At 40.9% G+C, this 121253-nt stretch overlaps 1 protein-coding gene across 10 annotated transcripts; it reads left to right on the forward strand.

Annotated features, from left to right (window-relative positions):
* Positions 1–3672: 3672 nt before the first annotated feature.
* MYBPC1 (myosin binding protein C1) lies at positions 3673–119898 on the forward strand. 10 transcript variants are annotated; one of them, XM_066591401.1, is made up of 38 exons: positions 3673–3799; positions 26526–26762; positions 31828–31875; positions 46567–46611; positions 48977–49021; positions 50193–50234; positions 51138–51179; positions 60174–60212; positions 61488–61523; positions 63038–63142; positions 64383–64531; positions 65695–65812; positions 67812–67863; positions 68916–68972; positions 71733–71896; positions 73841–73973; positions 74461–74585; positions 75787–75892; positions 78007–78173; positions 78407–78569; positions 80842–80948; positions 81048–81184; positions 81314–81473; positions 81822–81926; positions 82223–82411; positions 84601–84735; positions 85334–85738; positions 87340–87711; positions 99027–99194; positions 100872–100960; positions 102176–102371; positions 103929–104068; positions 107824–107983; positions 112472–112608; positions 114003–114189; positions 114908–114951; positions 116312–116351; positions 119348–119898. In XM_066591401.1, the coding sequence occupies exons 1-37, from the start codon at positions 3775–3777 to the stop codon at positions 116330–116332; spliced, it is 4650 nt and encodes a 1549-aa protein (XP_066447498.1). In that variant the 5' UTR covers positions 3673–3774; the 3' UTR covers positions 116333–116351; positions 119348–119898. The 10 variants fall into 10 exon arrangements, with proteins under 10 accessions (XP_066447498.1, XP_066447499.1, XP_066447500.1 ...); XM_066591402.1 differs by having other exon boundaries at positions 48980–49021; XM_066591403.1 differs by having other exon boundaries at positions 46570–46611.
* Positions 119899–121253: the final 1355 nt, after the last annotated feature.

Consider the following 121253-nt stretch of genomic DNA (forward strand, 5'->3'; position numbering starts at 1 on the left):
ATTTGCAAATGTGTGCTCTTATGAGCAATTCTGTTCAGGGGTTGAATAATTCTGAGACTGCGGTTTTCATTAAAAGTAACATTTTGTGTTGAATTTGGAAAAAAAACTTGTTGTATTAGTTCTGTTGAGCTATTTTAATTTTTTTTATAACAGCTGAAAGATTGTAAATTTGGCAAATAAATCTAATTTGCAATGGTGATTGAATAATTGTCATTGCAACTGTATGCTAAGTGGCCTTTAGATTTATGGTAGACTGATGGAATAGATTCCACCTGACATCTCATGAACACATGGATTTATGATTTATTACATGGACAAACTTCACACCTCTGTACCAGAGCAGACTAAATGCAGATATGATGTCTTTTGTAAGTGCTGCTTGTCATCATGCTCTCGAATAAGGTTGTTTCCATACAGTATATTAAGCAATTCCATGTTTCAATCTTCTATACATATTCTTTTTCTTGCTGCTTCTAGAACTAGATATCAGATCCACCAAACTGTGGCAGTTGCATAGCTATACATCCCAATATCTGAACCAGGCTTCAGTAACAGCTTTCCATATTTGAGACAATGGAAACAAATCAGTATCACTCACATAGATACTGCAACACATGATATATTATTGGCAATAGTTCTACTGGATAATACAGTACCTAGAAGAGACAGTGTAGTGGGAGGCACTCCATGTGCCACTATATTGTACAATATCCATGCACACAGCTTCAAAGTAGGCATAGCTATATACTACAGTTGAAAAAATATGCTGTTCAAGTTCAGCTAATGAAGAAAAGGGGTATGGGTAAACTTTAAAATGTTGCTACCCCCTTATTGATCCAGGCGAACGTAAAAACCCATAAGGGATGAATCAATCGGGCCTAAAGGAAAATTTTGCCTCTTGAATCCAAGTGGTAATCAGACTGGATAGCATTCAAAAGAAAAATTCTGTACATTTCCAAAAGTGTTGACTTTATTTTGTTCTAAGAAATCATTTAATGAATACCAGACTTTTCAGATTATTTTTAAGAGTAAGCTGCCACCTGTGTGTACATGAAGAATAACACTATTTCTGTCTATTATAAGAGTTATATTATCCATGTGTCATAATTTTTTACTCTCTGCAGGCTATATTTGTGATTTTCATTTCTTCCTGGAATGGTGGTGGGAGTTTATGTTCTACCATGTATAGAGAAAACTGCAGATTCTGCTCTACAACTCTCTGTATCACAGAGAAAGAACTCACATCATCATGCAGAGTACATTAGAGAAGTATTGAGCAGTAGAGATGTGAACAAATAACTGTAAATAACTCACCATTAGCTCTAACAGTATATTTGTTTGCATCTTTCTGCTTCTCTTACTCCTCCTATCTCCTCTCTATAGACTTCTCTGGGCATGATGATTCCTATTCTCCATCTTGTCATCTGTTACTATGGGATGGCCATCACGTGACAGCAGGCAGAAGACAGCAAATTATAAGGAACACAAAAATGTCATTTTATGCAAATGTTGTTTTCAACAAAAAAATATCATTTAAGGTAAATGCTATTACTGCTGCGACCGGCCCCTGAGGCAGGCTATTCCACACATTGACATTTCTTATGGTGAAGAATCCTTGTCACATCTGGAGATTGAACCTTTTTTTCTCCAGATGTAGAGAGCACCCCATTCTCTTTTGAGAGGAATTTACATGGACCTGTTTCCACCATATTTTTTTCTTGAGCCATTTATGCAATTATAAAGATTTATAATGTTCCTTCTTAGATGTCTCTTTTCAAGTCCAAATGCATTTAAAGTGACCCTACATTCCTGGACAATCAGAGATAGACGAATCACTTCTCTGCATTAGTATGCATCATTAGTCTAAAAGCTGATTTACACGCAACGATTATCGCTAAAAATTCGTCCAAATGATGGCTTTCGAGCGATAGCAGTTGCGTGTAAATGTGTGCCCATCATGCACTTACCATGCACTCTTCGTCCATCGCTGAGTTCAGCTCAGCATAAAATCCGGCATCCCTGGCAAGAGGGACGGCATGCTGTGTTTTCTGCTGGCAGAACTAACAGCAGTGTATGCAGCGGCAGAATAAAAGTGTTGTATTTAGAGAACAGACCACTTGCTGTTCTCTAAATACATGCAAATGAAGCTAGTTAGCTACTATTGGGCTGATTAGCCCATTAATGCTTAATGCAAAATGATCACTCAAAATTGTCAGTTTCTAATGAATTTTGAGCGATCATCTTTGTGTGTAAATGGACCTTAAGACATGACATGCTGCTTTGATTGACCATTGCTGTCCACGTGAGCAGTGCTGGCCAGTAAGAGCAGCATGCAATATCTTAGACTATTTATGCATAGTAATGCACAGCATGCATCAGGTAGTCATATAAGCAGTTCAGCCATCCTTGTTTGTCCAGGACTTTTAATTTCCTTATAACTAAGATTTTGTAGGACACTTAGCTGTTTAGTTGCCCTTGTTTGTACCTTTTCTAACTCCAGGGCGTCCTTTCTATGAACTGGTACTCAGAACTGAACTGCATATCCCATTGCATGAGCCCTTAAATAACATACTTAAAACAATTACATGATGTTTATTGTATTCTTTAGAAAGGAAGTAATGGGTGAGGGAAGGGAATTTTTAAGTCTGATATAATGGGACTAATTTCTGAACTTTTGTTTCATACAATTATCAATTATATTCTTTTTTTAATGCAAGAATACACAGATGTAGCAAAGTTTAAAGGGGTTTTCTGGGGCTTAAAAAAAAGGTTAAACGGCCTTGCAATAAAGAAAAATGGAATACTCGCCTGTCTCCGCAGCTCCCCATCCAACACTGCAACCCAGGTGGTTGCCGCACAGAACCCGGAAGAAAACAGCGGGTGGTCACAGGCCATTTATTGTGCATGTGACCACTCAGCCACTCACAGGCTTCAGCAGTGACTCTTCTATGACCGCTGAAGCCTGAAAGTGGCTGAGTAGTCATGTGCACAATGAATGGTATGTGACCGCCCGCCACTTCTTCCGGGTTCCATGCGGGAGGCACCAGGAGAGCTGTTGGGATAGTTTAGTATTTAATTTTTCTTAATTTCAATGCCATTTAACCTTTTTTTTCTTAAAGTCCCAGAAAACCCCTTTAAGTTGCCTTTACACATGTTAAAATAACTTTCCATGCCTCAGTCTGCTAACCTTTCCAAGGGCTTTTCTATGGCTTTTGCTATGTTAAGATAACAATAGCTTTTCACTGAGTTAAGGTAAGATAAGTGGTGGAAGAAATCATCACAATCAAGTTAAACTTGGCTACTTCTGTATTGGAAAATAATTGTTATGCAAATATAAATAAAAGTGCAATATCTGAAGTGTGGCAGCAGGTACAGTTAGAATGAGCATTCGGAGCTGGGATGCTTTGTACCCTTTAATACCATCAATGATTCCTTTCTGTTTGAGTGAGCAGCTGAATATAGAAGCTTAGAGATGTTCTCATAGGCTACATGAGATGCAACAAAGATTCTTTCCAAAAGCTGAAAGAGTAGACCGTTCAGACAACAGATGGGAGAGTTCCCATAACTGTCAATTTTCCAAATATTTGCATAGTGAACAGAGGAGGTGCCTTCTGATTGATATTTCAATGTGGTATATAAAGTGGAGGAATTCCTCTCCCCCTCTGCTCTCACACTGATCTTCATCTCTCTTATGTGTCTGTCTGGCTGCTGGTAAACTGGTTTTTGTTTTGTGGAAAGCTCAATACTCTTTGGGAATAAAGAGTTATTGATAAAATGCCAGAACCAACCCAGAAAACGGGTGAGTATCTGTGGTATCACTGCCACACTTACCAGTCTGCACATTACACCACTTCAACATTTCTATTAACTCATAGCACGAAAGCAAAATTGCTAAACACAACTATTAATATTGCAGATGCATTTAATACATAGATCCATCAGCACAAGCTTTTACAAGTGGAACTAATAATACCATTATTGTGTTATCAGTCCCATCCATTAACCAAAGCTTAAGCTCAGGGAGCACCCAAGAGCATCCTATGAAATAGCACAATATTGATCATAGTCTTCTAAACTCCAAAATAGTGTTACAGCTGCAATACTGTGTCCTGATCATTATAACAATACTTGCTAATCTATCTAATCATATAGATCTTTATCTCTATGCACCTTCTCCACATACATCTTAAATCCTCCATGGCTCCAAACATCATTATCTGTGGTAAAGGAATTGCATGTTTATCCTCAGCTCAGGAATACCTACAGACACTTCTACTCTTGCCATCAAATGGCAAACTAGAGATTGTATGTATAAAGTACTGATCATAGTATTTCATCACATTTGCTCAGGCTTGACCCTTAGTCTTTAAATACATTGTACTATTGTGTTAGAACAGATGTGATTGTATTGTTACTATACTTTAGCATTAGATTCTTTATGTACTGTAGCTCAGTAAATGCCAACTACTGGTTGGTTCTGGAATGTTAGTTTACACTGGCAGAATACATTTTATTTAGTAGTTTTGAAATACAATATACAAAGTTATGGTCAATTTTAGTTAATTGTGTAATTGAAACTACTACATTTTCCTATCCATCTACATGATGTGCATCTATCTATCTATCTCCTATCTATCTATCTCATATCTATCTATCTCCTATCTATCTATCTATCTATCTATCTCATATCTATCTATCTATCTATCTATCTATCTATCTATCTATCTATCTCCTATCTATCTATATATCTATCTCATATTTATCTATCTCATATCTATCTACCTATCTATATATCTATATATCATCTATCTATCTCATATCTATCTATCTCATATCTATCTATCTATCTCATATCTATCTATCTATCTCATATCTATCTATCTCATATCTATCTATCTATCTCATATCTATCTATCTCATATCTATCTATCTCATATCTATCTATCTATCTATCTATCCATCCATCCATCCATCCATCCATCCATCCATCTATCTATCTATCTATCTATCTATCTATCTATCTATCTATCTATCTATCTATCTATCTATCTATCTATCTATCCATCCATCCATCCATCTATCCATCATCAGAAGATGTTTATTCTACTCCCAGATAACATTTAGGTTTTATATAGCAGCTATATTGCTTTCTTCTATGCTTCTATGTTTTAAATAAAAAGCCAGAGCATTGTGATCTGAGTGATCTTTCAGAACATGCCATTGGGAGTATCTTCCACTGCAAAGCATTCCAGGAGATTATGTCAGAATCCTTATATCCCACACTGGAACTTTAAATATTCAGCTCCAGCTTTATGACTCTGAAAATATCTGTAACAAGCAATCTCTTGGCTCACAATTCTTACCAAACATAGGCAGGTTGATCACTATTATAAATGTCGCCACATTGTTCATCACACGCACCCTGTAGAGGGATTGTGTTCATGTCTAGGTTTAACAATAGCAGTAATTCCAATAGGACAATACTATATAGGTAGATGGTATGCAAAATCTGCCTCATCTCTGAGGGTGCATCTGATAGACTGTTAATTTGGCACTTGTTATCAGCATAGAATTGCAATATAACACCGAATTTGACAAAACAAAAAAAAGAATAGAAAAAATTGTTAATAAAATGTATTCAGTAAAAAAAACTGTGATAGTAAACTGATTTATATTCACATTTCAATTAGGACTTCCTTCATAAAGGTTTTCTGCCCTTACTGGGTAGTTTCATACATATTTATGGTTGTCCAATATTCTAGCATAAATTATAATGCGGTGTCTATCAAGTTCCATTGTTCCTAGATGAAAGGAAGTTACTTAATAACTTCACTGTATAGTTAGCTGTATAACTTGTAGCTAAGTCTTTATCTGTTGTCCTATTTGTGATTACTTTTACTGAGTTTTAGCTTTGACCAAGAGACTCACTAACGATCCTTCACTTTATCCTCACAATATGATAAGTTAAGGGTGGTTTACACGAGCCGATGATCGCTCAAACATGTCGTTTGAGCGACAGCTTCGAGCGATGATTTTGCATAAACTTTTAAGTAGCTACTCGGCTACTTAAGAGCAATTAAGCGTGCAAATGAAGCCTTAGCTGAAAGTAGTTAATAGCCCGAGGGCTATTATCTACGTTCAGATTCTTTGTTCTCTGACGGGGAAACAATGCTATCAGCACTCCCCATGGAGAACTGCTGATAAGGCTGACCCCCGATTTTTAGGTTGGAGTGAATTTAATGATCAGCTAGCAGTGCCCGAAAAGAGCACAATGGGCACACATTTAGACGCAACAATTATTGCTAAAACGATCACCGATTTTTAGCGATCATTGACTGGTGTAAATGGGCCTTTATTTTGTGTGACAAACTAGAATTTGTACAGTGGGTTTTTGGAACAATAAGAGTTGTAACCTGGCCATGGCACTGTCCTAGCTGGGTGTTTTAATTCATAAAGTATACTGTAGAAATAGAATATATATATAATACTATTCAGAAATAGTACATAAATAGATTACAAAATGTTAAAAAGAATCTCTCACTATCTTTTTGCACCCCTCTCTGAGAGCAGCACAAGATAGTGACAAGCACGCTAATTGCAGTGATTGATATATATGTCTGCTGTATATATCTGTGCAGTAGTTTGGGAGAAACTTGGATTTTATTAGTATCAACCAGACATAGAGGACTACAGGAAGTAATCCTTCATATTCATGAGCAGCAGATAGTCTTGCCCATCCCTCTATACAGCCACTGACTGACAACTGTCTTACTAGGCTGGAAGGTGGGGCGAGCAATGATAGCTATTGCTCTTGAATATTTAGGACAAGTTCCTGTAGTTCTCTATGTCTGAATACTACTAATAAAATGCAAGTTTCTCCAGAATTACTGCAAAAATACACAGCAGATATATCACTCTAATCAGTGCAACAGGCACTACATTATGCTGTCATCAATGAGGGCTGCAAAAAGATGGTGACAGATTCCCTTTAATGACCTTTGAACGTCGGCAGGCTGTTGATATATAGTTTGGGAAGAAAATCCCTTGTAGAATGTCTTCCACATTGCTTTATACAGTATGGGCATGATATGTAGACTAAAAGTGTTGAAAAAACTGATAGCATTGAATCTCTTCATATGTAAATAGTGTTGTTTTCTTTCTTTTGTCCTTTCCTAATGACATATGACTTAAGGCCCATTTACATGCAACCATTATCGCTCAAAATTCGTTTAAACTATGGCATATGAGCGATAATCGTTGCATGTAAATGCTGCCCTCGTTTACTCTTCAGCTGAACGATGATTTTAAGGTGAACTTAAAATCCATCATTCAGTCAGAGAGTAGGTAACATGGACCGAAGGCTGTGTTCTCCACGGGAGCAGCTGATTACATTGTATTCATGCCAGCAGCCCGTGACAGCCCTTGCGAGAACAAAGAAGCTGATTGCAGAGTTCAGACCACCTGCTGAGTTCTGCAATCAGCTCCTGGAGGCTTATTTGCACGCAAATGAAGCTGATAAAGTGCTAATGAGCATTAGTGCCCATTAGTACTTTATGCAAAATGATCGCTAAAACTGTCAATCTTTAGATTTGAAAGATTGTCTTTGCATGTAAATGAACCTTTAGGCATATCCATACTGGACTGTTAAGCTGATTTCACATGGGGTGAAATTGCTAGCGCAATGTCTGCTGCAGATCGGCCACGGAATGACTGCCTCCAAACCCACACAATTTGGTGTGGGTTTTGAAGCAGGTTTCATCACAAATTTTTGTGCAGAATTCGCCCTCTCTTTGAGAGGGTGTGAGTTCCGCAGCATAAACAGCGATACAATTGACATGTCACAGATTTGAATTCGGCAACGCAAGGATGCTTCCGCACGGGTTTTGTGTGGGTTATTTCTGCAGCATGTGAACAAGTTTTTTAAAATCTCAACCACTTTGCTGCTACTGAAAATCCAGCGGAATTTCCATGCGGAGGGACTACATTAAAATTCCGTGGCAATACCGCCCCATGTGAACCCAGGCTTAGGCCTCATGTCTACGGGCGGGTCGAGTTCCGTGGGAGCCCAGCCGCGGGATCCCACTGTGCCCGCAGCGTGAGGACATTACTAACCAGTCCAGATGCGTGCAGGTCATCCGTCGTCTCCTCCGTGCATGTGGGCGGGAGCGCTGGCATGTGGGTGGGCCACCAGCCAGCACGACCCCTGCACATGCGCAGTGGAGATTTAAATCTCCTGCTTTCTCACGGGACCCGCAGCACACCCGGAGTGACAATTCCAGGTGTGCTGCAGATCAGACGGCTTCCATTGACTTCTATGGAAGCTGTCCCTGTGGATCCACAGCAAAACAGAGCATGCTGTAATTTGTTTTCCGAACCGTAAGCTGATCCCGGAATTCAAGCCTGCTCGTGAACATGAGCCCTTAAGGACTATTTAATTGTTGAAAAGCAGCATAAAAAAATGTTTTAGCATTCAAGGCAAACATATTAGCATGCATCCATTACTGTAGCCAAAGAGATGCAAGTATGGTTAAACTCCAAGACTCTAGCTGATTTTAAGGTAAATATTCACCTTTTTTAGACCATCTTATTTTGAAGTATATCATTCAGTGTTGATACATTTCTCAATAAAACCTTTATAACAACTGACGTTACATTTAGAAGATAAATAGCTTCAAATTCCCTGCATAGGCTTAGACTTATATGATTAATTTCTACCTGCCTGCAGCCACCACTAGGAGGAGCTCAGGACCTTACCGCATACTGTTTATGCATTGAACTCAATAATAAAACAATATGCAGTAAGCTTCTCCACCCCCCTAAGTGGAGTTATGGCAGGCAGTCAGATTTTTAACTTTGAACTCCTTTGAGTGCTGCAGACACAACAAAGATTAGCTTGACATTTCAGTGGCATGTGATTTGTCAAATGTCAAAGGTAAAGTTTGCTACATCATGACATTTAACACATTGAATGTCAAGTTGAATGGGCACTGCTGTTTCAACAAACTTTGCATAAAAGAATAGTACAAGCAAAGATAAGAAACCTTGTAATATTTCCTATTACAGAATGTTGCCTCTTTCTTCACTTTTCAGCTACTTCTTCCCCTCCACCATGCCTCTTGCATTGGTCACTTACTCTGAAGTGTTGCTAAAACCGACCAGCTCACTGAGTGATCTGGTTACCTGCTGCTCATGGACATCTGTGGAGGAGGGGAAGGGGGAGAGAAGCTGAGTGAGAGAAAGGGAGAGAGTGACACAGAGATATTGTTGAAGGTTCTAGTAAGTTTCTATTTCAACCGAGTGCTGAATTAATTGCTACACTGCCCAGACCTGTGGTGTAATGTACTTTGTGCTGCTGATGAGATTGTGCTACAGGGAGGTGGTGGAGTAGGATGTCCTCTTCTCAGTATGTACTATGTATGGGAGAGATCGTAACAGCTAGTTTCCACACAATACTATAGGGAAAACTGAGAATTAGAGGTCCAGCCTGCAAAGGAAAAACTGCTAAAAAAATGTATAGTCATAATAACAATCAGAAATACTGTAATTCCTCATGTACATCCATGACTGCTTATTCTGAAATGTCTCCTGAAACAACAAGTACAGTTAAAAAGTTAAGCTGATAAAATAGAACTCTGGCTACTATAAAGTTATGAAGAAATAAATCAGAATAAACTGTAGAATTCTTTACTTAATGTACATGTAAAGAATTCTCCTAGATGATGATGATAGTCAAATATAAAACAGAATATACCAATACTATAGCAAAAAAAGACATTGGTGTATTTGTGTAGTCTGTCCCCTCTTGGTTTAAATTGGACTAGCACTCTAATCATTTGTCCCAGGTGATTTCAATTAGCAGCTGCCTACTTGGTTGTCAGGCTGTTTCTGGGAACATATGGACAGGTAAGCTTTAGAAGCCTGTTCATCTGGTGTGGTGCTGCATGGTACCTGGTGTTGTCCAGTGGTCGTGGGTGCATAGGCGTAGCGTCAGGGGGTGCTGGGGTCGCCATGGCGACCCGGCCCCTGCGCTCAGGGGGCCCCGAGGCCGCCCTCTGCATAACCAACATGCACATTTAGTGCATTAATCGCTGACCGTTCTGACTGCAGCAAAATTCTCATCATGCGGCAGCCGGAACGGCCAGTGTGAGAGGAAGGCTCGACAGAGCAGGGAGGAGGAGGGAGGAACTCACATGGGCCGGCAGCATATTTGGGATTTCAGCCGCACTTAAGCAGCAGTGAGCGATTCCAGCGACCTGATTGGTTGTTGGGTACACCCCCCCCCCCTTTGGAGATATATTAAACTGCTTAAGTGCGGCTGAAATACCTAATATGCGGGCCGGCAAGGGAGAAGGAGGAAGTCACATGGGACGGCAGGGGAGGAGGGAAGAAGTCACATGACAGGGATCATGTGCTCCCCCCCCCCCTGCTTCCTGCTGAACGGGAAGCTTCTGAATTGCTGGCTTGCTGCTGCTGTCACATGAAGGAGAAGTGGACCGGGCCCTGGGGTAAGTGCATATGTATGTATCTGTCTGTCTCCCTCCTTTATCTATCTATCTATCTACAATGTATCTATCTATCTATCGTATGTATGTGTATATATATATATATATACACTATCTATCTATATTCTATCTTTCTGCTATCTATATACTATCTATCTATCTATATACTATCTATTCATCTATCTATCTGCTATCTATATACTATCTATCTGTCCCATATCTATATACTATCTATCTGCTATATATATATACTATCTATCTATCCCATATCTATCTATTCATCCTTCTATCTATATACTATCTATCTGCTATCTATCTCATATGAGATAGCTAGATAGTATATAGATAGATGAATAGATAGTATATAGATAGATAGTGTATAGATAGATGGATGAATAGATAGATGGTATATAGATAGCAGATAGATAGATAGATAGTATATAGATAAATATGAGATAGATAGTGCATAGATAGATATGAGATAGATAATGTATATATAGATAGTGTAAAGATATAGTATATAGATAGATAGATAGTGTATAGATAGTAGATAGATAGATAGATAGATAGATATGAGATAGATAGATAGATAGTATATAGATAGATGGATTATTAGATAGATAGTATATAGATAGCAGATAGTATATAGATAGATATGGGATACATAGATAGTATATAGATAGATATGGAATACATAGTATATAGATAGATATGGGATACATAGATAGTATATAGATAGATATGGGATACATAGATAGTATATAGATAGATATGGGATACATAGATAGTATATAGATAGCAGATAGCTAGTATATAGATAGATATGGGATAGATAGCTAGTATATAGATAGATATGGGATAGATAGCTAGTATATAGATAGATATGGGATAGATAGATAGTATATAGATAGATAGATATGGGATACATAGATAGTATATAGATAGATATGGGATACATAGATAGTATATAGATAGCAGATAGCTAGTATATACTGTAGATAGATATGGGATAGATAGCTAGTATATAGATAGATATGGGATAGATAGATAGTATATAGATAGATATGGGATAGATAGCTAGTATATAGATAGATAGGTAGATATGGGATACATAGATAGTATATAGATAGCAGATAGCTAGTATATAGATAGATATGGGATAGATAGATATTAGATAGATAGATATTAGATAGATAGTGTATAGATAGATAGATAGTATATAGATAGATATGGGATACATAGATAGTATATAGATTAGATAGATATGAGATAGATAGATAGTATATAGATAGATAGTATATAGATAGATAGACACGTGTTCAGAAAACGCAGCTTGAAATCGTGGCATTTTTACCAGGATTTTGAGCAGCGTTTTTGAACACAGGTTACAGCGTCTGATGGCGCTTTTTAATGCACCCCATCATTGTGATGGGTGATGAGATGTGTTAAAAACCACGACAACGCAAAAATAGAACAGACAGCTCTCTAAAATCACAGCGTTAGAAACACCATGTTCGAGCGCAGGTTTAAGTAAGCTCATTAAAATCTCTGGGAGTGTTGTACCGCGGTTAGTACTGCGCTCGGGACACCGCGCTAATAGCGGTAAAAAGCGGTGTGTGAGAGCGGCCTGCGGGGCTACAAACAAATGTTCATGTGCAGGAAATGCGTCGTGTTTGAAAAAATTACGCCAAGGCGGAGATCATGTATGCAGCACAATCTAGGTATGGGTACGGGGGAGTGTGGGGTGGAGGCCCAGGGGGGGGCCCCGAGCTGAACTTTTGCACCCGGGCCCCTGAGCCCTTAGGTACGCCCCTGCGTGGGTGGTATGACCTAGACTCTAGAGCCATGGCAGCTGTGGTATTCGTGCTCCTCCTGCGGGTGCTGTGTTGTGGTTGCTGGGGTCATCATGCACCCAGTAGCATAGGGACCCACTAAAAAGGGGCTCCGTGAAGTGGCTAGTGGGCTAATACAATTTGATCAAAATGTAACAAAGAACCTTATATTTATAAATATTCTGGGAAATCAGTTTTGGTCTTCACAGCTGTAGAGCTTTTATGGACTATGTAGAGTTGAAATCATGAGTGTAGCAACAACCATATCAAACCATGCAGCTGCTATCAGTCCATAAGAAAGCTTAAACATCTAGGGGCTTTCATTACTGCTACTAATTCATTCAGTCAGTCATGAGATATGACAGCTGCTGTTTAGACCTCATGGTCAGATTAGTTAAAGCATGATTAGTTCATTTATACTGTTAGGGTGCACCAGGAGTTTAGAAAATCAGAGGTAATTTCCAGTGATGTTTTCTCTCAAATATGAACAAAATTGATAAATAGGGGCTATATTTCAATGCAATTATGCTAGTTATTTCACGCAATTGACTAAAAACGGTATTCACCATGAGCAATACCTAGGAATATCTCCCACTTAAAAGAAAATGTTTGTTTTGTAAACTAGGGAATAAATATGGGATGGTAAAAAAATAAATCTCACTAGCGACTTGTTTTAGTTTAGTAGTGTGATTGTACATATTGAGATACAGCACATTCCTTCCCGCTGGCATACAGTTCAGCTGGTACCAGCCTGCTTGCATTACATTGATTGTATGTATGCCCCATCAAATACATTCCATGTACGTGTTAGCATATAGATCCTTCATTATTCACAGCATACAGAGGGGCAGGTTTAGCAATGTTCACAGCAGTATAACTGGAATAAAGGTTCCTTTAGAATGTTAAAGGTGGATCTTCATATTTATCAAATACTTTGGGGATCCTTCATACGGGTGTATTTGTGCGCACAATATGCAAAAAATAGGACCCATTGATTTGAACGGGTTTGTTCACATTTTCGTATTTTGCGTGTGGGAAAAAATGCAGCATGCTCTACTTTTGTGCGAATTTGCACACCAAAAGTCTCCATAGATGTATCACAGAAAGGGAAATATAAAAACAAACAATCATTGAAAATGGTCATATACTTACTGACACAGGAGGGCAAACATGTGCACCATGCAGCATTGGTGTCCTCCACAGGTGTAACTGGCTCCCTCATTTGGTAGTTTGGCAGCCTGTATGTTGAGGTTGGTGCACACGTTTGTCCTCCTGTTTTTATATTTCCCTTTCTGTGATACATTTATATTAGTGTATGGTCTCACAAAACGCGAGGAGCCTTGACGATTGGCTTGTGAGCTCAAGTATTTTGGCCAAAATCCAACTAAAACCTCACCTTTATTGTGTTCCAGAAGCCAAGAAAATATCCCCAGCGCTCGTGGTCTCCCAGGATATTAACGGACACGGAGGTCCATATAATTATATTTTATTTAATAATTGCTTTAGTAGTTGTTACGCGTTTCGGCGGACTGAACCGCCCTCTTCAAGCATAAAATAAACATTAACAAGACATACATTTATACATTTAGTTAGCACTCACATGGATCTGCGGACGCCGCTTGTCGGAACCATCTTGCGGTCACGTGGGATCATACGTAATGGTCACATGCTCTACACGTCACTATCTACATCATGTGATCTTGCCCGTCACGTGGGATCATACGTAATGGTCACATGCTCTACACGTCACTATCTACATCATGTGATCTTGCCCGTTACTACAACCACATTCATACGTAATGGTCACATGCTCTACACGTCACTATCTACATCATGTGATCTTGCCCGTCACGTGGGATCATACGTAATGGTCACATGCTCTACACGTCACTATCTACATCATGTGATCTTGCCCGTTACTACAACCACATTCATATGAATGAATGTGGTTGTAGTAACGGGCAAGATTACATGATGTAGATAGTGACGTGTAGAGCATGTGACCATTACGTATGATCCCACGTGACCGCAAGACGGTTCCGACAAGCGGCGTCCGCAGATCCATGTGAGTGCTAACTAAATGTATAAATGTATGTCTTGTTAATGTTTATTTTATGCTTGAAGAGGGCGCCGAAACGCGTAGCGTCTACTAAAGCAATTATTAAATAAAATATAATTATATGGACCTCCGTGTCCGTTGATATCCTGGGAGACCACGAGCGCTGGGGATATTTTCTTGGCTTCTGGAACGTGTTTATGCAAACAGCCGGGTGCGGGCTGTTACCCTGATGATCGCTCTCCGGTAAATAGGGATAGAGAATCCCTGGAAACTATTACGAGCAAACAAGGATTTAGGTGCCGGTGGACCCTCTTGGCAGGGGGTCATACCGAGCACCAGGGGAGTACTTAAGTATTCACGTTTAATTTTTTAAATTCATTATGGACGAGTAGGCGCTGATTTGTTCTTTTATACCTTTATTATGTATTATTCACATGCAGTTCTGCTTTTAAACGCCAGGGGAGCCCAGGGTGACAGTACCAATGTAGTTCACTTTTTAAGGTGAAGGCAGCCCGCCGAACTATTATGGCGTTATTAATAGGTTGCTTGTTTGCATGGTTTACTACATGTATCAGAATGGTCTGGCACTTTGTATCTACTCTGTGCAGGAGTATATATATACCTAGCAGCCACCCCCTCTATATAGGAGGTTGTGTGAATGGCTGTCTCATCAGTGTCCTCCACAGGTGTAATTGGCTCCCTCATTTGGCAGTATCGCTGCCTACATGCTGAGGTGGTGCACATGTTTGCCCTCCCGTGTCAGTAAGTATATGGCCGTTTTCAGTGATTGAAAGGTCCCCATAGAAGTCTATAGTGGAGTGCGCAAATGCATGTGCCATAATGCAAAGAGATGTTCAATTCCACTGGAAAAGAAGACATCTAGTACTTTTTAGGGGAAATAGCCATATAAATCGGGTTGTGGTTGTGTCCGATGTGCAAAAAAATAGTCCTTGTGCACAGAAAAAGTACAGTAAGGACATGCAGACACGCATGCAAAAAAAACCCCAACTTGTTCACAGTGTAAAAGTGTTGCGCTGAGGCGTGCGCAGTTGCGCATATGCCGTGAGAAGTAGCGCTAAGGTTGGCCTTATACAGTTGGGGGCCTAGCATAAGTGTTGGAAAGTTATCCCAAGACTAATCACTCTTGTACTTTCACATAATCATTCAGTGAATGGAGGTGGAACTGTAGGAGATCTCTTTCAGCCTTCCGCCTCCATTCAATGTGCACAGGCAGTCACTCATAGATGAAAGACTGCCTGTTTACACTAAATGAAAACACGTGAGCGACTCTCGATTAATGAGCAATATCTCACTCAGCACACTGTCCAGTCCTATGTTTATATGGGACAACAATCACTTGAGCAATTTTTCAGCCTATGGTTGTCCCTTGTAAAGCCACACTATAAAACCTGAGTCCATTTCAGTTTTATCTTTCAGAGGGGCTGTGACACAAGGTACGGTGGGACATGGTTTGTTGGTATCTGTTATGTACTTATGGTGAAACTACACGGTGCAGCTTGCCATATGCGTCTAAACCATGCATTCTTTTAAGAGAAGCCAGGAGCTTCATGCCAGTCACTAATTAAATCACATGAACAGATGCTTCCTTAAAATGAGACTCTGCAGTCAGCGGTATGTTTTAAGAGTCCAAGTGACATTGTGGCCCTACATGCAATGCCACTGCTTGACTTCTATATTGTGAAAGTGTAGGGCTATATTCACACGGGCGATTGGAATTTCGGTCAGTGAAAAACTGACCAATTTCACTGCGAATGTATGTGCGTTTTACATTACTTTTTGCATTTTTAATCCAGAGTGAAATCCATTTTTCACAAGCATCAAAGAAACCATACCAGGTCCTCAATTATTAGGGGGACAGACAGGGCAATCTGCCACAAAGATCAGGATCGTCGGATGGTGTGTTATCTTCCCAGCGCTCGAGTTCGACACACCATGCATTGGGTTGACAGATCACTGGGAGGGGCTGGTGAGGATCCAGCGATCATGGTACACATTGGCACCAATGACAAAGTTAGAGGTAGGTGGAACTAGAATGGAAGCTTAGGGCAAGGACCTCCAAAGTAGTATTTTCTGAAATATTAACTGTACCACATGCCACACCAGAAAGGCAGCGGGAAATTAGGGAGGTAAACAAGTGGCTCTAGAGTTGGTGTATGAAAGAGGGCTTCAGGTTCATGGAGAACTGGTCTGACTTTGTTGTTGGCTACAGGTTCTACTGTAGAGATGGGCTGCATTTCAATGGGGGTAGTAGATATGCTGGGGGGAAAAGATGGCTAGAATGTTAACATCCATGACACTGAATGAACAAACAGCTCCTAAGATTGACTGTTCTGCATGCTGCAGATGTAACCCATGGGTAGAACCACTTCTAAGGAATGGCTGCAGACTTGTCTCACCTCCTGCAGAATGTGGAGCTGTTGCTTCAGTAGGAGCCACTTGAAGTGCCAACTTGGCCCGCTATTTATCACTTCCACTAACACATCCTCTACCCCATGCTTTCTTCATGTTTCCTTTTTAGTTATTTTTTTTACTTAGTTTTTTTCTTTGGATTATTTTTTAGTGTAGTTTTATGTAACTTTTCAACAAACTTTGTAGTTTGCAGAAAACCACAGCTTACTGGATAAAGGCCCTCTTACATGGACTGACAGTCCTTTGGACGACTGCTAAGGTCATTAGTGCTTGTTCAAAGCATTCAAACTGAAAGTCCTGCTAGTTGCTCACGGCTTTCTTGTCTGCATCTCGCTCAGCGCTTTCCCCTCCTCCTATGCGAAGCGCTCCTCGGGAAGCTCTCACACAGGATGAGAAGTGATCCAGGGAGTGCTAATAAGGTTTTTTAGGCTGACTCGAAAGTCAGCTTAAACAACCACGAACAACAAATGAGCAATTTTTTCTTTAGTTTCACACTGAACGATTATCGCTCACTTTCGCTCATTTGAGTGAATGTTGAGTGATAAACGTTGTGTGTAAATGGGCCTTTAGGCTTGCAAATAATTCATAGGGGCCTGACTCATGACTGAACAACGTTTGAGGTCTCTGACACACACTGTGTGTATTTGCTGTTTCCCTGTTGAGTTTTCTTTTTGTTATATCTTTAAAAAAAAAAACTGCCTACTTAAAGGAGATGTCTCGAGGAAGCAGTTAATTTTTTTTTTTGCCCAGTCCCCCCCATTAAACATACATTACAAAGCCCCCCTGTAAATGACATTTCTAGCTGGTTCGTACTTACCGTTCCAGCGTTTCAGCAACTTATAAAAGTTTCCTCAAGATGGCCGCCGGCTCTTTCCCCGTCGCTCGCTGCAGCCCGACGTGCGCGCTCCCGAGACGCCGCCAGCTGTGTCTCCATGGCAACCGGACGCATCGCAGCCGCCGACCAGACGCCCCGCAGCCGCCGACCAGACAGCAGGTAACCGGCGCTAGCCCCCGGCTCCCCAGCGCTAGACCCTCAGCCCAGGTGAAGGCCCCGGAGCCCAGCGCTAGGTTCCGGAGCCCAGCGCTAGGTCCCCCGGCCTAGCGCCACCCCCCCCGGCGCAGCGGCAGCCCCCCCCGGCCTAGCGACAGCCCCCCCGGCGCAGCGGCAGCCCCCCCCGGCCTAGCGACAGCCCCCCCATCACAGCGGCAGCCCCCCCCGGCCTAGCGACAGCCCCCCCATCACAGCGGCAGCCCCCCCCGGCGCAGCGGCAGCCCCCCCCGGCCTAGCGACAGCCCCCCCATCACAGCGACAGCCCCCCCGGCGCAGCGGCAGCCCCCCCCCGGCGCAGCGGCAGCCCCCCCCCCCGGCCTAGCGACAGCCCCCCCATCACAGCGGCAGCCCCCCCGGCGCAGCGGCAGCCCCCCCCGGCGCAGCGACAGCCCCCCCGGCGCAGCGGCAGCCCCCCCCGGCCTAGCGACAGCCCCCCCATCACAGCGGCAGCCCCCCCCGGCCTAGCGACAGCCCCCCCGGCGCAGCGGCAGCCCCCCCCCGGCGCAGCGGCAGCCCCCCCCGGCGCAGCGGCAGCCCCCCCATCACAGCGGCAGCCCCCCCCGGCCTAGCGACAGCCCCCCCGGCGCAGCGGCAGCCCCCCCCGGCGCAGCGACAGCCCCCCCCCGGCGCAGCGACAGCCCCCCCCGACCCATCACTTACCTGGGAGGCTTCTCGGGGCTGCTGGGCTGGGCTGGGCTGGGCTTCTCCGCTGGGCAGCTCCAGTTTCTGCACCTTCCTCTAACAGAGGATGGTGCAGAATGGCCGCTTCAGCGCGCTCTCGAGCAGTGACAGCTCGTCTGCGCATGCGCAGAAGAGCTGTAGCGGGGAGCACACTGAAGCGGCTCGTGCTGAATGGAGAAGACCGGACTGCGCAAGCGCGTCTAAAAAAGCAAGCTGCCAGCGAATTTAGACGGAACCATGGAGACGAGGACGCTAGCAACGGAGCAGGTAAGTGGAATAACTTCTGTATGGCTCATATTTAATGCACAATGTACATTACAAAGTGCATTAATATGGCCATACGGAAGTGTATAACCCCACTTGGTTTCGCGAGACCACCCCTTTAATAAGCCGCAATCCCTGGATGGCATGATATGTGGGATCAGAAGGCTACACAGAATAGCTTGTATATTTGTCTATTGTCAGTTTGGTACAGCATAATTGAATTCGCCTCACCCCACTGCTAGCTGCATAAGGCCTGTAAATAATTTGCAGTGGTCAGACTGATGACTTTGATCAGCGTCTGAGGCAACAAACAGTGCACTGCAATATTCCCCAAGCCAAAAAATAGTGTCGGATTCACCTGATTCAATTTTGCTAAAACTGGGGTGATTTAATTACCCGGCCGATCAAGACAAGCAACACTATTCGTGAGGACTGGAGTTTGGGAAACACTGCCTTAGACCATACAAATAGTTCTGCAGTGCAATAGAAGTAATAACATGCATATAAGAAGCATCCTCAAATAGAATATAGGCAGAAGTCTGCTAAAATATCATCTTCTACTGACATGTCTCAGATCTGAAGCCAAGTGATTACTAAATGTGTCATTAATAAGATCTCTGCATTACAACCTGAAAATTCTCTCCTGAATCTATTCACCTGGGATGTGACAACTGACATCTCTGTACAAAATAAAATAGGATGACCTTTGAAGTAAACCCGTGTGCACTTAGGGGGAATTTATTATGACTGGTGTTTCAAACGTCGGTCTTAATATCATTCCCGAAGACGTAAGATATGCTTAATGTACTGTATAAGGAGACTCACTCATCTGCAAAAATTAGGCATATCTCAGTCCATCAGTGCGCCTATGTGCTGGAGTAAATTTCTGGTATAATTTACATTTGTCAGGAAGGGGTGACAAGCCACACCCACTTTTCTAAAAAGTTGAACATTTTTTGCAAATTCAAACTTTGAGTCAAACTTTCAGACTTTTGTACACCAATTTTCACTTGATAAATTTCCCCATAAGTATTTCACTTTCTATAACATCACTTCTTATATATTTCAGTAGAACCACTAGGAACCTGGGTGTTGTGGATGTAATATAGAAGATGAAGGGTCTGGAATATGTCCACATATAATTAACCATAGACAAACTTTAATGATAAATTTCCATTAAAAAAAATCTTTTTATACATTAGAAATATTAGAATTCTTTGTAAAGAGACTTATTTAACAGCTTCTTCTTGTTTGGGATCATGAATAAAGTCACATGTTCTTCTTGGGGACCTTTCACACAGGCTGAATTGTTCTACAGAATGGAGCAAAATTTACTGTCCTGTAGAAAATTCTGCACAAAATCAGCATGTATAATGTGTGGAATTTGATGCAGAATTTTGCTGGCAATTCTGCATCAAAATGCACATTTAGACATGTGTATTTTGGTGCAGATTTCCATGAATGCAAATTCCACTACATCCTGCAGAACATTTTGTGTCCACACAAAAGGTCGTTGGCCTTCAGCATGTTTAGGAGAGATCACAGAGGTGAGGGATGTTATCACATATGCTCATTTAAGGACTACTCTAGCAAAAAAAAAAAACATTTTTCAATTCCTGCACCCCTCAACTGATTGCCTTTGGAGGTCTCCTATGTATACTGCAGTCACTTCCATCCAGTGCAGCTTCTGGTCTCATACCTATCAAGCACCATCTTGATGCTGAGATTTATCCCTGCTTTCACATTCAATGTTCTGTGCTATCAGTTCCATGATGTATCAGCACCCCATCATTTTTCCTGCAGGAAAAATACTGACATTAGTTTCTGTATTCTATAGTCCTCTAATTAAAATATAGACTATAATTATACAGTCAAGAGGATGAGCTGTGATCTACTCTATTATAACTGTGTGACCGTAGCTATGTGATCATCGTCAATAACTGAGATAGGAGTGTCAGGGTCCCTCCTCTAGGTAGTTTCTGTGCTAGGTCCATGTAACAGTATCACACAGAGTAAGAAACTAACTTAATTTGAGAATACATAACCACTAGAGATGAGCGAGCATACTCGTCCAAGCTTGATGCTCGTTCGAGTATTAGGGTGCTCGAGATGCTCGTTACTCGAGATGAGCACCACGCGGTACTCGTCTCGATTAAACGAGCACTGACCATTGAATTCAATGGAGCCGGCAATACAGCCGGCTCTATTGAAAGCAATGAGCTGCCGGCGTACGCGGGATGAATTGTCGGGAAGAGCTTAAATATATAAGCCCTTCCCTGCAATTCATCTAGAAATGTGTAAAAATAAAAAATATATATATACTCACCTGGTCCCGGCAGAACGATGTTAGCCCATTGAATTCAATGGAGCCGGCAATACAGCCGACTCCATTGAAAGCAATGGGCTGCCGGCGATCGCGGGATGAATTGTCGGGAAGGGGTTAAATATATAAGCCCTTCCCTGCAATTTATCCAGAAATGTGTAAAAATAAAAAATATATATATACTTACCTGGTCCCGGCAGAGGAGTTCAGCGCGGCAGGCTGCAGTTCTCCTGAACTGCTCTGAACAGCTGTGAGTAGTATTCATTCATGAATGGGTGTGAGTGAGGGATGCCTCTGATTGGTCAGGCTGTGACCAATCAGAGGCATCTCATTCAGCAGGCGGGGATTTTAAATCCCCGGCTGCTGAATACTACTCACAGCTGTTCAGAGCAGTTCAGGAGAACTGCAGCCTGCAGCGCTGAACTCCGTCTGCCGGGACCAGGTAAGTATATATATATTTTTTATTTTTACACATTTCTGGATGAATTGCAGGGAAGGGCTTATATATTTAACCCCTTCCCGACAATTCATCCCGCGATCGCCGGCAGCCCATTGCTTTCAATGGAGTCGGCTATATTGCCGGCTCCATTGAATTCAATGGGCTAACATCGTTCTGCCGGGACCAGGTGAGTATATATATATTTTTTATTTTTACACATTTCTAGATGAATTGCAGGGAAGGGCTTTTATATTTAAGCTCTTCCCGACAATTCATCCCGCGTACGCCGGCAGCCCATTGCTTTCAATGGAGTCGGCTGTATTGCCGGCTCCATTGAATTCAATGGGCTAACATCGTTCTGCCGGGACCAGGTAAGTATATATATATTTTTTATTTTTACACATTTCTGGATGAATTGTAGGGAAGGGCTTATATATTTAAGCCCTTCCCGACAATTCATCCCGCATACGCCGGCAACCCATTGCTTTCAATAGAGCCGGCTGTATTGCCGGCTCCATTGAATTCAATGGGCTAACATCGTTCTTCTCTGCCACAGCTGTTACAGCTGTGGCAGAGGAGAACGATCTTTACGCTGACAGTGGGGGGGGGGGGGGGGTCTCACTCTTGCCGCTATTGTGGCTTAATAGTGGGACCTGGGAACTTGAGATGCAGCCCAAAATGTAGCTCCTCGCCTGCCCTATTCGTTTCTGTGTCGTTTCCATCACTTTCTTGTGTTTTGCAGATTTTCACAAATGAAAACCTTAGCGAGCATCGGCGATATACAAAAATGCTCGAGTCACCCATTGACTTCAATGGGGTTCGTTACTCGAAACGAACTCCCGAGCATCACTGAAAGTTCGACTCGAGTAACGAGCACCCGAGCATTTTGGTGCTCGCTCATCTCTAATAACCACACGTAGCTCCGAGCTCATCAGCTCCATATATTGTGCTGACCGGAAAACTAATTTGAGAATACATAAACCCAAGTAAATCTGAGCTGGTCAGAACTGAAATCCCCTGACCATCTGAGTAGGAGGACTTCAGGAGTTACAGATGGAAAGGAATGGAACCAAGGTAACACTAGCTGACTTATATATACTGGGGGATAGCTACATAATGAAGGAAAATAAAATTCACCAAAGTGGCTCTTTAACCTGCTTCACTCCTCCACTCAGTCAACTGTTTAGTATTTTAAAATACCATTTAGTAGATACAATTCCATCTAATATGGCTGCAATAAGGCAGCCCGACTGTTCATGATTTTTCCCATAAGGAACCAAATGTATAAATATGTCAACGAACAACAGACATCCATCATGTTTATTTTTACATTAAGTATTTCACGAGGTTGTCTTAAAATAAAAAAATCCCTACACACAAACAGCATATGGCATTATTTATGGTTGGTGAGGAAAAAATGATTAAAGATCTAAACCACCCAAATTTCATTTACATACCATAAACAGTTTAATTTGGTAGGAAGAGATAGCGGTAAGTGAGGTTTGAATACTTCCACGTTGTCATGGCCGAATGGTCAGCTCAGTGAAGTCAGCCCTAACCTGGACACCTGGATAAGACACATTTGGAGATCCCATTTGGTTTTCTATTGGCTTTTCTGGTATTCGACAGCAAGAATTGTACAGTTTACAGCTCTATTATTGCCTTTGAAAATACCTTATCCCTAACGTAACTGCGACAAACTACATTAAAGTCAATAGGCTCCAGCAGAGTTGCTGTAATAGTCCAATAAAATATAATATCCAGTGCAGATATGGATGGAAGATAAAAAATTCATGCTTTATTGTGACATTTTAAAACCAAGCCAATGTATAGTCTATGTTAGTAACCACTGAGACATTAAGGACGTAATCTCCTTAGTTGCAGCCCCAAGGACATTACACTCAAAACGTGTCAGGGGTCATTCACATGGACTATATGTTGGCTTAGTTTTATAATGTCACAATAAAGCTTCAAGTTTGTATCTTCCATATTTATGCTGGACATTACACTTTATTGGACTAATACACCGTGTTTGGAGCAGAGTCTTTTGGGGGATTGGTTCTTTGGAGCTGGCTGTTCCTTGTTGTTTCTAGCTCCAGCGGTATTTCCTGGCATCCTTTTGAAAGCGGGTCCAACGTAGCTGTCATGACTCATTTATAAAGCCATCATGCTAATGTGAACATAGCTTGACCTGAGACCAGGATAGGCAACTTCTCCAGCCAAAAATTCCAGCCAAGCCTAGTACAGATGAAAGAGGGTATAGTTTTTCATTGTGTGCCTTTCTACACAGTGGGGTCTGTTAAAGGAGTTTTCTGGGCCAATATTATCGATGACCTATCAGGACAGGCCATCCATAGCTGATTGACTAGGGTCCACTGCTTAGGACCAAGGTCGATCAGCTGATTGGGTTCTTGCTGAAAGCTCATCAACACACAGAGGTACAGAGTAGAAACAGTTAACTCCGACCTAATGTTATTGATTTTAATGAGATCACAAAATAACAAAAGTATTTTATGTTACATCGCCTTTAAGGTAACAACATCTAACATACAGTATTGGTTGACACATTATGTGAAAACAGAAGGGATTGCTCATAGCTTCCAATCATGTGACTGATTTAATTTGTCAATGGACTCTACAAAAATGAGAACTGGCATCTGATTGGTTGCTGTAAGTAATTGCCCTGTTTCTCTCTTGCATTACTTTTGATAAATCTTTTCCTTTGTATCTCTCAAAAACTCTTTGGTAGTTTAGTAGGAAATGTATCCCGATTCCAGAAAATATTCACAAGTCCGTCAGCAGATGTCACTTGTCTTAACACCTATTATTCCATTACCAACCATACAACATGCCTCACCTGATTGAATTGTTTTGCTAATCTGTTCAAAATCTCTAAGAATACTGAATTAAAGTCCTCTTATACAATGCAATTAAAATGGATAAGAGTAGAGATTAAGTGTTACAAGACCAACTATTTGTTTTAAAGAACCATCAATAACATTTCATATTGGTTTTTGGCCCCTGGCAGTACTTCATAGACAATATTTCATACAGTGTATATTAATTACAGTAACTATGATCCTGTTTGCGTTGCGCAGTTAATGTTTTTTCCTCCACATTGATATAGTTTTCTTACTGTACATGGTCGAAATGGTATCCGTGAGCCTTATGCAATTATTAAATGTACATATGTGCAAGGGCGTAACTATAGAGGATGCAGGGGATGTGTTACACCCGGGCCCAGGAGCCTTAGGGGGCCCATAAGGCCTCTCTTCTCCATATAGGGAGCCGAGTACTATGAATAAAGCATTAAAGTTGGGGGTCCTGTTACAGGTTTTGCATGGGGGCCCAGAAGCTTCAAGTTACGCCTCTGCATATGTGTATAATAGTGTCAGATAGAAGATGCTCCCTATACAGTGCCAGCCACAGTGTGCCCTTGATACAGTGCCAGGGGCAGTGTGTCAGCCATATTTTCTAGCCATAAAGTGCCAGCCACAGTGTGTCCCCAAAGAAATAGCCTCAATGCTCAGTATTTCTTGCCATCTTGCCCAAGTGTCATCACCTTGGGTCAAGGTTACTACTAGACATTGTGAGCATTGAAGCTACTTTTTGAGTACACTGTGCCACCAAACAGTGCCAGCCATAACTCTCATACCTCAGCTCTAGTATTGTTTTGCACATTGCCTCTGCACTTTGGCCAAACTTACGTCTTGATCGTATGGCACTGTTCATAGTCCTTCATTAAATACATTCATTGGGTGTACACTGCAGCCCATTAATTTCAATACACCACAAATAAGTCAAATAAACATGCTTTGTGCTCATAACTGTAGTCATTGTGAAGAAAAGGGGGAAAAAATGACAAAGCTGTTAAGCGGTGCTGAACAGATTGTAGGATCCAGGAGTAAAGTAAAATGTTCCTTTACTGATAGGTGATATGTTTTGGCATTGGACCACTGCATTCATTAGACATAATGCCTCGTGAAGGCACTGGTCCAAGGCCAAAAAGCATAGGCAACTAATAAAGGAACATTTTACTTCTGGATCCTACTATCGCTTTATATCCGTAGGATGGGCCATAATGTTAAAGTCCAGAAGATCCCTTTTAAACAAGTACTGATGTCATGTAGGAAATGTTCATAGTTTTTGTATGGATGCCTTAAAGCCATCCCTGAAACATATACTATCTTATTGCAACTAAAGATGAGCGAGCATACTCGCTAAGGGAAATTACTCGATCGAGCATTGCCCTTAGCGAGTATCTCCCCGCTCGGAAGAAAAGGTTCGGCTGCCGGCAGCGGGCGGGGAGCGGGGGAGAGCGGGGAGGAACGGAGGGGAGATCTCTCTCTCCCCCCCCCCCCTGCTCACTGCCACAACTCACCTCTCACCCGCACCAGCAGCCGAACCTTTTCTTCCGAGCGGGCAGGTACTCGCTAAGGACAATGCTCGATCGAGTAATTGTCCTTAGCGAGTATGCTCACTCATCTCTAATTGCGACCCAATAAGCATGTAGGCTTTCATATACAGTTTTCCATTGCAGATTTAACAGATTAACTTGAGAGTGCTTTACTGCTCCTTACAATTTGTCCATGCATAACTATAAAAAAAACAAGCTTTAATTAATACATTCCTTTAAACACATACTAACAGCTTTCATTATAACAATCCACTATTTTTGTCACAAAGATCATAAGACAAGTAGCATGTATACAGAAGAGCCCTGTCTGAGCTTCTTGGTAATTGCATCAGGGTATCTATCAGAATAGCTGTCATGAAAAAGTGAGTTTGGCGCTTGACTTTGCTGCACCTGTCATAAAGACTAATACAGCAGACAATCCTTTTGACGCTTAAACCATCTAAATATAGTGCTGAAAAAAAAACCTTGTATAAACACAGCTCCGTCCGTTCTGAAGGCAAGACAAGGTCTTTCTTTTTATATTTCAGGATCTACTTTCACTGAGCAACAAAAGACTGTACAAGTAGCAGGTGGTAGCAGAACTGAGATCACCACCCAGACTGTCAAGACTGGGGTGCAAGTCAAATGGCAGCAAGATGGAAAAAGCGAAAAGACAGTCAGCCAAACAGAGCACACAAAGCGTACAGTAATCGTTGATAATAAAGTCACCCATCAGGAGGAGTTTTCGGTTGTCAGTGGGGACGCAAAAGGTGGCCTTAAACAAGGTACGAGTACAACCACAAACAACATTTGTTAAAAACGTGCACTTTTCATGGTCATATCTAGAAAAGCACAAGTACACAAGTTCCACTTCAATGATTGGCCTCCTAAGAGTGTATCTTTGTAAATATATTGGGTTATGTAGCTTGTACCGATCCGTTGTACAACCGCAACCCCAAAAAAGTTGGGATGCTGTGTGAAATGTGAATAAAGGTAAAGAAAAAATGTAATGATTTGCAAATCTCCTAATCTTTTAACATAGACTACATCAGAAGCTGAAAGTGAGACATTTTTCCAAAAAATGAACTACTTCAGAAATTGATGGCAACAACACATCTCAAAAAACTTAGGACCGGGCCATGTCTGTCATTGTGTAGCAACCCCTCTTCTTTTACAATGACCGGTAAACATCTGGTGATGAGACCAGTTGCTGGAGTTTTGGGAGAGGAATGTTGTCCCCTTCTTGTGTAATGTAAGATTCTAGTTACTCGACAGTCCGGGGTCTTTTTTGTCTGATTTTTTGTTTCATAATGTGCCAGATGATTTCTATTGGTGAAAGTTCTGGACTGCAGGCGGCCAGTTCAGCACCCGGACTCTTCTTCAGTGAAGCCATGCTGTTGTGATAGATGCAGTATGTGGTTTAGCCTTGTCTTGCTGAAATATACTACGCCTCCCCTAAAAGAGACATTACTTGGATGGGAACATATGTTGTTCTAAAACCTCTATATACTGCTCAGCATTGATGATGCCTTTCAAGATGTATAAGCTACCTATGCCATAGGCACTAATGCAACCCTATGCCTTCAGAGATGCAGGCTTTTCAACTGTGCGCTGATAACAAGCTGGATGGTCCCTCTCCTCTTGAGTCTGCAGGAAACGGCGTCCGTTGCTTCCAAAAAGAATTTCGAATTTTGATTCATCTGACCACAGAACAGTTTTCCATTTTGTCCATTTTCAATGAGCTTTGGCCAAAAGAAGCCATTTCTGGCTTCTTCTTTGCATGACACAGCTTTAACTTGCATCTGTGGATTGCACAGTGAGCTGTTTTCACAGACAAATTTCTGGAAGCATTCCTGAGCCCAGGCAGTGATTTGCATTACAGAATCATGCCTGTTTTTAAAGCAGTGATGCCTGAGATCCCATAGATCTGGAGCAGCCATTATTGACAGTCGGCCTTCTCCTTCATGCACATGAATTTCTCCAGATTCTCTGAGTTTTTTTTTATATTATGTACCGTAGATGTTGGGATATTCAAATTTTTTGCAATTTTACTTTGAGGAATATTTTTCTAAAATTGGCTCATAATTTCTAGATGCAGTTTTTCACAAATTGGTGAACTTCAGACCATCTTTGCTTCTAAGAGACTCTGCCTCTCTAACATGCTCTTTTTATACATTGTCATGTGACTTAGTAGAAAATTGACTCTCCAGTCAGAGGTGTAACTTGGAGCTTCTGGACCCCAATGCAAATTCTGTGAGAGGGCCCCCAACTATAATGCTTTATTCATAGTACTAGGCTCCCTATTTGTAGAGGAGGGGCCTTATCCCCTATAGTTATGCCAGTGTCTCCAGCTGTTTTTCATTAGTACCACTTACTTTTCCAGCCTCTTGTTGGCTCTGTCCAAACTTTTTTGAGATGTGTTGTTACCCTCAATTTCTAAATGAGTTCAATTTTTTACATGAAATTGAAAATGTCTCCCTTTTAACTTCTGATATGTGTTCTGTTGTGAATACAATGTAGTTATATGAAATTTCCAAATCACTGCATTTTTTTTTCTTTACATTCCTTTACATTTTACACAGCATCCCAACCTTTTGGGAATTGGGGGTTGTACTTGGTCTGTACGGATCCCTTGTTATATTTATAGCTGTGGTGGCAATGCTGGTTTTCATTGAAGACAATCAACAAGTTAGTTCACAGACACATACAGTATGTCCCTTTTGAATTAGCTTCCAAAAAGTTAACATCCAACTGTTATTCTTTTAATGTGGTTTAGTGTTTTATCAATAACAGAGTGACAAATGTTCTGAGGCTAATTCAATTGTGACTACCAATATAGCTGCTCCTTTTGTTGTCACATTTGCAAAAATAACCACGACAATAAAACCAGAGAATGTCAATTTCTATGTAAGAAAAGCAAACTTTGGCTATAGCTCTGACTAGCAATTTACTGATAAATGGCACTTTTTAAATATGTTTGGGTGAAAATGCTCTATAAACTCAGTCTTGGTCCTTTGGGGCTTGTCTGGTTTAAAATCATTTTCAAATACCCTATTGGAGATTTCCCAGTTAATAGCAAGGTAGTCCCCATTCAAGACCATCACCTACTAGAGTGGAGAACAGTTCCATGGAGCATCATTGATTTCAATAGGTACTTTGAAATATTTTATTCTCTTCATGGTGGCAGAGCTGAGAAATTGAACATGTTTCCCCTCAGATTACAGCTGAGTAGTAGGAAACTCTGATCAGCTTGTTATCAAGGAACCTGCTACTTCATTGGAATATATTCGAATGCCCTGAAGTGTACTGGGCTGTGAAATCTAACGTGAAATCTAGCCTGTTCTCTATTACCTATTCTCAGAACTCCAAAACCTGTCTGCAGAGGATTTTGGATTTAGTGCCCCAACTCTTTTGACATAAGTTACAGCTGTTCTACTGTCCATGAAGAGCAATGCTCATAAAGGTAGAGGAGAATGGACAGTCCACAATTTTAGACCTAGCCATGCAGCTTTTAACTCTAGGACATTGATGTGCGGCTGCAGGTCGGAACCTTCCAGCATTCTCTAACTGTTTAGTCCTAGGTAATACCACACCATCCTTTTTAGGGATGCGTTTCTCACAGTAACATCTGAGGGACTTGGACTAATGGGGTCTGATTGAAGGGCATGCTGATAAATTAAAGGTCCATTTACATAGAGCAATGATCACTCAAAAATTGCTCAAATGACAGTTTGAGTGACAGTTTTGAGTGACCATCTTAGCATAACTCTAAGTAGCTAATTAGCTACTAAGAGTTATTTAGGCGGAGTGGGATACCACCACGTTAGCTCAGAGAACAATGCAGCTGTTTTGAATATGCAAACAGCTGCATTTTTCTCGGAGCTTTCAGCTGGTGTCCTGCTGAGAACTGCCAGCAGGATACCAGCTGAAAGAATGCTTTTAGCACCGCCCGCGAGATATCAGTGTGTGGCGCTGATAAGGCTCATTGCTAATTTCTAGCTGGCTAGAAATGAGCGATGAACGAACAGTGCACGATGGCTGTGCCTTTAGACGCAACAATTATTGCTCAAAAGGCGGCTTTTGAGCAAATTTTGAGCAATAACTATTGTGTCTAAATGGGCCTTAAGTCGCTCATTTTTCTCAAGACTTCTGAAGGAATGTGGAATTTTGCATTCCACAATTTGTTCCTGCAGAAGTGTCGCTAATCAGAGTTGAATTTGTCAACACCAAGATGGGACTGTTTTGTAGGCCGGTAAGGTAGCAACCAGTTTTCCTATTACACTTGCCATCTCTTTTCTTTTAGGGATACACTCTCTCACCATGTGGTCATAATTTCACATGAGCCTTATTTCTCTGAAGTGATGCAGTAGAGAACATGGCAGTGTCGATGGGAAAACCCCAAGAACATTAGTTATTTGAAAGTGGGTTAAGACTGACGTTTTAGGTTTATAGAAAACTCAACATCTGCAAATAGTTGCAGAATTTTTTCTACTAGGAAAGGGTCAACATTTGCATGTAATACTAGGAGATCATCAAGGTATACTGGAGAGGTGATTCCTGATATTCAGCGATGAGATACTAGAACCTTCATCACTCTCAAGAATGTGTAGGGGGCATTTTATGGACTGAACACCATCACGTTTCATTGGTAGAGTCTGCTCTTTCATGTGAACTGGAGCAAGATTCTGTATTTGCAGACTATAGAAATGGTATGGAACATGTCTATCCAGTCCATTTTTGTGAGGAACATGTCCCTTTGCAAGAGGTAGCAGAATTCCAAAGTGCCTTCCGTACGGGACTTTTTTGTTTTAAAAACTTGTTTAAAGCTTTTACGTCACTTTACTATAGGAAATATGTGACTTACTTATTCCTTTTGTCACTCCTTCACAAGAGATATTATTCCCTGAGCTGGGGGTTGTCTTTCGATTGGGATCCAGGCTCACTAGCGCATTGTACTGAGAATTTCTCTTTTGGAAGGAGAACTTTATTATTGGCAAAGCTAGGTCATTTTTCATCATGTTTATAACCCAAAGGTCTGATGAAATAGCTTCCTACTGAGCGATATAGGAATATGAAGGGTTTGGTAGTTCTGTGGTTACCTGAGATGGAACATGGAGTGATCCTCTGTACAAAAGGGCTTTTGGGACTTTTTGTGCTCTGCAATCGAGCGCTGAACCCTGAAATTGGCTGTAGCAGCCTGCGATGTACAATACTCAGGCTCTGTAGCCTATAAATATTACATCACAGAGAAGACCCAGAGCTGCAACACTGGACCTAGTGGGGAGCAGGGAGAGGTGAATATCAGCTTGTATGTTAACTTTACAGAGAGGAAGCTTCTTTAGATACAAATTGAATAAGTCAGAAAACCCCTTTAATGTTCAAAGCACATGTGAACCCCACACTTCCAATCTTATTGCCTTGATTTAAACACTTTTTGGCGGTTAGCTCTTGGAGAAGTGATTAACACAGAGGTTTGCCCTGTACAGTACATGTTTAATCAATGTGCTCATTTTTATTTCTTCATTTGAATAGATGTATACAGAGGGTTTTCTTTTTTACTCGGACTAGTAGTCCAAGTAAAATAAATCGAAGCGTTTCCTATTGTTGCCCGATTTTTGGACAAGAATAGCCACGGGATGTCCAAGTGCTGTCCGATGTGAATTGCGCCAGAGAATCTTGGGCGCAACTTTTAAATCAAATGTGCAAGTAGCCTAAATGTGAAAAATGTGAATTGTTGATTTTTGGACAAAATGTCATGCTTGTTTCTTAGATAGTTTTATTTAATATCAGAATTTGGGGCTGAGTATAATAGCAATTATATGTCATAAACTTCTATTCTATTTGTTACAGATGTGAAACTTAAAGAGAGCAGTGTGATTCCACCCCCTCCTGGAGAAGGTCAGTATACATAAAAACTACAAGGCACTAACCGGAGTTTTAGTGCCATGGAAATTGTTGCTTTCCAATAAGTAGTTTTCTGAGACATTATTGAGCTTACCCCCCCCCCCCCCCCCCGACCCCCTTCCTACATTGGAAGGTCCAGACAACATATTTAATGATATTAATTACACAATTGCTTTAGATTTTTTTTTAGTTTTTAATAATTTTGAGTATTCATTAATCAGATGGTATTATACTACTCTTTAAGTCGTACGTTAATTTTCTAGTACATGATCATATAAAAGTGAGAAACTACATGATTCCTGCTTCCCTGTGTTTAACCCCTCAAGGACACAACCCATTTTGGACCTAAAAACTATTTTTAGGGGATTTTCATCTCCACTTTTCAAAAGCCTTTTTTAATTTTCCCATCAGCATAGCCACATGAGGACTTGGCTTTTTTTATGAACTGTAGCTTTTATTCGTACCATTTTGGGGTAGATATGACTATTTTGATCACTGTGACTGTCTTTTTTTGGGTGGCAAAATAAACAAAAAATCATTTTGGCTTCTTTTTTTATGTTTATAATATTTGCCATGCGTGATGATAATTTAACACTTTAAACTTATTGTACGGGTCATTAATGGATGTGATGACGCCAAACATTTGGTTTTTTTTATTTTTTAAGCAAAAAGGGGAAAAGTGCACAAAAAAGGATTTTTTTTAACAATTCTTTTCATGATTCTAGAAAAGTGAGAAACTACATAATTCCTGCTTCCCTGTGTTTAACCTCTTAAGGACACAACCCATTTTCGCCCTAAAGATGCAACAATTTAAGGGGGATTTTAATCTCCACTTTTCAAAAGCCTTTTTTAATTTTCCCATTAACATAGCCAAATGAGGACTTGCTTTTTTTGTGACAAGCTACAGCTTTTATTGGTACCATTTTGGGGTACATATGACTTTTTTGATCACTTCGACTTCCTGTTTAATGGTAAAATAAACAAAAAATCATTTGGGCTACTTTTTTTGTTTCTAATATTTGCTATGCGTGATGATAGTTTAAAACTGTAAACTTATTGTACGGGTCATTATGGATGTGATGACGCCAAACATCTGTTTTTTTGTGTGTTTTTTTTTCTATCAAAAATAGGAAAAGTGCACAAAAGTTTTTTTTAACAATTTTTTTCATGCTTTTTTTCCCTTGTTTTACATTTTTTATGTCCCTGGACTTGAACATGCAATTTTAAGGTCGTTCATATCAAAAAACATCAATGCATTATTACTATTCCTGCCTATGAAAAGCCATATTGACAATTTTGGCAGATTTTGTTGTGGATTTTGGTGCAGATTTGCCACATATTTCACCCCTTTAATTTGAATTCAAGTGAAGGGGTACAATCTGCTGCAGATAAGTATTAAAATCTACAGCAAATCAGCAACATATGAACACACCTTTAGGGCCTACTTACACGGCCATAGGCGTTTTATGTGCGCCCACCGGCGCCATACAAAATGCCTGAACGGCAAAGGGCCTGGCGCATATACGGCAAGGTCACAATGTCGTGGGGCCTGGAAAGACATTACCCCTTCCCTCCCCCTTGCTGGCTCACCTACTCTCTACTGCCCTCTGGCTGTTTGCAATAGCAAGAGGTGGGACGGGGTTGGAAGTAAAGCTCCCGCTAAGCTAAGCTCCCGCCCCCTCCCATTGCAAACAGCGGCAAGGGGTGGAGAGGAGAAGAGAAGGGGAAGGGAGTTTAGCAGTCATGCTGCTAAACTCCCTCCCACCTCCATTCTCTGGCAGCTAACATAGTCTCCCATAGGAATCTATGCAGCTGCCGCCACAGGCGTGGACGCGCCTGGTGGGGCGCCTTTACGCCGCCGTAATACACCACTGTGCACTGATGCATTGTAAGCCAATGCATCAGAGGGGCAGCGTATATCGGCCGGGAGTGAAAACCCAGACGATATGCACCCGTGTGAATAAGCCCTTCCAGCAGATTCTAGAATGGTGAGAATAAATACCTTCACACACAATCTCAAGGTGAATTAAAACAGTTAATTAAGTGACAAGGACAAAAACATACATACTAGTAAAATATATCATCAAGAGATACATAGATAACAAGCAAGATAGCAAAATATATCAATGATGCATAACTATACAAAATATACAAAAGTATATCAACAAGATACAAAGAAACAAGCGGGCTACACATTTATCTTACATTATCTAGATTCCTTATGCATGCAATTTATGGCAAATTCCTGTATGCTAAAGGTATTCAATATCATCCAATCCCCCTTAATAACTAATCATGTGGTGATCTCTAGGATTCACTCAGATGTAGCAGATTTTGGTAGGGATTTTCCATTGTGGGAAATTCACACCAATTCAGCCTGAGGGCTCTTTCACACGAGCGTATATCGGCCACTGTTTTCACAGCTGGTCGATATACGGGAAGATCTGATGCATTCAATGCATCAAATCACATGACCGTATTCCCATGGTGTAAAAGCGCCCAGCCAGACCAATATAGCGCCAGGCGCTTTCACAAGGGACTGATAAGATAGTCCTGGAACTCTCTTTCCAGCCGGAATACGCTGGCTGGGGAGGGGGCACATGCTTAGCCCCACCCCCGTCCCGCTCACTCCCATTGCAAACAGCCAGAGGAAAGGAGAGAGGAGGTGAGCCGGCGAGGGGGAGGGAAGAGGAGGCAACGGCATTATGGCCTTGGCAAATATGCGCCAAGGCCTATGCCATCTGAACATGTGCACAAACGTTAGATTTGTGCGCCCGTTCACACGTTTTTATGGCGCCGGCGGGCGAATGTAAAAACGCCCTAATGAAGGAGCCCTAATGCAAACATGCCCTTATTCAGGAACTCCTTTGTCCACACATTGTAAAATCACAACTTAAGTATACATGATTGCTACTTCAAAGAGCCCCTTTCACGTCCTTTGATGAGTGAAGCCGGCTACTTACTTTTACAGCCGTTTTTGTTTTCTACTAGCCACTCCCCATGTATCCACAACCACTGCTGTTAGTTTCGGAGCACAATATGAGAAAATTGTCATGTGGGTGGTCTCCACTGCCATGACAATGAAATGTAACTTAAACCATTGAGGTGTCCAGTATCCCTGCTGACACCGTGGATACGACAAAGCATGCAAGGGAGTACTGTACTGGCAAATTAGCAGCATAATCTAACATTTTGTATTGATATACAGTGAGCCTCATTTATTAAAACTGTCTAAAAGAAAACTATCTTGTTGCCCATAGCAACCAATCACAGCACAGACAGCTATCATTTTTTCAGAGCAATTTCAGTAATAAAAGCTGAGATCTGATTGGTTGCTATGGGCAACTAAGATTGTTTCTCCTTTAGATAGTTTTGAATTGAGGCTCAGTGGGCTTTAGCTATATTTTTTATGAAAAAAACTTATTTTTCATTGGAATTGTATGTGAGCTACAGCAGGCACTTGTAATTACTATATAGTCTGTCCACGCTATCTTAACAGTAAAACACAATTGCACATGCACAGGATTTGCCTGTTTGCGTTGTGAATTGTCTGGTAATCTACTATACAAATTTGTTGGAGCTTTTTGCAAAATTGGGTAAAAAGTGTAATATTTCACCTTGTAAATGGGGTAATGTTGAAGTGTTGCTTCAAAATACTTCAATGACCCAGAATAGGTTGGAAATTATTCAGAAATCAATATTTGCATCCTGGATAAGTAAAAAATAGAGATTTGGTTTAGGACTTGTTGGGGAACAGAAAGGGGTGCTGTGGAAGGAAACAAATCACCAGACCTAGGGATGACCAATAACTTTTACAACTGTGCTGTAAAAATCAGAAGGCATGCTGCAAATCTCTGAAGCTGCAAATGAAGCAAAATGATATCAAGCTAAGGCCTTTTTTACATGAGCCTATATCGGCCGCTGTTTTCACGGCCGGCCGATATATGCTACTATCTGATGCATTGGATTCCAATGCATCAGATCACACAGCTGTGTACCCGCAGCGTGAAAGCGCCCGCTGGGCCAATATAGCGTTGTGCACTTTGATACCAGCCTGCAAAGATAGTCCTGGACCTATCTTTCGGGCTGGAATACGTCGGCTGTTACATGGGCTCCTATGGGAGCCAATGACAGCGTCCGGAAAGGGGAGGTGTGACTGCTTAACTCCCTCCCTCTTTTCTCCTCCTCCCTCCTCCCCTCCGGCTGTTTGCAATGGGAGCTGGTCCGCCCCCTCTCATTGCTGGCTGCGGACAAGAGGCGTGAGCTTAGCTCCGCCCCATCCCGTCCCCTCCCATTGCACACAGTTGGATGGGAGGAAAGAGGAGGTGAGCCAGTGAGGGGAAAGGATAGGAGGCCCAATGGCATTGTGGCCTTGGTGTATATGCACTAGGGCCCGTGCCCTCTGAATGGGTACACAAACATTAGATTTCACAAGTTTTTACGGCGCCGATGGGCACATGTAAAAACGCCTATGGCCGTGTGAAGGAGCCCTGAGCTGCAGGACTGTTGTGAGGAGGCAATGCTATGCAGATTACCAAGTTTATCGATGCAGGAAGAAGCAGCTTTTGAATCCCACAGATGAAGGCTAAATGCCATACTTGGGTCAAGCCGTTTAAGAATTGGAGTTCCAAAGATTGGGAGAGAGCGTGCTTCTCTGATGAGTCAGTAGTTGAAATGATGGATGATTGTTGCTTTTATGTAAGGAGAAAGCCTTGAGGACTGCGTTGTACCAAAAGCTAAACATCCAGACAAACTCATGGTCTGGGATGTTCTCTCGGTATAGGGTCTATCTAGGTTGTCTGCACGCTGTAAAAGATGTGATTGAGAATCATCTGTGTAATTAGCTCAATGATTGATTTCTGGACAGCAACTGTATTTTTATGCAGGATGGAGCTCTCTGCCAGATGGCAAAAAGTGCAGTGCATCTGTTTAACAAATCTGGACGTAAAGTGCTTTAATGGCCGGGTAATAGTCCAGAGATGAACCCAATAAACAACATTTGGTGCAATCTTTAAAGACGACATGGACTCTGAAGGGCCTGTAACCAACAAAGTTAACTATTTGAGAGACTGTTGAAAATCTGATTCCACCATCCCAAAATAAGGCATGATCATAAAATCCATTTAAAGAATGCTGGACAGGTCAAAAGCACTATTAAAACCCAAATGGGGGCACTTAAAGTACTAAAATATGTTGTTTGATGTTGCTTCTGTCTACTATTTTACTAATGAAACTCTTTTCTTTAAAATTCACTTTAGACTAAATTTTAAGAAACTTATTGCAAGAATGCACCGATACTATTATAATGGCCAGTGATGTAGCTGGGTTGTCCTTATTTTAGTAGACTTGTAGCTGTTCTTTACTCATATATAGTTAGTTTAGCGCCAGAGGTGTAACTTGAAGCTTCTGGGCCCCAATACAAAAACTGTAAAAGGGCCCCCAACTATAATGCTTTATTCATTGTACTGGGCTCCCTATATGGAGAAGAGGGGCCTTATGGGCCCCCTAAGGCTCCTGGGCCCGGTTGCAACCGCATCCCCTGCATCCTCTATAGTTACGCCCCTGTTTAGCGCCATATAGAGTAACAAGTTGTCCTTTTAATTAATCTTTTTCTTTTCTTTTGACCCACTCACTTATTTTGCCCTTTTTAGTAATTTGATAAATAATCAGTAACCATAGAGACACATGGGTCTGCACAGTGGCTGTAGATTGAAAATAATCTTTGATTTCTAATTAAGATAATTTTCAAAGTTGCTTATTCTTTCATTTTAGATACATTGCAATAGTGTATTTATGTTTAGCGTATACGACAGGAAATTTCTGGGTGTTTATGGCGACCATATTCATAGGGCCACATTTACCCAATATAGGTGAAAAAAGTATGACCAATATAACCCATTTTTCTGCATCGAATATCATAGTCAACTAAGCTATCCAATACAAATGAAGACACTAGTAACCAGAAATAGTTATTTTTTACATTTTGTATAATGAAACCCTAGGGTCATCGAATGTCTATACAGAAGCATACATCCAATGTATATGTCTAGAAATACTCTCAATTAGAGATGAGCGAGCATACTCGCTAAGGGCAATTACTCGATCGAGCAGTGCCCTTAGCGAGTACCTGCCCGCTCAGAAGAAAAGGTTCGGCTGCGGGCGGGGAGCGGCGGGGGAGAGCGGGGAGAAATGGAGGGGAGATCTCTCTCTCCCTCCCCCCCCACCCCACTCACCCCTGCTCACTGCCGCAACTCATCTCTCACCCGCGCCGGCAGCTGAACCTTCTCTTCCGAGCGGGCAGGTACTCGGTAAGGACAATGCTCGATCGAGTAATTGTCCTTAGCGAGTATGCTCGCTAATCTCTACTTAGTCTCTACTCTATCTCAGGCCTTAGTCAGACGGGCGATTTTTTTGCGCGATTTGCGCATGCGCATGCGTCCGGCGATTTTATAAAACCATTGCTTTGCAATGGTATCGGACACATGAGCGCTTTTTATGCGCTCGTCCGATAAATTATAGAACAAAAAAACGCAGATCGCACCTATCTGCGATCTGCGATTCCTGTTCTCTTCTCTATATGCGCTCAATGGGGCCGGCGGCAGCAGCGCCGACCCCATTGAGAACATATAGAAGACAAATCATTCTTCTCTGCCACAGCTGTAACAGCTGTGACGGAGAAGAACGATGTTTGCCCATTGAATTCAATGGAGCGGCAATACAGCCGCTCCATTGAAAGCAATGGGCTGCCGGCGTGCGCGGGGTGAATTGTCGGGAAGGGGTTAAATATATAAACCCTTCCCTGCAATTCATTCTAAAATGTGTTAAAATAAAAAAAAATTGTATACTCACCTTTCCGCTGCAGCCGGAGTCCAGCCGCGGCCGCTGTCAGTTCTCCTGAACTGCTTCTTTGCACTATTCAGCCGGCGGGGCTTTAAAATCCCCGCCTGCTGAATGATCTGCCTCTGATTGGTCACAGCCCTGACCAATCAGAGGCTGAAAACACTCACACACCCATTCATGAATTCATGAATGGGTAAGTGACTGCTGCCTCTCAGCGCTGAGCCAATCAGGGGCAGGTCTGACTCACATCCATTCATGAATTCATGAATGGGTGTGAGTGAGGCATGCCTCTGATTGGCTCAGCGCTGAGCCAATCAGGGGGCAGGTCTGACTCACACCCCCTTCACACCCACTGCAGGACGGCCGCGGAGCTCCGGCTGCCGAGAGAAGGTGAGTATACAATTTTTTTTTTATTTTAACACATTTTAGGATGAATTGCAGGGAAGGGCTTATATATTTAAGCCCTTACCGACAATTCATCCCGGGCTCGCCCGCAGCGCATTGCTTTAAATGGAGGCGGCTCTATTGCCGTCTCCATTGAATGCAATGCGCTGGACAGCTCCGGCCCGTTTCTAATGAAACGCGGCTAGGAGCAGATTTTCGGGCGATTTGCGGGCGACTTGCGCGCACCGGTCACGCGATTTGCGGATGCGCATCCGTCATGCGATCCGCAAATCGCGCGAAAAAACGCCCGTCTGACTAAGGCCTCAATGTATACCTCCAACTGCAAACTCAAATGCATTGCGAATTGAGTCTTGTTGCATTTTAATTGCAATATTTACTTGCAAAATTTGTTTTCAAAATGGTTCAAGTTCAGAACTGGGCAATGCCAGCCTGCCAATATACTAAGGACTATTGCTGCATTTCCACAAGAGAAATGTGGAAAAAAATGTTGCAAAGAAATGACTAAAGTTTTTAATAAGTACCTTTAACTTTCTTAGAAAAGCCTGACTGCTATTTCTATGTGAAATTAGAAGCTACCATATACTCTCCAAAAGTATCCAAACATGACCTGAGTTTCTAGAAAAACAATTGGATTAGCACTTCTGGGAATGGCATTGTTTGATAATTGATTTGTTAACAAACCCCATAGAGGAACAATGATAATGATTTTTTTGTTTAACATCCTCTAGATTATCTGCAAGAGTAGGTATAATAATAGTTTAGCCTCATGTGTCTGCTTGTTACTTGTGAAGCAGACCTATTAATCCCATCCGAGGAATGGCATGAAACATGAAAGCATATTTGTTGGCCTAATCCAAGTGCCAGTTGTCCTATTGAGACAAGCATTTTATAATTAATCTATTTCATGTACTGTTTGATGTCTCAGATTAAATTAGCCCAACACTGTACATGTCAAAACGACAGTTTTTTGGTCTATTCAGCACTGCTGTAAGAATAGACAATTGTATAATGAATTATATGTTCACTTGGGAACTAAGACCTGGGATCTAAAACCAAGTTAGGTCTGCCCCTAGTAGCAGATTCTACTTAGATTTCTTGACAGCTTGTAATACCATGGCACTTGAGAGACTGCCACAACCACTGGAATGTGTGACTTAGGGCAGAATGCCAGTCATAAATGTACTAATTCTTAGCACAACACTTTACCAGTGACACCACTGATTTGTGCTGTAACAGTGCCGTGTCATGTGTCGAAGCCACAGTAGGCAAGTTTACTGCTAGCCCCAGACATAGAGTAGAGGGGGCAATGAGTGCTGAAAAATGGCTTACTTAAAGCGAATCTGGCCCCAGGTTAATGTTGTGTGAACTGTGAGCAATATGAACTTGGTGCTGGCAAAAATGTCTAAAATGCTGCAGCACCTCAAAAAATAAATAAATAAATAAAATATATTAAAAAATCTGCTGGGAACGGGACTAGGATTCTCTTAAAATATTATATTACTGACCTGTTATCATTAGTGATGAGCGAGCATACTCGCTAAGGGCAATTGCACGAGCGCGCATTGCCCTTAGCGAGTACCTGCCCGCTCGAGACAAAAGGTTCAGGTGCCGGCGGCGGGCAGGGAGCTGCGGAGGAGAGATCTCTCTCTCCCTCTCTCCCCCCTGCTCACTGCCACTACTCACCGCTCCCCCGCACCGCCACCCGAACCATTTGTCTCGAACGGGCAGGTACTCGCTAAGGGCAATGCTCGCTCATCTCTAGTTATCATATTCTGGATGTTTCTGCAATTATTCAGTTTATTCAGCATAAAACTGACGGATAGTGTGGAACATCCCAAAACCAAAAGCCGAAGACTGAGGAAAGATCATGTTAGAAAACTAGCATCAGATTTTATTTATATAGCGTTGTATTTGGAGTTTTCTACCTGAAGCTTCTCTACTCCCTAAAAGCCCATTTACATGTAACGATTATCACTTAAAATTCATTCAAATGACTGAAAATGAGTGATAATTATTACTTTTTGTTTGAATGATGATTTTACGGTTAACTTAAAATCCATCGCTCAGCCACTGAGAGATAAAGCAAACACATTCATCTTTCAATAGACCTGTTCTCCCAATGACATTTTTACACTAGCCAGAAGAGAACAATGGAATGTGCAGTAGCTGTTCACACAGCTGGGCGTGTTTTTAAACACAGGCTGGGCTGTGCAAACAACTTGAGCGGGCCTTTTTACATGCAAATGAAGATGATTAAGTGTTAATGGTCATTAAAACTTTATTCAAATAGATTGCTAAATCTTTCAATCTTTCAGTCGTTTGAAAGATTATCTTTTCGTGTAAATGGGCCTTTACAAAAAATCACCGAAGGGACAAAAGGGTTCAATAACGACTTATGGAACACCTTGTGAACCCTCCACGTAGCTGGCAACCTCAGTTTGTAGGCGAGCGGGTTCACCACCCGCGTGATGACAAACGGACCCACGTAACGTGGCGCCAGCTTCAGGGATGGAATCCCTAATTTGAGATTTTTAGAAGACAGGTATACCTTCTGTCCCACCTTGTAAGGTTCAGATACAGACAGGCTCTTAGCACTACGCAACTGCATACGAGTCCCCGCTGCTTCCAAGTTTTTCTGTACCTCTTTCCATACTCCCCGAAGCGTATCTGTGGCGACATCAGCTGCAGGACAGACCGAGGGAGTAGGGATTGCTGTAAGGAAGCGAGGATGCTGACCGTATACACAGAAAAATGGAGATACCCCAGTGGAAGAACAAGGGCGGTTGTTTAGTGCAAACTCTGCCAATGGCAGGAACTCTGCCCACTGATGAGCATTTTCGCTAGCAAACAACCGTAAATATTGCACTAAATCTTGGTTCTTCCGCTCAGTCTGACCATTATTTTGCGGGTGGAATGCTGAAGAGAAGGAAAGCGACGTTCCCAAGTTTCTGCAGAAGGCACGCCAAAACTGCGACACAAACTGAACCCCGCGATCAGATACAATATTTTGGGGAACCCCATGTAGGCGAATTATTTCTTTTACAAAAATCTTGGTGAATTCTTTTGCCGACGGTAGCTTCTTTAACACCACAAAATGTGCCATCTTTGAGAACCGGTCGACCACCACTAAGATAATGGTGCACTTCTGGGATTCTGGTAGATCAGTGATGAAATCTACCGATAAGTGCGACCATGGACTGGTAGGGACCAGTAGCGGTCTCAGGGGATCCTCCGGAGGACGCCACTGACTCTTATTGCGAGCACAGACCGAGCATCCCCTAACAAAGTTGCGGATCTCCTGAGACACGCCTGGCCACCAGAAGTGTCTGGAACAAAGATCCAGGGTCCCCTGAAACCCTGGATGCCCTGCGAGAACCGACGAGTGAGATTCATCCATGACTCTAGGACGTAGGGTCTCTGGCACAAACCATCTGCCCTCCGGCACCCCCGAAGGAGCGTCCTGCTGAGCATCCTGTAGTTGAGGGACGACGTTAGACTCTACAGCTGCCACCACCACGCCAGGGGCTAAGATATTCTCGGGGGTCATAGTCTCACTATCCGGCACCCCAAAACTCCCTGACAGGGCGTCCGCCTTCACGTTCTTCTCTCCTGGGATGTATGTCACAACGAAATTAAACCTGGCGAAGAACAACGCCCACCTGGCTTGACGAGCTGTGAGTCTTTTAGCATTGGCGAGATATACCAGATTCTTGTGATCCGTATACACGGTAATTGGGTGTCTAGCACCCACAAGATGGTGTCACCACTCTTCCAGAGCCCATTTGATAGCCAATAATTCACGGTTACCCACGTCGCAGTTGCGTTCTGCTGAATTAAACTTCCGCGAAAAGAACGCACATGAACTATACCCAGATCTCCCACTGACTTCCTGCGACAGTACTGCTCCTGTCCCCACTTCAGACGCATCTACCTCAATAAAAAAGGGTAGTCGTGCGTCCGGCTGTATTAGCACTCGTGAATGCCCTCTTTAGATGACTAAAGGCCTCTAGGGCTGCAGGTGACCATTTTACCAAGTCGGCCCCCTTCTTAGTCAGGTCGGTCAGGGGTTGAGCAATAACCGAGTAATTCCTAATGAATTTGCGGTAAAAATTAGCGAAACCTAAGAACCGCTGGAGAGCCTTGAGGTTGTCTGGTCTGACCCATTGGGAGATTGCTGCCACTTTATCAGACTCCATCTGAATCTCCGTGGGTGAAATTACATAACCAAGGAAGGATACTTGTTTAGAACCAAATGTGCATTTCTCTAACTTGACAAAAAGTTGATACTCGCGCAACCGGGTCAGGACCAACCTCAGGTGCCGCACATGTGAATCCCAGTCTGGCGAGTACACCAGAATGTCATCAAGATAGATGACCAGAAATACCCCCAGGAAGTCGTGAAAGACCACGTTCATAAAACCCTGAAACACAGCGGGGGGCGTTACAGAGTCCGAAAGGCATGACCAGACATTCAAAATGTCCTAACGGGGTGTTGAACGCCGTCTTCCATTCATCTCCCTCTCTAATGCGAATTAAATTGTAAGCTCCCCGCAAGTCCAGTTTGGAGAACCAGTGGGCCCCTACCACCTGATTTGACAAGTCAGGAATTAGGGGCAAGGAGCACTGGTTCTTCACTGTGATTTTATTCAAGGCCCGATAATCCACACAAGGTCTTAGTGTCCCATCCTCCTTCTCTACAAAGAAGAGACCTGCCCTGGCAGGGGACCTGGATGGCCGGATATGTTGGTTGGCCAGAGCCTCTGAGATATAGGACTTGAGGGCCTCATGCTCACGGCCTGAAAAATTGAAAATGACTCCCCTAGGGATGGGACTGTCGGGAGTCAGATCAATACCACAGTCCCACTCCCTATGAGGAGGCAGAGCCTTACACAGTTTTTTGGAGAATACATCCTGAAAGTCTGACAAATACTCCAGAATGAGCACAGTATCTCCGGAGCACACAGCTATAGTAGACAGGTGACTATGACAGGATGATCCCCACTGAGTCAATTCCCGAGTGGACCAATCAAACTGGGGATTGTGCAGTGCCAACCAGGGCATACCAAGCACCACATCAATCGACATTTTTTCCATAACCAGAAAATACAGTTCTTCTGAGTGGAGAATCCCCACCGTGAACTGTAATCCTGGGGTCCTCCATCATACCAGGCCTGTAGAGAGAGGGGTAGCATCAATACTGGTAAAATGAATTGGCGTCTTCAGCGCCACAAATTCAGCCATCAGGGATCGGACAAAACACAGGCTTATCAAGTTAGCGGCGGCTCCGGAATCAATAAACGCCTGTCCTGATCAGGAAAAATCCCGGAATCTGACCTGACACGGTACCAAAAGCTTAGGAAGTACCTGAAGTCCTAGGCGATCCTCCCTACAATCACCTAGGACTCGGAGTTTTCCGCCGGTTCCGGCTGCGAGCGTTGAGACCTCAGTGGGCAGGTTATCACCCGATACCCAGCATTCCCCCAGTAGAGGCAGAGACGATGCAACAATCGGATCCAGCGTCGCTCTTTGGGGTCCAACGGATCCACCTCCATCGGCTCGGGAACAGAGACGGGTAAGGAAGAAGAGGGACGAGGGAAAACGACCTCTCTGACTCTACGGACCTGCCTGTCTTGCTTCCTAGCCCTGAGCCTTCTATCTGCCTTCACCGCTAGCTCCATAGCCTCCCTTAAAGACCCGGGAACGGGATGGGAAATTAACAGGTCTTTAACTGCGTCCGAGAGGCCCTGCAGAAAAACGTCTTTCAGAGCGCTATCGTTCCATGCCGTATCCCCCGCATAGCATCTGAAGTTGGAGCAAAAATCCTCCACACAAAGCGACCCCTGATGCAATGCCAACAGCCGCGAAACCGCCAACCCCGCTCGGTCCGGTTCGTCGAAGATACCCCCGAGTTCCTGGAAAAAAGGAGTCCACGGACTGTAGGCAGGAGGAACCCTCAGGGATGGAAAAAGCCCAGGTCTGGGCTAAGCCCCGCAGCAGGGACATTATAAGCCCGACCCTCTGGGCTTCCGACCCGGAAGAACGGGGCCGCATCCAAAAAAATAAGCGACATGCCTGTTGGAAAACAAAAAATTTGTTCCTCTCCCCAGAGAACACCTCGGGAAGAGGGCACTTAGGTTCTGGGCTGGTTGAGGCGTCCGAACCCTGCGACGACCCTCGCTGCTCCTGGGCTGCCATACGGGCGGATAAATCCTGGACCACCGGCACCAGGGCTTGCAGCTGGTTTGCAAGGGCGCTGATCGCCTCCATGAAAACGGTTTAAAGGGCCAGTTATTATGCTACGGCACTCTGCCCCCTGAGCGCCAGGTGGGGTGCCCTGATCTTCCCGCACCCCACTGTCCCTGCCTACTTGCCTCGGCCCTGGCTAACCCCAGGCGGACAACTGGACGGCGGTCCCTGCACTGGCTAGGGACCTGGCGACTGACAAGATGTGACTGACTGATGGGGGAACAGAGTGCCGACAGAGAAGGCAGATGGAAATGACCAACCGAACATACAGAGAAAGCAAAGCTGGAAATGGAAGCTGACAGGCAAACTAGAGGCTGAACTGAGACTTAGCTGTAGACAGGACTGACTAGATGCTAGCAGAACCAATAACTGGCAGTGAGCTCAGATCACTGTCAGCCTTATAACTGCAAGCCTCCGCCCAGGGGCGGAGAGTGGGATGAGCCGACTCTCCCACTGCTGCATAAGAAAGGTGGATGAGTGCGGGCGGCACCCTACAGGCGGACACACCCACGCCGCTGAACACTGGCTGCTCCACGCCGACGGGAGAGCCCCGACTCCAGAGCTCCAGGACGCCAGAGCCGATACTGGAGCAGCGCGCGCAGACCACAGGACCCTGCGCTGCCCTGCATGGTAACAGTTTCCTTTAAATGAGAGGTGTTATTTTAAAAAATCAGTCAATGAAAAATAATGAGGAAATTGGAGACACTTGCTATAAACCAATAGGAAATTGCCAGTGTAGGGGCAAGCATGGTGGCTCAGTGGCTAGTACTGTTGCCTTGCAGCACTGTGGTCTTTGGTTTCAATCCAACCACAGAGCAACATCCGAATAGGTTTTGTTCTATCTTCCTGCACATACATGATGTGATTTCATTCTAGGTATTTAACTTTCTCTTCACCTTTCAAAAACTTATGAAAGATTGCCCTAAGGTTTATGTGTTTGGGATATGGGCATTGGATTGTGAGCATGATGTTACACGGGGATTGATGTGAGTGAAGATAATCTGTAATATCACTTATAGATATAAGAAAGTTGACTATGCCACAGATTCGCTATATTGGTTGCGCTTTAGTGTTTTCATCTTAGAAAGTGTCCAGTTTCCTGCAACGTGCCAGCACCTCCAGCTCAGGAATAAGTATGTAGATCACAATTACAAGTTTATTTTTTCTAAATCTGGAAAAATAATTTAATCCCAGCAGAAGAAACCAAACCAAATGATGAAGTTCCTGAAAAGCAGAATGGTGAGTGGTGCCCGATATGCATTTTGGGTTAAGTAGAGCATTTAGTGGACGGTAGTGGGTCAGTTTGAATTTTGCACAATTTTGTTTTTCATGCATGATGACACCATTATGGGATGTTGTGCATCTTTCATGCATTAGCATTTTTTTTTTGCCTGTGAGGGTTTTTCCTATCTGGTACATTTATGCCATGTATCAGTATTAACCCTTTCCAATCCACTGTCTGTTGTCTAAAGACATTATCCTTTAAGGCTGTACAGCTCCGATGTTGGGGGACATCTGTCGGGGTTCTCTTACTGTATATTGCCAGCCTTTTTGCTGTTGGAGCCTATCCAACGTGTCACCTCATGCAGTACTGGCTTTAGCCAGCAGATAGCGCCATTGTATAATGGCAGAAAAAGAATAACCCCCCTAGGAAAACCAGGATACAAATTGGATTGGAAAGGGTTAAGGTCTTGTGACCTCCATTCATTGATTCTGCAGTCCCCATATATTTCAATAAAGGCATGGTTGTGCATGCAACAGCATCTCTCCATTAAAGCCTATAGCACTCACAGAAAGACTAAAGGAAGTAGCACTTGGCTCATTCCTTAGCCTTCATTGACTTCAATGGAGAGGAATGTTTGCAAGATGCAAATATCCTTTTAATGTCTCTACGTTCTCCTGTTACACTTACAAAAAGCATGTGGAAATATGCATGCATTTTCTATTGAACTATTTCCTGATATCATGCAGGTTAAAAACATTTGTCTAAATTAATCTGTACAAGCTGCATATATATTTGAAAAATGCTCTTAAAAGATGAAAGCGAACCTGTCACCAGGTATGAGTACCATAGCACCATTTATTGCTATGGGAGTGTTTGCACACTGCATGCCAGCAGCGGTCTGGCTGTATGGTCCGCACTGACTTTCGAGGCTAACAGCGCTGGCTCAAGGAGTCCTGTAAGTATAAGAAATATCTCCCCGGATTTTAGGGAACCTGCCGTAGGAGCACCATAACTTAGTTTATGGTGCTCATACCTGGTGACAGGTTCCCTTTAAAGTGTGGCATCAGTGGTTAGCATTATTGCCTTGCAGTACTCGGTTCCTGTATGTTCTCCCCGTGTTTGTATGGGTTTCTTGTGGGTACTCCAGTTTCCTCCTGCACTAAAAAACCATACTAGCATATGTTGGTGCTATATGAATACATATAATAATAATCCCCCTGAAAGAACAGAGCACCTCTCTTTAATTAGTCAAATATGCAGCACAGGTTGAATGAAAAATACTTGCCTATCTCCTGCTCTCCGCAATTCAAAAGCACCAAGAGGGCTAACTGAGATGCTGATTGTCCAAGAGAAAGCAGACAGAAAACTACATGGCATATTCTACCAATTGCAGTGAGAATTGTGCATCCGCAGTCTGTAGTGTGAGAATATATAGTGGCCATACTATGCACCCACCATTTCTTAAAGGGGTATTCTGACCTTTTCAATAACTCCAGTAATGGCTCCATTGGGATAAAAATAACAGATGGGCACATACCTTTCAAATCCTCTGCCACTCTGGAGCTGAGAGTTTAGTGGTCCCTTAGGTCATTGCTGTGGGCAAGTGAATAGAAACTATCAACGCAGGAGAAGTTATGGAAAACCCCTTGAAAGATCTTTGCACAATCTGTAGTTTGAAGGGCAATTTTTGGATGATAAATGCACTTTCGTATAATTCAATTTATGCTGGGCACCATTCCTTATACCAGACACCTAGCAGAAGAGAAGAGACATCTACTACCCATTACTTATTCATACAGCCTAGCTGCTTCCCGAAAAAAAAAAAGTGAAAAGGATTGATGTGCAAAGCCAATATTGAAACTAGTGAACTTAAAGGTTATGGTCACCTTTGAGCCATTCAAATGCATGTATTTTGGGCTGGCAATCAATTTTGTTTAATGGATTTTAATTAAAAACGTAGCATAGTTTGTCTTCTGTAGTTTCTACATATCAATTTATATAGACACTGCAGTCTATAAGTCTCAATAGATCTAGCAGCGTAATGGACTATTGGCTTAAGGTACCTTTATAGGGTATCACTTTTGGGCCATAGTTGCCCAACAGCTTTCCCAGCGATTATCGCTCATTGTTTTCACACAGGGGCGATAGTCTGGCAGTGAATGGAGGGCAGGCGATCTCTTCCGGCCGCCCTCCTCCGTTCACTCCAAATAGGAACTCGCTCAAAGATTTCCTATATTGGTTGCGCTTTAGTGTTTTTGTCATCTTGTAGAATGTGACCAGTTTCCTGCAATGTGCCAAGCCCCCCAGCTCAGGAATAAGTGTGTGGATCACAATTACAAGTTTATTTTTTCTAAATCTGGAAAAATAATTTAATCTCAGCAGAGGAAACCAAACCAAATGATGAAGTTCCTGAAAAGGAGAATGGTGAGTGGTGCCCGATATGCATTTTGGGTTAAGTAGACCATATAGTGCACAGTAGTGGGTTAGTTTGAATTTTGCACAATTTTGTTTTTCATGCATGATGACACCATTATGGGGATGTTGTGCATCTTTCATGCATTAGCATTTTTTTGTGGTTTTTGCCTGCGAGTTTACATAAGGAACCCGAGCAGTTAAAGGGTTATTCCCATCTGGTACATCTATACCATGTGTGATAAATGCCATGAATAGGTATTAAGGTCTTGTGACCTCCATTCATTGATTCTGCAGTCCCCATAAACTTCATTAAAGGCATGCTTGTGCATGCAAAAGATCCTCTCTATTAAAGCCTATTGCAATCACAGAAAGACTAAAGCAAGTAGCACTCAGCTCATTCCTTAGCTTACATAGACTTCAATGGAGAGGAATGTTTGCAAGATGCAAATATCCTTTTAATGTCTCTGTACAAGCTGCATATATATTTGAAAAATGTTCTTTTAAGAGATAAAAGGAAACCTATCACCAGATATGAGTACCATAGCACCATTGATTGCTATGGGGGTGCTTGCGCACTGCATGCAGCCAACGGTTTGACAATTTGGTGTATCCATAGCCTGTAGTGTGAGAATATGTAGTGGCCATACTGTGGACTGTATGTAGACACTGCAGCCTGTAAGTCTTGATAGATCTATCAGTGTGCTGGCCTATTGGCTTAAGGTACCTTTCTAAGATATGACTGTCAGGCGCATAGGCACCCAACAGCTGCCCTTGTTTTCACACAGTAGCAATAGTCTGTCAGTGAATAGACGGCCGGAGATCTCTTCCGGTGCCATCCAACATTCACTGCAAATAGGCACTCGCTCAAAGATTGAGCAGCTCCTGTTTACACTGAGTGAGAAGTCGCTCCATTTCAGCTCATTGAATCTGCACAACTAGCGACTACTTCAGGCACCATATGTATACGGGCCAATAGTCACTCATAATCACAAAGGTAATTATGGGAAATTGGTACAGCATATTCCATGTCCCGACACGCTCGTGTGAGCCTGGCCTTAACCTATGAGTCCTCCAGAGAGATATAGCGCATCCATGCGGTGATTTAATTGACTTAGATGAAAATTTTAATATAAAGCCTAGATGTTTTGTAACTTACAAAATAATTGTACTTCCTGTGCAGAGCAAAGCAAGCCTAATGATGTTGAGCCTGAAAAGCAAAACGGTGAGTGTACTGTAGGTCTGTGATGCCTGTGTCCAGGAGTAGTGTTTGCTGGGGATCTCCTTTCCTGCACCTTGCTGAATGTAGTAGTAATAGGGTTTGCATTGTCTGAATATCTCTATTTTTTGCATGCATGACTTTTAGCAGTAGAAATTCTTCTTCACTGTTCTTACTGTTCTACAACTTTGTTTCGCTACAGTGCATTCCCTGAACTTGCAATATCAATATTAAGTAATGTGGTTGTTCTACCAGAACACCCACTGCCATAAGCTCTCATAGGGCGTGTAGACATCTTCTCCACTAGGAAAGCCAATTAGCCAAAGTGGAGAGCTGCTACAAAGAGTGAATTAGAGAGGTCTGACCATTCATGATACTGGGTTAGAACCTGCACTGAGATTGTTCGTGTTAGGCGAAAACACACTGCAGTGGGCGCAACTACACTCTGCAGTAGAGTGTAGCTGTGCCTGGAGATTTCTTCTCCATCGCTGGCAGTTCAAACTCTGCGCCAGAGAGCAGGAGTTTGAAAGTAACAAAGGGAAAATAGGTGCCACATCATCTTTCCCGCACGATGTATTCAGTATGTGCGGAGAAGATAGGGCAGGTCCTATCTTTTCGCAGCTGTAGTATTCACACCAGAGAAATCCCAGTAGTAAAAACAAGATCACTTATTGAAATTAGTGGTTTTGTTTTGTCCCCTTATAATACGGCCGTGATTATCACCTTTTGCCTTATACAGCTGTGATTATCAGGGCCGTATAAGCATAGATATTCACATTCATACTATGGAGTACTGTACTTTGATTCCTCTAGAAGCATTCTTGTAATGATTTAGTTGATTATAATGAAAACCTGAATATAAGACCTAAATGATTTGTAACATGCAAAACAATTGTACTTCCTGTGCAGAGCAAAGCAAACCAAATGATGTTAAGCCTGAAAAGGCAAAAGGTGAGTGGACTGTATGGAATTCCTGTAAGAAGTAGTGCTTGCCTGAGATTTCCTTTACTAGTAGTAGTAATAGGGTTTGCATTGCCTGAATTTTCAGTATTTTTTGCATGCGTGACTTTTTGTAGTATAAATACATTGTTTTTATTATTGTAACATTTTGATTAGCTATAGTAGCTTTTTTCACTTCCTTGAGATTATTTTAATTTAGCATCACAATAGATTTATTTACACATTATTAAGTCCAATCATCATGAAATCATCTATTAATGTTGATCTATATTCAATACAAAATCACACCTAAAATAATTTCATTCAGAACTATCCTCGCCCTTCAAGTCATTATTTGGCAGATGAACCTTTTAGCAGCAGTTATAGGAGTCTATAAGACAGTTCTCATCTCTATAAGATGTGCAGATGTGAAGACTGTAAGCTGGAAGGGCGCTGTGATGGAGCACCACTCCAGAACATTGTCATTGCCATTTTTATATGATACTTGTAGAATTTTGGGTTACATATTTGGAGTTGTTGTATTGCTGGAATGGAAATCTACCACTAAATTGCAGTTCTCTTGCAGACTGCAGCAGGTTTTTATCTGGGATATCCTAGTGCCTTGATTTTGCTGCATATGTTCTTCTCTCTACTAAATATATATATACATACAGTCTGTCCTATGTAAGTTGCAAAAGCTTGTTGTCGTAGGTGTATTTCCCCTCTAGTGCCCTTCATAGACTAGGTTTTGAGCATAGCTTACTGTAGGCAGACTTGTCATCCTTACACAGACATGACAGTAATAAAGAAGCATGATACCCAAGTATGCATCACAAGAGCCATTGCATCAGTCGTGCTATACTACAATGTATATGGTAGGAACGTGACTACAGGCTCGATGTGTGTGGAGGGGCTCACATTGAACAACTCTGCTGTGAAAAACATTTTTGATGTTGTGCAACAAAAGCTTTTGGGTTTCTGTTTCCATTTATATCAAATTTATGTATCAGAGTCTCATTAAAGGTGAGTTATGAGTGTTTCAAATCGGGAGGATCATTTGTGATAAGCCTGTACTTTCCTGTAAAACCCATTTAATTGCCATTTAAAAGAGTTATTCTACAATAATAGATGTCATTGAATATAAGGTTAGGCACACAAAGGCAGATCATTGCTCTTCATGAATGGATTGTGTAGTCAATGTTTTTTTAGATTGGCTTACAAATGTTTATAAATATATAGACATTTAGAACACAATGCATGTGCATGTGAATGCATAAGTATATGTCGTGGATCCAATGAAAATAATGCACTTATACTTGTTCAAATTATCACAGTGTATCTAGAAGATCAATGAAGAACATGACTGCTTGGAAAATAATTTATTTTATTAGTATTAGCTCTATTTTCTTTTCAGCTTGTATGAATACTGGGTAATTATCTAGCCATCCTGAGACCTCCCACTGCTCAGATGTTGATGGCCTATCCTATAGATAGGCCATCAGTTTTTAAAGCCTGGCTAAGGGTACATGGACTTACAAAAAGTTGTGTTCTAGATTTCCAGGTGCAAATCGGATCAGACAACACATGGACATACCATCTGTATGCTGTCCGATATGCTGGACACCCTACATTGACATGTACTATTTTCGTCCAAGAATCGAAAAAGTATAGGACATTCTGCAATTTCTTGGAGAAAACGTCCATGTGCATGTACCCTAAAGCATGTAATCCTGGATCCCAAGATAGCAATCCCAAACCGTGATAGCGGCATCACTTTCTTGACTATTGTCATTACAGCACTGTATTATATGTGTTATGTTTATAAATGTATGTGTGAATGGGAAATTCCCTTCTTGCTAAAATCCTGCCCCTGTGTGGAGTTTATTAAAAAAGAATGACAACTTAATACTACAAGTGTTTAGGAGACCAGTCTCATGGTGAATCTTTATGAGACGGATGTCTGTAGTCTGTAATTACTGCCTAACAAACTATATAAACACTGAACTCCAAAGACAATAACAAATGAATGCAGTGATCTGACTGATTGCTATGGGAAACTACTGCATTTTTCCTATGAACCTATTTTGATACATCTACTGTAATATCTTCTGAACTTAGAATATTATGCTGATGTCATTAGCTTAGAAAAAGGTGCTAATGCTTTGTCTAAACAATGAACCCAAACTGCAGGGTGATTCAAATGTCAGGGCCACCCGGAATATCTTCTGAATGAAAAAAACTACAAGTACGAAACTTTGTAGAACACTTAAATGGGTGGAGCAAAACTTTGGCACTATGGTGGTCCCTGTTGGTCATATTAGTTACAGCCATCTTGGAATCATCCTAAGGAACTTCAGTAGATAGGGGTCATGTGATACCGGATTTAAGGGTAGAATTTCATCAGAAACTGATAGGTGTAGTCATGTTCTAAATACCTGCAACCATTTTTAGTTTTGGATGATATCATATGAGTATTAATAATGCTATGCTGAATTATGTGGTATGGAGAACACTAATCGCATGTCTTTTCAGAAACCAGAAGATGCCGTTAACAATCCAGAACAGAATTTAAATTATCCTGATGATCTGAGGATTTAGAAGTTGTTTATGCATTTGTAATGCCCACAGACAGAATTCTAAGTTTGGGTCAGGGTCATCTTCATCCAACATCTCTTGCACCTGCAGTTTGTATGGGCGCCATTTGTGTGTCTTGAGGATCCTTATGACAGTTGGTTATCTTACACCATGCTTGAATTGAAGTCTCCTCATGCTTTTATGTGGACTCTTCATGAAAACAGCTAGCACAGCTGTCGACACCTGAGGATTGGAAACCCTACTCGGATAACTAGTTCTTGGTTTATCCTGGACACTACCAGCCTCTCTGCACTTCTGAATCAGTTTCCAGACTGTTTGTACATTCACTGGCTGTCTTTCTGGGTGTTCTTGATTGGAAGCCATGGCCATCTCACGTGAATTTCTGTTACCGACCATCAGGATGATCTCAGTTCTGTCCTGGATTGTTAATGGCATTTTCTGCTGCCTGAAAAGACATGTGCTTAGTGTTTTCCATACCACATAATTCAACATAACGGTATTGATACCCAATATTATACAATCCATTACTCAGAAATGGTTGCAAGTATTGCAAAAAATTACTACACCTCTCAGTTTCTGATGAAATTCCATCCTTAAATAATGTATCCCTTGACCCCCTCTCCATTTAGCTTCCTTGGGATGAATCCCAGATGGCTGCCACCAAGATGACTGACAGGCACTACCACAGTGTCAAAACATTTCCCCCCACCCATCTAAGTGTTCTATGAAGTTTCCTACAGTATTTGTATCTCTTTTTGTATCTCTTTTAAAGATATACTCCAGACAAAACTGTTAAAGAAATACTCCAGACAAGCTCCAGACAAAACTCCAGTCAAAGTTTGGATAAAAGTGATCTATTGTGTAATGCCTAGTGCCGGACCAAAGGTGAATGGCACATTATATCTCTGTTAATCTATGAATCCTTAGTCATACACAGCTCCTTCAGACCTACACTAGTCAAAACACAGTGCCTGGAGTATTCATTTAAGAAATTATTTTAGTGGCCAGAGGCGTAACTTGAAGCTCCCAAGCCCCGATGCAAAACTTGTAACAGGGCCCCCAACTATAATGCTTTACTCATAGTACTGGGTTCCCTATATGGAGAAGAGAGGCCTTATGGGCCCCCTATGGCTCCTGGGCCCGGGTGCAACCGCATCCCCTGAATCCTCTATAGTTACGCCCCTGTTAGTGGCTAACTACACTGTCTTATGTTTCATCCGTTTTACATACAGAGTTTGGAAATCTGTCCCGGCCTGACCGCAAGTCTCTGAACCCCCAACTCCAAGCATCGTGTTAGGCCGGTCAGGATGGGACACACTTCTGAAATCAGTACGTTAAACCAGATGGAACAATAGTGTGATTAGCCACTTGATCTGCGCAGTTTGTTTTAATGTTAGCTCATTTGCATGAAACAACATTAATGATAAGAAATACTCTTTGGTAGGCTTTAACTATATTACCTGTATTCTGTTTCTCCACTACAGGCATCGATCACTTTCTAACCATTTATTTCATATGACTTCATTTATATTTGTGGCACTGCAGCATCAAGAAGTTATCACGAAAGTCCTGATTTGATGTGACATTTTGTAGTAGATTGGTAACGTGATAGTTTCATTTTGTTGGCACCTTCTCATGTGGCATAAATCACTGACCTTTGGTTCAGCCTTTCACTAACATTCCAAAATATCACTTACAGTTGCCACTTTGGACTTACATGTTTGCTGCTGACACACTTGTCAGAAAATGTGTCCCGTGATGCAGCTCCTCAGTTCAAGGTTAATCTCTTTGTATTGCATTTTACCAATAATAGTCCCATAAAACTCTTGGCCACCTGCAGCATGAATGTAAAAACAGCGCTAGTTTAATGTATACACAAGTACGTTTCGGCAGTCTTTTCAGTCTTGAAATTGGATTTATTCCAAGCAATGAGGGGGAAAGAACATGTGAAGATGCCTGAAAGAAATGAGTTCATCATCTTGTCATTCTGCTTCCTGCACGATGTGACATGCCTAATTGGCCTTCTATATGAGTTTAGTAATGCTGTATAATTCAGCTCTCCTGTCTCATCAAGTTTCCTGATTTGAATTGCTAATTTTAGAAAGATTATTCTTGAACATCAATAGTTTATACAAATGCTTGCATTAAAGTGGATATATCTTATGCAAAATATGTTCCCAGTACTCGGTAATAAAATCTTATCTGTATTTAATCCTGGACACATAATAGCAATATTAAAAATCATATCTCAATTTATGAGTGCCCAGCTTAAAGCAGCTTTTAACCATGTTAAGCTTGAAATGCATAAACTGATACATGGTTTTTAACATTATTGTTAGGTGTCTAAGATGTGATACAGATAAGATTTTATTACTGAGGACTGGAAATACTTCTTCCCTTAAATATTTTATTGCCGGGGATCCAACCCAGCTAGTCCGTGCACTGGAGTTGTGGTATCCTCGCAGAAATAGGTCATTTGATCCAATTTTTGTTTATATTAATATGGAGGTACCCTGAGGATCAGAATTGGGCAAGTATGTTCCTAGATTTTATCATCCCTTAATTCATCACAGTTGCACATTTTGGCTCTTTGGACAGTGGTGAACAGTAGGAGGATGTGTAGCTGTTACTTGGTAGACTAGTGCAAGACCTTCAAAGAGCTATCAGAAAGATTATATAAGCCTCTTCACCACACATTCTTCGAAAATACATTTTTCCATGCCTGCATCCGATTGCTGGAAGTCTCATCTGTATACTGTAGTCTTTTCCATGCAGTGTAGTCCCTCGTCTGACACTTATCAGGTACCATCTTGATGTTACTTTCATTGTTCTGTGCTATTAATCCCATGATGCATCAGCATAGCTTTAGCTAGAGGCTGTACAATCTCTGCCTGCTGATGGAACAGTTTAATTATCATTCACTTCTAAATAAGCTACAGACCATACGTTTACAATTAGGAGGATGAACTGTGATCTCCTCTATTATAAATGTGTGACAGAAGCTGTGTGATCATCATTAGTAACTGTGGTAGGAGTGTCTATCTCCCCCTTCTAGGCAGTTTCTATGGTAGTGTCCATGTAAAGGCATAAACACAAAGTAAGAAACTAACTTAATTTGAGAATGCATAACCCAAAGTAGATCTGATCCGGTCAGAATTGAGATCACATGACCATCTGAGGAAAACGAGACCAGCAGTTTTGGATCGAAAGGAATAACTAACCACCATAACACTAGCTCACTTATATAGACTGGGATGATGATAATAAATGAAAAAATAATTTACAGGAGTGGTCCTTTAAATATTGGAAGAACTTGCTTGTACAGATATAACATTGAAGTTACAGTCCTGATGTTTACAACTCAATTTCTGACCTTGCTCTAGTGCCTTATAAAGTTGGGGCACAAACAGGAAGTTTGGGGAAACTTAAAGCAATCCTCCAGTCTCTGGACAAAATTTGGCCAAGGGCTGGAATGAAGTAGTTACATTACCTTGTGCTGTCCTTTTTTCAGTTTAGCTGCATCTTCTAACATGACCACAGAAATCCGGTTACTACTTGATTCACACAGTCCCTGTTATCAGACAGTGCATGGTGCTTTCTGATTGGCCAGTGGTGCTCATGCAGCTTTAAGCTGAAGAACCTCAGGCATTTGGGCCTGTAATTTCAACTAATGGTATCTCTGCACTGGAATAAGGAATAAAGTGGTGAATGAAAGAGCATGCTAAATTTTTAATTGTAGTAGGTAGGCTTTTATATAATGATTTTGGTATTTCTCCTTTTTACTTGACTATGTACCATTTTGCACAATAAGTAAGCTCCGGGACTTCTTTGTACTTCTGAAATCCCTATATGAGTTAACTATTTCTAAACAGTGCCATATATTGTCATACTACAAGTATCATTTTGTTTTAATGAAAACCAATGCGGACCAATTATGTGTTTTTCCTTAAGATCCTTGTTGTAATAATGCATTCTATTATGTCTAGGGCTCTATGGTGAATTCTTGTCACAAGAACAGTGATGTCATATCACATGGACCATAATATTATATAATGGATCAGAAATAAATTTGTGCTGTAAAAGCTAAGCATGGCTGGTCTATGTCTTCCCCTAGCAGGAGTCATAGCTGTAAAAAATATGTGCATTAGGGCTTAAACAAGAGGGCATGCTCTTGCCCGTGATTTCACTTGTATCATATGTTGCCTTTTGAGAGTGCTTCATGGTATCAGTAAGTGCCAGAGAAGGTAAAACAAAGCTGCAGTATGCTACATTATTCAAGACTGATCATAATAGTGAGATAATAAGCATCTTAGAATATTTGGTTTCCTACAGAGTAGATGTGTAAGAGATGTGACTGGGAACCTCCAGCCGTAACAGATATCCTGACAGTTATGGCTGTCCAGTATGTGGTCTGTCAAGAAAGATCAGCAAGGTTTATTTCCAGATTATCACAAGGCGTGCCTGCCTTTCAGAGATATGTACCACTCCTCGATATGTGGTGACATGCACTCTTTACTACATTTATACTACACTTCCAAGTAGAAAAATGAATTTAGTGCAATATAATGCATTGAATGAAAATGATGAATATGTGTTGCGTTACGGTGACATTAAAGGGAATCTGTCACCTGCCTAAACCATCATGAACTAATTTATTGTGCTGTTAGGCAAGGTGATAGGGAGCTGGGTGCTGTGTTTTTCATATTCACCCAGTTCCTGTTCCCGCTGCTGACGTCCCCATCGGATGAAAATCTGACTCTTTTCATTCCTGTGCTCTGCTGTCCCATAGACTTGTATAGGAAAGTGCATGCAAAGGCCTCTAAAAGAGTGAGATTTTTGACCGGTGTGCAAACTTCAGCGTTGGGAATCAAGAAGCAGGTGAGTATAAAAAGTACAGTTTATGGTGCTTTATGGAAGTAACAGGTTACCTTTAATAAGAAGAAAAAAGGTTTGCATTAGATATACCTTAATGTAGAAACTTTTTTCATAATTTAAAGCAAACCTCCGAGCTGGGCAAACAAAGATGGCTGAATAGCTCCTCAGACCCACAATATATACCAAAGCACATTGTGATACAGGTTGTCAAAGACACTACATCTTCTTTGATTACCCACGTGAATAGTACTGGCCAGCAGGAGCAGTATGTAGTGCCTTAGACTACCGATTCATATTAATGCACAATGCGCATTGGGTAGTCAGAGAAGTGGTTCGATCATCTTTGTTTTCCAGGACTAGAGGGTCGCTTTAAACATATGCAAATTTAGTGAAAAACATTTTATTTAATTCATTCTTACTACTACACATCCTTGTGGTCTCGTTAGAATAAAGACACAATACACTTAAGAGATGACTTAAGAGATCAGAAAAACATGGCTGCTTTCTCCCTGGAATAGTGCCACTTCTGTCCATGGACTATGTCTGTTATTTCAGTTCAGCCCCATTCACCCGAATGTAGATGAGCCGCAGTATCAGATATAACGCATGGCCAAGAGTATAGCTGTTTCTATGAAGAAGAAAAAACAGCTGTGTAGTCCAAACTACTACAATCCTTTAAAGACTTTCATAAACTCTTTAAAATGTATTTTTCTTCTGCGGATTTTTATATTTTTAAAGTCAAATCTCCCACATTTTTTCAATTTCCGATTACTTAACGAAGATCAAAAGTTAGATTTATAAGACAAAAAATGCATTTCCTAAATTCTTCCCAAAGTATACAAAGACGTTTGCAATATATGATTAAACCAAGTCTTGGTTTGTTAAAACTCCCATACACATTTTACAAATATTACTTTTCATATATTCTAAGCATATCGCATCTAGCTTACAGTGGACCTTCACAGACAGAATTACAAATCAGCGTCTGAAAGAGTAGACCTTGGCTCTCCTTCAAAGACCACGTTGAACACCACTCTAATAATCCACCACGTGTTGTAATATTGACATATGATTAATCTACTTTTATCATTTTGCATGTGATTAATATATAGGCGACCATTCACTGTGTATATGCTACGCATTTACTTGCAGACATAGAAGACAGTGATGAGACATCGTCTTCAGAAGGTCAGATGTGTGGTTGACCATTAATTCAATGTATTTCCTTTTCCTTGCTGTTGTGAACATTCCTAACATTTCCAAGGCTCTTGAAAGCTTCTCATGATTCCATTTAATACTGGATCACTTGGTGTACATTTCATTTTTGTCTTCATTTCCTCTTCACTGATGGCTGGTTTCTCATTTCAACTACTGAAAATTCAAAGCTTTTTTTCCCATAATTTGCAGCTTTTGGAGTGTTTCGACCTTCCACTACAGCTCTGATTTGTTTTTGCAGGATTTTTTCTCTACAATGGAAATACAGAATATTTGACATGTGTGTATACATGAATCATTAACTGTATTTTATGTTTACAGATGAAGATGAGTCTTCTTCAACTAGCACTCCTACTCCAGGTAGCATTTTCTTTACTTTACTTACGATATTTTTCTCTTTTTTTGTGAAAAGTAGAATAATGAAAGTAATTTATATCAAAGTACTGCAAGTAATGCAAAAATTCAGCTCACACAGCTGATATAGAAGAAACCATTCCACCTGCTAGGTCCTACGTAATTTTGGAATATTCTTATGACACAGTCTTGAGAAAATCCATAGCAACATAGAGATATCCAAATCGTGGGATATTTGGAATATTGTAAATCCTGTCAGTTCCAAAAGACCCCAAAACTATCAGACTTCCATTTTACTGCCCCCTGAAACTAATCTGCTGGATATTGTATAGCGCTATGTCTGATTAGTGTATGGACGGAAGAAGATTTATCTCGTATACTGAACACTAGTGCAGACAGGAACAATAAGGCCAATAGCAACCAAGCTGATTCAAGTCCCATGTGATATAGCGATAGTATTTTGTTAGATGAGTGTTGCTTGAGGGCACATGCTGTAAAATATTAAGAGACATGTCTATGGATAGACATATGATGCTTAAGGAAGTTTAAATCCAAGGTATTAACAACATCCAAGTGCATGAGAGAAAGGATTAAAGCGGAGTTAAGTAAACCTCATATTAGAACTCAATTGACCATGCTGCTAAAAGTTAAAAGTTTCATTAATTAACTTTCCAAATTGCTTTTGGAAATAATCTTTATTTCCATACACATTTTTTAGTAGATTAATAGCTATGGATATAAATTATAGCAGACCCATAATGATTCAGAGAACCTAATCAAATCCATTACATGAAGTTGCTAATTGTTTGTAGCTTCAAACCAATTTACTATAGATATCATGCTAGTAAAAATGAATTTACATTCCAATTAACTATGGTATATACAGGGTGATCATAATTAATGTATTCCCATTCAGAGATGTCTAGAGAGACGCCTATTGGATGAAATTGAAGCAAACTTGGTAAAAATACTATCCAGGACACGCAGATGCAATCCACGTGAAAAAAAGAAATAGTCACAAATCTCAACACCAGAACCAGGATTTTTAGCACTCTTGACTGGGCAGTGTTTAACTGTCTTGAAACACCACATGCACTGCTTCCTTCTTGCTGATTCTCCATAGACCCTTTAAGAATAGTTGTAGCAACATCTTCCTTTTGTTGTCAAGACTTTTTCCACAAATTAAAACTGTACAATTTACGATCTAGTTTCATCAATCTCCCTAATTTCATACTCATACTTTAACTCATTGCTATCACTGCCAACTCATGTTTCTTCCAGATGACCATTCCCGTTCTTCGGACAGGAAAGGCTCCGGTAAGTCACCACAATATCTTCAGCCCCTATAGAACTCAAACTCCACAATCCATTTAATAAGGATATAGTCAAAAAGTAGATCACATCACTATTATAATAGTAGAGGCTGGCTAGCAATACATGCCCAATTCTGTACAAGTTTACAGGGGTGAGTGTTGAATATCTACTTTTAAAGGTGTTTTCTAGTTTAGGAGAATAAGATATGCAATGTTCACTGTCCATGCAGATTGTACAGAATATGGACAGCTATCTGTGTGCTGTCTGATGAGAGTTGCACCTGAGATTTTAAGGTGAAATTTGCATATGGCCCTCTGAATGAGCGTTAAGAGGTGAATATTGATAAATATTGCTCTGTGTGGGCAGCTCAGAGATTTAAACACTTGTTGTGGGCTTCCCCCAAAGATAGCAGCTCATTGCTGAGGTTCTCACCAGTAGGATACCCTGCCAAAGCTAAGTCAAACCTTTTGGGTTCTAGCTTTTATGCATTTCTACCTGTTAGTATATAACGTATGATTTAATTGAATGTTAGCAAATACAATTGTCTAGCGTAGTCATTACCAATTCTTTATCTAGGAAATCTAACTTTTTCACATTAAATTAAAATTTGTTGAATGAAAAAAAATGCATCGTACAAAGGACTCTGGTAGTGAAAATTGTTCTTGACTTTTCATACTTAGAACACTTTCTTAAGGCTGATTTACACACAACGATTATCACTCAAAATTCGTCGAACAACGGCATTTTAGCGATAGCCGTTGCGTGTAAATGTGTGCCCATCCTGCAGTAACCGTACATTCTTCGTTCATTGTTGACTTCTGGTCAACATGAAATCTGTTGTCCCTGATAAGAGGGACGGCATGCTGTGCTTTCCAGGGACAGTGCTGATAGTATTGTATGCATCCTGCTGCCTGCAGGAGAACAAAAGTGATGTATTTAGAGAACAGACCACCTGCTGTTCTCTAAATACATGCAAATGAAGCTAGTTAGCTAATGCAAATGATCGCTCAAAGCTGTCAGTTTCTGAAGAATTTTGAGGGATCATCTTTGCGTGTAAATGGACCTTTAGGTTTACCCTATTTTAGATTTATGCTAGTAGACCACAAGATGATCAGTGCACTAGATAATTACCTTGTTAGATTCTTTATTATAGACTGGTATTCATTAGTATAATTAATTCAAACCATGCTAAGGACCACAATCCAACTATATTTATATTCTAATGTCTTCATTTATGTGCAACAGGGGAAACTGCATCAACTAGTAAAAACAATGCCTGTCGATTTTTGTAGACAACTACTACTCTACATAACTCTTTGATTACTTTTGCAGATATTTCTTTCCAGAAGTGTACGTAGTAAAAGTAAACTTAAAGTTATTTGTCTTTTGAATCTTCTTTTTTCATCAATGTCTTAAGTTTTGACCTTGAGTGACAATAATAAGAGTCGAAATTGGTCAAAAACTCTACGTACCCAAGTCAACTATTAACAACAAATAATTGTGACAATTTTGCATAGGTTGGGCTCATGGAGAAGGACAACAACATGACGCAGATAAGAGGGATGATTCCCAGCGATCAACTTTATTTATTGAGAAGCCCAACAGTGGAACAGTAAGTGTGGGTAAGTAGTTAAGTTACACATGAGTGCTTTATATTTGTTTTGTATGCAGTATAATAAAATTATTTTGCAAGGTCTATTACCTTAACTTGACAAAGTTATCTTGAAATTGCAAGCTTAAAGTATACGTTCATTTCTAAACACTAGTTAATATTTATGTCCAAAACTCTGTGATAATTAAATGAATAACACATCACTATAGAAGTCAAATTTCCATATCTAATATATTGAGGTACAGTAGTCTGCTCTATAGGAAGATAAATGAAGGCAGAAGTCATACGCAGAGTAGAGATTAGGTGCAGGTTGGTGTTTGGAGATTACGGCAGAAATATATAGGTCATGTTTGGAAGCACTTTGTATGGTATTCTGAGAATGTTTAATTGTATTGACTGGGTAAACTCTGAAGGGACTGGCAGAAAGAGTAGGGAGTGGAGGATTGAGAGGACTGATGGATTAATTGGCAGCAAAAATGAGGTTCGATTTGAGAGGTGGAAGTCTGTGTGTGGTTCGGCCAGTACAGAGATTATTACAATACTCTAAACAAGGTATGAACTATATAATCGATCTAAAACCTCAACAAAACTTGTTGCTCCCTGAAGACTGTATCCCGCTCCCTGTATAACAGCAGGGCACTCCGATCAGAGAACAGCTGGATGGAGAAGGCATTAAACATTAGAAAATGCACAAAAAGATAAAATAATAATATCCCAACAAGTCTTCTATTAATTTCTTCCTTTCCTTTTTTTCTTTTTATTCTCATATTAAAAATAAAAGTGAAAAATATAATAAAGAATTTCACTGTTTGGCCCAGAAAATTGACCCTACCCTCCTTTTCCCATTCTCCTCACTATCCTGTGTCCAGCTGTAAGACAACTAGCTGCAGCAGGAGCCTCCCCCTGTTTTCCATGTCTGTAAAAAACATTGTTAAGCCACGCTCCTCAGCCATTTCCCAGTTGACTATGGAACAGATTACCGGGAGATTAACCTCTGTACTATCTGCAGAATTTCTACAAGGCTGTTGAATATGACTTCAGGTGTCATTTGTAATCTTTACATGAACATAATAAGGGCATGTTAGTGTTGTCAATGTGTTACTTCAAGTAACATGAGAATAGACTGTAGACACAGACTCCGAAGACCCAATATAGATATATCCCACTTCTAAATTAAATCAAATAATTGCAGTACAGATGATATGTAATAAATCTATGTAAACACTTGCATTTTATATATTTTAATAAAGGGGGCGATATAAAGTTTGTTGCAAAAATGGAGGCAAAGGATCTTCTGCGTAAGCCAGTTGTAAAATGGCTGAAAGGAAAATGGATGGACTTGGCGAGTAAAGCTGGAAAGCATCTTCAGCTGAAGGATACCTTTGATCGTATAAACAAGGTATGATTTGCTAATAATGGTATATATTTCTAGTATTAAGAGAGTTATATTTTGGAATGCTGTCTGGCAATAAATTTACATTTGCAAGAAAGCAAAGATTCAATTATATTTACTACAAATAATAGGATTTTATAATGATTGCAACCTACAGTATGTATATGCACATATATATATATATATATATATATATATATATATATATATATATATATATATATATATATATATATATATATATATAATATACTCTTGATTTTATGCTATACATAAGTGGTATTATGGACCTGTGATGAGTGAACTTTTCAAAAGTTTTGTTCAGCCGATTCACCTGACTTTGGCAAAAAGTTCGAATTAGTTCAAACCAAAACAGAACTTCAGCAGTACCAATAAAAGTGGTGACTGAGAGTCAAAAACCCTTATATAACACTCTTGGTCACCTAGTAGTGTGTCTAAATACTATTGAGCTCTTTTTAAGGCAAAGTTAATGTAGCTAAAAGAAGATGAATGGAGAAGTTAAAAAAGAAAAAAAAAAGAAGGAAAGATATTCATTTTCTTCTTTTTGCTTCTGCTTCTTCTTTTTCCTTCTTCTTCCTCTCCTTTTTCTTTTCGTTTAAAAGAAGGAAAAAGAAGATGGAGAATTTGAGTAATATACCAAAATATATTTTTTTAAAAGTTGAAAAGGTGATACATAGTTAAAACAAAAGTTAATCACAAGAGTATATGGGTACAGAAAGCCCCCCAAGCATATAGACCCATAAATGGTAATCAATATACGTCAAAAAAGGTCACACAGTCTAAAATGCATTATACATAAAAACAGTTTAAATAAGGGAGAACATGCCGTGAAGACTAGTAACATTAGTATATGTAGTTGATTACAATGAGAAGATGAATATCCCAGCACAACAAGCAGTTGTACAAAGTAGAAGTTGAGAGAGAACTGACTAATTGATAGCATTAACATTCTGTTGTAAAGTCATATATGGGGAACATAATCTTAGATATAGAAGTTGATTTACAAAGGAATTTCAGTTCTTCCAGGGTACACCTGTCATTCTGTTTCCGCATTTTTTATAAAACAGTGATTGCATAAGAAAGTCATTTGCATTCACATATGCCTTGTCCAAATCTCATATAATCAAATAATAAATTGTGCCTTTCAGACTTATACATTTGAAATGCAAATCATAAAGGCAAAAGAGAATTATGCTGGTAACTACAGATGTGAAGTGACTTATAAAGACAAATTTGACAGCTGCTCATTTGATCTTGAAGTTATTGGTAAGTACGAGCACAGATATAGTGTGTATCTAAAGCTTGGTTCACTTAAACGGATAGTCCGAGTTATTTTAATTGTATCTAAACAGGATCCGTATGGTGAAAAATAACAAATCAGCTTGTACTCGCCTCTCCTGGATCCCAGCTGTATTCAGTAGCACTGTTCCAGGTCTCCCCATTGATATAATGTTTACAGGATGCAGCAGCTTGTGTGTGAGATGTGACAGGCTGCTGCAGCCAATGACAGAGCTCAAAGATTGAGTGTTATTTCTTCCTTAAAAAAATAGAGTCCTAATAGAACAGAATAAAATGAAATGCATTCATTTATTTAAAAAAAAAACATTGAAATGGGAGAAAAACAAACATGCTTATTTGCATTTGAATTTCGTTATTCTGCTCCACAAATGGAGCATCCACACAGAATTCAAACAGAGATACCTAACAAACCCTAACTGGCTCAGGGATAGAAAGCAGAGGATGGTTATTAATGGTACATACTCTGATTGGGTCACCGTTACTAGTGAGACAGTATTGGGCCTTATTCTTTTTAAGATGATTATTATCAACCTTGTGGAGGGATTGTACAGTAAAATATCAATATTTGCAGATGGTACACAATTAAGTAAAGTAATTAACAGAAGAGAGGATAGAATGCGGTTGCAAATGGATCTGGATAAGCTTGGTGCTTGAGCAGAAAAGTAGCAAATGAGGGTTTTGGGCACATGACGAGAACATTGTTCCTCCTCTTTTTCTACATCTAGAGGAAAGGTTTCTACATTGACATAGAAGGGGTTATTTACTATAAGAGCAGTGACACTATGGAACTCTCTGCCTGAGGGTCGTGGTGAGGGCGAACTCACTCACAAGGTCGTATTTTTAATCAGTATTTTGTGAACCAAAATCAGCAGTGGGTCCAAAATATGGAAGAAATGCAAATCTTTCCATTATACTTTCTCTCTGTACGTTCCACTTCTGGTTTTGGCTTGCAAAATACTGATGAACAATACTGACATGTGAAGGAGCCCAAAGAGTTCAAGAGGAGTCTTTTTTCAGTACAATAATATTACAAGTTATAGTCACTAATTACTTCAGAGGGGTTGTTGATCAGGGAATCATTCTGATTGCATTTTTTTCCCCTAAAATGAAGAAAATTGGCTGCTACTTCATTGGGTTTTTTGAATGTTGAAGATCAACATTGCAGAATAATGGGCTGAACTGGATGTGTCTTTTTTCAGCCTTCCATACTGTGTTACAATGTTTGACTTGTACAGTACGGTATATGAACCTAAAGGGGTTGCCAGGGACCAGACAGTGTTCTGATGTTTGCCTGTTATATAAAGAACTAAATGATGCTCTTTTGCTATATATTTCACACGTGAAACACTACAAGGATGTCACATTATATATTTAAATATTTAGTTTGGCTACCGAAATGTATCATTTTGAACTAGCCAATAAACTTGGTATGAAATAACCTCTACCAAAATCCCTTTATTGTTTGATATAATATCTTTTTGGTTCTAATTACCCAAAGACCTCACTAGGGGTCCTTTTACATGGGATGATTGTTCAGTGCTTATGCACCCCACAGTCATCCCAGAGGGAATCACTTCAGTGCTTTCACACAGGAGCAATGATCACTCAGTGAATGAAGGTGGAGTGGGTGGGAGATCGCTTCCGCCTGCCTCCATTCTTAGTAACAGACAGTCGTTCATAGATTAATGACTGCCTGTTTACAAGGAACGATTGGTGTTTGATTTTTATGCCTGCTACCAGTCACTGGCAGCATTTACACTGAACGATTACCATGATGATTCCCATGATCTGGCGAGAACATGAATAATAATTATTCCATAAAAAGGGCCCTGAGACCTGTTACAGGCATATATGTTGGGATATATAGTATTCATTTAATAGACTGATTATCAGCTATGCTCCCTGATGATTATATTGTATATAACATTTAGGTGCAACAGTTAATGTTTTTTTCCCCCATGTTTAGCTGCTCCAGATGCATCTCAAGCTCTAGACATCCGATCTGCTTTCAAAAGAAGGTAAATTATTGCACTAGTCTCTTATGTCTTCTAAATTCAAATGCCATGTTGCAAAAGAAGGATTTACTATGATTGGGAATAAGAACCTTGGGTTTTCCAAATACATTCAGTTCCTGAACGCAACAGGAGACTCAAACCTCATGATTGGAAAGCTTGGAAAATATCAAACAAGACCTAGAATATCCAGAAAAGAAATAACTTCATTAAAAATGGAGAAGGCCATCAAAAACAAGCCTATGCAAAAAAATAACACTATCACCCCCCCCTCACTGACTTCAATACTTTAGATCCCAGCCTGAATTTCTTGGGTTCATTCATATTACCTATACACTCAAGGAAAACTAGATGGTTTGAACTCGTGTAAAGATGGAAAAGACCATGAGAAACCCCATTCGGATGAAATGTTTACCATCGATTTACTTAGAATAATCGGTCAATTACATTTTGCTTCACATTTCAAAAGACGAAAAAAAATAGAATTTGTAGAGAAATGTACTTTTCATTTTGCCTGCTTTTTCCCAGATTATGTTCCAATTTGACATCAAATGAGAACTCTACAGTATGTCTTTACAATCTTCTTTAATAGCATGTTGCACCAACAATGAAAAACCCATGTTCCCCTCCAACTATTACTTGTTTTTTTCATTGTCGTGGGTAACTTTCCATATGTCAGTTTGTGTTTTTAACACAAATTGAGAAGAAGCTTTTCTACATATAGAAACTATACAAACAATTGCCTTGTGATAAATGGTCACAATATAGTACAGCTTATTTATATAGAGCAAAGAGAAAACATGTTTTGCAACAGTGTCAGATATTAGATGTTTTCTATCTCTTTTATCTAGAAAGCTAATATCAGACTGTTTGCTATGGATTAAACATGTGTTCTGATTGCACTGTGTTGCTTAATAAGACATATTGTGCTTACTTTTCACAAGCAGCAGAGATGTGACTTTCTGATCACCACTTCTAGGTGGACATCTCTGTGTGATCATATGTTCTTGATGAGTGTTGTGACTCTTCCATTACTGATATCTTTATATTAATAACAGCGGTGAAGGACAAGAAGATGCAGGAGAACTTGACTTTAGTGGTCTCCTGAAACGTAGGTGAGGAATGAAGTGATGCAGTGCACTGCAACAGCCGCTACCACCTATAATAATGCAGGTTTTCAGTCCACAGTTGTCCCTTTCCTTATTCCCTTTCTGAAATATAACTACATATCGTAATATAGCATTTCTAGCTCCCTTTAAGTTTATCACATAAAACTAAAATGCATGACATTGCATGTCAGGAATACACCATAATCATCTCTGCATATTAATACAAATGTGTGCGTGTGCATATTAATCATATACTAACAGTACCTGTATTGTAGTGTTGAGATGTATTGACACCAGCAGTAACACTGTATAGTAGTTTACTGCTAGTAAGTAGCATAACTGATGCACTTGCAATGGCTGAAGGGTCAAGCACGGTTTTATCACAGCTCCATGCAGCCTCCAAATTTGAATTGAGCTATAATATGACAGCTATAGAAGTCTGTGGGGCTCTAATATACTTCTGTATGCCTTCTATTTCATGCTGAAACATGCAGTGGTTTTTACTGTCAGATTCATATGGATCACATTGGATGTAGTATTACAATTAGAGATGAGCCAACGTGCTCGGCCCCGCCCCTTTTTCACCCGAATACCGCGATTTTCGAGTACTTCACTACTCGGGTGAAAAGTACTCGGGTGCGCCGGGGGGCGGGGAGAGGCGTGGCGGCGTGGGGGGTAGCAGCGGGGAACAGGGGGGAGCCCTCTCTCTCTCCCTCTCCCCCCCACTCCCCGCTGCAACCCCCCGCGCCGCCACGGCGACCCCCGAATTTTTTCGCCCGAGTACGGAAGTACTCGAAAATCGCGTTATTCGGGCGAAAAAGGGGCGTGACCGAGCAAGTTCACTCATCTCTAATTACAATGTATTTTCCTCTAGAAGCTTTGCTGAGATCCCTGCCATGAGTATGAGCCCTGTAAATTCATGCAGAGGATATTTCTATTTGAATCTGATAGAAAACAATTGTGCCATATTCCAACAAATACCATATTATGGAGCTATTGATTTCTTGTAGCATTACATCTATGGAAAATATCTCCATAATACAGCACCGTATGGCAGCACTAGAAGAGCCATGTGCCTCCCTACATGTCCATATACATGTCACTACTGTGTGCATGAGGTCTTACACTGACATAATAATACAGAATGATTACTGTATACCTAGAGGAACTCTAATAATAAGTGCAGTTTTTACATGGCCGTATGCGCAACTACACTCGCCGCCATGGAGCGTAATTGCGCCTGAACGAGGTTTTTCTTTCCTCACTGGGCCTTTCAAACTCTGCACTGCAGCACAAGAGTTTGATAAAAATAGCAGGAAGATAGTTCCAGCCTATCTTTTCTCGTCCGTACAATTAATGGGCGAGAAACCACCCGATAGTGGAAATGAAACCATTGAAATCAGTGGTTTCTTTTTCTCCCGTTTTGTCCCCAAAATCACAGCGACATAACGGCACAAAAGCACATCAATGTGTTTAAGCCCTAAAATTCATCTTCTCCTATGTGATAGGGCTTTATCACATTCAAAAAAGTATGTGTCATATGTGTATCTATCTATTAGAGATGAGCGAGTATACTCGCTAAGGCACATTACTCGAGCAGGGAAGAGCGGGGAGGAACGGAGGGGAGATCTCTCTCCCCCCCCCCCCCTGCTCCCTGGCGCAACTCACCTGTCACCCGCGCCGGCCCCCGAATCTTCAGAGACGAGCGGGGAGATACTCGGCTAAGGCACTACTCGCTCGAGTAATGTGCCTTAGCAAGTATACTTGCTCATCTCTACTATATATCTATCTATCTCCTATCTATCTTTCTATCTATCTTTCTATTATCCATCTTTCTATCTCTTTATCTATATATAAATATATCTGTTATTTGTTTAGTTCTGCAGTTCAAATTATGCCAAATAAGCAATAATCATTTATAGTCAAGATATACAGTATCAGTGTATGGATTTTCTTCATATACATTAAAGGGGTATTCCTGCGACTCAAAGTGAAAGTTATACTCATCTTAAGGTGATAACATATAATTTTGCAATATGTTATAACTTGTTTTACAAAACTTCAAAGTATTACTTTACTTGTGTTTGCTACTTTACTGAGTAAAAAAATTCTAAAAAGTATATCATAACTAAAGAAGAACAATCTAATAAGGGATCCTTTATTAATATGATGTAAATAAATATTGGTAAGTTATGCGGTACAATCAATTGCAATGACTGTTTGCACCACTGGAATACAGTCAGTTGCTACTATTACATAATCTGGTTAACACCACAGACAGGTGATATATTGTGCATTCATACCTGCGCCATGCATCACATAGTGCATCAGTTCTTGCTAGAGTACTCATTTAACCAGAATATCTTATGAAATAACTTAACAAGTCTGCATTCCACTTCTAATCGCCTTATTCTTACCCATCCACTGCTGATTGCATAAGACGATTGAGATGTAATGGGATGCTTTCATGTTTATTTTGAATTGACAACTAATGGAAATTCTTGTCAATAAATGTAGAGCTTTGGGCCAAATAACTACCTATTTCCACGTTTAAATAACTCTGTAAATAATTATCACTGGGTCTTCAAAGTAAATATTTATTTCTGTTGGATTACAGCAAGACATAAACTCCTTCCATTTCTCATAATCACATTATCTCCCCTGCAAGACAGAACCATGGCTGTAAACCAGAACCACAATTAGGATCCTTCCAAACTATGATATGTCTCTCAACATTTCCCATGCATTTTTTATTCTTGATGTTAGAGAAGTTAAGCCTGAAGAAGGTCCAGAGATAGATGTGTGGGAGATCCTGAAAAGTGCAAGTCCCAATGAATATGAGAAGATTGCATTTCAGTATGGCATCACTGATCTAAGGGGCATGCTAAAGAGACTAAAACGTATGAAGCGGGAAGAGAAGAAGAGTGCAGGTAACCCGGATCATTTGTAGAGGGATTGCTATATAATGATGTGATAGTTATGTAAGATGTCTGGTTTGTGTTCATCAATGTGCCACACAGTATTCAACAATGGTTGTACTTATTCAGTCAATTCTTTTTTTATCAGCACAGAGGAGTGTCAATGAGCTTTAAAGGGGCACTAATGTTTCAGACAACTTATGTTCCTCTACTAGCTTTTGTTAGACTCATCAATTTTGTAATATAATTGCATTAAAAATGTAGTTGCTTTACCATTGTAAATCATGTTTGAAGTGGCTGCCACTAGGGGTCACCCTTCCAGCTTCTCTACAATCTCGTTAGGCACAGAGCATCTATGATAAAAAAAACAAACACAGGGACATTTCCTTAGCAACAGGGGGAGGAGCTATCTTCACCAGTGGCTCCCGTGCACTCAGAGGTTGCTGGCTGACAGAGCTGCAAACACTGTGTTAAAGATCTCCCCAATCTCTGCCTCTTCTGCTTTACAGCATGTCTGTGTGTTTATATGTGTGTGTGCACACATTATAGTGGGTTTACAAAGCATTTATCTAGAATGTCTCTAAATGCCTTCTGGGAATCATCCTGGGAAAGCAGAGGGGCAGACATTCAGATATTGCCATTGTGCTGATTGGACCAGAGGCGGTGTAATGCATCATGGGAAGTAAGGTCAAGGAAATCAGCACAATGTACTCCTGGATTATAGGCATGAAACAGGGTGAAAACAGCAGCAAAGGATTGAGTAAGGAGAACCTGTAATTTAGAAAACGTGTTGAAAAATTTAGGTACACTTTAATATCTACGGAGTTCAATTTTAAAGCTAATCTTTTGATGCAAATATACCAGATAGCCTACACTCAGGGTTATCTATCTATCTATCTATCTATCTATCTTGTATCTATCTCTCATATCTATCTATATACATATATATCTATCTATCTCATATCTGTCATATCTATCTATCTATATCATATCTATCTCTCTATCTATCTCATATCTCTCATATCTATCTATCTATCTATATCATATCCATCTCATATCTCTCATATCTATCTATATCATATCTATCTCTCTATCTATCTATCATGTATCTATCTCTCATATCTATCTATATCTATCTATCTCTCATATCTATCTCTATCTATCTATCTATCTTGTATCTATCTCATATCTATCTATCTATATCATATCTATCTCTCTATCTATCTATCTTGTATCTATCTCTCATATCTATCTATATATATATATATATATATATATATATCTCCTATCTATCTATCTATCTATCTATCTATCTATCTATCTCATATCTATCTATCTATCTATGTCATAGCTATCTATCTATCTATCTCTCATATCTATCTATCATCTATCTATCTCATATCTATCTATCATATATCTATCTCATATCTATGTCATATCTATCTATCTCATATCTATGTCATATCTATCTAATAGGCCTGTTTCAAAAGAGTATATTGTAACATGTCTATAATAAGGATCCTTATTACATATGTGCTATAGATGACATTACAACCATATGTCATCAGTATTTTATCAGTATTTCTCTCTGTATATTTTATTTCCTACTGGACGAATACTGATCCACATTTGCCCAATTGAAAATAACAGCAATACAGAGGCAAAGGCAGAAAAATTAGGTCATACTGTGTTTTAAAAAAATATGGCCATATTAATAGATAGATGGATTTACATTAGCTCTATATTATGGTCTGCAAATCACGGACTAAATATGGAGCTAAAATACGCTTGTCTGAAAGCGGCCATAATCTGATATCTGTTGATAACGGAATGCCATATTTTTATCTTAGTGCACAATATCCCTATGTGATTTCCCTTTTATTTGAACCAAGTATGTAATCTGTGTATTGACAACATAAATATATCGTTTTCTTTTAATTATTTTCATGCCTTTAGCATTTTCCAAGAAATTAGACCCTGCTTATCAGATTGACAAAGGAGGGCGAGTGAGGTTTGTTGTTGAACTCGCCGATCCAACAGTTGAACTAAAGTGGTATAAAAATGGTCAGGAAATCCGTCCAAGTGCTAAGTAAGTGGACATTACTCGAGATTTTAAAACGTACTCTTCTTACTTTTGTGTCAATGTTTGATAAGCAGGTCGATCCTGACAGAACAGGATTAACATCAAGCAACAAAATAAGAGTTTAAATTAGCTGATATATTGATATATTTGATTATTTCATGACCTTTCATAGCAGTTTATGGAGTGCCCTGTGTGAGTCTCTGCTACAAAACAAAGAATAGAGTTAGGCTGGGTTCACACACGGCAGATTCCTGATGTAAATGTCGCGGTTTGGCCGCAGTGAAAAACCGCGACATTTCCGCCGGGAGAACCGCCGCGGCTATAGCCACGGCGGCTTTGAAGCGGCCCGGCTGCTCGCTCTTCCGCTGCGGCCGGCGCTCCCATAAAGGACTTGTCAATACATATCTGACCATGTTAACCTATGAAAGTATCTCATATGTGAACCTGAGCATGTTATCAATGCATGTCAATGATTATGAAATGTTTATATCAGATACATATTTGAACACAAGGGAAATCAAAGGATATTATTTATTAACAACTGCACATTGGCTGATGATGCTGCCTATCAAGTGTGCGCTGGAGATGAAAAGTGCTCTACTGAGCTGTTCGTCAGAGGTAAGTTCTCATCTCATGTTTTACTAGTGGAATTTATATGACATTGGTCCTCATCGAAATATGTAGCCCACATAAAAAGCAGTTGGGGACTAATCTTCACTTTTTCACTCAGTCTAAAAAGTTGAATTCTGATTGTTAGTAACAGAGCAGGAACCTACTTTAGAGGTTGAGATTTCCACCACATTTCACAGCACGAATAGCGCAGCACTCAGTGCTATTCATGCCATCAAAACATTGGAAACCTCAATGAAATCATAGTATAAAATAATAATGGCATCAGTCAGGTAACATTTTGATTCATGATATGATGGGTAGAGCACAATGGCTTTCATAATGAACAGAATCCACAATGCAGATGTGAACAAAATCTAATGAAACTGAGAACTCATTTTATTCCAAAAATTACCAAGATGACATATAAGTAGTTACAGTTTGAGATTCTGTTTGAAGTGTTCTCATATCACAAATCCATGAGATGTAGTAGGTATGCTATACACAAGAAAGTGTGAGACCTAGTTTTATGTAAACTGGCCCAACAGCAACCGTAGCTGACCTGGGGCCTCCAGATTGATGTTGGTCAGGGAGTATAAAAGCCGGAAGTGTAAATAGCCCCTAGAGTGGTGCACTTCTTTCACTCGTTTGAGCTCTTTTACCCCTATTATAACCTGCCTTTTGGGTAAACTGGATTTTGAAAAATGTTGGAGCACAGACTGGTTCTGCCTAAGCTTTCTCAAAGGAAACCCATTGGCTTAACAGGACCATCTGGCTTAGCTAGTTGGGGTATATCTTGGGGCGTTTCTCCTTTTAGACATTGAGCACTTTGGGTGAAGAAATCTCAATGTCTTTCCAAAATCATATTAATACATCTATTATGCTATTTGTACCACTGAGGTAATGCCACAAAAACAAAACCCAAAAAGACAATGATGGAATTACTGTCACCCCCAATGAAAAAAGAAAAGTTACACAATATCTTATATGTACCTAAATATTGTGCAATGAAAAGATACAATACATCACAAAAATAATTACTTGGTGAAACGTGAGGAATTAAAGAGTTAGGTGCATCAACCAGCCTGCTTGTTACCTCTACAATACTAGAAGGACTCCGATGTGTTTAAAATGTATATTTACTGCAAGAAGTTCTAAAAGCGGTCAAGTAATGTTTGATGTTTTAAGAAAAATCTTATTTCTATGGCAGAGCCACCAGTACTGGTTACTAAAGAACTGGAAAATATTAGCACTTACTGTGGAGAGAGAGTGGAGATGGAATGTGAAGTATCTGATGAAGATGCAAATGTAAAATGGTAAATGATTTGTCGGCCAGCTTAAACATCTGCAATAAACGCAACAATCTTATAGAACTAACATAAGTATAGAAGTTCTTAACAGATGTTTTTGATGATGTTAATGGTTAGGTCCAATGTCCATGGCATGCGTGGATTTTCAATGCGGATATCCGCAGCGGATGCACTGCGGATCATCTTAAAAATATATATTTTTTAATGGCTTGAAGGGTAATCGCGGATTGTATGTTTTCATCTCCCATAGAAATGAATGGAGTCACATTCCCGATAAAATGGAGCATGCTGCAATTTTTAGATCCGCGCGGGGCATCCGCAAAGCACCTAAAAATCAAATCCGCAGGGTTTAATTCAGTTGCAGATACCTCATTGTTTCCTATGGGCGGCTAGAGTTGTGGATCTCTTGCGCGGATTTAATCAATCAAATCCGCACATGGACATTGAGCCTTAACCCTTTCTAATTCAATTTCCCTGCCACCCCCACACTTCCCAGCTCTTATTTATTATTTTGGGTGGATAAGTATGGTGTGGAGTTCTTGGAATTACCCAACAAAAACACGTAAAAATGATCTGTCATGGTGATTTTATTCGCAATTTTTTAAAATTAAAAATGGGTTAATATGTGTAAATAAATAAATATATATATATATATATATATATATATATATATATATATTAGTATTATTATATATGTATATTATATACATATGTTACACTATGCAGGAGAGATGTCTGTTTGAGGTCTGCCTCTCTTCTGTATATTACAGTATGCAGAGGAGAGCTGCAATGTCATATCTCTCCTCTGCATACTGTAATATACAGTAGTGAGCCCCAATATCAAAGTTCTTGTCTGTATATGTATATTACAGTAAAACTATAAATATTAATTGTGTTGACTGTAGTGTATAATATTAAGCTATGTTCACATAACATTCTAATGTCACATTAGACATATTCATCGGGAAAGCTCCTAATGCATATACCAAACATATCCATAGGCCCCCATTTAGCCAACGAAGGCTAAAAGGATGTTGCTTTTGTTCCTATCAGGCTGGTATGCATTACCATTAGAGATGAGCGAGTATACTCACTAAGGCACATTACTCGAGTGAGTAGTGCCTTAGCCGAGTATCTCCCAGCTCGTCTCTAAAGATTCAGGGGCCGGCAGGGGGCGGGGAGCGGCGGGGGAGAGCGCGGAGGTACGGAGGGGAGATCTCTCTCTCCCTCTCTCTCGCCCCCACTTCCTGACGCAACTCACCTGTCACCCGCGCCGGCCCCCGAATCTTTAGAGACGAACGGGGAGATACTCGGCTATGGCACTACTCGCTCGAGTAATGTGCCTTAGCGAGTATACTCACTCATCTCTAATCACCATGCTTATTTTTTGTTGTATAGGAAAGTATACATTTGGCCACCTCAACAAAATGTATATCGCGTATATATTTTTACATTGGAGCCTAGCGACAACATATGGCATACTGTGTCATACCTACAGCCACTACAATATTCATATGCATTAGGAGATTTCGCTGCTGTATATGCCAAACATAAAGTGGAGACACTATGTGAACAGAGCCTACTAAATTTGAGATATTTTTTAACTACATTTTGATGTAAAAGGCGGTATGGTATTGAGGCACATTACAGAAAAATAGATATTTGACCAGAAATATTATGAAATGTTTATCAGCAACCAGACACACAGTCTACACAATGTTGACTAATCAGAAGACTATCTTTGCTGCCACCATTTATGATTGATGCACAATGGTGACTACTCTACAGCCCAAGGATTGGGTATGAATGCTTGCTCTTACCATTCATTTGTCCAATCATCAAGCAAGCATTAAATGTGAATGGTAAGATGTGCAGCCAACCATAGATAGCTGTATGGGGGCAAATAATCTTAGTAATGACCATTTGTCCCCATACTGTGGATCATCTGCCTGTTTGAAGCAATGAACGAACGCTGACGTACATGCTCATTGTTGGACAGCACTAGTTGCACGGGCAAATGATCAATCCATGTAAGACTACCCTAAGTGTAGCAGTGGAACCACGGGTTAAAAACTGATATGCATGTTTAAGCGGCACAAATTTTATTTCCATTTTTCCAGGTTTAAAAATGGTATTGAGATTACAAATGAGCCAAGATCAAGATACAGGCTAAAGGTGGATGGTAAAAAGCACATACTGATTATAGATGAGGCTGACAGAGGAGATTCAGCCACCTATTCTGTGATGACCACAGGAGGTCAATCAGCAGCACAACTTCAAGTGGACTGTAAGGGCTTTTCTTGGATGTCTTATTTGGCTTCTGCTTTACACCATTGTATCTCTTATGTATTATTGATGTCTATTCGGGTGTCTTTGTGTTAGTTTTATTTTGTATTGCATGTATGTAACTAATTAATGTCAAATGACAGAGCTGAACTCTAATTGTTATTTAAGCAGTCCCGAGCAGTAGGACCTACATTTCAGTTATTCCTCAGAAAATATATGTGTTTCTTATTAAAGTGCGACCACTAAAGATATTACAGCCCCTGACTGATATGACTGTGAATCTTGGCAAAGAGATCAATATGAAGTGTGAAATCTCTGAGAATGTGCCGGGCAGATGGTACAGAAATGGACAGCTCGTCCATGGCAGTGACCGTGTGAAAATATATCATAAGGGAAGGTGAGATCACTCTAACAGAATACAACGATCCATTGATCAATTGATGTATCATTATTTTTCATATCGTTATTGTTATTTTTTTTTTCTTCAAAAGACAAGTAAATTACTTTAATGGTTTAGAAATGTGTCTTTAAATTGCTCTGACTTATAATTTTATTGCCCACTAATTTCTCATTTACCTTCACTGATAGAGTAGGAAACGCATTGCGATAGGACTGTTTATGGGATTGCCAGGAATGTCATTTGAATAGTGACACCCTTTTCTGGGTGACAGTCTTCTATTATTGTTATGGTCCAACATGAGGAGACTGTAGGGTAGGAATTTCATCCTACAAGAATACAGTCCTTTTTTGAACACCTGAGAAGCAAAAAAAACTACTGATGATCTATCCTCATAGTTGATTGGCTAGGGTCCACCCTTTTCGATCAGCTGATTGGGTGGCCGCTGTTGCGCTGGGATACCCAGGGGGGAGAACGGAAGCTACTACTCCGACTCTGGTGTAGTGGCCGACACTTGTAACTGCATGCGCAGCTCTTATTAAAATCAGTGGGCGCTCCACCTGCAGTTACAAGCACCAGCCATTACACAGGAGCTGGGAGTAGTGGCTTCCACTCCAACCCTCTGCCCCAATGTACAAGGCTGCATTTACATCTCATTGTGAATTCTGTATTTAAGTTTTGCAATAGGAGCAGAAAAATGGAATTAAAAGAGTATTTCACAGAGTAAAACTTTTTCCAAATTTTCATTCCTACAGTGGATGCAGCAATTGGGTTGCTGGTCAAGCATGCGTGGCTGCGGCTCCATTCATTTCAATGGGGCAGACAGAGATGGCCAAGTAAAAGGTGCTCAGTTATTTCTGTCAGCCCCATTGAAATAAATGGATCAGCATTGTGCATGTGCTTTCTGTTAATTTCAATGGGAGCTAACAAAAATAGCCAAGCATACTGCTCTGCTATCTGTCTGCTCACTGAAATTAATGGAAGCACAGCCCGCATGTGCAATCAGAGACCCATTTGCTGCAACATTACAGAAATACTAAGAAGCAATCTTGCATTGAGAAATAGAGGGAACATGGGTCGGTGGAGGATGGATACCTGCGGCTCCCAACACACTCCATTGACTTGTAATGGGGTGCATTGACTTCCACCTAGGTATCTGTCTTTTTGCTGTAAAAAAGGTCAGCCTGGGACATTCTAACATAAATTGGTGCAGAAATGCACTTGTGTAAAACTAGCTATACACCATACAAACAGTTCCCCAGTCTCTCTCCCTCAGTACAGCATCTGCATGTTTAATCAAAAGAGTACATGCCCGTATTGATGAATCTGCTGTAGTCTTTAAACTTCAAAGCAGTGTCAGGTGAGACCTAAAGAGAAAAGTCTCAGAAACGACTGATAAATGAGCTGAGTTTGGCTTCACTCTGAATCCACGCCAACTTTCTCTTCGTACATGTCTGAAAAAGTAAGAGTGGTTTTAGATGGAGCGAATGTCGGGAGCTTAAGTGCCACAACAGCCATCCCAACTGCAATCACTCCTGTGCTTTAAACAGGAGCAATAGTCATTCAATGAATGGAGTCGGAGCGCGCAGGAGATTTCTTTCAGCCACCTCCGTTCACTGCAAACAGGCAGTCATTCATAGAGGAGCAACTGCTTGTTTTATATTGAGCAAGAAGTCTCTCGTTAGTCGTTCCATTTCAGTGAGCTGAAACAGAACGACTAGTGACTACTGAGTGACTTCCCGCTCAGTACAGAGTCGGGTGCTGTGTCTGATAGTCACCCGTAATCGCTTGTTTGATTTAGGCCGCCTGCAGATGGGATCTGACCCACGTTCCTGCAGGGACCAATGCGGCGCTCACCTGCTCCCACGGCTCCGGCTCTGTGATGTGTCGGCTGCCGCCCAGCCGATGCATGTGCAGGGCGGAGCCGGCGCGCCGGGAGTGACGTTTCTGCGCGGGCCTCTGCGAGACCCGCTCAGAAATAGAATATGCCGCGATTTATTTTCCGCGTGTATTCTCACTTGGACAAATCACAGCCGTCTGCCTAGGATTGCATTTTGTCATGCAATCCTATGCAAGCGGGCATGGGCAGAAATTCTGTGGGAAATCCCGCCGCGGAATTTCCACCCGTGTGCAGGGGGCCTTAATCAGTCCTATTGGATTTACAGAGCCCCACTCTCATTAATTTACAAAAATCTGAACACCTGAGAGCAGAATAGTAAAAAAAATTCTTATCCGAAAAACTAATGAAGCATTTGTTTCATCATTGTCATAGGAATCACAGATTAATTATACCAAACTGTCTAGTGGAAGATGAAGGTGACTATTCATTCGTTCCAGATCTCTATTTAATCAATATCCCGGCCAACGTACATGTTATTGGTAAGAATACACAATTGCCTTTCATAAGTCATCCAATTATAGGAAAATTTTGAAATTAGAATATGGAGTCACGTTTCCTGCCTGGTAATTTCTTTGCAGATCCTCCAAAAATCCATTTTGATGGTTTGAATTACCCTGATAACACTGTGGTGGTTGTAGCAGGAACAAAGCTGAGGCTTGAGGTGCCTGTTACTGGGGAACCAGCCCCTAAAATTATATGGAGCAGAGGAGACAAGGTAAATTTTGTTGCAGCTAATACACAGTGGATGAGCAGAGCCATGTGCTTCAGCAAAAAAAGCTATTTCCAACATGGAGTATAATCTTGTTATACAAAGTGGTTATCTTTTCACATTCTATCCCTCCAGTGGATCACAGATCTAAGCGGTCGCATCAGAGCAGAGTCATACCCTGATCATGGGCTCTTAGTCATTGACTCTGCTGAAAAAGATGATACCGGAACCTACAGGATAATGGTAAAAAACGAGGCTGGTGAAGCTGTAGCTCACATCAAGATTAAAGTTGTTGGTAAGTTACCGTCACTCCAACTCATATTCTCATGTATACACTCAGTCAATAGACTGTTGGGCCATACACTGGGCATTATTATATATTCATGAACTCCTAAAAATGACAGAATGAGTAGAACCCTTTTTAGGTCTGAAATTCCTTTCACATCTGGCATGGGAATTCTTGTAATACAAGGAATGCATTTTTTAAATCTATATTTAAGTTGAAAAGAATGAATGGCGAGTATGTGTGATATGTATCTTCTACATGAAATATACCTAATATCCGACGTCTATAGCACTGTTGCCAGAGGGAATTTTTGTCTTTATTTGTATATTACTAATATGTCTATCTCATTTGTTTTAGACATCCCTGATGCTCCGTTAGCTCCAGAAGTAACAGAGGTCGGGGAAGACTGGTGTACTATGAAATGGGAGCCACCATTATATGATGGAGGATGCCCAATTCTGGGTGAGTCAAAATGTAACCCAATTCGCATGTGTAATTTGTTTCCAATGGCGGCATATTAAGATTGACTTGCATCTGATTACATGTAGCACAATCAACATGTCTGTAGAAATAACAATAAGCATATTCCATAGAGACTGTAAGAAATTCTGATCTTGATAAGATTATACATGAACCACTTTTGCTGATCCAGTAATCACTCTATTTCTTTAGTGTGGGCGATGCTACACTGATTTGTAAATTTTGTAATATTTTCCATGTGTTACCAGAAGCAAGACTAATCCCAACTTATTTAATAGGATACTTTATTGAAAGAAAGAAGAAGCAAAGCTCCAGGTGGATGAGACTAAATTTTGAACTATGCAAAGAAACGAACTTTGAACCCAAAAAAATGATTGAAGGTGTTGCATATGAAGTCCGGGTCTTTGCTGTTAATTCAATAGGGACTTCTAAACCAAGCATGCCCTCCAAGCCCTTTGTCCCACTGGGTAGGTATCTGTATTAAATTATCATTAAACTTGTTACATTTAGTAATATTTTTAAAACTAATCGCTTGATATAACTTGTATATATTCAGCAATTTTTGGAATACTGTGTGAAAATGATCAGGGGGGGTTAATCCAAAAAGGGCAGCATGGTTACATAATAAGATGTAGAATACCTTTGGAAATGCTTGCTTTATGAGTGGGAGGGATAAAATGATAGAGCAAGGCATTGGCAGTAAGGGTACTTTAGTTGCTCAGAATAGTCGCTGAATGCTAGTTGTTTGAAAGCTTTTACATAGAGCGCTTATTGTTCATTAGTAGTTCACCGATATAGTTCGTAGGGGGATCTCCATACAATTTTGTTTGCAAGTTGTTCAAGTGTCAACAACTGTGGCTTTACACCCTGATGACTTTTAATTAGAGATGAGCGAGCATACTTGCTAAGGGCAAATGCTGAGAGAAAAGGTTCGGCTGCTGGCGCGGGTGACAGGTGAGTTGCGGCAGTGAGCACGGGGAGCGGGAGGGAGAGAGAGATCTCCCCTCCGTTCCTCCCCGCTCTCCCCCACCACTCCCTGCCTGCCGCCGGCAGCCGAACCTTTTCTCTTGAGCAGGCAGGTACTCGCTAAGGGCAATGCTCGCTCGAGCAATTGCCCTTAGCGAGTATGCTCGCTCATCACTACTTTTAATCAATCAGTGTCTATTTTTGAGGTGAGTTGAAATGAAACGACTAGTGACTAGTGAGCAAGTTATCACTTACCACCTTGTTGGTGGTTGTGTATACAAGGAACAACTTTTTTTGCATTTGCTCTTTCAAGCATTTTTCAGATGAAAGGCATTTCGTATAAAGCCACATTATATGAAATGTCCCTTTCTCCCTGACAAATCTTCCTAGTCTGTCCATGCTAACAAGAGAGCTGAGGGGGGATTTTAATTCAGAATCCTGTGTTGATATAGATTCAATTTTGTTAGGATTTACTTGGTGCTATTCAAGATTCTGTAAGATATATCTAAGCAACAGACTACGACCTGTCAAAATATAATAGTCAGTACTGTGTTGCTAAGGAGCGAGTGGGAATCAACTGAGAGACGTTACTGAAGAGTTAGCGCTTTTACATTTCTGTATGTGGTATAAGTTGTAGCTCACCAAACTTTTTACTTTAAATTTGCACTTAAAATATAAATAGTTTTCTCAACTCTATACAAGGTTACACTTTGGTATTAATGTTACAAGTACAATCATTGGAGAGAAACGCATTTTACAAAAAAATGGCTAAAAATTATGTTAATTGTTTTCTCTACTCCCTTCAGCAGCTCAAATTTCATATGTAATTTAGGATCTGCAGGGCATGTTTGCCTGCTATTTATGTTTCCTCAGATCTTGCTCTTTAGCTGCTTTTTAGCTCAACTATATAGGAACAGTTGTGATTTGTGAATATAGTTTATCTACAGTGCTTAAAGAGGTTTTCAAGGCAAATATTATTGATGACCTATAAGCAGGATAGGTAATCAATAGTTGATTGGCTGGGGTTTGTCAGTTTGTACCTCGACCGATCAGCTGAGCGGGCACATGCTGTCTGCTCCGCAAATACACAGAAGTCAGAGCAGAAGCCTCTGCACCGACTTCTGGCACAGCTTGCATTGATTTCAATGAGAGCCGTGCCTGCAATTACAAGTGCCAGCCACTAAACAGAGGTCGGCGCGAAGGCTTCCGCTCCGACCTCTGTGTATTTGTGGCGCTGACAGCATGTGCCCACTCAGCTGATCAGTCGGGGTCTTGAGCAACGGACCCCAGCCGATCAACTATTTATGATCTATCCTGATGATAGGTTATCGATAGTATTTCCCCGGAAAACCCCTTTAATCTGAAGTAGTCTGGGACACACCCCCTATCTCATCATTGGTTCAGTCTGCAGAGGAGGCACAAGGCGGGTGTCCCAGACTATTTTAGATTATGCACTGCAACTAAACTATACTCACAGATGATGGCTCTGTCCTAATGAGCTAAAAAGCTGCTAAAGCATAGGATCTGAGGAAAAATAAAGAGTAGGTAATCATGCCCTGAAAATTGGAGATGCTCACTGAAAATCGAGAAGAGTGTCAGTTTACTAAGCAGACAAATGATTCACTGACAACTTTGCAACATCTGTTTCATAGTACTTCAGACTATATTAATTTCCTTGGTTCCTTTCTAGCTGTGACAAGTGCTCCAACTATGCTAACAGTAGATGGAGTAACTGACACCACAGTGACAATGAAATGGCGTCCTCCGGACCACATTGGTGCTGCAGGTTTGGATGGCTATGTCATTGAGTATTGCTTTGAAGGGGGTGAGTATACAAGTCTGGCATTTTTTAATCACTTTGTCTTATAGGCCATAAAACAATGAATTGCAAATTTCAAAAGGGTATCCCTAGTTATATACTCCCTGAATGCATTGTGTAAATGGTTACATGACACTAATACCACTTTAACTTTTAGCATTGTCCTACAGTGTGCTGAGCCTTAATGCAAATATTAACCGGAATGTTTTTACACTGATTAATACTTTTATATTGTTACATAAGTACACTGAATAGGTTGCAAGAAAATAACTAGTTGGGAAAGCAACACTGACAGTGATTATAAGCATGCCATAGGCAGCATCTCTTTAGTCTGGAATGTATTAGTCTTTTCCAAAAACACATCTTGCTTGTAGACCAAAAAGTGGCTTTCACTTACAAGATTTACTAAACTACATGCTGAACAAATTGATCAACAGTACCAAAAAGTTGACTCTTGTGTGAGTGCCTCGTTTAATGTTCACATAGATTGTGTTTGGTATGTAACTCTAAAGTAAAAAAAAAACTAATGCACAAGTCAGACCCAACTGTAGGCCCAACCCTTATCCTCAAAACAATATTTCTGAGGTTCGTGACTCTTTACCAGGAGGAGATGAGAAGCAGGAGAAGGCTGAATTTACAAATCAGGAGTTGGATTTGTTAGTGGATTGTGTGTCTAAGCATGGGCCACATATATGTGGTGCCTTGTCTGCAAAAACTACTAAAGGAGAGAAGAGTAAAATATGGGCAGAAATCCAAGCCAAAGTCAACACCAAGGGTGGCAAGAACAGGTCCGTTGCAGACTTGAAACAAAAGTGGAATGCTCTCAAAAAACAAACCAAGAATAAATTGTCGCAAGTCAAAAAAGAAAGTAATGTGGAAAATGCAGTAACACCTGAGCCTACAAAGGAGCTGTCGTCCCTGGAGAAACGTGTGGAGGCTATGCTACAACTCGAGGAACTGGAAGGAACTCTTGACATTAAAGATGATCTAGAAGATGATGCGGCTGGAGGTAAAAACAGACTGAATTTTTATCATATACACATCCATTGTTAATTGTACTAATGACTATCTTAAATATCCAACTAGTATAGTGAAACTTGGCTTTTTATTGCAATTGCTCTGCATTTCAAGATTACTATGTGAAAGCTTGAAACAATCTTTTTGGATTGTTTCTCATTGCAATATTGGAAATAGTTTTTACTTTGAGTAAATATGGTTTAAACTCATTCCTATATGTTTCTAAATATATGCATCCCAGTAGCTATACAGTGAAATGCTCACAATATATAGTAGTATTCACATAATTATAATTTAGTAGCCTTATATACTGCCAATGTATATAAAGGTATGTATATAAAATGCTGCATAGAATTAAAGAGCATCTGTCCTCAAAATACTGTTGCATGTTTCAGTTCCATTGTTTTAGAATGAAATAGTAGGCAATAGAGATGAGCGAGCATACTCGCTAAGGCAAACTACTCGCGCGAGTAGTGCCTTATTCGAGTACTTGCCTGCTCGTCTATAAAGATTCAGGTGCCGGCGGGGGGCAGGGAGCAGCGGGGGAGACCAGGGAGGAACGGAGGGGAGACCCCCGCTCTCCTCTGCTCACTCCTGCAACTCACCGCTCACCCGCGCCGGCAGCCGAATCTTTAGACACAAGCGGGCAGGTACTTGAATAAGGCACTACTCGCGCGAGTAGTTTGCCTTAGCGAGTATGCTCGCTCATCTCTAGTAGACTAGATTTTCTTATTCAAAGGTTTTATCTTTTATATAACTTACATCGTGATCTTCCTAAATAGATCTGAGCAAACCGATCCCACGGAATCCGAATTCAGGTTGAAGTTTACAAAAAGTTTGAGCGAATCCGAACCTTGGACAGTTCATTTTGGTTGAACTGTAAATTCAGAAAAACCCCTAAAACTAGTATTGAACACAATCTAAGAACCCTGAAAGTACGATGGTAGTAGTGGAGAAGGAGAAGAAAATTAAGAACCGTTTTAGTGGTTTTCATGAATTTGTGGTTCAGTTGGAACTAAATCGGATTGAACTGTACTTTTGAATAAAATTCGTTGAACGGGCCAAACTGAACTTTTGAAATGTTTGCTCATCTCTACTGCTAAAGTTTACCTTGGTTTCTTAATATGTAGAATCAAACAATTGAAAATTCCACTTTTGACCAGGGTTATGGATGTTGTAACTTAACAGCCTTCAAATAAGCCACTTGGGAGTCAGCATAGGAAATACTTGAACTGTTCTTTGCAGTAGTTGACCCTAAATAAACAAGCTTGAGTCTATATAATAATTGAAAATTAAGCAAATCCCATAAAATGACATAATCTTATTAATTTCTTGAAAAAGGCAAAATGACATAATTTCATGGAATAGTCCCAAGAACATACAGTATATTAAAAAAAGTAACATGAATTGAATATTGAGACACATGCTCTTTAAAGATTTTTTAGATGTCAGAGAGAAACTAAATACATTGTTTAATGTGCATCATGCTGCATTAAGTTATTATGTCAGTGGCCAACAAATTAAAGCAGACTTTTATAGTCTGGAGGATATATGTATCAATGAATATGTCTGAGGTTGCCCCATCTTTACCAGGACCTGCCGACACGCCGAAATTTGCTGATGAGGAACTGAACATTTTAGTGGATAACATTGCCAAACTAGGGCCCCAGGTCTTTGGAGCCCAAACAAGCCGAGCAGATAAGGATAAAATATGGGCGGATATTCAAAAGCAGCTAAATGCTGTAGGGGGCAAAAACAGGTCAATTGAGGAGATTAAAAGAGCTTGGAATTCTCTCAAAAAGCAGACAAAGAAAAAAGTAGAGCACAACAAGGCTCAGAAGTTACTGGAAAGCAAAGGAGAAAAAGCTAATTTGATCAAGCTATTACCCATAGAGAAGCGGGTAGAAGTTCTGTTAGAAAACAAAGAAATCTTTTCTGGGGACTTCCACGAGGAGCCTGATGAAGGTAAAACACCCAAAACATTTATGTTGTGCTGCATACATGTGCTTCACCAATCATACATTCATTCTATGTGTACATGTGGCGTGTATCTCTAATGCAAAATGTTGAATTGAAAATAGCATTCTGTATATTTTGTACTTTTGCTTTAGAGAAATACTTTACATTATCTGTTGTGCTCTTCTAGTATTCATTGTCATGCCATCATGTTTTCCCACTATTACTAACTGTCATGCCTACCCAGCCAACAAAACAGGGTTTCTCACCTTTAGCTAAAGGTAAACTACTGTACCTGGTCTGCCATAGAAGCTTATAGACTGATGTAGCATAGTAATGTAGAGTGTTTTACTTCTGTAGACATATATACAGGTGCTTGTTTCTCACCTTATCAGATCAGGCAGTTTGACTTTAGACTCATGGGTAGAAGCCTTTAAATCAGGGGTGCACAACATGAGGCCCGGGGGCCACATGCGGCCCACAATGTCATTCTGTGCGGCCACCAATTATCTGGACACAGAAATATCTATGCGTGGCTGCTCACATGTAGTTTCCATGTCATGGTGAAGAAGAATGGCACATAGCAGGGCAATGGAAACAGTACTTAGGGTGCACTATATAGTCATGTCTGGGTCCTCTATATATTAGGAGAATAAACTCTCTTGACCCGTTTGGAACTCCAGAAATAAGTATATGAGCTAGAGGCATCATATATACATGCAGCTCTCTCCATTGTAGTTTATAGGACTAAATGCCAGGCTGTTACCTTGACGTCTGTCATCTATAATGGAGAGAGCCACATGCACTGTCTCCTTCTCTCTGGAGTGCCAATTGGGGGGGGGAAGGTGACCCCCATTCTCCCAATTTATAACTGCATACACTTAGGATAATACCATAAAAGTCTTAGATGGGGAAAACCGTTGCAGCCCTTTGAAGTGGTTCAGTATGGAAATGTGGCCCTCGGACCAAAATAAGTTGTGTACCCCTGTTTTAAATAGATGACCCCAAAAGCTCCAAATCAATTTACAGCACATGATAACCTTTGAACAACAGTTAAGGCCCGCTTTGATACACAATTAATTGCTCAAAAGATGGCTCTGTTTTGAGCAATCATTTTGCATAATTATCTGCTAATTGGTACTAATGCCTGTTAGTACCAATTAGAAGTATGTAAGCCGCCTGGAGCTGAATTTATTCAGATGACTGCCTGCTGTTCTCTGAATAAATTCCTTTTGTTCTACCGGCAGGGGTGAGAGTTGAAAACAGCTGAGACAACGCAATTAGCTGTTCTCAGCAGTCCCCGGGCAGAGCACAGCGTGTGGTCCATCTTATCAGCTGTTCTGCTGAACAACGGTTTTCAAGCTGAACTGACAACCATCGTTCAGCAGAAAACTGAAAGATGGGCACATTTACACGAAACGATTATCGCTCAAAAGCCATCAATTTTGAGCGATAATCATTGTGTCTAAATAGGCCTTTACACAGAGAATTGATCTACATAAAATGTTGAGTAACAACTAGCTATCTATTACTAATACTGAGCTACAGCCTATATTACAGCTAAAGATGTATTCACAGCTCTGCAGTCTCCAGAGCTGAAATCGTGCACCATTTATTGTTGGCTGAGTGCCTGCACAGAGCTGGTTCTGCTGATTTTTATTCTGGATTTCTGAAATTCAGCTAAACTGTTAAGGATGTTTCGACTGTTTCTAATGACAATTAAAATGACTGTGTATGGCGCTCTGGGACGTAATACAAGCTGTAATTTACAATTGATGCCAAATAATGCAATGTCCTTACAAAGTTACTCAATGTTTTATCTAGATTGTATCAATATATAATTGTATCATTGTGCTCAAAGGTTTATATATGCTTTTAATATATTGGCTGATTCACAGAAACACACAGAAATTATTATTACTATTAGGCTGTAATAATAATATCAGATTGCAATTTTTCTGTGATTGTGCTGTACATGCAATTTTCACACACATAAAAAAATGGTGTGTTGTTCTAATAGTTGAAATAGAAAAACACATCACTCTAGCATTAAAATCACATTTACATACGAATGTGATGCAATTTTTTTGGCTCCCATAGGAAATAATGGGCAATTTTTCTATCCTGTACTATCTAAGAGAGAAAAATCACTTCTGCATATTATTCCATTGAAAATAATGAGTTATTTTTCTGTGCAATTTTTGTGCATATCGCAACACAGAGAAGTCATGTATGAAAATTGCCTGTGTAAATAGAGCCAATCTGTAATACTAATAAGTATAAACTTGTATGTGTATGCCCAGTGATACAACCATGGGTCGCTCCATAACAACTAAGTTTACCAAAAAGGAAAAATACCTACTTATTACTATTCACTGGTTATTCCATCCCTGCTTTGTTGCATCCATTTTATACCTATGGCTATATTCTATAAGCTTTCTGCATTTCCTAAAAGATGTTGCGTGCAATGCATTAACATTACCATTTTGCTTATAAATCCTTACTTAATAATTAGGGATGAGCGAGTATACTTGCTAAGGCACTACTCGCTCGAGTAATGTGCCTTAGCCGAGTATCTCCCTGCTCGTCCCTAAAGATTCGGGGGCTGCCGCAGCTGACAGGTGAGTTGCGGCGGGGAGCAGGGGAGAGCGGGCAGGAGAGAGGGAGAGAGAGATCTCCCCTCCGTTCCTCCCTGCTCTCCCCCGCAGCTCCCCGCCCCGCGGCGGCCCCCGAATCTTTCGGGACGAGGGGGAGATACTCGGCTAAGGCACATTACTCGAGCGAGTAGTGCCTTAGCGAGTATACTCGCTCATCCCTATTAATAATCTTTCCTGGGGGCAGTTGGGGGCAAAGCAAGTATATCACTTCTACCTATTATTTGTTAGATAGTAATGGACATGAAATATATTTTCTTTGGTAATATAATGGAAAACGCTGTTAGATACAATCACTGCCAAACCAAATTTACCAATCAGTGCTAACTAGGAGTAAAATAATACAATTATGAAAAAAGAAAAGGAAAATCAGGACAGCGCCTCCACTGGAAGATGTAATATATATATATATATGTATATATATATATATAGTGAGGTAAATAAGGAAGGACTCACCTGGCGTGTACGGCACAACCTGGAAGGGTTAGCTGTAACGCCTTGGGTCCAAGTAGGCAGAACAGGTAGAAGAGACACTCCGTCCAGGGAATATAAAAGAGGGAACGGTCCTAAGATGCCAAAGTCTCAGACAAAGTAAAGGAGAGAATAAGGGCTCATGTCCACGGACAAAATGAGATTTAAAATCCGCAGCGGATCTCCCGCGCGCGGATCCGCACCCCATAGGGATGCATTGACCACCCGCGGGTAGATAAATACCCGCGGATCGTCAATAAAAGGGATTAAAAAAAAAATGGAGCATGAAAAAATCTGGACCATGCTCCATTTTCGTGCGGGTCTCCCGCGGGGACGGCTCCCGCGGGCTTCTATTGAAGCCTATGGAAGCCGTCCGGATCCGCGGGAGACCTAAAATAGGAATTTAAAGAATTTACTCACCCGCAGCGGGCGGCGAAGCTCTTCTCTTCCTCACGGCCGCATCTCCCTTGCTTCGGCTCGGCGGATGTGCCCGGCGCATGCGCGCGGCACGTCGACGACGTGTCGACGACGTGCCGGCGACGTGCCGCCGACGTGAGGAATTCATCCGCCGGCCGAAAAAGAAGATCCGGCCGTGAGGAAGAGCAGAGCTTCGCCGCCCGCTACGGATAGGTAAATTCTTATTTATTCTTATTTTCAGCGCTCATGTCCGCGGGGCAGGAGGGACCCGCTGCAGATTCTCCATGTAGAATCCGTAGCGGGCCCGATTTTCCCCGTGGACATGAGGCCTAAGAAAAAAAGTTTTCCTGTGCTCACTTATAATTAACGCAAAAGATGAAAAGACACTTACTTGAAAGTGAAGGGGGGGGTTCTGGGAAGTAGTACCAGAAAAATACCCCCACACCGTCCAAGTAAACAATGTGAAATCAATGGCAGATAATACAGATGTCCAATCCGCACAGGTTAAGAAGGATCTAAAATATTTTGTCCACTAAATAAATATTTTGGACTTTTACCTCTGCGCGCAGGAAAACTTTTTATCTTATTTCACAATTATGAAAAAGCTTATTTTACAAACCAACAAAAGACACAGAAGAAAATGTAATTTAATGCAGGTTGGGCCATGGAAAAGTAGTACAGCGTTCCACTTTTATGATAGTTGTCTAAAAGAACATCTGTCTTTGTTGCCCATATCAACCAATCACAGCACAGCTTTCATTTCTTATACTGATGAGGTAAAATGAAAGCTGTGTTGTGATTGGTGTCTTGGGTTTTCTTTTAGAGAGTTTTCATAAGAGTGTGGTTCAACTTGTACATACCACAAATACAAAGAAAATGAAATCCTTGGAACTTGAGAACTAATTAGTCATTATTTCTAAAGCCCCAACATATGCATGAAAATGTACAGCTCTCTTTGTTCTGTACAACTTACTGTAAATATTGAGGAAGGTCAATTATGTAGAAAGCATATGTACTGTGTAAGTAGAAAACTAAGAAAACCTATATACAGTATTTGTTCGATCATGGGACCAAAACCACTTTGCCACTAAATACACTTTACTAGAATTACACATTTTTAACTACCATCAATATTAAAATGAAGAAGTTAAGATTATAGAGATTTACAGTACACATGCGATTTCCTGCATACATTATCTAAACCATATAGATATGATTAACCAATCTGGTCTGATTTGGCAAAAGTAACCAGAATGATTCAAAATAGTTTAAGGTTATAGAAAGTGATTAGAGATGAGCGAGCGTACTCGGAAAAGCACTACTCGCTCGAGTAATTTGCTTTATCCGAGTATCGCTGTGCTCGTCCCTGAAGATTCGGGTGCCGGCACGGAGCGGGGAGCTGCAGGGGAGAGCGGGGAGGAACGGAGGTAAGATCTCCCCCTTCCTCTCTCCCGCCCGCTCTCCCCTGCTCCCCGCTGCGACTCACCTGTCAGCCGCAGCGGCACCCGAATCTTCAGGGACGAGCACAGCGATACTCGGATAAAGCAAATTACTCGAGCGAGTAGTGCTTTTCCGAGTATGCTCGCTCATCTCTAAAAGTGATGTATAAAACAGAAAAAGAGAAGACCTCAAGTAACCAGTGTAAGCTTTTCTTCAAGACGGCTAAATTATGCTAGAAAGCTGCTCCATCATCTCACATAACAGCATTCATCTCTGTCATAGCTTCAAGTCATCATATGCTTTTGCTTGCTCCTGTGTCTCTTGTACACATTTGAGTAATTTATCCCTAAGTGCTGGATGAAACAACATGAAGATGATTCGCAACCTGCAAGACACTAGAAGACATTATGGAAGACATTAATCAAGAAGACTAGTGTTTTTTTTCTATATAGTCCATTGAATTGCTTACAATTATATGATCATGGCGCTAATTCTCCTGCTCTGTGATGCCTCTCCAATCCATTTAGTGTCAAAATCTGGATGTTATTCTGAAGAACGAGAAACTGATGAGAGAAGAATCATGAAATCTTGGCAGAATACTATGAGTAAGGAAATACCCCCAGAGGACATCTTCTCTTCAAAGTTGTTTTCAGGCTTGTGTTCAGAAAAAAACTTGATGCTCCACAATTATAATTTAGATAATCAGATCAAGCAAATAGTGTTCTCTACAGAAGTGATATTTTATCAATTGGGGAATGACTGAAGAACTAGCCTAATACAGTAAATATCACAGTTATCTTAGGATATGGTATGTTTTTTTTTTTTGTTTTAAGTAGTGAAGGTGGTTCTCTGACCGGATACAGCTTGCTCTAAACCTAAAATGGCTGAAAACCAGAAATAATTATATATCTAAAGCATAGGTGTAATTCCCAGGCCCCAATGCAAAATCTGTAACAGACCCTCCACCCCCACCCTTCCGTCTACTATTGGCCTCTGAAGAGAGGCTACTGGGCACACTCAGCCGTCAGAACGTTGTTACTCAGCCGCCTTTTGTTATATCCCTAAACTAATATTGACCATTTATAAAGGGGTTGTCCCAGAAAAAACACTTAGCACCCATTCACAGGACTTAAGAGCCATATACTCAGCCTGGTGATTGGGCACAAATGTTTGCTTCCTAGATCGTTTGATCACGTAAAATGGTAAAGTATCACCCAATAAATGAGCAAATGTTTTGTTCGTTGGCTGATTGCATCTGTGTAGCAAACATTAAAATGTTCACTGGTCAGCCACACATCTCCACATATAAGCATGGAGATGTACAACCGACCAACGTCCATTAGTCGCCATAAAGCAGATCATCTGCTGAGTGTTAACGGTAGTGAATGAGCACCAATCAACATGCTTTGTTGATCTACACTCCTTACAGCAAGCCAATTGTCGGCCTGTCTAAAAGGACTCTTGGACTTTGAATGGAGCAGCAGTGTACAAACTCCATCCCCATCTGCAGTCAAACCAGTAAAATGGGAGCTCTGTTCTTGTGATCAGACATTTTGGGGAAGATTTATGAAAAACTGGCTTAGTTGCCCCTAACAACCAATCACACAGCAGCTTTAATTTTACTAGAGCATAATATAAAATGAAAGCTGCACTGTGATTGGTTGTTATGGGTTTTTATTTCAGACAGTTTTATAAATCTTTCCCTTGGTGTATCACCATGCCTGTGGATAGGTAATGAGTGTTGGTTCTCAGACAACCCCATACGTTTTAGCCTTTCTACAACTTTTTAATATTTAATAATATATTTAATAATAATAAAAAATACTTAATAATTAATAATATTTTATCCGTTAATAAGATTTAATAAAAAAAATAAAAGCATTAACATGCCTGGTTATGACTCTAAATATTAATTTCTTTGGTAATATGGACAATCTCACAATGCTATATTTTGTCATAAGCAACATTTATATAAGGTTGTTAGTGATCAGGTAATAAAATCTGCATTGGTAAAAAATGGTCTAGACTTTACATTGCAAAATATTTGTTATACAAAGATTGACTGATAAATAGTCAAGCTGTCAGGGAAGTGGCTGACAAAGAGGTTGTTGAGTGTTTCTAATAGCAACCAGTAAAATTGTAAATACAACTCTGGACTCTAAGGCCTCATGCCCACGGCCGGGTCGGATTCCAACTGTGAAATATCAGTGCCCCCCAGAGACCCTATACTCACCTGTCCGGATCCGCCACGAGTGTCTTGCCCGGTGGGCCGGTACGCATGCGCAGTGCAGAGCATGAGGCGCCGGTGCTGGACTGTGACACGGATTCCCGCGATACTTCTGCAGTGCAATGGAAGCCAGAATAGAACATGCTGCGATTCTCCCCCACGAGCAGAAAATCGCAGTTGATTTCTGCTAATGGGCAGGGGAAAATCGTTTAACACAGCAGCTCTATGGACAGACATTGCTTCAGAATTCGCGGCGGATGTCTGACCGCAAATTCCGCAGTGATAATCTGTCCGTGGGCATTGGGCCTAATACAGAGTATAAAGTTGCTTCTTCATGGGTAGATAATCTGCCCATGCTATGGACAAAGAGCAGGTTGGTCAGTGTTTGTTCCCTCTTTGTATATTGGCATATTATTTGCTGTGTGGGGATGACTGATCGTTAACATGATTATTCATCCCCATATAGCTGTGAATGATCAGCTGCACATCTCCCCAATTAGATGGGGCGATGTGCAGCCAACCAATGAGCATTCTTATGCTCACCCAAACATTGCGATTAGCTGATGAATGAGCTTTTGTTTAGTCATCAGCTGATCGTTCATGCTTTTACATAACCCAACTGTTGGGTGAACAAGCATCTGTAGGAACATTCGGGTCCGATAATTGGCCTGTAGAAAAGGAACTTAACTTAGCATCAGTACAAGATAAGTAATACAATGTATCTATATTGCAGATAAATTCAATATAATGTCTAAACTGCAAAATTGGGGTCAAAAGTTAAGGTTTATCTCTAAAAAGAAGTATATCTACAACCCCAATTCCAAAAATGTAAATAAATCTGAAGAAAAAAAAGAATGGAAGTTAGAAATCTTATTTAACCATATTTTATTCACAATAGAACACATATCAGAAGGTAAATGTGAGACATTTTCCCATTTAATTTAAAAACATTAACCCATTTAAAAATTGGTGGCATCAACACATCTCACAAAAGTCCATGTTCAGCATTGTGTAGCGTCCACTCAACGTTTTACAACAGTCTGTAAATGTCTGGGAAGTGAGTTAATGTCTGACCTAGGATTCTAGCTGCTCAACCGACCTGGATGTTTGAGGGATTTTTTAATTTCGTAATACACCACATGTTTTCTATTGGTGAAAGGTCTGGACTGCAGGCAGCCAGATTATCACCCGGACTCTTCTGTGAAGCCATGCTGTTGTGATGGATGCAGTATGTGGTTTAGCATTGTCTTTGCTGAAATGTGCAAGGCTTGCCTGAAAGAGACGTTACCTGGATGGGAGCATGTGATGTTCTAAAACCTTTATATACTGCTCAGCATTGAAAGTGCCTTTCAGTATGAGTAAGCTGCCCATACCATAGGCACTAATGCAACCCCATACTATCAGAGATGCAGGCTTTTGAACTGTGCGCTGATAACAAGCTGGATGGTTCCTCTCCCCTTAAAGGGGTTGTCCCATGAAAGCAAGTGGGGTTAAGCACTTCTGTATGGCCATATTAAAGCACTTTGTAATATACATTGTGCATTAAATATTGGCCATACAGAAGTTATACACTTACCCCCAGAAGAACTGTGCAGCGCGAGCACGCCGGGAGCGGCCCATTCAACAGAACAGAAGAGCAGACCGCGCAAGCGCGTCTAATCGAGGAAGAAGAAGGCTTCGGTCGGCGCCATGGAGACGGGGACGCCAACACCGGAGTGGGTAAGTGTATAACTTCTGTATGGCCAATATTTAATGCACGATGTATATTACAAAGTGCATTAATATGGCCATACAGAAGTGCTTGACCCCACTTGCTTTCGTGGAACAACCCCTTTAAGTCCGCACGAAACTGCATCTGTGGTTTCCAAAGATAATTTCCCGTCTTGAGTCATCTGACCACAGAGCAGTTTTTCATTTTGCCTCAGTCCATTTTAAATTAGCTTTGTCCAAGAGAAAACACTGACATTTCTGGATTGTGTTGACATATGGCTTCTTTGCTTGATACAGCTTTGGGGCTCAGTGACACGGGCGCATCGGCACCCGTACACCGGCGGCGATGCGCCCGTGTGACTGACCGTTAGAAGACGGCCATACCTGAAGACGGCCGTCTCTCTCCAGCGCTGATCATAGAACACATGACCGGCAATGGAGCCAGTCACATGTTCTTCCTCCCGGCGCTGCAGAGAGACGGCCGTCTTCAGGTACGTCCGTCTGAGGGCTGGAGTAACACGGGCGCCGATGCGCCCGTTTGACTAAGGCCTTAATTTGCATTTGTAGATTATATAAATCTTGTTTTTGTATAGCGCCAATTTATTCCGCAGCACTTTCAGGTAATTTATTTATTAACCCCCACCAAGCTGGGTTCTTATTTTACCAACCTCAGAAGGATGGAAGGCTGAGTCAACCTTGAGCCAGCTACCTGAATCAACCGGGGATTGACTTTGCAACCTTCAGGTCGCAAACAGTGTTCACCGATGAGGATTTCAGGAAGTATTCCTAGGCCCAGGTAGTCATTTGCATTACAGAATCATGTCTGTTTTTAATGCAGTGCCGCCTGAGAGCCCGTAGATCTCAAGCATCTAATATTGACCCTTCGGCTTGTCCCTTGTGCACATCAATTTCTCCAGATATTATGTACTGTAGATTGTTGGTAACTCAGCCTTTGCAATTTTAGGGCGCCCACCCACTGGCGTTTTTTTTTCCTTTGCGTTTTGCGTTTTTTCTCAAGAGCAATTAGTTTTGAATGTGTTCCTGTCCACTGGCGTTTTTTTTTTCGGTCCGTTGCGTTTTTTAACATAGGAACTGTCAGTTGCATATGTGTCCTTATTTTTCTCGTAATGCACCCATGAATGTCAATGGAAACGGCGCGAAAAAGCCGCGAAAATGCCGTGAAAACGCCGCAAAAACGCGCGGAAAACGCGCCGAAAACGCTGCGTTTTTCACGCACGGAAATCGCAAACGCCAGTGGGTGGGCGCCCTTAAGTTGAACATTTTTATAAAATTTTTAGATGAAGTTTTCACAGATTGGTGAACCTCTGACCATCTTTGCTTCTAAGAGACTCTTCCTCTCTAACATTCTCTTTTTATACACAGTCATGTGACTTAATAGAAAACTGTGTTTTATTAGTACCACTTACTTTTCCACCCTTCTGTTAACCCTATCCCAACTTTTTTGAGATGTGTTGCTGCCATCAATTTCTAAATAAGCTAATTTTTAAAATAAAATAGAAAAACGTCTCACTTTCACCTTCTGATATGTGTTCTATGTTATATTGTGAATAAAATATGATTAAATGAGATTTCCAAATCATTGCATTCTTTTTTTTCTTTACCGGTATTATCACATACTTTTTTTACAACACTAATTACATTTTTTTCTTCTTATGGTCATTTATTTTTTATTTTAATTTTTACGGGGACTTTTCACATGTACAGAATATTTGTGAAAGACACACATAAAGATGCAGCTTAATCTGCTGCAGTGGATTTCTGCTCCATAACCCACACATATGTATATGGATTTTGGTGTAGAATTTTCTGCTTCTGTAGGTGTATGAAAGGTCCCTAAATATACAGTTTATGCATAGAGCAGTAATACAGTAAAGAAATTCAAGCAACTCTTTGCTTACTGTTGACATTTAAACTCTAAAAGTCAGTGGCAAACACAGCTGGTTTATATACTATTGATAAATCAATATGTATCATCATTAGAGATGAGCGAGCGTACTCGGTTCGGGTGTTTTTGCACTCGAGCACCGCTTTTTCCGAGTAACTGACTACTCGGACGAAAAGATTCGGGGGGCGGCGTGGTGGAGTGGGGGGTAGCAGTGGGGAACAGGGGGGAGCTCTCTCTCTCCCCCCCCTACTCCCCTCTGCAACCCCCCGCTCACCCCCGGCGCCCCCCGAATCTTTTCGTCCGAGTAGTCAGTTACTCGGAAAAAGCGGTGCTCGAGTCCAAAAACACCCGAACCGAGTACGCTCGCTCATCTCTAATCATCATGTAAAACTGAAAATACAGTTGATTAAATATGGAATTGAGATTTATTTTCAAGGAGTACATTTTGAATTTGCCTGGATATGATGTCACTTTAACTTTTTATACAACTTTTTATTAGCGGAAAACTGGATCATTGCCAATCCAGAACCAACTGACAAAACAAGGTTGACCATTACTGGGCTCCCTACTGGATCTAAGATCTTCGTGAGAGTGAAAGCTTTAAATGCTGCTGGGCAAAGTGAGCCTAGATTACATCCAAATGCAATCCTGGTGAAGGAAGTTATAGGTAATGACCAGATTTAACGCCTTGCATTTAAAGTCAATGACTGATTTAATTTGTTAGATGTTTTGGATACAATTTTACATTTGTTATTTAAGCAAACTACAAGTTTTTATTACATAGACTAGTTTTTCAGATTGTTTTTAAATTTCAGAAAGGCAGGACAGGTTCCCTCAAGAATAATTGCAGAAAAAGGAGGTTCACAATATAGGGACCACTTTTCTCTCAAACTTTTTACTGAAACAAATCAATCAAACTTGAACTTCGAACAGCCAGCACTGGGAAGATGTCACAAGCCTGTCTCTCAATGCATTCAGCTACTTAAAGGGAGTCTGTCAGCCTTTTAGCCCAATAAGTTATGTCCGACCTACTGATTCTGGGGATGTAAGTTTTAAACTTGCCTTCCCCGTCATTACCATGGTGTAAGTACTCAAAGCCACCATAGCAGTGCCATGAGCAGCACACTAGGTAGTTCTCCCATTATAAGCTTAGAATGGGTGGACTTGCCCCTCAATGCATTCATTGGCGCCTTTAAGCCCTGACATGGGAAACTGCAAAGAAGGTTGGTATAAAACTCACATTCCCGGACTCAATGGGTCAGCTACTTTCAGGCCATAAGCTTAGCTTATAGGGATAAAAGTAGCTGACAAACTCCCTTTAAGGAGAGCCTCACAATGCAAATAGCATTCTGTGCAAATAAATGTCATTTTCCTCCAGCAGAAGAGGCACAACACTTGCGATACAGCAAACTATCTAGTGCAGGGGTCCTCAGGGTGATGTTCCAATACAATCCTTCCTTCTTAATGTTTTGTAGTTTTAACAAAAAGTTTTAAAAGCTGTGCAGGTGAGAAAATAAAAAAAAACTATACTCACCTGTCTGTGCCTCTCCGCACCCGCGAAGACACTCCCACTGCTCAGTCGCCCACTCTATCAGCAGACGACTGCCTGAAATTAGGTGACCACTGTGGCCAATTAGATGCCACAGTGTTACCATCCAGACTTCTGGTATCAGCACTCACATGCTGAGCGTCATTATGCCGGAAGTTTGCTGTGTCTCTGATTGGCCGCAGTGGTCACCTGACCGCCAATGGCCATCTGCGAATGGAGAGGAGAGAGAGGCAGTCGGAATTGCTTAACTAGGTCCTGGGGAACTAAAGATTGGTGCGTATACAGTCTTTTTTATTTTCTCACCTGACCAGCCTTTAAAAAAAATGTTTGTTAAAACCACACAACCTCTTTAAGCTCCAAGCAGATAAATGATGCCCAGTTGGTGGCCTTGCTTCATCTCCAACTTTTTCAGGCAACTCCACTGGTTACCTGCATCACACTCCTGTCACAGGGTTTACACCGTCTCTGCCAACTGCAAACACTTCTTGTCAACAGCTACCATAACATCTTAGCGGGAAGCTACCTTTCTGTATACATTTGTCAGAGGTCCGTGTGAACAACACAGCATTTTAACGCCCTTGTGTTCACACACTGACTGAGGCTAGCTACCGTCTGACAGGTGAACAAGATATTATTTGGAGGATGATATCCTGAAGATGCTCTGTTTTGAAAAAAAATCTACAGTGGTAAATTTGTAGAAAAAGTTTATGGAATGTGTATGGAATTATGATTTTTTATTCATTTTTTTTGCTTTACAAAAGTTTTAGTATTCCTAATGGTATATTTATCCTTTAGTGCCTCCAAAGATTCGCCTTCCACGGCACTTAAAACAAACCTACATTCGAAAAGTGGGAGAGACTGTAAACCTTGTAATACCTTTCCAGGTAAATTTATATATTCCTCTCATATGTTATTTCTTATAATATGTGTTTATCAAATGCAGTATGTATGCGTAAATTTTTAACACACTTTATTTGCAGCCTAACTCTGCTGAGAACCTGACGATTGAGGTTTGATTCAGTGAACCAAAATTTCCCAATCTCTCATAAGCATCTTTTCACACTCAAAAATGTGGTGGGATATTCCACCGTGAAAAACTCCACACCGAAATCTTGAGGTTTGGATGTAGATTTGAAAATGGCTAATTTCTGCCACAAATCCACTTCAAAATCTGCATGTTATACATTCAGGCAGGATTTAGGCAGAAAATTCTACTGTGTGTCGTGGAATACCATTTCAGAAGTTTTCATGTTCCCTACATATTCAAAAGTCTATCCTGCAGCTAATTTATAAGAAGGATCTGCAGTAGTGATAAATTTTATCAACGAAATGCAGAAAAAAGCGAAAGCTCTGTAAGGTCTCCTGCAGACGTCTGGGTCAGATTCCGATGCGAGCCGTGCCCCTGCTCCGCCATCTTCTCTGCTCTGTTAATGCAATTCTTTGGCTGCGGGCATGGGTGGAAATTCTGTGGGAAATCCTGCCGCGGAATTTCTGCCTATGTGCAGGAGGCCTAAATATGTTTATTACTGCTGAACTGGATTACCTTTTATTGATACACTTGATGGATTTGTCATTCAGGAGTCATGGGGACACACTCTATAGGTAGCATATTATCTCCTCATCCTACTGTAAGAAAAAGGCTACAGTGCCCTGGCAGCTGCTCAGGTTTCCATGCTGTTAAAGGGGTTTTCCAGGGAAATACTATTAATGACCTATCCTCAGGATAGGTCATCAATAGTTGATCAGCTGGGATCCCTAGGTCAATCAGCTGATTGCCCGCCCACAGCCAGCGCCACGATACATAGGGGTACAAAGTGGAAGCTGCTGCTCTGACCCCCATGTAGTATCCAGAGCTTGTAATTGCAGGCGCAGCTCTCATTAAAATAAATGGGAGCTGCGCTTGCAATTATAGGCACCAGCCACTACACTGGGGTCGGAGCAGCAGTGGAACCCAGCTGATCAACTATTGATGACTTATCCTGAGGATATGTCATCAATAGTATTTCCCTAGAAAACCTCTTTAATCCCGGCTCCACATTTCATTCTAATTCTACTGGCTGAACCATGTGGTATTCATGTATTCATAACTGTGTTACTAGGGTAAACCTAGACCTAAGGTATCCTGGAAAAAGAATGGATCACATGTGGACAAGACACAAATAAGTATTCGCAACAGTGAATGCGATACCATCCTCTTCATCCGGAAAGCTGAGAGAAGTCATTCTGGAAAATATGACTTGAAGGTGAAAGTGGAGAACCTCCAAGATAAGGCAGCGATTTACATTCAGATTGTTGGTATGTATTATTCTTATCCGTGCAGTTATGCTATATTTTATATAATGTTTATCTTACACACAGCAACATTTTTCCAATTGTCTATATGACTGTGACTAATAAGGCCAAGTAGTTGTGGCCCTCATAAACTCTTGCACATGGCAGAGTCATATACATGGAGCCTGTATCGAGGTACATGAATTTCTTGATGCTCGATGCTACAAAGCCATAGGCACTCTGTCTGCTACCATATTCTACCTCTGTACAACTCAACAATACAGAGAAAGGCAAGTTTAGAATCAATGCTGCGAACACCTGATAGAATGTGGTATGATATGAAAAACCTCTGTATGAAGTCGAAGGCATACAGAGGTACAGTAGGGCCAAATAGACTTCTATGGGTGCTGTATTTTGCCTCCTTACATGGTAGGGAGCTATGAATGCTGCATTAAAGGAGTTGTCCGGTTACCAGACAACATGCCCCCTTTAGTGCCCCCTGTGTTAAAATTTAACAGGAGCAGCACTTACTTTTTCCCTGCTGCAACAATCCAGCATTGCAGCCCCACTGTGGTTCCCAATTTCTGCATCATGGTGCTCAGGATGTGAACGCTGGTGCCAGGAAACAAATCGCGGCATGATCTATCTTGTGCGTGCTCTCGCATCGCACCACCCATTGTTTTCAATGGGGCCAGCGAGAGCATTGCAAGGTCTCCCATTGAAAACAATAGGAGAAACTCTGCTATCCTCCTCAGCGGCTGACAGCTGTGCCAGAGGATCCTTGCATTCCCAAAGTGATGCGAAGCTGTTTTCGCATGAAAACAACTCATCCTTGGGGATGTCACATGGTGGGGAGCGCAATATGGGGCGGGATTTGTGTGAAGTTAGGTTAACAGTTAACACATAGGGCTCCTCCCAACGGACGGATTTCCGCCGCGTAATACACGGCGGAAATCTGCTGCGTTGCCTGCAGCTATTAGGTTCTATTGAACCTAATAGCACAATGCTTACGGTGCAGAATTCCACCGCGGAATTCTGCACCGTAAAATCACCCGTCCTCACCCGCGGGTGTACGCGCGGACGGCTTCCATTGCAGTCAATAATAGCCGTCCGTCACAGCGGAAGATAGCGTGAAACCGCTTCCTCGCCTACTGCAGCTGCGTCATGTGACGTTGTGGGCGTGTCATATGACGCGACCGGCACGTCACATGATGCTACGGTGCGTCACGCGCTCTATTGCGCATGCGCGCTGAAGCGTCATGCGGGACATAGGATGCCGGATCCGCAGGTAAGTATTGGGGTCTCTGGGGGGGCGCCGTGACGGCTCTGCGGCGGAGCCCGTCACGGTCTCACGGTCGTGTGAAGCCGGCCATATTCCAGATACACAATAGTTTTGATAAACATGACAACTGACAAAACAAAAATCCTTGACTTCAATTCTTTTGCAAGCATCTTCCAGGTACATGCTTTCTTTCTTTTTAATGGATTTGTGAGGTTTCATCTGTCATGTTGCCATTTTGGAGGTAGTGTTAACGCAAAGAGACTTTAAATTGATAAAACTTTATTTGTTGATTTATCCAGAACGACCCGGACCTCCAGAATCAGTAGTCATTGAAGAAGTCTGGGGAGAAAATGTTGCATTAGAATGGAAGCCACCAACGGACAATGGCAATGCTGCTATCACGGGATACACTGTTCAGAAGGCTGATAAGAAAACAATGGTTTGCTTTTTAAACATTTATTAATTTTAATACTGGCATTAAATAGTTAAATCATTTTAAAACTTTACAAGTAGTGAAAATAGCATCAATATACGTGAAAGCTTTACAGAGGATACACTCACATGTAGCACAAATGCTGTGGATTTTCAGTGTCAATTTCTGTGTCAAAATTTGCAGCATTTCGATATCAAATCTTGTATCGTAATTCGCAGCATCTGCATATCCACAGCTGATTTCAGCAGCTACAGCACTTCCCCTCACCTTGCAATACTTTCCACTGTGGGAAATATGCAGTATTTCCACTATGTGTGAACATACCCTAAAGTTAGCAGTAAACAACTCAGCCCTGGCCCAACTAGCTGGAATTATCCATTTCTTGCTGCTTCAAGACTTTTTAACATATTTGTATTTGATTAAACTGATATTTAATCTCAAACATATATATTTTTGTTGGTGAGATAGCTGCTCTTATTGGGTGAGGACAAGGGCCAAATCAGAAAAGTATTTTAATTAACGAGGTTAGTAAATGAACAATTTGTAGTTTCTGTCATTGGATATTTGAATATGCTTGCGGGAGCTATCAAAAACTGGATAGCTGATAAACGTTACATTGCCAGGACCCCTATTATCATGATGAGTGTTATTGCCTCTGTTTTAGCGATCAGTAGGTGTCTTAGCACATGGATTACCCTTTCCTCAGTCAAAAAATTTGTGGTCACTTGTATATGGAGAAACATTTTCAAACACAAAGCCATTGAGGAAGGAACCTAAGTGGCTCCAAACCGTGTTTGGAAGCTTTTGAAATATTGACTTATCTCTGTACTATGTATTATTTATATAAGCGCTATTTTTGTATACCCGGCGAGTATCCCTTGATGTCCTGGTTCTCTCCCTCTTTTTGAATTTTGGCCTCATGCTGTTGCTGGTTCCTTTCCACAATAGTTTAAGTTGAGCCTCATGCTCTTCTATGGTTTCTAATGCCCTTGATACACTGGCTCTTCCTGTTTTTTTGAATTTGGCCCTCATGCTGTTCTGAGATCTCTGCAGCCTCTCTCTCTCTCTCTTTCTCTCTCTCTCTCTCTCTCTCCCTCTCCCTACCAGACAAAAAATTTGGCAATGACGCGCGCTGCGGCGGGGAGGGGCCAAAACTGGCACGTCACAGCGGGGAGGAGCCAAAAACTGGGGCGGGGTGGAACACAGCTTAATGTTCGTTCGAGTAACGAGCACCATCGAGTACGCTAATACTCGAACGAGCATCAAGCTCGGCAGAGTATGTTCGCTCAACTCTAAATATAATTTTTCCTTTTATATCCATTGCTCTTTATATTAATATGATGTTTTAGAACATTATTGATTTATAGAGATCTTGAGGTCTATATGCAGTTATTGATAGACTTATACAAGATGCTTTGAGAGCTGTCATATTCTCCAATTTACCTACATTTTTCTCAAGTTGTACTATAGTTTCAGCCTGATCCGTTCGGCTGGTGCGCTCTGCACCTAGTCCGCCTCTTGAAAGGCCAGCATGCACACCTGCTTTCCAGTCCTCAAACAATCTTGACAGGTCCAGAGCTATTTAGGGCTAATCCCCCCATCAGCACGTGACTCTCCATATTGTTTGAAGATGCAAGCTTGTTCTGCTGGTGTTTGCTCTTTGTCTGAACCATCCAGCTTTCCTGACCTCCCCAGTTCTGACCTTAGCTCACTATTTGACTACGTTTTCCTTGTCTACTGCCTGCCCTGACCTTTGGCCTGATCTTTGTTGTGAAAGTATTCCACCTGCCCTTAACATGGCTCTGCAATGTGGCCACATCCCTACCTACACCCTCCGATACTGTAATATGCAAAACTTGACTAAGTGCATCACTTGCCTCTTAAGTAAAACTGTTTCTAGGGTTATGGCCTGGGAGTACCTCCAGTGAAGACTAGATGCCCGATTGGGGGTTGAAGGGGTGAAAACCAGGGAACCCCAACTGCTATCCCTGGATCTAGTCCCAAGTCAAGTCAATTCTGAAGCACAACGGATCCACATTTGCTGCCGTAGCACAGGAGAACCAGCCATTGCTCCTTCACTGCAGACTGCCACATTGTACAGCATATGATATGACCTTGTTTAGTCAAATAGATTAGGGTTATCAGTGTTTGCCAGCTGTGCAACAATTGTCTTTAGTTAATCTCTTGAAATGCTTCATATATCATTCCAACTTTACATTTCTGTGATCTGTCTTCCTTAAGGGGGTTGTACCAACATTTTAAGTTAATTGAGTGCAAGCACAAAGCCATCTGACTGACCTACTGAAATGAATGGAGTGGCTGTGTGCATGATCAACAGCTGCTCCTTTCATGCGGGGACCTTCGGGACCCCTGTTCTTTTGATCGGGGGATTTCTTAGTGGTTGGACCTTCACCAGTCACAATAATCTTCCCTATCCTGTGTTAACCCCTTACATGCCACGATCAATGTTGCTATTACAGAGGGCTGACGGGTTGTCCTGGCAACTGGACATCAATGCCTGGCATATAGGTCTGCCATGGCATATGATTGCTGGCAATGCCATACAGACATAGCGATCATATGATCGTGGGTTAAAGTCCCCAGGGATATAAAAACATATGTTAAAAAAAATTTGTAGTAAAAAACTCTTTCTTTGTTCACTTTCTCCTGTTTAAAAAAAGTAACAAAACGCGCATTTGGTATCGCTATGTCCATAATGAGCTGTGCAATAAATTCAAGACACTGTTTATTCTGCATTGAAAAACAAATGTAAAAAAAATAGAGCCAAAGTGCTTATTTTGTTCATTTCTCAGGCAAAAGATGCAATAAAAGTGATGTGAAAAGCCTTACCTACCCCAAAATTGTACAATTAAAAACTACAGCTTGTCATGCAAAAACAAGCCCTCACAGAGTTCCATCAATGGAAAAGTAAAAAAGCTACTGATCTTTGAATGCAGCACTGCCAGAATAAGGCCTCGGCCAGACAAGTGTTTCTTCCGCACCCGAATAGACGCGCAAAAAGATCGCCCCTCGCATGTGAAAAAAAAACAAAACGCATGAACGAGTGAATTCCAGCTATTTGACGTAGCCTGTTCACACGATCGGAGGTGCATGTTTTCCAGCTCCCATAGGAATCTATGGAAAGCATACTCCAAAGATAGGACAGGTCCTATCTTTTGTGCGCACCACGAACCTTTAGATGCGCATTGCACTCACATGTCCTATCTTTGGCAGGTGTGAGTAATTTGCGCCTCTACAAAAGTACATGTGAACACTTTCATAGGAAAGCATTGGTTCTAATAGATGCGTTACATAGACGCGAATTATAAAAAAGGGTTTTTATTGTGCAAAAGTAGTAAAACCTAATATATAATTTTGGCATTGTCATAATTGTACATACAAACAGAAAAAAGTTATCATGTCATTTAAGCTACATGATTAATGCTGTAAGAAAAAAACACAAAAAAGAATGGCAGAATTAAGGCGTTTTTCTCCCTCTCTTCCAAAAAAAATGTTATAAAAGTTAAACAATGTAATATATGTACCCAAAAAATGGTACCAAAAAAAAAGCTTTTTATGCAAAAAACAGGCGATGTTGACGCTAAAAATAAAAAAAGTTATGGCTTTTGAAAAGTGGAGATGAAAATCCCCAAAAAGTCATTAAGCCCAAACTAGCACATATCCTTAAGGGGTTAATTAAATATTGGCACAACCTCTTATAACTGGTCGTCATTTTTGATTCTACTATTGTATATTTTCAGGAATGGTTTACAGTTCTGGAGCACTACCACAGAACGAGCGCTACCATTTCTGAACTTGTGATAGGAAATGAGTACTACTTCCGAGTATTCTCTGAAAATATGTGTGGCCTCAGCGAGACGGCAACGAGGACACCGAACGCTGCACTTATTGAGAAGGAAGGTCAGACATTTGGTTATTCTCATTATATTTTCCCTCTGCAACAGAAGTAAAATTCTGATTATATTGTATGCCCTTAAACAGAACTATGGTCCTGTGGATGCTAGAGATTCTGTTCCAATCAGATAGTCCTGAGACTGATGATATGCTGTGATTATAACGCTCCTATTAGTATAATTAGTATTTGTATGATACGAGTTCCCTTTAACCTTTTCAAGAACAGAGATTTTTCAGATTTTACTTTCTGTTTCTTCATCCCTGCCTATTTTATTGTTTAAGCCCTATTACCATATGAGTGCTCGTTTTTTACAGGAAAAGTTGTATGTATTAATGATACCATATAATGTATTGGAAAACTTTTTAAAATTGTTCACACGAGGTTGTATGAAAAAAAATGCAATTATGCCAATGTTTTTTGGCTTTTATTTTACAGAATTCATGGTGCAGTAAAATAAGATGTTAAGTATTTATTCTGTTAATATGATTGTGGCAAAAATGTTTAAAAACATATTAAAAAAATAGCTTTCTTGCACCATATTCTGAGACCCATAACCCTTTTATGTTTGCATGAATTGGGGTGTGAGAGGAGTTGTTTTTACGGGACTATAGTTATTATTGGCTCCATTAAGGGTACATACAACTTTTTGATCACTTTTTAATCATTTTTTTGTGAGATGGGGTGATCAATAAAAATGCAATTCTGGCATTGTGTATTTTGTTTTTACAGCGTTTACTGCATTAGATAAATAGTTCAGATTTTTATGGAGGTCACAATACCAGTTTTTTTTTATTGTTTAGATTTTTATGATGAAATAGGAAAAGGTTTTTTTAAACTTCTAATTTAATTAGATTTTTAATCATTAAAAAAAGTTGATTACCGTACTTTTTTTTCTAGTCGCTCTATAGTTCTTGAACTTCCAAATGCTTGATCACATATGCTCTGCTCAAAATAATTAAGGGAACACTTAAATCACACATTGGATATTGATGAACGAAAGATTCAAGTTGAAAATCTTTGCTGATATAAACTGCATCATTCGTTGAGAACAATATGATGTATCAATGGTCAATGAAAAATCTATTTGCATGAATTTCATTATGGCAGCTCATAATGTCATTTTTGTCAGTATTGTGTACCGTCCCCTTAGTGCTTGTATTGTCAGGGTAAAATATTCTAAGTACAGCACCAATCAGGCCCACCCCACTTGCCCCGCTGCCGGCCGTAAGAAGAAAACACCACACGGAGGTCTGGTATAGTTTCTCACACGGGACATGGCTCTGCGCTTTGCCGTGCTTTATTACAGATTACATGAGATCTTATACCCTTTGTCCCATCACCAGCAAGGGGTGATGGGCTCATAACCATATATGGGAAGTCCAGATTTCCAGCCTGAGACAGTAAAAATTATGTACATAGTTGAACATCTTGATATCTTGCTACGGCGCCTCTGGAAAAACAGCCAAGTACGCGTCCTTGTGTCTGGTTCTTCCTTTGCTGTGTTTAAAGATACATTTTGTTCAAGATACATTTTGTCTTCCAAGGCCTTTGGAATATCTGATGTTAAGGCGACAGATTAAGTTTTTTCTTATTTGGAATTGAATAGAACTTGCATATAGGTATGAAGCATAAAAATCATATGGCAATATATACATATACCCTCACAGTATGCACTACTAACAATGTCTGGACACACTTCTGATGAGACCGAGGATAGTGTCCTGGGGGGGATCTCCTGCCAGACCTGGATCAGGGCATCAGTGAACTCCTGAACGGCTAGTGGCTCTATTGGCAGTGTCAGATGCACTAATGCAGAATGTCCCAGAGGTTTTCGATTGGATTCAAGTCTGGGGAATGTCAATGTCATCAATGCTGACATCCAAGAACTTTCTATATACTCTGGCCAAATTAGGCCAGGTATTGTCCTGTAGGAACCAAGGGCCCACTACACCACTGTAAGGTGGTAAGCATCTCCAGGCTCATTGACATCTGTCACTTATAATTTGTATGAAAGCAAGTAGACAGTAGATCAGAAAATAACTCCAGCAAACTGCTCCTTGGAGCGCTGGGGTTATTTTCTGACGTACTGTCTACATGCTTCCTTGCTATCCGATACCTCCAATCAGAGTCCCCATTGACGCTTTCCTTTCCTGTCGGATGTCCGTATCACAAGGGTTGGTGAACCCAGGATACATTAATAACACTGCTTACTGGGACTTCAGGTGCGGCAAACTGCCCTCCCTTTGGGTGGCTCGATCACGCCAGGTAAGTCACCCTCCATTACTTCTTTGGTGCATATTTATTCCACACTTCCTGATCCCAGAGAGAGTTGCCTTTGTGGATTATGCTTTGTGTGAACTTCCTCTCATCTGTGAAGAGAACTGAGCTGACATTTTGTAGGGCTCTGGCAGTACTCCTCCTATTCATCCTCACACCAAGGAGCAGATACCAATCCTGGAGCTGTGTTGATGCCCTTCTACAAATCTGCCCAGCTCACCTCATGTAGTGACCCATGTCCTGGTAGCAGCCTCATGCTCTTGTGACTCTGTTGGAAGACAAAGAATACCTTCTTGTGTATTGATGTGGCATCTTGGAGGAGCAGGACTACCTGTGCAACCTGATTGGGCTGCAGGTACCACTTCATGCTACCAGTGATGACAAGGGCACTTAGAAAACAACAAACTAGAGAATATTCACTCAGAAAGGACCAGGAGAGAGGAATCATCTGTGACCACCATCAGCAAAGCTTTTTAGGGGTTGTCTTGCTGTTGAGTCTCCAGTGCACCTGTTGCCTTCTTCATTTGCACCAAAGCCAGTGAAAGTGATTCTCAATCACTTCTGCTTCCTAACTGGATAAATTAATATCCCTAACGTTTAAGTGACTTGGGGTTATAATGTGACACTTAAGTGTTCTCTTCATTGTTGAGCTATGTACAGTATACTGCAAAACGTATGTATCGTGGTATATTGTACTTTTCATTGTCTGCCCATTAAGCCCTGTCAAGCAGTCAATACCTGGCAACCCTACAAGCCTTCACTAAGCCTTGGCCTGCCATGGCAATCCATTGGCTTCCCGCAACTGTGTCATAGAGGGTACGATTGATTGGTAGTTCCCCATATAATTGAGTAAACAGCCACGATCTAGCTTTGATCATAGCCATTGTCTGTGAGTGTGAGCTATTTAATACAACCAGGACTTACCAGATATGGAGCAGGCCCAGCCCCCGACCCTGCTTCATACTCTCCCAAGACTTCTATTCAGCTTATGCAATTGTGAAGGCGTTAATGACAATCAATAGAAAGAAAACAGGTCCAAGAGGTCTGATTACTTTTTTCATACACACGTATGTGTTTTTTGCATTCTCTCGTCGTATTTTGGTTGCATATGTTCCATTTTTTTCAGTGCAACATTTTTATGTGCCGTATGTTCGCTCGTGTGAACGAATGCATTGGAAACCAATGCCTCAGATGGTCGCGTATATTGGTCAGGTGTGAAAATGCGGCCGATATATGCCCGCGTGAATAAAGCCTAAATCAGTTGCTTGGGAGCTTACACTAGTTCAGCTGTTTGATAAAAGTTTGTGTAGTCTTTGAGAGCGCTATACGTAATTTATTTATTTAAAGCATGGGTTTACTTAAAGGGGTTGTCCCGCGGCAGCAAGTGGGTCTATACACTTCTGTATGGCCATATTAATGCACTTTGTAATGTACATTGTGCATTAATTATGAGCCATACAGAAGTTATCAAAAGTTTTATACTTACCTGCTCCGTTGCTGGCGTCCTCGTCTCCATGGTGCCGACTAATTTTCGGCCTCCGATGGCCAAATTAGCCGCGCTTGCGCAGTCCGGGTCTTCTGCTGTCTTCAATGGGGCCGCTCGTGCAGAATGCCGGCTCCGTGTAGCTCCGCCCCGTGCCGATTCCAGCCAATCAGGAGGCTGGAATTGGCAATGGACCGCACAGAAGAGCTGCGGTCCACGGAGGGAGCAGACCTCGGCGGCCATCTTCAGCAGGTGAGTATGAAGACGCCGGACCGCCGGGATTCAGGTAAGCGCTGAGCGGTTTGTTTTTTTAACTCCTGCATCGGGGTTGTCTCGCGCCGAACGGGGGGGGGGGGTTAAAAAAAAAAAAACCCGTTTCGGCGCGGGACAACCCCTTTAAATGGGTTTTCTGAGTTATATATTTTTTAATGCTGGTCATGTAGAGAAACAATAAAATAACCTCTACTCACCTATCCCGGGACCCTGCTTTCCCAGTCCCACCTTTCCAGTCTCCCCATAGTGAGGAAATAATTAAATGTATTTGAAAAACTCCTTTAAAAAGAACTTTTAACAAAAAGCTGGTAAACATAGAATGTGTAATATATTTGAGTGTTAGCCATTTAATAAAAAAAAGTTGGTTGCTCTACTGCAATTTGGATATTCTTTGTCCTAATCCTTTAGGTCTAAGAACCCTATGTTGATTTTAATGAATATATTTTGCTTTCTCTTCTAGGTAAACCTTATAAGCGCCCGGAGTACTCAGACTTTGACTTCACAGAAGCACCACAATTCACTCACCCCTTAGTTAATACAGTAGCCATTGCTGGATACAATGCTACATTGAACTGCAGCGTACGTGGAAATCCAAAGGTAAGTAAAAAAGTAACTTTCATAAATGGTTTTACATATTTCCACATAGATAAGTGGCCAATTTATCATGTCTATGTTTCTAGTACATTGTAAAACTCCTATGTGCATGAAAATCAGAGATCAGCCACCCATCTTGCACCAACAATAAATCAACGGTCATCACTCAGTTGACACTTCTGTAGTTTCATTCTCATCAGCGTTGGAGGTTCTGTTCAGAATTTCCGTTGCTGATTTACGCTAGAAAACAAGATGAAATAATGCAGCAAGCAGCGCTACTGCGCCCTGTAAATTCCAGAACAATGCTGGACTGCTGGCTGGAAATCGAAGGAATCCCATTATAGCCAGGGGGTGCCATTTGCCTGCTTCCTAAACGGAACTTCCTAATGCTGATGTGAACAAGCCCTTACCTCCTAGCAGGTGGATATAAAAAAAGTCATTACTGAGTAATTCCAATAACGTCTATCGTAACTCAAATCCCCCCCAATTTTTTTTTCTGCTGTGCAACTGCTGGGAGAGGTTCCTTTCTCTTTACAACACGCCATGCTTTACAGACACATTATAGCACAGCCTGTGCAACAGGTTTATCATTCCATTTATAATATGGCTCCTGCTTTTCTAATTGTAAAGGGCACATATAATTATAGTATCACATCATGCATCTTATGCCCATACTTCACTTTCATTTTTCTCATGAAATGCGCTCGTCCTTTAGGTTTACTGACTCTATTAAGATTTAGACTATAGATATGTTGTGAAACAGTTTTACACCATTGAAGCCAAAAGCTTTAAATGAACCTTCTGTTGATAAAGGCTTGTTAAAAGGATTGTCCAGTTGTAAACTATTCTTAGGATATATAGTAGTTAGTCTCTCAGGACCCCTGTCTAACAGGTGTTTGCTGGGCTGGTGCATTCATACACAGAGCTTAATTCTGCAGGAAGCAGACAGCTCCATTTCTACTGCAATGGCCAGGATTGGTATCGCTGGCAAAGTTTCGATTGACTTTAACGGAAACTTTACCTGTAATACCAAACCTGTCCACTGTAGTAGGAACGTTGCTGTCTGCTTCCTGTAGAAATCAGCTCAGTGCATGAATGTACCAAGTCAGCTAATAGCTGATTGTGGGGGTGCTGAGAGATGGACCCCTGCTAATCTACTCTTGAGGACCTATCCTAAATATAGGCCATCAATAGTCTACAACTGGACAAACCCTTTAAAAAGTTTAGTCCAGTGTCCACTGGACTTTTTCCACATCATATTTGAAATATACGTTGGACACACAGCCTACATGGCGATTCTTTCAAAGTAAATAGGAAGGAAGCATGTATGGCTTATGCGTAGATACACGGATGAAAGATGTCATATTCTTTCAATTCATCTCATTTATTACTTGCAGCCTAAAATTACCTGGATGAAAAATAAAGTGGTTATAATGAATGATCCCCGATACAGAATGTTTAGCAACCAAAGTGTATGCACACTGGAGATACGTAAGCCAAGCCCATATGATGGTGGGACATACACTTGCAAGGCAGTCAATGATCTTGGTGAGGCTGAGGTTGAATGCAAGCTTGAAGTGAAAGGTAAGATGTCTCATGTACATTTATTCACATTATTCAAGTTCCACCAGAATTACTCTATAGTAGCATTCAGATTATTTAGGGCCACCATATTCTGTAGTGCTGTATTCTATGGCTCACAGTGTTATCTACTTATCTCACATCTTATCCCATCAGCTTGGTAGTGAAATTCCAGAGGAAAACTGCTGCCAGACCCGATCCCATTCTTTTCTATAGGAATATTTTTGGCATTCACCACATCAGTTATTGCACCGGACCTATTTTGGATAAAAAAACAGGCATTATTTGGCCATTTCAGGCTATAAATGGCAGAACAGTACACAAAAATGTCATCAGTTATGTCCGGCTGAGACATAGAACAATTGGCCAGATACAACTAATATATGTGAACTCAGCCTTACTAATGAGTAGTCCCTGTACAACAAGCTGTGCTATTCTAAAAACAGCAGCAGAAACCTGATAGAAAAGAATGGAAGTGTGAACAGAACCTAAAAAAAGGAAAACTACAAAACCCATTTTAGAAGATCAACCCTCGTCTATACATGTAATAGAACGACAAACAGATTTCTGCTAATTCCTTGGCCAGTGCACTAGCATTTCCTTGTAAGAGTGAAATGGAGTGTTCCAGATGACATAAATTAACCCTATAGAAAATGACATGTTAGCCAGAAGCTACTGAAACGATTCCATATATATCATATTAAATGTTCTAATTCTACAGGGTCAATAGGCGGAGAACCATTCGGCTTATGGAAACAGAAGCAGGTTTACCACACAAATACTACATTCAGCGATACCTCACAATGAAATAATCTCTGCTCACGTTACGCCATACCTTGCATGCAAAACTGGTATTTGCAATCTGAGGCCAGATTGCAAATCTTGCTTCATGGTAAAACATGCCCATATATCATTTTACCATGAACAGTTTCAATAACATTCAGTATGATTCTTAATAGCAAATATGAATTATTGATTAAAAAAATGCTTCAGTTAACGTTATACATGATACATGATGGAGCTCATGTATCAAGACTGGATCACAGGCTCATAGCAATCCAATACGAGTCCAGTCTAGACCTCAATCTAAACTCTGCTTGGCTACTATGGGCACCATGGCTTTCCTTACATGAGGCCCATAGTGTCCCATTTTTTAATACTGATCATATTAAATGACTCATCTACATTGTACAGTATCTGAATCTTGGAAGATAACAGGGATACATTCACAAACCTTTTTTTCTAGATGCCATTAATCATTTTGACCAACAATCTAAGGCTGCATTCCCACGAACGTATATCGGCTCGGTTTTCACGCCGAGCCGATATATGTCATCCTCATCTGCAGGGGGGGGGGGGGGGAGGATGGAAGAGCCAGGAGCAGGAACTGAGCTCCCGCCCCCTCTCTGCCCCCTTTCCGCCCCTCTGCACTATTTGCAATGGGGAGAAGCGGAACAGGGGCGGGGCTAATTCTCAGAACTTAGCCCCGCCCTGCCCCACCTCCTTTCATTGCAAATAGTGCAGAGGGGCGGAGAGGAGGCAGAGAGTGGGCGGGAGCTCAGTTCCTGCTCCTGGCTCTTCCATGCCCCCCCCCCCTGCAGAGGAGAATGACGTATATCGGCTCGGCGTGAAAAACGAGCCGATATACGTTCGTGGGAATGCAGCCTAAGTTAGAAAGTTGGGGCAAGTCCCTGGTTATCTAAACTAGTTTGCTTCTAAATTTCCACTTTGCAAATGAACCCTAATTTGGAAAAGGATGTAATATATCCATCTATCAACTATATATTTAAAATATACATATATATTATTTGTATGATATATATTTATATATTAGGTGTGATGTGTGTGTCTCTATAGATAGATGGATAGATATATAATTATATATATAATTATGCTCACCTTTTCCAGAATGGTTAACCTGGTCTGGTGCCTTCTTTTGAACAATCTGTGTGTATTAATATGATAAGTTATTAATTCGTTTATGAGATATTGTTGGGTTCCATCTTTCATATGCTTTGACCACACTTACTAAGCTCTCATGACATCACAGCCTGATCCATTCAGTAATCACTATGTTCTTTCTTAGCTTCTAAATGTTCATTACTTCTCTTTCTCTCTCCCTTAGTTGCACAATAAGGATTATTGAATGTGTATTGTCACCTAAGGTAAGCTTTCATATGGTCGTGTCATATGAAGCTTATGTCTTTCCAGGCAGATCATCGCTGACTGTCTCTTCCATGTCTAACAGTAGTTTGCATCATGAACTAACACGCTGTTCTTGTTTCACTGTTAAAACATATGATCCAGCATTTTATCAAGAACTGGTTTTCTCAATCACGAGGGTCTATATACTTTAAACCAGTGTTCCCCAACTCCAGTCCTCAGGGACCACCAACAGGTCATGTTTTCAGGATATCCTATAGTAAGAACATCTGTGGCAATGTCTGAGGCACCGACAATAATTATATCACCTGTGTAACACTGAGGAAATCCTGAAAACATGACCTGTTGGGTCTATGCGGACTGGAGTTGGGGAACACTGCTTTAAACCACTTCTTTTTTTTCCTCTGTGGAGACTGGACAACTTGTCATTCTGCATTTTCCCTCCACAGTTAAAATGTTTGCAATCAAACAGAAATAAATGGTCTATTGACCCAATATCCCTATATTTCAGAGCCAAACTTGTGGCCAAATACAAGATCCCAGACTCCTCATATCCTATTATTCCTATTCTACAGAATGTCCTTGCTGTAGGTTTGATTGCTATGAACAAGACCAAGAAGACCATGCATTCTATTGACACATGCCTTGCTTCTATAATTCATTTCTCTATTTGTCAACTAAAATACTCCATCTTCATATGTATACCTCAATGTACATATGTAGATGATGAGACTTTTAAGCTACTATGCCTGAGATATGGACATGATGACAAATGGAGCTACATGTCATATCTACAGTAGCAGATTAATCTTCACATCATCATGTGTACATGGCAGCTGATACATCTACATGTAACATGTAAGGTATGTAAGAGCTGTTTCATCCGCATGATATGATGACAGATTAATCTCCACGTGATGTTACATGCAATGCATCACCGGTTTGCCAACATGTAATCCAAAGACACAGCTATAGATACAATACTGAAGTTTATACAGCGATACACTCCTTTTGAGTCGTAAAACATACATTGCACACGTATTAGTTTGCGGGGATCCAATGAAATCATTTTTAAGAGTTAAAGTATACATTATTGTCAGCGATGATTATAATGAGCTTTTGCGAAGAGAGGTGCAGTTCTGATTCACTTAAAGCAAGGGATTCACTTTAACTCAATTGTTTGAATGAAGAGGACTGTGCTGCTATACTTCACACCCACAGATTTACAGCATAGCTCGAACTGATGCCAGACGTGATCCCATTCTGTTGCATCGGACCTGTTTGGGATTTTCATCACTGATTTCCACTAGAGAACAGCTTGAGCATGCACCTCGATCCTTAACCCTTTCCAATTCACTGTCTGACTGCTTCCTACATTCTGCTTGAAGCTAGTACAGCTCTAATGTCAGAAGACGTCCAACAGGGTATTCTTACCATCTATTGCCAACCACTTCGCTGTCGGAGCCTCTCTGGCGCACACACACTGGCTTTAGCCAGCAGATGGCACCGTTGTATAACAGAAAAAAGAGAAAGCCTTTTAGGAAACCCTGAATTCAAAATTGGATTGGAAAGGGTTAAAGGGGTTGTACCAGAATACACTTTTATCACCTATCCATCCATTCAGCGCTGTTCGGTCTGTCATAAAACAGACCCATTCAGCCAGGGGATTGACCTTTCCTACTCCCCGAATGGAGCTTGAAAATGGAATCCTTGCCACAGATGTGAAAGCAGCCTAACTATACTTCTATTATGGCCCTGTATAGTGCCCTGACAAGGCCATAATAAGATGTGGCCTCTGATTGGTAGGCAGCGGCCACCTGACTTCTGCTGTCAACCGAAACAGGGAGACTCTTGGGGCTGAAGTGCTGGATCGTGTGGAGGGTAAGCACCACTTGTTTTATTGTTTTAAATCATTTAGATCTCATTTTAAAAAGTTACTTTTCAGCCAGACAATTCCTTTAAGTATTCACCAGAGATGCATAAGTAGCCAGATTTGCTATTCCAAAAACAGATGGGTGAAAATATATTTTCGGAGCTAGAGATGTGGCATTCTCCATCATAATTGTGCCACAAATTCAAAGTGGATGACAAAGTGCATGGTACACTAATAGTGTAGAGCTCTCAGCTCATCAAGTTGGTGCCTGCTATGTCTTTGTAATAGCAGTTATACATGTTGACACCAAGCTCTGCAGAAACAGATATAATGAAGTAATTGACAAGGATTTTTTATAAAGATCTTCCACCTAGAGGCATAAGACTACTATACCTGTTTTTTAAGCCCAGTTTGCCAAATACTGTACTTTGTTTTTTCTTACTAATAAAAAAAAAAGTTTCTTGAACATGGAGACAAGAAAAGGAAGCTTACCCTGGTTGTGGAATGAAGTATAATAAAATGGTAATACAGGTAAAGTCTCACAGTACAGTACAGTAAATGATTGACCTCTTTGACCTGGGACCTCAGGATAGGTTATCATTAGTTGATGGATGGGGATCTGCCACTCAGGACCCCTGTCCATCAGCTGATCGTCCATCTCCACTGTCCAGTGTAGCGGACCAGACATTGTGATCAGTATCAGAAAGGAAGTGGGAAAGCCGCTTCACTTCCATTGATGTCAATGGAGCGCCATGCTGCTACTTCACTTCCTGCTCAGAACTATGGTTAGGACATCACATCTAGTGAAGCTCCCACTTTCTGTGCTGACCGCTGATGACAACATCTGGCCTGCTGGTCGATCAGCTGATGGACGGAGGTCCCGAAATCCAGATTCACGTCCATCAACTACTGATGACTTTTCAACTGATGACCTTAGGATAAGAAGCCAGACAACCCCCATTAAGACACAACTATTTAAGAAAGCACTTAAGATTAAGTAATCTATGATAAGATTACAGTATTTGGTGTCATGCACTTCAGCAGAGCAGCACACCAACATGAGAAAATATCAAGATCTCCAGGAGGATGCGAAAACATTAAACCTTTCTATACTCTGGTTTGCAGGTGGAGTGACATTTTTCCGTCTTCTAATGCAAGGTGTGCCTCTGTCTGTCATTGACTCTTACTTGCGAGAGCTGGATGCAAGTAATCAGGAGAGAGCATGAGCAAGTCCAGACATTCAGCTGCTTTTCTACTGCATTAATCTGGACATCAGTGTGAACGTGTTTGACCCTGAAGCCGCATCTCTAGACGTTTAGTCAATTTCTGTCTGCTGTCTTTCTGTGTTAGATATAAATAGGATTATTGCATGGGTTGGTCTAGGGAGGGATGAGCTTAAAGTTTGGTTTGGGGCTTTTTTACTTCAAGACTTAGTATGGATCATAGGTATCCTTACTTGGAGCAGCACAACACTTGTCTTGTTTGCAATGAACTGAACTGCTTAGATTACAAGAATGATAGATCACTATTTTCTTTCTCCAAAAAGACAAAATTACTGCAAGATTTAATTCAACAGTTGACATGCTTGTTGTGACTGATTATTAAAGTGATTGGTGAAAGCTGAAAAACAAATTGTGTAATTCATTGAATGTACAATAAATAAGAACATTTTTACATGTTTGATTTGTGTTGTTATTTTTTAATGCAAGCAGAAATGGTTTAAAGCAGCATTGCACAATCTTGTCTGGCCGAAGGCCACTTTATTACAGTGGGCCTCTCCCAAGGGCCACAATAAATCTTCAAGGGGTGTTTACCATCTGAGACATTTATGGCATATCAAAACTATCATCTGTAAATGTCTAGTTCCATTTCCAGGACTCCCCTCATCAGGAATATGGGGGTCTCCTTCTTCTCCAATAAGCAATCATGTGTGTGACTCTCGCCATTGTTGATTATTGATATTGTGGTAATGGGCTAGCATAACAAAATTTTCTTAAACTATAATGGAGAGAGCTGTATGCATAGATAGCCACCTCTACCTCATAAACTCATTGCTGGAGTACTAACCTTGGGTCAAGGAACCCCATTCTCCTGGTACATTGGGACCCAGTATGGCTACACAGTGCACCAGTAGTACTTGTGCATCATTGCTCCTAAGCTCTGTATCCACTCCTTTCTGACACAGAACCTATATGTGAGCAGCTACATACAGGCAAACTTTTGTGTCTAAATGGTTGGAGGCTACACAAGATAGCATCAAGGGCTACATATTGCCTTTGGGCCTCAAATTGGGCTCATCAGCCAACTATATGAGAGACTATTACGTAGAGGTGGATTAGATAGATAGAAAAGCAGACTGTATCTACTTTTGTTAAAGCAAGAAACATATATTTAGTCAACTACATTTATAAATGGGAAGTTAATAAAAGGTAAAGTTGGTATATAATAGCTACATTTCATATGTAGTAACAGAACAATATGCATAATATGCTTCAGCCTTCGGGCAGATAACAGAGGAACAATAGCTTATAAGTCCTTGTTCCCCAAAAGCAATGAGAAGAAACCTTACTGGATTGTTGGCAATGATTTTCTATAGTTATCCTCCAGGATATTTTACGTCACGTTCATTAAAGAGTACCTGAACTTTTACTTCGGAACACTCCTGCTCTGTTGGACATTTTTGGCTCTTTACAGCTTTAACTTTCCAGCTATATAAGCTTTATATGTTGCTGCCTTCAGTTGCTGGAAGGACCTGAAAATGGCCGATAGAGTAGGAGCACTCTAAATTGAAAGTACAGGTACTCTTTAAATTTAACACGGAGTTCCCTTATGTTATTTTTTATCCAAGAAACCAAATGAGTGGAAAGACCAAATAATTAAACTCTACAATATTCATTTGAATGTGGCTTTAGCAGGATCAGCCTTACACAGAGACACTAGGTATATGTGTAACTGCAGATTTCAGCCACAAACAACAATGTTCCAAAGTCTAGATTATATGTAAAAAGTTCTAGAAATTCTAATATAAAGT

Source organism: Eleutherodactylus coqui, chromosome 2 (assembly GCF_035609145.1).
Source record: "Eleutherodactylus coqui strain aEleCoq1 chromosome 2, aEleCoq1.hap1, whole genome shotgun sequence".
NCBI classification, from domain to species: Eukaryota; Metazoa; Chordata; class Amphibia; order Anura; family Eleutherodactylidae; genus Eleutherodactylus; species Eleutherodactylus coqui.

Bases quoted from the DNA above. Each gene is read 5' to 3' on its own strand.
- MYBPC1 (XM_066591401.1), top strand. From the start codon at position 3,775: ATGCCAGAACCAACCCAGAAAACGG. The intron at 100,961-102,175 runs GTAAATTTATAT...CTGTGTTACTAG, and splicing joins ACCTTGTAATACCTTTCCAG to GGTAAACCTAGACCTAAGGT. The intron at 102,372-103,928 runs GTATGTATTATT...TGATTTATCCAG, and splicing joins GATTTACATTCAGATTGTTG to AACGACCCGGACCTCCAGAA.